At 36.7% G+C, this 113095-nt stretch overlaps 7 protein-coding genes across 18 annotated transcripts in view; 4 read left to right on the forward strand and 3 right to left on the reverse strand.

Moving 5' to 3' along the window:
- sv2ca (synaptic vesicle glycoprotein 2Ca) overlaps positions 1–82 on the reverse strand; it is a 35703-nt gene extending 35621 nt beyond the window's left edge. For both annotated transcript variants that reach the window (XM_079872604.1, XM_079872603.1), the window contains exon 1: positions 1–82. This exon is cut by the window's left edge and continues 77 nt beyond it. The gene's annotated coding sequence lies outside the window, so the exon portion shown is untranslated.
- Positions 83–5877: 5795 nt separating this feature from the next.
- On the forward strand, positions 5878–15064 carry poc5 (POC5 centriolar protein homolog (Chlamydomonas)). The gene is made up of 13 exons (XM_079871572.1): positions 5878–5982; positions 6551–6634; positions 6745–6889; positions 7902–7982; positions 8448–8611; positions 8695–8871; positions 10756–10860; positions 11796–11975; positions 12092–12257; positions 13118–13266; positions 13981–14097; positions 14252–14428; positions 14532–15064. The coding sequence occupies exons 2-13, from the start codon at positions 6551–6553 to the stop codon at positions 14676–14678; spliced, it is 1692 nt and encodes a 563-aa protein (XP_079727698.1). The 5' UTR covers positions 5878–5982; the 3' UTR covers positions 14679–15064.
- Positions 15065–15128: 64 nt separating this feature from the next.
- ankdd1b (ankyrin repeat and death domain containing 1B) lies at positions 15129–24072 on the reverse strand (the record flags this gene model as incomplete). Of its 3 annotated transcripts, none has more annotated exons than XM_079871575.1 (15): positions 15129–15222; positions 15439–15570; positions 17419–17620; positions 17984–18091; positions 18195–18293; positions 18394–18492; positions 19150–19248; positions 19408–19506; positions 19614–19712; positions 20101–20205; positions 20340–20444; positions 21940–22038; positions 22115–22213; positions 22328–22428; positions 23859–24072. In XM_079871575.1, 15 exons carry the CDS (start codon positions 24028–24030, stop codon positions 15167–15169), a joined length of 1674 nt encoding a protein of 557 aa, XP_079727701.1. In that variant the 3' UTR covers positions 15129–15166. The 3 variants fall into 3 exon arrangements, with proteins under 3 accessions (XP_079727701.1, XP_079727699.1, XP_079727700.1); XM_079871573.1 differs by having other exon boundaries at positions 18219–18293; positions 23859–24030; XM_079871574.1 differs by lacking the exon at positions 23859–24072 and having other exon boundaries at positions 22299–22359.
- Positions 24073–24133: 61 nt separating this feature from the next.
- polk (polymerase (DNA directed) kappa) lies at positions 24134–36666 on the reverse strand. 5 transcript variants are annotated; one of them, XM_079871568.1, is made up of 15 exons: positions 36552–36639; positions 33998–34210; positions 33064–33183; positions 32505–32657; positions 32299–32430; positions 32081–32225; positions 31031–31225; positions 29519–29643; positions 29275–29441; positions 29107–29139; positions 28873–28969; positions 28284–28455; positions 26172–27218; positions 25995–26046; positions 24134–25375 (listed from the first exon to the last, which is right to left on the reverse strand). In XM_079871568.1, the coding sequence occupies exons 1-15, from the start codon at positions 36621–36623 to the stop codon at positions 25273–25275; spliced, it is 2826 nt and encodes a 941-aa protein (XP_079727694.1). In that variant the 5' UTR covers positions 36624–36639; the 3' UTR covers positions 24134–25272. The 5 variants fall into 5 exon arrangements, with proteins under 5 accessions (XP_079727694.1, XP_079727697.1, XP_079727696.1 ...); XM_079871571.1 differs by lacking the exon at positions 36552–36639 and adding an exon at positions 36376–36450; XM_079871570.1 differs by having other exon boundaries at positions 24700–25375; positions 31031–31228; positions 36376–36666.
- A 3655-nt stretch (positions 36667–40321) lies between these two features.
- ifngr2 (interferon gamma receptor 2) lies at positions 40322–44608 on the forward strand. The gene is made up of 7 exons (XM_079871581.1): positions 40322–40701; positions 40809–40929; positions 41177–41331; positions 41435–41592; positions 41704–41851; positions 42078–42238; positions 42507–44608. The coding sequence occupies exons 1-7, from the start codon at positions 40641–40643 to the stop codon at positions 42624–42626; spliced, it is 924 nt and encodes a 307-aa protein (XP_079727707.1). The 5' UTR covers positions 40322–40640; the 3' UTR covers positions 42627–44608.
- A 647-nt stretch (positions 44609–45255) lies between these two features.
- On the forward strand, positions 45256–48307 carry LOC307158282 (uncharacterized protein; the record flags this gene model as incomplete). Its single annotated transcript, XM_079870716.1, has 3 exons — positions 45256–45286; positions 47528–47824; positions 47979–48307. The coding sequence occupies 3 exons, from the start codon at positions 45256–45258 to the stop codon at positions 48260–48262; spliced, it is 612 nt and encodes a 203-aa protein (XP_079726842.1). The 3' UTR covers positions 48263–48307.
- Positions 48308–51249: 2942 nt separating this feature from the next.
- Positions 51250–111330, forward strand: slc4a4a (solute carrier family 4 member 4a). Of its 5 annotated transcripts, none has more exons than XM_079873253.1 (26): positions 51250–51515; positions 56601–56674; positions 61897–62070; positions 78678–78813; positions 80466–80626; positions 82246–82398; positions 86455–86531; positions 90966–91123; positions 91261–91348; positions 91729–91883; positions 93106–93219; positions 94014–94188; positions 96800–96933; positions 97872–98143; positions 101447–101517; positions 102346–102531; positions 102797–102910; positions 103889–104050; positions 105534–105712; positions 107053–107125; positions 107255–107323; positions 107554–107727; positions 107965–108129; positions 108550–108643; positions 109297–109376; positions 109759–111330. In XM_079873253.1, the coding sequence occupies exons 1-25, from the start codon at positions 51499–51501 to the stop codon at positions 109338–109340; spliced, it is 3219 nt and encodes a 1072-aa protein (XP_079729379.1). In that variant the 5' UTR covers positions 51250–51498; the 3' UTR covers positions 109341–109376; positions 109759–111330. The 5 variants fall into 5 exon arrangements, with proteins under 5 accessions (XP_079729379.1, XP_079729378.1, XP_079729376.1 ...); XM_079873252.1 differs by having other exon boundaries at positions 51254–51515; positions 82246–82425; XM_079873250.1 differs by lacking the exon at positions 51250–51515 and having other exon boundaries at positions 56362–56674; positions 82246–82425.
- Positions 111331–113095: the final 1765 nt, after the last annotated feature.

Below are 113095 nucleotides of genomic sequence, written 5' to 3' on the forward strand. Positions count from 1 at the left end.
TGGATCCTAAAGACATCATCCGGCAACTAAAGCAAGAGCTGACGGTGTTTTGCGCTGCAGCTCTGTCTCCGTCTGCAGTAGCTACTTGAAGAAAGAGGAGAGAGAGAGAGAGAGAGAGAGAGAGAGAGAGAGAGAGAGAGAGAGAGAGAGAGAGAGAGAGAGAGAGAGAGAAGGTAATAACGAATCACCGCGGTGTGACGTATGTCCTATTGAAAACATCTTTGCCAGATTTGAGAAACTAGCGTGCTATAGATGCACTCTCTCTCAGCATACTTAGCTAATGAAAGATTTACGCATCAAAAAATGAATGGGGCTTTAAAAAAATTAAATAAAGGACGCATTCTTTAAAGGCTTTTTCTGTTTATTCTTGTTTTGCCAAAACTATGATTTTTAATGCTATTATTGAATGGACCTGAGCTAACATGAACTATAATGTATTTTTATGAACTAGTGTTAACAAATATTAACGTATTGCTCTTTGTTAATACATTAAGTATGTTAACAAAATCTTATTGCAAAGTGTTACCCATATTTAATTTAGTTAATTTAGTTTGACCTCTCATCATAGTCAAAATTGTATGCATGAAATAAAGGGAATGTGTTTGCTGTGATAAACACATTCATTATCTCAGGCTTTTTCATAAGCCACCCTTGTTATTTAGTACTTTCTGGAACAATTACAAGATAGCATTATGTATGTCTGATTGACAGTGTAAACCAATCTGACAACATGGGATGAAAAACATCCAATTAAACAAATTGGGCCACATTATTATAAAAAGGCTACATAAAGTTAGAGCTTTGTTTCAATCAGACTTCAAGAACATGAGCTTTTCAAATGGAGGACTATTTGTTCACAACACATAGCCTATGCAAACATCAGATTATGGGTACTAGAACTAATTTATGACATATTTGAGTGCATACAATGCATTTTATTCTTTTGTTTGTTTTATACTAAGTCAGCGAATCAGTGTCCTCTGATTTCTTCTGTTGTGTGACCTTATGGTTCTGTTTCTCATTTATGACTAAGCCAAAGAGGATGATACTCATTTATAGCATGAACGACTGAAAGCCAAGGAGCACTTAACTTAATGAGCCACTGCGCAATTTGGAGGTCCTGCATTAGATCAGTGTGTCCTCAGTTGAGACTTCATCAGTGCAAATTCAGATAGTTAAATCTTTAAGAGTAAATGAAATTGAGTAAAATTTCATGTCACTTGTTATGACACAGAACCATATTGGATGACTGTTCTCATGCACGTGAGTCAGCATACCTACTTGAAATCTTTATAACTGTTCTAATATGTCATTATGTTTTCATTGGATTTTTACAAAGAATAGCAGAATATTCAGATTCAGTGTCTCACTCCTTAATCTGTAATCTCATTAAAGGGATAGTTCACCAAAAAATACAAATTCTATCATCATTTACTCACCCTCAAGTTGTTCTAAACCTGTATGAATTTCTTTCTTTTGCTGATATGAACACAAAAGAAGATATTTTGAAGAAATATGGGTAACCAAACAGTTGATGGGCCCCATTGACTTCCACAGTATGGAAAAAAAGGCTAGCAATAGCAAGCTAGCCCCCACTTGCCTTCTGAACACCCTCCATAGCCATACCCCCTTATATGATATGAGCGCGCACAGCAGAGTCTGCAAGTGCCACAAGAGATGCAGTCAAATAACTTCATGTCTCAAAGCAGGGCTTGACATTAACACCCCCAACCCGCCAAATGCGTGTGGATTTCAGCAGTGGCGTGTAATTCAGTCTCTCCTATACTAGCCACTTTGGCAGCTTGAATTTTATAGGCACACAATCCTGCCTCCCCTCACTCACTCGTTTCATTTGCACCGGATGAATATTGTTTGTGTTACAGGGCTTGAATTGGATTGACCGTATTGCGCATAATTTTGTGCTCACACCCAAAGTGTGTGGCACACATAAAGCAGCCAACCTCTCAGTTCTAACTTGAGTTATTTTTCACTGCTTATATATTGTGCTTAAACAGTCAAATACACACAAAATAATGTCAAAATGCCGGTCTTGGCGAGCATTCACATAAACACAGTCAGTTATGTTTTAAGTGAACATAAACAGTTGAAAAAGATAATGCATGTTTACTACAGTCTAAGTATAGCCTAATGGATCTGTGAGTCAGGTCTTAAAGAGACAGCAGCCTAATAAACCTGCTGCCAAATTATGAGATGATATTAAAAATATTTATATGGCAGTTTTTCCCCATGTTATTGATGTCAAAATTGTGGCCAGTGAAAATGCTGAATGGCTAGTAACTTTGGAAAACCACAGTGGCTGGTGAGCAAAAAAAGTTAGTGTCAAGCCCTGTCTCAAAGCACACAAAATTTCAATAATAATAAATGTAAAAAACGTATAGAGCTCTTACTTGTACCATCTGACTGCCGCATATTGTTGATAGTGTTGACATAGATATAGGTGAACCATATACGTGGTGTCACATTCGACGCTCCAGACACGTCGGCGAGCCCGCCATCTTGCAGCGGTCCGCGTGTCGTCACTCACAGTAAGAATCAATGATGCCACAACAACATTGTGCAGCTTCTGGTTGTGAAACTGTTGAGATTTAAATTTCCGAAGAAATGGGATAACCTTTAACAGGTGAGAATGTGTTGGTTTGTGTTTATATATGTATTAACTCAATATAATTTTTTTTTTTTACTATGGCACTTTTAATATTTGTACTTTTACTATTACAATTTTTTTATGTTGTGTTAGCTGACGCCTTTGTCATGTTGTGTTGTGTTAGTTCAGCAAAATAATCAAATATATTCATGCGTCTAACTATGGTTGCTCAGTCAACTTGCTCCCGAATGTTCACGGACTAGTTTTGACCGTTTCAATATGGCTGACGGTTTACATAGCCTATTGGCCCTGTTGCAATTTGCACACTTCTTTTGCACTCTCTGTCTTTTTAGACTTACAATGGCTGCCCGTGTGCGTGTCCGTTAAGTCTATGAGACCGTAGGGTGTCCCATTTGTCATTGTAGGTTTCAGAAGGTTGCTCGCCCCTTTTATGGTCGATATGCGCCCTCGATGCTCACTTTTGCAGAGCCTGCACTGAAGCGAGCTCTGCAGCAGACTTCTTCGCGACAGTCAAAGCGGCGTTACGTCACGAAAGTGCGGACTCGTATGAAATAATACGCAAGTGTTTAGGGTGCCATTTGGGACAGGGCCACGGCCCATTGAACCGGCCACTAACGAGGCATCTATGACGTGAACAGCTCTGACGGGAACGTCACGGGTTGCTATAATTTTTTGGTCATGAGACTTCAGAAGATACATGTTTTAATATTTAGATCACTATTATCGATTGCTATCAGGATGTGAAGAGAGTTTCAACCTAACCTACTCTACTTTTAATAAAGGAGCTTGACCACAAAAGACTCATCATGACAATAATAAAAACTAAGATGGGTTGTGTCATAATAACAGCTCAGTAGTCATTAGATTGGCCTCTCCATCTTACAAATGGAAGTTTAACCATTTTATCTAAAACTTCAAATAGATCAACTTACAATAATACATCATATATATACACACCAGCTTTATGTTTCCTCTTATAGCAAATGAATACAAATGATGCTGAATAAGAATTCACTTTGCACACTATTGCTTCAAACAAGAAATCATCATTGAATTTAAAACAGAAATGAAGAACTTTGAAATAAATCCTATAATTCACAACCTGTCTGCATGTCTTAGTTTTGAGCAATACCTCAAAGGCATTTTCTATTGCAGTGCTTCAGAGTAGAGCAGCTTTATGACAGCTGTTGCTGCCTATGAAGGATTCCCTGCATAATAATAGGGGAGTTCTGCATATGCTCTACATATCTGATCACATATTTCAAATATCCAAACTATTCAAAGTGCAAACCCTATAGCTGTAACATGAATTATGTGCATTGTTTTCTCTGTTGCCAAATATCCCCACATTTTTGGGTCCCCATGAAGAAAACAGCTAATATTCATACAGAATTATGTTTTTTTTTTTTTTTTATGTAAATGCAGAACATTTTCTGTGATAGGAAGGTTTAGGGTTAGGGGATAGAATATATAGTTTGTACAGTATAAACATTATTATGTCTATGGAAAAAGTCTCCATAAAACATGGTAGCAACTTGTGTGTGCATGTCCCAATTAAATGATTCACCGCAATTGTCATGAAAAATTTGAGAACAATTGAAGTTCGACAATTTTTTATAATGTCAAATGCAATGATTCCTTTAATTTGAAAGTTTCTAAAGGAAAATGTGTCAAAAAAGTGGAACTGAACTTGTGACATGGCTCATTATTCATTTCAGATACATTTGATTCAATTTATGCTCATTCATGCAGGAAAAATAATCTGTCCATCTAAGATCAAACTCTGCCGAGAAAGATAATAGACTTCTTTGTACAACACAATTACATGATCTTGAGAACCAATAAATGTCATTGAAACTGCTAACAGAAAAAGCTTTTTGCTACTCGATTAACCTCCTACTGTAACTCAACTCGTCTTCTGTCCTTTGTCAACAGTTTCTGCATCCTGAAGCCCGCAAATACCAAACAGAAACATCACAGGGGAGAAAGTTAATTTAATGGCTCGAGATATTGTCCTGGAACAAATTGAACCAGGTTGTGGGTATATAATGTGGGCCGACATTCAAGTGAGGGAAAACACAAACATGGTTGTGCTTCTCAGACTAAGATTCAGAAGCTGTATTTGAAATCAAGCTGCACATTTTATCAAGGTGGTGCAATAGAGCAATAATTTACACAGATTATGAGCCAAACTCTAAATAGCCCCTGTGTGTCCCTGTGTTATTCAATGCTGTAGGCTGAGAGTTGTAAACTAATCCACTGGGGTCGGTGTCAATGTTCTATGCAATTCAATGTTCAATGCAATTCTATACAAAGTTAAATGTTCTATGCAAAGGAAAAGCTAGGCTAACCACTTTTGTAAATGATATTCTAGTTCCTTTCAATTCTCTTTAAGCTAGGGCCTCAGAAAATCAGTAATCAGGGTACATATAGGCCTATATTGTGTTTTGTAGTGTATTAACGTTACATGTCTAAATCTAGCCTACCTTTTGAAATCAAAAAAGCCTTGAAGTTATTGTAGTCATCAGAGAGTAGGCTAAGTAAGTATCCACTCAGAAGGCTCTTCTGGTGGCCGAATTATGAAGCACTCCAACACATACCTGCAGGGTTTAGGATGAAACAGTGCAGTGCTTTCATTCATGAAGATCACTGCATTATAAGTTCTGATTCATTCATTAAATTCACAAGCTTCAGTTGCCGCTATGATTCTTGATGCTTTAATGTTATGATACATAGGCTAAGCTATCTATTTGGCCTTAGAATTTCCATTGATTTTCTTCTCTGATTTCCTTTATTTATTTCTAAGTTGATGACTAAATTAGAAGGGTCCAAAAGTCTGAGATCACATTGCAAATATGTTATTCAAAATCTATTTGAAACCTGGAAATACTCATAAAGATAATGGATTAAAACAAAATAAATGTAACATTGAAATAAATAAATGTAGAAATATCTATGGATACACACTATTCTAGATTGCTAATTAAATTAAGTGATTTTTTTAAAAAAACGGCAATTTTACCCTTTAAAGAAAATAAAAGAAACATTCAAAATGCCTATTTTTTATGACTGCACTGTTTTTGCCGTTGTGAGTGTCTGTGAGATACATGTCAACAGAACGATACAACTGAGTGGATACAACCGACGTTTCCGCGTATCTGTTACCACGGAAACATTCTACCCAATCACAATAGCTAAGATTGACGTGCCAAATTTTCAACCAATCAAATAGACTTTTACTCTTGCGGCTAGCAGTTTGAAACAGGGCTTTTAACAGTAGAGTGGGCACTTGCAGATTGAAAGCATTCATTGTGTTAACAGAGGAGCAAATACCCTTTAAAACTCTAGCTAAGAAGGTAATGATCGTAGAGTTTCATCTCTTTACCGCACCCGACATGATGCTTTGTAGATTTAGCCTAGGAACTCAGTAAGAGGCTAACACAGTGTTATGAAGCTTTAGCAGGAACTTAGGTTGCACTTTTGCTTTAGCTCAGGGACTGGTTGTTAAAATCTCTAACTTACCTGCGACTGTACAATATAATATAAGAACATTATAATAAACATTAGCAAACATTGCTAAGTTTACTGTTTTCTTACCTAACTTCGTTGCTATATCACTGCTGCTCAAATATACAAAAACGTTGCAAAGTTCGTTGGTCCTTCGACTTATGTATCATTATATGAGTGCATTATTATTATTATTATTAGTGTTTTGTATAGCAAATATTAATTATTAGCTGATAGATTTAAATCGTTTTTTTTTTAACAATGATAACTTGGTAGAGTTAGACAGGTTTGAAGTAACTATAAAGTAAACAGGATTCGTCTCTTTAAGAGGAATCGGTTCTTTTGGTCAATTTGAAGTAAAATGAGTCATCTAAACATTGTCATATATCACAAGTCCTCGTTCATTCTGTATTTCAGATGTCATCAGATGAAGGGGAGCGCAATAGTCCAGATTTACCAAGAGATTCAGACAGAGGCAGCTCAGTTTCCTCTGTGCTTCAGGTGAGTTATTATATCCACCATTGCAAAAGTCACTAAGATAAGCGACTGATTTTCTGTCCTGTCCGTTTAAAGGACACTTTGGTGTTGTTCCTCTTCTTTAAAATTTTCAGGATGAATACGAAGAACTTCTTCGGTATGCTGTTGTGACTCCTAAATATGAACTGAGTCTCCCATCACAGCTCAACTTGAGTACAACTCAACTCTCTAGTTCACAGCATACTACTAAAAGAGACACACCAGCTCAACCTTCTGCAGGTAGACTCCTTATTGTATGGACTCCTTGCTAAAATGTAACACATAGTTAGGAGGAGATAATAATGCTAGATCAGTCTAAATTGCAAACACTAATATTGTAACAAATATTTTGGTTGAAAGGTTCATAAAGCAGTGATTCTCAGCCAGGGTCTCTAGGGTAGGGTTGTCCAAACCTGATCCTGGAAGGCCACTGCTTCAACACACCTGCCTGGATGTTTGTAGTATGCCTAATAAGATCTTGATTAGCTGTTCAGGTGTGTTTAATTTGGGTTGGAGCTAAACTCTGCAGGACAGTGACCCTCCAGGAGCAGGACTGGACACCCCTGCACTAGGGGATCTCAGCACACTTCCAAAGTGGCCACAGGATAACTTACAATCAGGGGTCTCCAAACTCGGTCCTGGAGGGCCACTGTTCTGCAGAGTTTAGCTCCAACCCCAATTAAACACACCTGAACCAGCTAATCGGTGTCTTACTTGGGCCTGCTTAAAATGATTTAAAATAAGACAAAACAAGGTTTATACAATCTAGACAGCTAAAAATAATTTTACTTAATTTAATTTGCTTCATTAACAACTGCCTTTTTTATTTTAAAACCAGGGTTCTCATGATCTTTAACAAACTGGATATACTGAATGTGAGAATTGTAAAAGTGTGATGTCTAGAAATGGAAAAGTTGTGGATTTTTTTTTAAATGGAAAAATATAATTTATATATCAAATGTAAATAAAGCTCTTAAAATATTTAGCTGGGTAGAAATTGCTATTTATAATAAAACAAAAAAACTAGAAACGCCATGCAAGTTAATTGGTAATAAACAATGTAAACCATGAACATTCAGTTATGGAATTATGGAGTTTAATTATTTGGAATATTTTGTCACTCCTAGTTTCTTTAAATAAAAAGTTTGAAAATGAGCATTTTCTTTCGTTATATGTATCAGACATATTTTGGGGGGCCTTCAAATATTGTCTTGGAGTCAAAAAGGTTGAGAAAAGTGTTGTTTTATTTCAGATAATGAAGGGCATCCAAACAACGGGGCTACACCAACTCCTCCATTAGAAGAATCCAGACCGCCAAGTCGAACATCTGAGGGTAACATCATGAAGCCATTTAAAAAGGCCTTTCTTTCTTTCAATTGTGTCTCATTCAATCAGAATTTAGGGTGCTTTTACACTTGGTTCGATTGCCTGGTCCGAACCCGAGTTAGATTTCTCCCCCCTGTCCCGCTGGATTGTGTTCACATAATATTATTTGGGTCTGAACCGTGATGCGTTTGTATCATCAAAGCAGCTGCTGTTTACCAATGTTTCCTTAGTAATGATGATGCAGGAGAAGGTGGAAAAATGTTTTTTAACCTCTAGTTTTGTTTTCTAAGCATCAGCACACGTATGACGCCATTTTTGTCTATCTGCTGCGAATGTACTGCAAATGTTCTAAAGAAAGGCGAGCAGAAATGAGAGCTCCATTCTCTCTGCTTGCAGTGTGTCAGTAATGCTTGTCAGGAAAGTACCCCTAAGAGTCTGAACTATCTGATATATAATATTGCTTATACTTCAGGTGAGTGCATGGCAGCCAGGTCTGTCTCATCTGAGGAAAGATCAGACATATCAGGACAAAGCAGTGCTGATGCTCTGATCACCGTCATGACAGAGATGTTCATCTCAGATGAGAATCTGAACAGGATGGAGAACATTTTGGACACCTGGAGCACAAACCTTAAGGTATGTCTTACAATTGTATGTTTTGTACCATTTTGCTGCATACCGTAATACATTATAGGAACTGTTTCTTGGTCTGTGTGCAGAGTAATGTGTTGATGGAGCTGAGGAAGTGGAAACTGGCTTGTGTGGAGCAGCACAGACTGGAGCTTAAGAAGGAGAGGGAGAAACATGCAGCACATATGGCTGCTGTAAATGCTGAGATGGATGGTCTCAAAGACCTGGTCAACACCTACCAGATCTCTAACCAGAGGAAAGATGAGGTGTGCACAGATATTGAGACTAAAGGCCCATTCACACCAAGGACGATAACTATAAAGGTTAAGATATAGTTCTAAATATAAAAGGATAACAAAGTCCACACCACTACAACAACCACAGAGAAATTATACTGTTGGAATCGCACTCAAAATAATTGTATCCAGCTGATGAACGATAACCTTGACAGCCAATCATAATACTTCCTGCTTTAAAGAGCTGGAGCATTTAAAGCGGCAGATGAGAAAACTGCAGTATGCGCTTAGAATAAGCACAACAACATCGTCCACTGGTGTGGACCAAGCGGCAACCTTCCAGTCTCTCTCTTGAATCCAAAACAGAAGTGACTTAAACTGCAATTCATCAACTGGCCAACATCAATGTTAAAATGCCCAACTTTACAGCAGAAAAAAATATGTTTGCAACCTGGTACAAAAAGTGATTTTGGTCTTTATAGCTAATTTTGCCCTTCATGACAACTGTGAGGGGGGTGATTTTTTTTTTTTAACTCATCCGTTTAAATTATATTAAAGGAGAACTCCGGTCAATTTTAACATTGAGCTCATTTTTTTGTAAATTTGGAGTGCTGTCAATACAGAGAACAACGACAAAAATCAGTGTTGCCTACACCGTGTTATCCTCTTTTTAAAATTTGCACCCTGTTGACTTCAATGGGGCAAGTTTTAAACCTGCTTTTAGCCTCTTAACATCCTTGATGTGTCATTACAAGTGCACAGGTCATGTGAGTGATTCCTTCGGAGTGAACGCGGGTCAATCTGACTGCAGTAGATGTGAAAGATATGAATAAAAATGATGTTATTTCAGCCAGTGCACATACCTGTATTTACATACTGTTTTCGGTTGAAGTCCACAGTAGTCGATTGTCGAGTTTGGGCGCATGATCGTACGTACTAAACCAATGCGCGTGAACTCGACAATCATGCGCGTGAACTCGACAATCGATTACTGTGGACTTCGACCGAAAACAGGATGTAAATACAGGTATGAGCGCTGGCTGAAATAACATCATTTTTATTCATATCTTTCATATCTACTGCAGTCAGATTCACCCGCGTTCACTCTGAAGGAATCACTCACATTGGCTGTGCACTTGTAATGACACATCAAGGATGTTAAGAGGCTAAAAGCAGGTTTAAAACTTGCCCCATTGAAGTCAACAGGGTGCAAATTTTAAAAAGAGGATAACACGGTGTAGGCAACACCGATTTTTGTCGTTGTTCTCTGTATTGACAGCACTCCAAATTTACAAAAAAATGAGCTCAATGTTAAAATTGACCGGAGTTCTCCTTTAAGCCGTAAAGTTCAGCATAATTAGGGGCGTGGCCACTTGAGTGACAGGTGGATTGCCGCTGCTGTCATACTAGCCGTTTGTATGCTGTCTGTTAGCCGTCACGTCACCTCAGCTTATCCTGCCTCTTTGCCCATGTTCGTTTATCCGGGAGTGACGCGCTGTCAAGATGGCAACTGCTGGCTCCGCCCACTTTGGGCTTCAAAAACGTTCTTCAGAAACCTACGGGTGATGTCATGGACACTACGTCCATATTTGTTTTTATAGTCTATGGTGTGGACGCTAATATAGTTATTGTTATAGCTATCATTCTTGGTGTGAACATGCTTTAAGTCAGAGATGTTATTTATTTAAACTAATTGGCTGGTCCTGCAGTATTAAGCTAATAAACATTTCGAGATATTGGTATTAAATATAATAAGATACGGGTGCAAAATATTGGGAAATAGTACATGAAACAGCAACACAGAATTTGTCATTCTAAACACAAACACATGTGGCTCTGACTCACAATTTTCAACAGGCTGTAAGTCTCTGTTTTCCAGTCTGTCATCTCCTCCTTGGCCTTTGCCTTCTGCAGGTGATAGTGAATCTGAGCAGGGCGGTTGACAGGCAGAGGGAGAAGCTGGAGCTGATGAGGAGTTTTACCCAGTGGAGACTGCAGCAGTGTTCTGCCAGAGAGGAGGTGAGACGGCAGGGGCAGCTCTGACTGACTACACACACACACACACACACACACAGGGCAGGTGTTTTTCAGACAAGGCTGTTTACTCATGTCAGATTGAGAGTTAAGACAGGATTGTGTTTTGTATTCATTTTCTCATTTCAAATTTGCAGACTATCTGCATTTAAAGGGACAGTTCACTCCAAAATGAAAATTCTGTCAGCATTTACTCACCCTCATGTCGTTTCAAACCCATAAGTCTGGTTAATCTTCAAAACGCATGTTAAGATCATTTCAATGTCCCTCCATTGGAAGTCCAGGTTACCAAAAATTACAAGATCCAAGGCATCCTAAAATGAATCTGTATGAATTGAGTGGTTTAATCCAAGTCTTGTGAAGAGATATGATTGCTTTACATGATTAGGTTTAGGTCTTAGGGGTCTGAATCAACACGAGGGTGAGTAAATTATGACAGAATTTGTTATTTTTGGGTGAACTGTCCCTTTAAAGATGTACTGAAGCCAAAATAACAGCAGTGGTGTTCGGCTTGAATGCAGCATCACCCTTATTTTTTGCCCATTGTTTTATTTTGTTTTTTAATTTATTGCCTAAGAAAAAATAATGTGTTTCACAAAAATATTAGGCAGCACAACTGTTTGATAATAATAAGAAATGCTTCTTGAGCACCAAATCAGCATATTAAAATGATTTCTGAAGGATCATGTGACAGTAATGATGCTGAAAATTCAGCATTGCCTTCACAGGAATAAATTACAATTTCAGATATATTTAAATACAACAGTTCTTTTAATTTGTAATACTATTTCACAACATTACTGTTTTTACTTTATTTTTTGATCAAACTAATACAGCCTTGGTGAACGTAAGACTTCTTTCAAAAACAAGCCTTATTGAAATCTTCTGAATCTGATCAAATGCATTTCTCTGTGTTTTAGGCACAGGGGGGCAGACTGGCCGAGCAGCACTATCATTTGCAGCTCAAGAGGAAGGTTTGGGCAGGCTGGCACTCGCTCATCCAGAACAGGTGGCGGGAGCGTGTGGAGAGAGCTTGTTGTGCCAGAGCAGAGGACGTCTGCATGCAGCTCTCTACAGACTATGAGGCCAAGATGGCACAGGTGAGTGAAACCCACACTAAAATTTTAGTGAAAGTGCTTTCATTTGTTAGTGATTCCATGTTTAATAAGTTTATGGATGTGGACATAATATGAAAGTTTAATATTGTGCTTGTCAGCATGTAGAGGAGCTCCAGAAAGCTCAAGCTGAGATCCATAGGCTGCACACGGAGCGAGAGCGCTACGAGGACTCTATGAAGAAAGCTTTTATGCGTGGGGTCTGTGCGCTCAACATCGAGGCTCTTAGTATGTTTAACACTGGAGAAGCGGGTAGACTGGACCGTGGTAAGACAATAGAGAGATTCAGCTCAATTAAAGTGGGAATGATTACATTTATGAAGGCATGATGTAGCAGTTTAAGATGATTGATTGATTGTTACATAATTGAAGTGCAAGTTATGACGGATACTCCACTATACCAAAAAAACTTTTGAATGTAAAAAAAAATCCTCCTATTTGGACAAAAGGTAATTTCTAAATAATTGAATACACTCTAATTATACACTATATAATGTTACATGAAAGCTAAATCCGATTGATTTCAGTAGCGGTTTTCTAGCCTCTGGCTTAAAGTTGAATATTTAATATATTAATATTTAATATGTTTAATATTCCTGCTTCATAATCAACCCGTTTCCCTTCAGCTGGTCCCACCTGTAGCTCATATATTATTGAATGAAATATGCAGAAATGAAGTGTATAATTTTTTTTGTTTAATTGTTAAAATACTTTGTCATAATCCAGAGTGTACAGATAACTATAAGCCAGCCATTCATAGGTTGAGTTTGGGGTGGGCAGAAGGGTAGTGTTTTGGAAGCTGATTGTAAAAAACAAACAAAAAAGTCATGTTTTCTGCAATACCAATTAGTTGGCGCCGAAATGACACACACCACTTGTAAATTCCCTTGTAGATATGGCAAGTCAACATATGTGATGTTAACACAAAAACAATGGACTCTTTTGTGCCTATGAAATTTCACTAATGTGACCACACCCTTATTATTCAAATTTTAGACAGAATTTTGATATTAAAAGAATGAAATCACATCTGAAAGAATCATTGAAATGAAAGTAGGGCTGTAAATGTCTCAAAGATCAAACCTTAAGCAGAATAATCAGTCCAGCCTTTATTTTTGTGTGTGTAGATGTTCCACCTCCAGGGGACGAGCCAAGCACCAGCTCAATGGCTAATCACCCTCCACGTACTGTCTCGTCTGCACGGCTCAGTCCAACTGTCATGGAGAGTCCAATACAGCTGGGCCCCTCCCACAGCAATGCAGACGATGTAGAGGCGGTAAGACATGCAACAAACACTTGTTGAATCATGTGGACAAGATTCTAAACGATTCCTTGAAACCAGCAGTCATATTTATTGTACAATGCTTTCATATTGAAATGCATTTGTATGAGATGCTCTTCATTTCAACATTATGCTTGGAGCATCAGTTCGAAATTGTATTGTTTTTTTTCCCCCAGTGTTTTTATGACATTTGCCATTTACTCAGACTAATGTCAGCCTATAAAATGAAATTTTGCATGGCCAATATTACTGTTGATGTTTATGTATAGATAAATGATTGACTTTTAAAGTCATTCTGAAATTAAAATGAACTTTTTTTTATAGAATATTGCAGTATTAAATGATCTATGTACATCATTATTTTAAAAAAACAATGTGCCCTCGTTATCTTTAATCTTTTCTCTGATGACGTGTTTACTGGTGCGAGGGCGCGAAAAACTGTCACTCACAGGAAATCACAATAATAGTAAACCAAAACTATCCAATCAGTTCCCAATGGACAAAATCAAGTCCCGCCCTACACTTTTCTTGTTCAAGAATCTGTTTCACTCGGGATATGTCTCAATAGGGAAGAAAAGACTATTGCAACTTATGTTTCATGACTACTTCAAGGACTTATTGAATTAATATTGATAAACTTGTATTGAATTTCATAACTTTTACATGACAATTTAATCTTTGTTAATGTATTTATTGCTCTCTTTTCAGGAACCTTTTCTCTCTCAGCCTAGCTCAATCACAGGCCCAAGAGCAGAAACCCTTCTCTCCACCACAGTGGTAAACTCTACCGTTCCACCAGGGGGCAGTGCAAGCTCCTTCAGACAGGTACCGTCACTGCAAGCAGATTTCTGAATATTTTATATCAGCTTGCTGAAACTGCTTCTAAGCTGCTTTTCAAAATGCTTGTGATAACATTTATACATGTGTAGTGTGTCTATGTTCTGAAAACTACTTGCTTCTAAAATGTTCTCTTCTTTAGGTGAACGCACGGATAGTAACAGCTGGCAAGCAGAAAGCCTCTAAGACAGTAACTGCTCGTTTGACAGGACGGGCAGAGCATAACCGGACGGGCCGCCCCCCTACAGCCCTGCATGTCATGGGTGTGGCTCCTCCCATGAGCTCAGTTGTAGTCGAAAGACACCACCCTGTCACTCAGGTATAAAGGAACATCCCTACAAATGTCTAAGTACACGTGATGATATCAGAACATTAAACATAGTAGTGATCATTCCATTTCCCTCTTTCCCCCCCATATACAGCTCACTGTTGGTCAGGCAACAGCAGCTAAGTTCCCTCGCGCCGCTCTTCAGAGTCAGACTGTCTCCAGCAGCAAGAGCTCCTCCAGCCAGCCTAGAGGCCCCTCCTCCTCCTCCTTTCACATCCACTCCATCAAAGTTGTGGACTAACACACTCTCTCTCTCACACACACACACTTGCTCATTTATGTGTCAGGTCTGGATACTGTAATTCAAAGTATTTAATTTGTCAGGTTTTGAGGCTTTAAATTAGGTTAATACATTTTTAGTACAAAATTGTATTTATTTTTTATCATAACATGGTGGAAATGAAGTAAGATGTTTATATACTAAATTTGCCAAATGAACACTTTTAATTGAAGAAACATTATTTATTACGTGATATGGTTTCTTTTATTTAATAAAAATTGTTTGTATAAGTGTCACCTTTTACTTTATAATGTTTTACAAAGCCATAATCAAAATCTGTAATAGTTTCCTGATTGTTTTAGGTCAGTTAGCTTCTGTATTAGTTTGCACTGTATCTTAATTCACAGGTTTTATTAAAGTTAGCTGCTGGATCTCCATGCGTCTCAATTAGGAAATAAAGCACAATTTTTAGTCCATAGCATCTTTTATTTCTCGGTAGCAACTTGGATTCATGAAACTGTGCATTTCCTTGTATCAGCGTTTGATCCCTCCATTCTTATTTTTTCTGGGGATGAGACAAAAATGAATGTAATGAGATTTCACTCTTTCCTTTCTGCTATTTTTAATGTAAGGGACATTATAAAGGACTGTAAAACTCACTCTCTAATAAATGTACAATTTAAAAGATGTCGCAAATACTTATTTTTATTATTGACGCGTCCTTCAAGACATTGGAAATAAAGATAACAGCATACTGTAAAGATTAGTAAAAACATCCTACCAGCAATCTTTGTAATCCCAACAGAAAGCAGCCCCTCATACAGGCCTTTGGGTGGGTTGCTCCCTTCTATCAAGATTCTATGAAGCCAAATCAGAAGCATCCTGTTCCCATGCTCTTGGAAACTGTTAGGACCTAGATACAACAAAGAGGGAGTCTCTGATTCAGGTCTAACTGTAGTTTAATAAATTTGAGATTACCTTCCAATGGAATTTATATATATATATATATATATATATATATATATATATATATATATACACACACACAGTTGCAAATCAAGTTTATTGGCAATTTACAGACTGAACAAATCAAACAAAAGTAATTGAAATTGAAAAGTGGTTTTCCCCAAACTCAACTGAAAATGCAACTTTTAATAACTTCTGCAGTCTCAAAATGATTCAGCCCCCTGAATGGAATCCCTCACAACAGCAAAAATCTGCAGAACAGGTGTCTCAAGTACACCTGGTGCAGCCAATGAAGCCCTTGATTAGTTGCATCAGCAGATTTGTGCTGTTGAGGGATTCTATTCACAGGGTTGAATAATTTTGAGACTGCATTATATTATATTTAATATATGAATGGGCTAGGTTTGTTAAGTGTCACGTTTGACTGCATGTTAGAAATATAGCCCAAAAAGCTAAGAGAAGATCATCACCCTACACAAACAAGGAAGTCTAGTCCCAGACTAAAATGCATGTTTGAGCCGTTTTAACTGAAAGCAACTTGCACGGGGATATCTGAAAATATGTCAGTGCCATTGTTTTGTCTCTAGATGCACACCAGAAATGTTGTTTTTTCTTCAAGGGGACGTTTATAAAAGCTACTTAAATGCCCTAATTAAACTAAGGTGTAATCCTAGCTTAATCCAAGCCCTGTCTGTGAAACCGAGCCATAAAGTGTGTGTGTCTATATATATACAGTGCTATGCATAAGTGAATACACCCATGCTAAAGTTGACTAAAAAGAGGAATAAAAAATCATATTTTGGAAATTGAACGTAATGCCTTAATTTAAAAAATTAGGAAAAATCCAGCCTTTAAGGACACCAATTTTCTTTGTGAATGAATAATGTATCGTAAATAAATAAATGTTCTTCCTTAAAATACATGGTGCATAAGTTAGTACACCCCTATGTTAAATTCCCATAGAGGCAGGCAGATTTTTATTTTTAAGTATTTAAAAAAAAAAAAAATTAGGATACTATGCATCCTGATAAAGTTCCCTTGGCCTTTGGAATTAAAATAGCCCCACATCATCACATAGCCTCCACCATACCTAGAGATTGGCATGGTTTTATTTCAGTTAGCCTAAAAGCTAGTTTGATTTGCATTGAGAGATGATCTTATGGAAAGTACCCCATGCCAATCTCTAGGTATGGTGAAGGCTATGTGATGATGTGGGGCTATTTTAATTCCAAAGGCCAAGGGAACTTTATCAGGATGCATAGTATCCTGGATCCATGAAGTAACTGGCCTTTAAAAATAAAAATCTGCCTGCCTCTATGGGAATTTAACATAGGGGTGTACTATTTAATTATTGCAGTTTTGCATAATATTCTGAGTTTGCATTTCACTGTTTTTATTCATTTTTAGGAATACTGAATCTGTTTTTGTACAAGTGAGATGAGTATGTCCACAATAGTCTAGAACTGCAATAACCTAATAATAACCAAATACACAACGCCTCTGCAACTTACTACCAATTTCTCTCATCATGGGGCAAGAGAGGTGTCAATAAATGTGAAAACAAAGTAACTTGCATTACTCGTTGAAAAAAGTAATCTGATTACTCAACTTGTGTTACTTGTAATGTGTAACCCCCAACACTGGTGGTAATATTATTAGTTTCATCCATCAGTTATTGGTCTAAGATTGTCTGTTGGTGCTGCTGAACTCCCTGTTAGGGGTTTATTTTGAGGTTCTTCTGAACATAAAGATAAGATTATATAGAAGATCTGATGGTAAAGCATCTGACTCTGACCTGTCCACTGCTCCTCGATGGCAGCCACCTGATCCTCTGTGAACTCCCAGAATTCTGCCAACTTCTTCCAGTCATTGCGCTTGAGGTGCTTGTATGCGAGCTCCCATATTATATCACGCAGCGGATTCGTGTCAGGGGAGTGATCTAATTTAAACGTCAATGGTGATTCGCTGTGAAGGCTCTCAATAGCATCTGTATTATTCTGAAAGGGTAATCAAATAACATCAAGCTCTGAGAAAGGCCAGATTCGCCACGTGCTGAAATTAGCACAGGTATATACAGCACATTGAATATTATTAGTCCATGTTCGCTGTTGTTAAGATGATAATTTTTGACATATGCAATCCTTGTGCAAATAAATGCGCTGTGGTGACCTTTCTGAATGAAATTATACATGCTTTAAAATTGCATTACACTTCCGGCACTGGGTTTAATAGAGAGTGGCTGAGGTTATAGCAGCACGTGACATTTGCTGGGAGGAAAATGTTCTTCCCACTCTTTTACAACACACAATACCATTTAATTCATGGCTTGCTTTGACCAAATTGGAAATCTGAATACCCACCATTTGATAATTGCACTTCCATCTGAAATATCTCTCAGCTTTGATGATCATGTCCACAATTATAACCATATTCCCCCTTGCCGCCACTCCAAGAACTGTTTTATTTTGCTGTAAAGGAAAATAATACGTCAAAAACAAACTTCTCCTAAATTGCCTATTTCTCTGCCACATTTTTATCAGGCACTGTAATATGTCAGACACGGTCTGTCACCCTGTCCTGAATCTCCAGATCCACCTCGGCTTTCAGAATCATCTCGACCACATCCACCTTCCCCATCTCAGCAGCGATATGGAGTGCAGTTTGTCCCATCTGAGTGTGTTGAATGAATAAAAAAAAATACTGAAACACATGAATGCGATGACAAATATCATTTCATAAATGATGGATGAAAGTAGGTGAGTAGACGCACATGATCTGTTATGTTTGGATCACAGCCAGCCTCAAGTAGGGTGTGGATTACAGGAATATGACAGTTCTTCACTGCCAGATGGAATGGAGTGTGCATATGCTGAAACAATCAATCAATCTTGATTAATCTAGCATTAGTGCATTTTAGTGTATTATATGTGTGCGTGTGTGTGTGTGTGTGTGTGTGTGTGTGTGTGTGTGTGTGTGTGTGTGTCTGTCTTTGTGCTAATATTATTTAAGCTAACATAAAAAAATGACAATTAATTTTCAGCATTCATTATTCTTTGTTAAAGTTCATACACATTTTAAACATTTCAAGTTAAACATTAGTTAGTTTTTTATAAATGAACATTAATAAGAAATGTTTCTTGAACACCAATGAATGTTCATTTATAAAAAAACTAACTAATGTTTAACAGTTGTGCTGGTACATTTTTTGTTACATTATAAAATGTCTTTACTTTCACTTTTGATAAATCTGATAAATCCTCGCTGAAATTTTTTATTAATTTCTTCCTGATCCCAATTTTTTTTAACAATAGTGTACATTAAAGCTATCTGACGTAAATCTTTATTTTACTAAAATATACTGATCAGTTATTGAAAGCAGATCTCTTCAACTAGATACTTTAATGACAATGTTTATTACACATTTGAAAGATTCTCATGTAGAGATTAGTGTGAGATACAGAGATTAATGTGAATAGCATCAAAAATTTCGGGCAGCAGAAAAAAAAAGTGAAATGATATTTCTCACCTGGTTCTGGGTGTTTATTTGGGCTCCACTATTCAGGAGGAGTTTTACAATTGGAAAGTGTCCCCTCTCACAGACTGGATGCAGAGGGCTGCTTCTGCTCTGAAAATCATCACAGGTAACCATCCTCTAAGAAACAATGCTGAATATGTTCTATATTTCATGGTTAAATTCATTCATTCTCAAATAGTCTGAGTCTGTCATTATTATCCAGAAGTAGCTATCAAAAGGAGTGTTTAAAATCATCCCCTCAGTACATACTAAGGTAAAGATGTTTGGGTCACATTGTGCCTCCAGCAGGGCTTGTACACAGTCCTCATGAGCTCCATCTGCAGCCAGATACAGAGCGGTCTGCCCCGCCTACACACACATAGTAAAATGAATCAAATCAATGTGTGTCTCACTCTCATGATACCTGTGTGATTCTGGAACAAGTGTTGATAATGCCTAAAAGGACAGATTATTACCTGGTTGACCTCATTGCGAATGTCAAAGTTGTCTAGAAGTAGCTGCAGTGTTTCATGTTGACCGTGCTTTGCTGCCAGATGCAGAGGTGTGTCTCCAACCTGTCAACCAGAAAGGAAAAGTCATGTCCTGCTACAATAATAACAAAAAAAAAAAAATACATACAGGTTTTGACAGTGTACTTATATTTTAAAAATCCCGGCATGGAATTACAGCTTTAATTCATTTCTGTAATTTCATCTAAAATTACACCGTTGACCCTTCCTTACAAACCTGCCCTAAACCTCATTTCAATAACAGCAAAAGTGCTTTGCAATAATGCATAAACACAGTAAGTACATTGAACCTAACAATGTAAATAACTATTGTAAATAAATAGTGGTTAAAGACACCTTATATAAAGCGTGACCAAAAATGATTACAGCTACAACATGCACTTTTTTTGTATTGAACAAACCATCTATAAACGAAAGGATTCAATAAATGAACCTTATTTTCCTCCATGGTGGCCATGTTGTAAGGTTCCCCCATCAGCATCTGTAGCATGCGAACACAGCCATGTGCTGCGGCCAGGGCAAAGGGTCTGTTACCATACTGACAGAAGAACAACACACTTTATCTTTGTGTGTATTGAAGGTCTGTTATAGGGACATTATCTTTATATTATCTAACTTTTTTTATTCTGATTATCGTTGTTTTTAATATAAGATGAGCTGCTGTTTCCTTACTTGTTCTTCTTTGTCAAGTTCTCCCATTTGCAGGTCATCAACAATGTACTCAACAATATCAGTGTGATTGTTCATGGCAGCGCAGTGCATCATGTTCAAGCCCTCCTGAACACACAATGATTTACATTAAGCTCTAAAATGTTCTAAATGTTTACCTTTATGAGTAAGCTGTATGAGATGCCATACAATTGCAATGACATGTTGTCTCTCACTTTTTATGACATTTGCAATGTACACAATTAAAATGGAAAACAAATATGTTTTAAAACACTTAAATCTTGCTGAGTAGAGAACATTTTCCAGCTAATAAAAAAGGTAAACATTTAAAAGTGAAATTAATAAGAATTTATTGAATAAATCAATTGTTAAATCAATGTATGTTCATTCACATAAATCTAATAGTTTTAATTCCAGTTCTGTTACAGCAATATAAAGTTATACAAAATATAAGTTTTTATTTTATTTTATTAAAGGTCAAGGGGGGGGGGGTTTGGGGGGACGACGACGACATGAATTTCTGGAAAATCTAAAATAATTGAAATAAAAATAATTTAAATGACCAAGATCAAAATATGTAAATGTTGTGTTATTGGTGTTGATTATGTAAAGAATAATTGACAAAGAGTCATTGAATAATTAACACCTGAGGTGTGCATTTTTTCTCTCTAATAATTCAAAGGTCCATCCTCAATTATTCATTATATATATACAGTGCTATGCATAAGTTTAGACACCCATACTAAAGTTGACTAAAAAGAGGAATAAAAAATCATCTTTTGGAAATTGAACTTAATGCCTTAATTTAAAAAATTAGGATCCAACCTTTAAGGACACCAATTTTCTTTGTGAATGAATAATGTATCGTAAATAAATAAATGTTCTTCCTTAAAATACAGGGTGCATAAGTTTGGACACCCCTATGTTAAATTCCCATAGAGGCAGGCAGATTTTTATTTTTAAAGGCCAGTTACTTCATGGATCCAGGATACTATGCATCCTGATAAAGTTCCCTTGGCCTTTGGAATTAAAATAGCCCCACATCATCACATAGCCTTCACCATACCTAGAGATTGGCATGGTTTTATTTCAGTTAGCCTAATAGCTGGTTTGATTTGCATTGAGAGATGATCTTATGGAAAGTACCCCATGCCAATCTCTAGGTATGGTGAAGGCTATGTGATGATGTGGGGCTATTTTAATTCCAAAGGCCAAGGGAATTTTATCAGGATGCATAGTATCCTAAAAAATAAAAAATGCTTAAAAATAAAAATCTGCCTGCCTCTATGGGAATTTAACATAGGGGTGTCCAAACTTATGCACCCTGTATTTTAAGGAAGAACATTTATTTATTTACGATACATTATTCATTCACAAAGAAAATTGGTGTCCTTAAAGGTTGGATTTTTCCTAATTTTTTTAATTAAGGCATTAAGTTCAATTTCCAAAAGATGATTTTTTATTCCTCTTTTTAGTCAACTTTAGCATGGGTGTCTAAACTTATGCATAGCACTGTATATATATATATAGCCTATATATATATATATATATATATATATATATAATGTAACTGAAATAATCAATGAAATGAATCACACCTCACCGTATTTTCAATGCTTTGGTCAGCTCCACTTTGAACAAGTAACTTGAGGATTTCCAAACTCCCAAACCATGCTGCTAAGTGAACAGCAGTCAGTCCATGCTGCAGAAACACAGTATGAGTACCATATTGATCTTAAGGGTAACAGGGTAAATCATTAATGCTTGGGCAAACATACCTTATCTTGTAAATCTAGTTTGGCTCTCCTTCGAAGGAGCATATCAACAACTTCCACATTTCTGAAGGCCACGGCATAATGAAGAGCAGTTCGACCGTGCTAACAGGAGACACAAGATTCAGAAGAACCGCTCCGAAATGGTGAACAAACATATCTGTATTTGCTACAGCAAAAAATTGCACACCTGCGTAAGTTAGATGTTTATTGACATACCACATTCTTGGCATTGACATTAACGCCTCTCACTAGAAGTTTCATGCCCTCCACGTCGTTTCTCTTTGCTGCTTCTATGAAGTCTTTCTCAGCCTCCAGCACTGTATGGGTCAAATCATCATTTCAATAGCACTGACAAGTACTTTACAAAAAGTATTGTGGCGGCACCATGGTAGAGTGATGCAGGCTATTAGATGGCATGATTATCATATTCATATTGGTTCAACATTTATTTACACTGGAGTACAATGGTAGCCTATTACATGGTATTTTTTGTAGACTACAGGAAAAACAAGTAAACTATTAAAGTAGCCTACTATTCTATTTGGTGTACACAGAGATGTATAAATATCACTGAGTACAGTTTGTGTTTTGGGCGTTCACTTTAAGCATAGCTGGAAGACATGATGTCAAGTAAGTGATAGATGAACACGACAGGCACATTTGTGTGATAGGCTACTGTGTACTGAAATTCTAAACTGATTCCAACATTTAGGAACATTTCAGGTTCAGTACAAGTGAAGCTCAATCGACAGAATTTGAGGCTTTAATATTCAAAACAATAACAAATGTTTTTCTTTAAAGCGGCAGTATGTATCCTTTTGTGTTCAAAGTTTAAAACAAAGTATACAATTATACAGCAAATACATCATGATTTCATTTTCTAAACAGTGTTTTTGTATTAACCTGAATCACTACGGTACACATATAATAAATGTTTATGTTCGGACTATTTTAGACTGGTTCTGGTCGTCACCGCTGTGGAGTCTGCCCAGTGCGTGCGTGACTCGTTATAGACATAAACAGAGAAGTAGCTCCGGCTAAATGTTCTTCCGCAAGACGCGTGCAGTTCTGTTTATTAACCGCTAGAGCGGCAAAAACAAAACAAACAAAAAAAAAAGGAAGTGAACAATGCCAATTTTTGGAGTATATAAAAGCAAAAATGTGAAGGTTACATTTTACAAAAGAACTTAAAATTCTGCTGTTAAAATTTTGTAAACTGTTTAAATCATTAGTTTAAAAGTAGTTTAGACTTGGGTTGTCAAGACAAGAAAGTTGTAAAGGTTGATTTCTTTCCACACAAAATTCATGATAACACATATGGTTTATGTCTTGTTGTTATAGTATTGAAACAGTGAGCAATTTAAGGTTTACAGATTTGCCCAGTTGTAAATCGTTCACTGTAACCCAGATTTTATTAATTAAAATTAATAATTAATTAAAGTGGAAATTGTGGTAATCAACATTATGCCACAAATGATGTGGATAGTGTTTAACTTGTACTAAAGCCAGAAAATTCCTTGAAGTAAAAAAACAAAACAAAACCTAAAGTCTTATGATTTTACATATACCTCAAAATTTAGAAAATATAGGCTGTTCAGATCAAATACAAAATTGTTTCTCAATTTTCGTGATAATTATTAACATGTAAAGAGGACAATTTTATCAGCTAATAGTACAGAGGAATCATCATAAGTGTAAAACAGAAGAAATATCATTAGGACATTCAAGCAGGATGGTCTATACTCACACATCTCCTTGCTATCATAACCACCATCTTCACCAATGTCCTTTGGCAAAATAAAGTCACTGAAACCTTTGACGTGGTCTGATTTTAACCATGTTTTGGGATTAAGGTTCTCCTTCTTCCAAACAGGCTGCTTCAGTATGTAGTCTTTTAGGGCTTGAGCTCTCCTCTCCATAGTATCGTACTGGTTGCACAAGCTCTTTGCTTCAAAGACTTGTGTTCTGTAAAATACATCAGCTGGATGGTTTTGTTTGCACTGAGAGCTCACGCCCAAAGACATGCGCTCTCACCCAATGGAAATACAGTTAAATGCCTTCAAGCACTGATTGTGTTACAGTATGTGTGTGCAGCTATAAGGAATGAAGTTATAAGGTTATTATGCATATACACTACTGTTCAAAAGTTTAGGATCAGCAAGAAATTAATAATTTTATCAAAAGTGACAGTAAACACATTTACACTGTTACAAAATATTCAAATTAATGTTTGTTGTTTTGAACATTATTCAAGGAATCCTGAAAAAAATATTAAGCAGCACAACTGTTCTCAACATTAATAATAAATGTTTCTTGAGCACTAAATGGGCATATTACAATGATTTCTAAAAGCTCATGTGACACTGCAGACAAAACAGCCATTTTAAATGTGTAATATTAAACAACAAAAAAACTTATTTCAATCATAAGAGCATAAGAGACTTCTTTCAAAAATATTTAATACATTTTACCTAAACTTTTTGAATGATAGTGTACTTTTCGTTCCTTCTAAACCTGTTTAAACGGTCTCCAAACTAAGAAAAAACACCCTGATATATTTCCATCCTTTAAAACACAAAACACCATTGTAAGATTAAAAGGACAGTTTTTAATTATTTGTTTTTTACATTCATTTGAGGTGCAAATTAGAAGATACAATTACAATTCTGCATGTGTACAATTATGATACTTCTGTATATATTTGTTATTTAGATGGTAAATCTTATGTCATGGTCTAAAAATCGCTTTGCACGCCCATTCAAAAATAAATGCTAATTTGTGTTTATGCAAAGAATAAAACTATTTAAAAGATATTTGAGCCATCACTCATATATTAATGTAGAATTAACACCTATGATTTACATAAATATAGAAAGAGGAAAGTGCAAAAGTATAAATACGAAGCATTTTTTTCCACCACACAAATACACATTTCTATAAATACAAAAATATACCCAAATAGATCTTCAGATTTTGTGTCAAAGTATATGATGTTCCCAGCAACATCTCTTATCAAGTGCCATCTTATTACCTGCTTTTCTTCAGTTTGCATATTTCTTACTCGCTCCTTCAACATATTCCCTGAAGTGAATCCCTGAAGTCCTCGAGGATTATCATGTCGTTTCTTCATAAATTAAAAGATTTCTGGAATTGTAACAGAATTAGACGTTTTGTCTGGTGTTGCCTTTGAAGAACTTGTCGATTGTGTGTTTTGTGCTCAACACTTTGGTTTTCTTTGCAGGAGGAAGAGGAGATGATCCTTGCCTGTAGTTAAAATGGAGAATACATAAGAAACAACAATAATAAGATACATTAGAGTTTAAGAGTTTGGGGTCGGTAAGATTTTTAATGATTATGAAAGAAGTCTCTTATGCTCAAAATTAAAATAAACAGTAATATTGTGAAATATTACAATTTAAGAGAACTGTTTTTTTTTATTTTTAAATGTATTTTTTTCCTGTGATGCAAAGCAGAATTTTCAGCATCATTACTCCAGTCTTCAGTGTCACATGATCCTTCAGAAATCATTCTAATATGATGATTTGATGCTCAAGAAACATTTACTATTATTATTATCATCATCAACAGTTGTGCTGCTCAATATTATACATTTATTTTTGTGGAAACAGTGATAAAAGTTTTTTTTCAGGATCCTCTGATGAATGGAAAGATCAAAGATCACTTATTCAAAATGGAAATCTTTCAACATTATTTAAATGTCTTTGTCACATTTTATCAATTTAATGCATCCTTGTAAAAAAAGTAAAAAAGATTTTATATATATATATATATATATCTTACTGACCCCAAATGGTATGTACAGTACATTCAAATGATGTTCTTACAATATAGAACTGTATTATTGCCTTTTACAGTTAAATACCTTTTGCTCTTTTCTCTCACTTTAGAAACTCTGCCCTGGTCCCCCAATTGGCCTGTAAAAAACAAAACAACAAGTGTATTATAATCATTTCCCTTGACTTACCATATACTTGTCATAGTATCATTATTATTTCCAAATACGATTTCTTGCATTCTTCAACATTTGCTTTTGACTGACCTCTTACGCTCTTGAGTGCAGGCGCGTCTGAATGATCCACAGGAGGATGAGATCCTCTGAACTCCAGCAGAACTTCTTGGTTGAGACACATATCCACATGGCGGTTGAAGAGAGCGAGGTCACCGGTGCTCTGCAGCTGACTGCACACGGGACACGTCAAAGACGAGCCTTTCAAGTCAGATGACAACTCTGTGACAACAGCCTCAGGATCGTGTGCTGTGTGTGAGGCTTTAGAACTAGATTCAGAAAGAGGCCTCTTCTTATTAGGAACAACTAAACGCTTTTCATTTATTTTTGTCCTGTGACTAAAAAATGGAGACTTGAAATCATTTCCGTCATCAGTTTCCACCACTGGCAAAGAGATGCTAGTGGACGGCTTCTCTCCATTACAGGACAGGTTGTGGCTTGATGCAGGTGGTTCACTGTTGAGCTCTTCCTTTCGCTCACCTGCACCCAAATCTGTGTGTTCATTATCCATTGCACTGCCCTTCAGACATTCATCGATATGGTGGTTGAAGGCTGTGAGGTTTACATCCTTCATCTCTCTGTTGCACACGGGGCAGGTGAGAAACTGCAGAACCTGGGTTGAGATTTTAAACGATGGCTTTAAAGTTGCATGTTTGTTTATGTATCCTGTTGCGTCTGTCCCCGAGTTTGTGTTTGTTGATGTTGTGTCTGATTGAGGGTTTGTTATTGGCAGAGTTGAAGCAGCTGCGTCAGCACTACTGTTTGTGTCTGTATCAGAGATGATGACAGACATTTGTTCCTGCTGCTGCTGAAGTCGTTTTGACTCCGCTCTTTGAAAAAAGGACTGCTGCTTAGGTCCTGTAGATTTGGGTATTTGCTCAGACACAGAAGGTACTTTTATCTCAGTGGACTGCGGCTTTAGGAAACTGGCACTATCACTGCCTCCTCCTGCTTTGAGAGCAGATCCAGGACACTGCGTGAAACTGCCTGGATCAGATCCACCTTTCTGCAGGAACCCCATTATACTCCTCTGAAGAGGCTTTTTATCTTCAACGCTGATAAAGCCAGACACTCGAACGCCTGTTGAAAATCACAAATCTCTTGATAAGCATGAGCATTTCATAAACTGAATTTTACTATCTGAAACAAATAGACAAAGTAGCTTCAGATTTAAAAAAAAAAAAAATTGTATCACTGTATTGTCGGATTCCTCATGCATGGGCAAATAAACCAATGATAATTTTTTTTTTAGATTTCATATGCTTTAAGAAAAAAATAATGGTAAATTTTGGACATGATACAATAAACTTTAGACAAAACAAAACGCCAAGTTACGAACATACACTACCGTTAAAAGTTTGGGATCAGTAAGATTTTTTTTATATATTAATTACCAATGATACATTCAATTGATCAAAAGTTACTTTACAGACATTTACTATGTTACAAAATATTTTTATTTTAAATATCTCTATAAACTTTCATCAAAGAATCCTGAAAAAATGCACCACAAAAATATTAAGCAGCACAACTGTTTTCAATTGATAATAATAAGAATTGTTTCTTGAGCAGCAAATCAGTATATTAGAATAATTTCTGAAGGATCATATGAGACTGAAGACTGGAGTAATGATGCTGAAAATAAAGCTTAGGCATAATGGGAATAAATTACAGTTTAAAATCTATTCAAATAGAAAACAGTTATTTTAAACTGTTTCACAATATTACTCTTTTACTGTTTTTTTTGATCAAATAAATGCAGTCTTGGTGATCATTTCTTTCAAAACAAACAAAAAAATCTGACCGACCTCAAAGATTTGAACAGTCGTGCACACACACGTTGTGTTTTCATATTTTATGAAGACTTTCCTTAGACACAATGATTTTTATACTGTACAAACTGTGTTTTCTATCACCTTACACTAACCCTACTGTAATAGAAAACTTTCTACATTTTTACATTTTCAAAAAACATCACTTGTATGATTTATAAGCTGTTTTCTCCATGGGGACCAAAACATGTCCCCACAAGGACAAGGATTTCAGATATTGCCAACTTTGTGGGGACATTTTGTCTCCCATAATGTAGGGTTTACCACACACACACACACACACACACACACACACACACACACAAATATGTACCCATGAGTCTTAGCTTTAGTGGCTGAGGGCTGACACTGTCAATCTCAACTTTGAGAAGGTCTTTGGCAGCAGCAAATATGTCCTCCTCAGTGCAGACAGCATACTGCAGTGTAAACGCTTTAGTCTTCACTTCAAAGTTGACATTCTTCAACTTTAAAGTAACAGTTTTCCCCTATGACACAAATAAATTTCATGTAATGCATGTTAGACAAATATTTATGCACTTACTAATTGTATATGGAGTCCAGATGACATTTCCTGAACTATTTCTGCACATAATATACTTTTTTTTTTTTTTTATCTTTCAGGGGGTCATACAGACATATTTATAATATGTATTAATCAAATGAATGTATATGTATCAATCAAATACATCCAGCAACAAAATAAAATAAAATAATTGATGCTGATATATATAACAAAACATCTTAAATGTAAATGAATGAATTACTTAATAAAATAAACTTCAAACCATCTTAATTTTCACAGTGATATGCATGTTATCACTGGCTATATATGAGGTTTGGTATAAAACTGGGAGAAGCTACTTTTACTTCTATTTAGCCTAACAAGAGGGCAAAACAGTTACCTTAAGGCCCTCTCGCTGTAGGTCCTGTGCTAGGTCATGACAGAGCTCCCTACACAGGGAATATTGCTCTTCTGCATCACTCATCTCCCCAAACGTCCTAAAAGAAAGAGTGAATATAAATGACACAAATTAAATAAGGGATGGAGGAAACAGAATGGTGATTTCAAGTTTACACTAATGTTTGGGACTGATGCATGTGCTGAAGACTGTAAAAAAAAACATTGTGCAGATTACCTCTCAGTGCTCATGCTTTTTCTTTCTGAGTCCCTGAAATAAAAGACCAGATCGTCCATAAAATATTAGAATAGTAATCTTATTCCATATCCAACATGTCGCCCATGTAGTTTATTGATATTACTTAAGTATGTTTGATGCTGTAACATACACATTAACACTGCACACCTCTCAATATATGTGGAGCCCAAACCCAAAGATATGTGAAGGAAATGATGCCAAGAGGTTTCCGAAAAAAGCAGGGAAACTAACGCCATCTGCTGGCCAAGTTGAGCACAGCTGACAATACCCAAAGCAGCCAGCATCTTCTCAGTCACCTTTCCAACACCAGACACCTGGAATAAATAAACAATAATATTAGGCCACGTCAATGAGCTAGAAAACAGCCAGGGATAAAAGGAGTCAGGCGGACCTTTCTGACAGGAAGATCCTTCATAAACTCCATCACAACTTGTCTCTCAGGAGGAATTCGGTACTGGCCATTGGGCTTGTTCTTGTCACTGCATACTTTTGCAAGCATCATGTTTGGGGCAATACCTACAACAGAGAATAATTAGAAATTTCGTACATACAGTATAAATACTGGACATACTTATGTTTGCAAGTAAAAGGCACAGTGTGCAAGTTTCACCACAAGAGGTCGCTTATTCAAAACAATAACAAAGCTGTAGCTTGATGACGCAGTGACAGAGTGTGGAACCATAAAGCTGTTTTCAAAGGCTATCTTTGGTGACAGAACCTGCAGCAAACGATAACGAATAGTTGTGGCCAATCACGAATGTGCAAAGCAACTTCCGCATTTTTTCAGGAAGCGCACTTCTTTCCATGGTTTCTACTGACAGCTGAGGGTAAAGCCTCTGTTATACTTTCCGCGACCGCGAGGGCGCGAGGGTCCGCGTGACGTAAAAATCGTCATCAGGGGTGCGCACGGAGGCTCGTTGCGGACAGCCGCGTGCCTCCCATTTTTTGTGACCGCGCGGACAAAAGGGCGCGCGTTCATTAGGAAAGAGATGGAAATAACATGGACGCCGAAATAAAACGCTAGAAATAGAACCAATGCCTATTTTTCACGCAAGCCTGTTGGAAGCGTTTCCAGGCAAAATAGAATAGGAAAAGATGTTTATATGTCATTTTGACACGAATACATATTAATAAATGTCATTTTGATGTTTTAAAGTGTCTAGGTTTTGACATAAATGCAAATATAAACTATAAATATAAAAAAATATTATCGATTATACTGTCCAGTTCACCGAGCGGACCTCAGCAGAAAGTATAAATACAAGTAGTCCGCGTCCGAGCTGTGCGCAGCTGTCGTGTACGCGTCCAAACTGGAGTATAACAGAGGCTTAAGGGGAATATGACCCAATTGACAGGCGACACAAAGACACGGGCCGTTTCATTGGTTAAAATTTCGGATTTCTCTGGATTTAAACGTTGTCAACATTTGGGATAACACAAGTACACAAGTCAACAAAATATATAACATTGTTCTAGTGGTTTTTGGATATTTTAAAGGTGAAATAGGTGATTCTCTACAGAAACATTTTTTTTGTTATGCTGGTTGAAAGTCTCCTCATATCCTGATAGCAATCACTATGTTAAGCAGTCTCAATGTATTTATATAAATACATATCGTCTGTGGAAGGCGTAGGACCATAAAATGTTCGTTCAATCACTGCATTTGGTCCGAATAAAATGATAGCACGTGTTCCCTATCAGTCAATGTGTGATTGCATAACAAAGAGACGTGGCTCTGGGCTGACAATTTGCAGGGAGGGTGGATTCGTATGCTTTCAATGCTAGCACAGCCTAGCAGGCTAAAGTTAGCCTTTCCCAGATCACCTTTTGCACCTTTAATACAAAAATCTTACATATTGTACCTTTAAAAGTAAAAACCAAATAAAAATATCCACTCCCTCACCTGCACTGGCAGTAAGAGACGTTTTCTGCTCAATAAGGAAGCGCATCTCCCTAACAGCCTCCTCTGCACTTGTCCCAAACACCTCAGCTTTCCCTTCAGCTCCTGACAGAGAGGTCGAGGAGCAGGGACTGTCCTCAAACAGCACAGGAGACAGTCCATCTTTTTCCAATTCACCCGCAAACTTTCCTGCATCATCTTCTTTTCATCAGAATAAAGAACAAACATCATGCTAATATAATTGCTCATATTAAAAGACATTTTAATACATAATAAAAGCTTTCACAAAATAAAAAGTGGACCTCTTTTCAATCTTTTAGATGCCAATCACTCCCAAATATGATCATCCTTGTGTGAATGAATTTAAAATGCAGCTATATTTTATGAATAAAGACCTAATGTATACCATGAAACATTTTTTTATTTATTTAATTACATATTTGGTCTCACTTTGTTTTAGGAGTCTTTACTACTTACTTACATAAAAAAAAAAAAAAAGTTGGATACAATGTACTTATTGTGTTCATGTTGTATTGCAAAACACTTTCTGCTATTGAGGTGGGATATGGGTAATGTTAGGGACATGCTTAGAGGTTTAAATTATGGGTTAAGGTAAAAGGGAAGGGTAAACGGTGTAATTATAGATGTACTTACTGAAATCAATTACAGAAATTGCATGCAGATACTTTTTACAATGTAAAAATGTACACAATAACTGCACTGTATAAAATGATTCATTTAAAGATTAATAGTAATTAAAGACACTTAATATAAAGTGGGACCAGATATTTAAATTATAAATCTGTGCAAAATATTGTTTGGAAAATAAATATCTATATTATGTTAAATTACTATTTTTTTTTCTACTTCTTATAGTACTGTAAGATGTTTTTTTATTTATTTATTATTTTAAAATAAATCATTATTACAATTACAAATTTGTATTTATTTTAATTTTATTTTACACTGCTTATCTCCAATCTTTTCGAAAGACCACAAAATCACTTCCAGTTTGAAAACCCCTGCACTAGTCAGTAGACTTCTGTAACACACCTGTCTTGGCATCACACATGTGATGTGTTCGCATGGTCTCCGGCCAGAGCTTCCGCTGCTCCAGATGCTCAGTGATGTCCAGATAAGCCTCGTCCAGACTCACAGGCATGAAATGAGGGTCATACTCTGAGAATATCTCACGTACCTTAAAGACAGACCCAGGCATGAGGAAACGACAGCAGATTGACTGAATGTCGCCGGACTTACATATAACATACCTGGGCACTCACTGCTCTGTATTTGTCAAAGTTGGTGGGCATGATAACTAGGTTTGGACAGAGCTTCTTCGCAATGAACCCTGGCATGGCAGCACGGACACCAAACCTCCTGGCATGGTAATTGGAGGTTGACTGGAATTGATAAAGACTATGTCAACACTGTGGACATGTGATGATGTTCTGTGAGTTTTGTTTCAGATTCTCACCAGCATGCTCATGGACCCCACTGCCATCGGTTTGTCCTTCAGCTCCGGGCAGTCTCTCATTTCTACAGCAGCATAGAACGCGTCCATGTCTACGTGAACTATCACACGGCCCAGATCTCGACCCCTCTCCAGTTCACATTTTAGTTTGTCCACCTACGGAGCGAAAACTCTTAAACAACTGAACAGGTATGTGGAACTAATGTATTTCATTGTATATTTTGGGTACCTCTTTGTTTCTATATTTTATACCTCTTTGTTTCACTCCTGTTTATATTTTGCATAAAGACAATGTAGCTTATCTTAGGACAATTAAGATTTATTGCATTGTGACAATAAAGCACAATGCAATAATAACACGATGCAATTATCATGACCATAAGGCATAATTCACACTGTTCCTACAACTGTGTAAAACATTAATAAGACTCATCCTGTCCAGACAAAATGATTTCAAACTATTTAAATAATACATCCTATTTTCAATATGATAGCATTTCAGTAATAAAACTCAGGGTGAAATTGTCATAAGATTTATGACAATCATTACAGAGTTGATTACCTCTGCTTGTGCTTGCTTCATCTGTTCTTTAGTGATTCTTGCTTTTTGCTCCATCATTTTTTCAATGCGCTGATTCACCTGCCGCTCCTTCTTAAGTTCATTCTCATAAAATTTAGATCCCTGTTATTCAAAAGAACAAATTTATTTTATTTTTTTCAACTGCATTATAAATGGGTCAATGTCAACACTGTCCTGAATTGTAACTTGCTACTGTTAATTTCATATAAAAGTATTTCAACATTTAATGAATTTATAATATTAACCCTCGGTTTCACAGACTAGGCTTAAGCCTAGTCCTAGACTAAAATGCATGTTTAAGCTGTTGTAACTAAAAGCAACTTGCACTAGCTAGCATATCTAAAAATGTGTCAATGCCATTGCTTTGTCTCAAGATGCACAGCAGTAATGTTTTTTTTTTCTAAGGCACATTTAAACATTTTTTTTTTAACTACTTGAACTAAAGCCCAATCCTGTCTTAATCTAAGCGTTGTCTGTGAAACTAGGCTTAATCTATTTAAAACACACATTTTACTTAAATGAAAGTGATTATAGAACCTTTTTTGTCCTCATATTAATTGAGAATCTTTTTTTTTTAATGTCACAGGACAGGACTATAGATGAATTAAAATTTTACTAAAATAACTTAAAATTTGATTTCATGTTATTTATTAAAAACGAATATAAATAAGTGAGTAAATAATAAATCTAACAGAACAAAACTATAATGAGTAGCATAATAATGTAACTTGATAGAAACTTAATGACATGCCCTGACAGGCCAAACTTCACCCATTCACATTAATATAGCCTAAATATTAATTGTATTTGTGTCTGATCTGCTTAAAAAAGCTTAACGTCCACGTTATTTGTCAACTACACATATAAATACAAGTATAATACTGTATAACTTAAGTAGATAAATAGCTGTGCAGACCTTGGAGGTTTCCAGAATGACCTTGTTGATCTTGTCTCTGTCCAGTCCCTCCATACCAGCCTTGTTATCATTGAGAGCGATCCTGGAGAGAAGATCAGCTCCAGAGCTGCTCACACTCACAGCAGCATCCTGATGGTGATCCTCCATTCCTGCTACTTTCACTTCCTTCACCAAACTAACACCTGCGACCCAGTAAGCGACCTGCCATGGATGCTAAACGTCGAAATATTGAGGCAAAATGTTGTTGTTATTTCTATTGACAGCTTTTCCTGTGCTAGTTAGCCTAACGTTAGATAGAAATCACTGAATGCATTTTAAAGCATTTGCTTTTAATTGAATTACGTTACTTGACTGTCTTGCAGATAGCTAAAGAAACATAAACTAGTCAAGGATCCATGGGTTTATAGTCAACTAAAAAACAAAAACGATATAAAAGCGTTATTTGCCAAGCCATAGCACCCATTTTTGAACGTCTCGTTCTCGAAAAGGAACGCACCACCATGAACGTCTTTATCGCCACCTGCTGTACTGGAATATGAACGGGGGGTTTCATGAATGTTTTAAATGCTATGTGAATTCCAAACGACGTTTTTGCGCCCTTGAAGGCCACTATGAAAAAGAGACGCCATTTGTTGCGATGTTTATTTCGAGTTAAAAATAGGGTGACCCACCCCGTCCCGCTTTGCGTTGTACCCATAGCTGGGTTATTTAGCTTGTTTGCTGTACTGTACACCTTGTCACATAGCAGCTTTTAGACATTGTTTTTTTTTTTTTTTTATAAGTCATACATGTCATAAATGACACTAGGCAGCCTCTCGCAATGCAAAGTCAATGGAGACGGTTGGATTGTGTGGATTTATTACTGTAAGTGTTCAGTTTTCTGATAATATAATTCACATATTAAACTGAGGCAATACATTAAATGTAACGATTAGATTAGGCTAATACTAATTATACAAAAGAGTTGCTCGATGCAAGTAAATGGTGGTCTAATTATGGTTTCTATGCTGTTTACATGGCAGAATATATGAGCATGTAACATAGGCTATAGGCATATATATATATATATATATATATATATATATATATATATATATATATATATATGGACTTAAACTTCCAAAAACCTGTAGAGTAGTGCGTATGCGCTATATGCGGGGGGCGCAGCACCAGGGGCGGGGCGCCAAAGCGATGGTAATTTTTTTTTTAATTTTTTTTTTTAACATCTATACGTAGCTGCTGTTGTGCGTTTCTAAATAATTTCTGCATTTCCTCAATGTTATATAACTTTTTAGAGGACTAACAGGCTAGAGTAGGATATTCATAAGATTCCATCATAGAATTTTGACATAGAGAGGGGGGGATAATATCGCGATCAGGCGGGGGCGCCGTGAGCGCTGAGCGAGCAGGTACGCGTCGAAAAAGATGGATAAAGCATCCAAAAGCTGTCGGGACTAAAAATAGAAAAAGAAAGAGAGAAAAGGAGATGGCATGTCAATTGATGCGCCAGCAGCTAAATAAGTGGATGATCAAAGGCAACAGGTAGGATTTAAAGTGTGACGTCCACGCATGTAGGCTAGGAGATTCCCTGTGGGCCGACGTGCTTTTTGGGCCGATACATCTATAGGGATGTTCGCCGGAGTCAAATGTGACGTCACGATATGGGCGTGGCCGCGAACTGGTTGGCAGAAAGAACCAACAAGTCGCAGCAGTCTACCTGTGTTTTGTCAGCATAATGTTAATTATTTGTCCGAAGAAGCTAAAAAGAGATATAATTAAGCTTTTATAACCAGGGTTCATGTTCTCTGCCTGATCCATATCACCTGAGTGAGAATTTTTTGTTGTTCTTTGACTAACGAAGTCAGCAAATTCGTTGGATTTACAGCTAAAAAATGTGGCGGCACATTAGTAAAGAAAGCATCTGTGAAAGCAGCGCAGTTTGAGTGTTTCGGAACGTATATGTGATCGGAGAGCAAGATGAGGCCCTTCTCTGACTGAGTTTGAATGTGTGAGTAAAGTATTAAACTGTTGGTGAGATGAGATGCGATTATGCAACGCTGACATAGGCTACAGTACAATGACAGTTGCACAGATGTTGGGAACCGGTGAGAAAATGTCCGGTAGCCTACCCGGTAACTTTACCAGTAATAACAATATTAATTTAGTTCTGCTTAACGGTTCCTGAAGTGAACGCTGTAACTAACAGCTTCCCAGCCATCAACACAGCCGCGTTTGATTTTAACATGCGAGCTGCACTAGGTCTATCTGTATTCTAAGAGTTATTATTACTTGTATGGATCTCGTTAATAAATTGACAGAACTTAAATGTGTATTCTTACAAGTTAAAGAAGAAATGTTTGTGCAATTCCTTTTTTCACCTTTTATGAGGCCAAAAAAAAACTGTCTGGTAAAAAGTCACAGTGGCTGGTGGTCAAAAAAGTTAACTTCAGGCCCTGTATATAACATTGGTTGACACGTAAAAATGTATTAAAATACAATAATTTGCCCTTAATATATAAGGGTATGTACACAGATGATACACACAGTACAGTACCCAATCTTGCCGATCACACAGCACGATACAACCATTTTTCTTCTGTGTTTGCGCTGCGCAGCAAGCGGCCATTACATTTCTTCTGCCAACCAGGGGTGCGTTTCCCGAAAGCATCGTTGGCCAACTATGGTCGCAAGTTCCGTCGTTACCAATAGAGTTCAATGGACATTGCGATGAACTTGCGACCATAGTTGGCCAACGATGCTTTCGGGAAACGCACCCCAGAGCGCGTCGTGACGTCACGGCGAAGATCCCTATAGCCCAAGAATAGATTAGTCATCAATTACACTACATATACATGTAATAGACAACAAAATGAGGCATAAGGATTCTTTTCACTCAAATATAACAGATTCTTATAAATGAAAATCCATCCAAACTAATTGAATATAAAGGATTTATTTAGAACAATTATATTAACAACTTAGACAACATTCAAACATAAAAATGAATAAAATATTGAAAAATATGTAAAACAACTTAAGATACTAAAATTTGTAAGAATTAATTGTTAGCTTTATATCCATAACCACCACCCCCTGCTCTCCCTGGTGCTTGTTTAAAATGACCAGAAATTGCATTTTTTTATTTCCCATTCAATCGCCGAAGGAAAGTTGGTCATCACTGCGTCTGCCAAATGAGAAAAAGAAAAAAATTATTGCTCAAGAAAAGCATTGTTGACAATCATTTTTAACTAATTACAGTCATTCACTTGGATGCACACTAGAGCTGGCCAATATAGAGTTAACGGAATATAGATTGAGACTATATAATTTATATCAATATAGACAATAATTTATATAAATATTATTAATAAATTAATATCAATAATTGAAAATTAACAGCTGGTTATTAAATTAATTAACGTTTTAAGGCCAAAGTAAATTTCTAATCTTCTGATGCATTATGAACCATCCAGAGCAGACCTCTCAGGTCATCTGGGACGCCAGCTACTTTTATATCCCCAAAGTCAAAACAAAACATGGAGAAGCAGCATTCAGTTTTATGCACCATATATCTGAAACAAATTCACTGAAAACTGAATGTATGCTGCATCTTTTAATTCATTTAAATCAAGTTTAAAGACTTTACTGTTTGCCACTACCTTTTATTAATTGGAAAGGAAAAATGATTTTTTTTATAATTTCTTTTCATGTTGCACTATGTTGCTGTTAATTTTTATGTAAAGTACTTTGAAAATTTGCATTAAATCAAAAACTATTATTTCTTACTCTAATCTAAAAACAAAAATATATTGGTATCTTTAATAATAATAAAAATAGTAATGATAAGTTTCATAGTTTCCTGCTTACCACCTTGAATTTAGATACATTTTAGATTAAGGGCACAGTTGCAATAACATGTGCACGTAACGTTAACTTGTTGGAGAAAAATAATACTCTGCAATGGTAATGTTAAAATGTCACGGTTTCTACACATTATAACAACTAACTAATTTAAACAATGAACATAACAAAAATAACACGCATACTTACAAGATCGAAGTAGAAATTTGAAGGTTTTCAGAGTGTCGCTCGCCAGTGTTGCCAGATTGGGACGGTGATTTCCAGCCCAAAAGTTCACCAAAACCCGCCCAATACAAGAAAAAACCGCCCAAAATTTTACTGTCAAAATAATATGATATAATTTCATTACCATGTCATTCAAGGTTGATAAGCACACTTTGTAGCCTATCTCCTTAAAACAAAATAAAAATGATAAAAAATAAAATAAAAAAATTCCAGGAAAACAGATCAAAACAGGGCAATAATTAAGGAGAATTAATTATATTGTGACTAAGTTATGATGTCACTTTGTAGGCCAAAACACGGAAGTGAGTTAGCATTTTAGCACTCCCGGTTCCCTCGCCCTAAAGTCTATGGGTTTTTTGAATGGGTTTTTGCTAAATCGCCTGAAATAAGGTCTGTGGTTAAAGCCTTGTATTTATATGTGTAGTTGACAAATAACGTGGACGTTAAGCTTTTTTAAGCAGATCAGACACAAATACAATTAATATTTAGGCTATATTAATGTGAATGGGTGAAGTTTGGCCTGTCAGGCCGCATGTCATTAAGTTTCTATCAAGTTACATTATTATGCTACTCATTTATTATTTACTCATTTATTTACGTATCCATTTTTATTAAATAACATGAAATCAAATTTTAAGTTATTTTAGTAAAATTTTAATTCATCAACAGTCCTGTCCTGTGACATTAAAAAAAATAGATTCTCAATTAATCTCTCAATTAATATGAGGACAAAAAAGGTTATATAATCACTTTAATTTAAGTAAAATTTGTGTTTTCAATTAATTAAGTCTGGTTTCACAGACAGGGTTTAGATTAAACAAGGATTGGGCTTTAGTTAAATTAGTTAAACATTTTTTAAATGTGCCTTAGAAAGAAAAAAAAAACATTACTGGTGTGCATCTTGACTTGAGACAAAACAATGACATTGACACATTTTAGATATGCTAGTGCAAGTTGCTTTTAGTTACACCAGTTTAAACATGCATTTTAGAATAGGCTTAAAGTGTCATGAAACCCTGAACCAAATTTTCTGAGATTTTAACAGAGGTTTGTGTGTTGAACACCATTGAAGACAATGTTAGCATCTGTTAGATTTAATAGTAGGGGGAAAATGGTTACATTTTAGTTCCGCTATTTTCATCTTTCGGGTTTAAAAAAAAAAATTCAGTGTGGCAACAAAGTTATTTTCAGATTTAGTGTTAAAAGTGCAAGAAATATCAATCAATCTAATCTAAACCAAATAAACATTAAACAACAATACTAATGCTCATGTAACTGTTTTCTGGTGCATTTACACAGGACAGATCTGAATTTGTAAGCTTTGTTAGTGATGTGCAAACTATGCTAATTGCAAAGAAAAATACCAAAAATACAGAATATGTATGTAAAGACAGTCACAACCTTTAAGTCAAAGATCTTTTCTCTTGTTCCTCTTCCTCTATTACTGTGATCAAGTCACATGAGCGTAGACTCTGACTGCTGGGACTTGAACATGCTTGCAGAGGAAACTTATCATGCAGAACCTACATAAAGGGAAATAACATAAATAGAAAGGAGTAAACACGGTCACTAGTAGGTTGTGAAGGCTGTCAATCAAAATGTGGACTGGTGATGTGTTCCCTATCAGAAAACAAATGGATAATTCGGTCAATTAAAAAAAATTTTGACAGAATTTATCAACTTGTTGCCAGCTGGTTGTTCTAATTCTCACCCTTTCTAAAAATATGAAAGTTGTTGGTTTAATATATAAGACTGTATATAAGATTGATCTGATTTCATGTTGTTTTGTATTTTATTTGTTCATTGTTTATTTTGTTGGATTTTAGTTGGACTTGGTCAGAACTGTTTCAAAAATAGTTATCTGCAGATGCCTGCTGCCTTTGGGCTCAGTGATGTTGAATTTAAATGACATGTAAAATAAAGACATGTTATGTTACATTATGATGTAATGGTGTTTTTTGGAAGGGACTAAAGAACAAAGTTTTTTATCAGCTGAAAGGAAGAATACAAATGTTTTATTAAGTTAGATATACATAACAGTTTCAGGTTATGTTTTGGTGTTGGTAACATGTCCCACACGAACTTATAATCGTCCCACATTTGGTTTGTTTGATGGTGGTCACCCTAGTTAAAAATCGTATTCGGTACCAAACCTTTATTTTACTGTCTATGTACCAAACTAGCATCAAATGCGAGTCGAGCATGCGTCTCTGTCTCGCGATATAATAATATAATCTCGCGTAACTTCGACACGAGTCGTGGGCGCAACGCGGAAGTCATAGACAGACGGAATTGAATCTGATCCAGCCACTAATTGTAATATAACGCTTACAAATAGGATTTATAACTAAACAAGAAGTAAGAAAACAGTTCTGTCGTATTTATTATTGGGGTTAACAGAATTTTATTGTGTGAGATCCTCTACTGAACTCCGTAGATTACGCTGTTTACTGTAAGAGTCCAAGAGGAACTAGCGTGTTTCAACAGAACACCAGAATGGCGCTTCATCAAAAAGCCCAGGTTTCATGGTGAAAAATATGGATACAAAACCGTCGAAATGATCCACCACCTTCACGTAGTGGCGGTTTTGATACTGATCACTGACACTTTGAACACCGGTAAGGAATCAAATAATATGATTTGTGGAATTGCCTCAACTATAGTATTTAAAACAACGTGTCTTGCTTTCGTGTCCTTAAAACAGCGAATATCTGTTTTATTTCAGAGAGGACATTCGGCTTAAAGCCTCCTCAAGATGTCAAGATAGTCGGATCATATCTGCAGTGGAAGCCTTCCAAAGATGACAACGTGCTGTATTCACTACAGTACACGTACAACCCTAAATAGTAAGCATATTATGTTAAATGTATAGTTCAACCAAAATGTAATTATGTCATCATTTACTCACCCTCATGTTGTTCCAAACCCTTTTGATGTTTGTTTTTTTCTACGAGAGTTATACAGAATTTCAGTCACTTTCATTGGCTCTTTTTCCATACAGTTAAAAATGTAATGCTGACTGAGGAGGTCATATATAACACCTGCACTATCATCTTGCCTTTAACTTTTTCTGTATTGTTATTTTGATTTTAGCAATGCAGAGGATGAGTGGCTCAATGTGTCAAGCCATATTGGAAGAAAATTAAGAATCACTCCTGAATTTTATGGAGCGGTATTCCGAGTTCGCACAGAGAAAGGAAACAACGTGTCAGAATGGCAGTATTCAAATCCAGTCCAGTGTGTAAATGGTAAAGATTGCTTTATGTGGTTATATGTACCTTCCATTTTAAATGTTTGTTTGTCACCTCTAATATCTCTAACACAAACATCTATGTTCTTTGTGTTTCACAGTTGAAACGTTTTGTATTCCTGTGACGAATCTGATTGTAACACCTGAAAGGGTTTCCCTGACTATGGCACATATGGATGAGAGCTTAGACAAAGAATATGGAGAGCACATTGAATTTAATATATCATACTGGAAAGTAGATAATGGAGGATCCCCTAAGGTCTTTTGCATCCTTCACAAAAAAAAAAAAAAAAATCATGTAAACAAACATTCATTCCATTTCTGTAGGAGGACTAGTGTAAAGCTGACTAGAGTTTTTTTATTCCTACAGGTAGAGTCTATTATTACGAATAGAAAGAATGAACCCTTTCCTGAACTGGAATTGGAGCAAAACTACTGTTTCCAGGTTGAATATTTGCTTTACAATAAGCCTTATGGAAATGCTAGCAAGGAAAGATGTGAATTCATCCCGGAAACGCGTGAGTCTTATTCACTTTATTTTATTACTTGATTTTATTTTATTTATTACTAGAGCACAGACTGCATCGGCTTCATTCAGAGTGTGTGTGTGATTAAACCCAATCAGAAATTCATTAACTTTTAGATACTGAAATGAATCACATGCTGCAATACATTATTCAGTTTGCTCAAGTGCATTAATTGTTTAACTGAAATGTGTTCTTTCATTCCTTTCTTCCTGTGTAGCTGAAGCAGCAAGGAGACGTGTTTTGCTCTATAGTATTTTAACCACATTTTTTGTTTCGTCCATGTGTGGTATCTGCATCTTTGTACTTTTTAAATACCACAAAAAGGTGAAACAACTATTACAGCCAGTCCAACTGGAAATTCCTGACCACTATCGAGAGGTACACATCCATATTTTATAATTATTAATCAATTGAGATAAAGTAAAGTAACTGAATGGTAGCTCTAATATGGCAACCTATAACAATTAACTACTTTTTTGATAAATATTGTTTTGGTACATGTTGTCGAATTTGAGTTCTGAAGAGGCCTGCTATCATCAGGCAACACATTTTTCTTAAATGATCATTCATCAGTTTGAAGAGTTAGATGTAAATTATTTTATTATTATTTTTAAGATGAGTATTTATGTTCTTTCCCTTTATGTAGGTTCTGTATGGTAGGTTTCCTCTGCAAGCATTTCCAAGTCCCAGCAGTCAGAGTCTACGCTCATGTGACTTGATCACAGTAATAGAGGAAGAGGAACAAGAGAAAAGATCTTTGACTTAAAGGTTGTGACTGTCTTTACATACATATTCTGTATTTTTGGCATTTTTCTTTGCAATTAACATACTTTGCACATCACTAACAAGCTTACAAATTCAGATCTGTCCTGTGTAAATGCATCAGAAAACAGTTACATGAGCATTAGTATTGTTGTTTAATGTATATTTGGTTTAGATTAGATTGCAATGATTGATATTTCTTTTAACACTAAATCTGAAAATAACTTTGTTGCCACACTGAGTTTTTTTTTTTCTTTGGCAAGTTTTTGCACAATTTTTTTTAAAGTAAATTTCACATATGGGATTAAGTAAATTCTACTTAACTAAGTTAAGTGAAAGTAACTAAGAAAATAAGTAATTTTAACTTGGCTAGTAAAAGGTTGAGTAATATTTATTTAGTTGAAGTTTCCTTTGCAATACATTTCAAAAATACCCAATTAATACAATAGATATTGTTTAAGACAGTATATCTACATATCAGACGTAAAGTGTCATGAATGCAGAGACCTCAATACTCGGTAGACAATACACAATGACGATAACATTTGATGGATCATTTTTGTGTTTGAATGTGTCATTCTGAGTAGAAAATGAACTTCAAATGTCACAAAATTGCACACTACTAATCCTAACAACTAAAGCAATGATAAAACAGTATAACTAGACGCGGCAGGCACGAATTTGACGCGCTATTCGCGTCCGGTGTGAACGCACAGTAAGTACAGCTGGAAAACTGAAAAATCAACCTCATTAATTATTCAAGGCCCAGTGCATGATGGGAACACCAGTATCAGAAAAGTTGAGTAATTTTACTTAATTTTATAATAACGTTGATATTTACACTTTCATTTCTACACGCTTGAATTGAGTACTAATAGACTTTACCTAGTTATTTTTTTTTTTATTCTTACCTGAACTAACTTTTTCATGTAAATTACATTGTTTTTTCTGTAGTACTTCACCACAAAATCATTTTTATCAGTGCACAGTTTTAGAATAATGTAATCGCTATCTACATTTAATCTGCATAAGTATTAATGATGGGCTAAGTAGAGATTCAGCTAAAGAAAATAACTAAATTCAAAAAAAAAAAAAAAAAAAAAATTCTTCAAATCACTGTAATGTATTTTAGTTGTTTATATTTGGCCATAACATTAACTGGTTGCTCCATTTGACCCTCTGATATTCTTTCCCTATTTCAACTAAACTCCTGTTACAACACAAGTGCTCAGTTTTCAGTATTGCATGAGTTTACTTTATTATATTTCAAAATTCCCTTTAAATAGCTGTACACAGTTGGTCTTCCCTCAGAGCATCATTTCTTGTATATGTCCCTCATTTACATTTTATTCTGTTTTTATATATGTATAGTTTTGTTGAATGTCTTTTTTATTGTGAAATTAATTTGGTTGCCAAAATGTAAAAAAATATTGAAGCATTTAATATAGCAACTATATCTATCTATACTGATGATGGAGTTAATTAGGAAAAGTAGACTCTGTGTCAGCTTATTTTAATTGCGTTCAATTGGTCTGCTTTTGATAAAAGCTTGCACTTGTTTGTATTTTTCTATGTTCTTGTCGAAAGGTTTTTGTTAGTGCCTACATTTGTGATAATGGCCATTTAACATGCAATACAAAGTTAGTAATTGTGGGAGCTTAATAATTTTTATACTGTGAAATTGTAAAGTGATAGTGTAGTTTTTAATGAATGTTTGATTAATAGCTTTAATATAACCAATGAACATTGGAGATTTGAAACTACTGCTAAGCTCTCACTGTTCTTTGTTGATTTTTTTTTTTCCCACAACTGTGAAATTATACTTATAAAGCAGTGTAGCTGTTTGTTTTTCTTTCTTGTTTTGATTTATACAGATAACTTTTATTGTGAACCAGCTCAAGACAAAATGTGCAAAGTCTCTCAATTGTGAAATAGGCGCTATAAAAAGGTAAATTACTTAAAATAAAGAAAAAAGACAGAAACGGGTTTCCTCTTCTTGCATAATTTTCAGTTATTTGCATGAGTTGAGTATGCTAATTGCTTGATGTACAATATGCAGATTTACCTTAAAATAAAACTACTTTTTCCAACCACAAGAGGGCACAAGCATACTTGACAAATTATTCTTGTTATTCTTATATTTTAGTGTATTGATTTTCATAAGCACTCAATGAAAAGCCAACTACAAACTTCCTAAACCTTTCTGCTTTTCTCAGAAAACCTAATCATATTTTGTGGAATTAGTCATATTTTTTTACCTGAATGCCAGGACTGTTTTAGTCTGAACTGTGAACTTCTGCACCCTGTTTTCTCTACAGAACATCCGATCTTTGCATGAGACTGAAGCGAAGAATGTGCCAGCGGCATGCAATGTGTTGGATAGCTTTAGAGATGATAGGGAACAGACTTAAACCCCTTAAATGTTCCTCCTGAAGCCATTGTCTCAATATCTCCATCAAAGGAATGTTAAGCCTCCATGCATTATACACTGTGAGGAAAGAAGGGCTTCAAATACTTGAAGCAGACAGGTGTTTACACAAGTAATGCTTGCTTTGACACGTGGATGTTTGTGTCCTGAGAAAGACATACAGATTGTCAAAGAGTTTGTTATTATCTAAACACTTTAAACTACCATGAAAAAAGCACCTAAAACCAGCCTCAGAAGTTGGTCAAGGATGGTTTAGCTGGTTTAAGCTGGTCTTTTGACCTATATCTTGACTAACAGGCTGGCCAAGCTGTTTAGCTGGACGGCCAGTTGGTCTTCCACCTAAGGCTGTTTTAGCCTGTGTTAGCTTTGTTGTTATTTTTTTTCTTTAGAAAAGATCGGAAGACTTTTACTATATGCTAATGAAAGCAAACGCTGTGTAGGTTATACTCTGATATAGTATAACCTTCGGTCTATGGGTCTAATAAAACCATTCTTGTGTGCAAAGGTCAATCTCTCAAGGAATGATTTAAAGAATGGAAAGAAGTACTTTTGATTCAAAAGGATGTTTTAAAAGTTGAGGTGATCATCAGCTTGGAGTCGCAACAAATGCTCAAATTAATTTAGAGTTGCATTCATTGATTGTGTGCATTCTTTAGTCATTTTAACAGGATTGATTTTTATATGAGCATTAATTCTCGTTACATATTAGAAAGCAAGCTAACAACTGCATACTCGTTACCACAGCATGCTGCAGTCTTATACCTTTTAAAAGTTTGGAGTCAGTAAGATTTATTTGAAAATAAAATAACAATTTTATGCATCAAGGATAATTGATCAAAAGTGACAATAAAGTCATATATAATGTTACAAAAGATTTCAATTTCTAAATGCTGTTCTTTTGAACTTTCTATTAATCAAGAATCCTGAAAAAATAAATTGTAGAGAAGAAATAAAAAAAATGTTTCATGAGCAGCAAATCAGAATTTCTGAAGAATCATGCAGTCTTGCATGAAATGTAACATTGCATGACTCAAGTCAATCAGTCTCAATTGACTTGAGTCATGCAATGTTACATTTGACAAAATTACATTTTACAATAGGCCTATATTAAATAGAATTTTTTTAATTGTTATAATATTTCACAATATTACCATTTTGTACAGTACCAATTTGTACTGTATTTTCAATCAAATAAATGAAAAACAAACATTTCAGAAATCTTACCAAGCTTAAACTTAATTTGAACAGTAGTGAACATGCATGTCTTTAGCCAATGTGCAACCCATAGTGAAATATTTGAGAATCAAAACATATTTTTAAGCAGCAAACCACATTATAACTTACTATATATTCTTATCTATTTATGACAAGCGTATCAATATTTGTTATCGGAATGGACTTTCAATCTAACATGAACAAGATGTAAGCCAAGGCCTGTCATGTCCGTGCGTGACAGCTAAGATTGAAGAAGTGCATTCCCTCAATTACTAAACTATTATAAACCCCAGAAGAACCATATATAAGCGACTAGTAGGGATTTTGTTCAATTCTGTTAGCAAAAAAAAAAAAAAAAAGACTCAGATTCAGTCACTGATTCAATCTGTGACTCTTGCTGTAGATTACAGCATTGCTCCAGTAGGTGGCGACCAGTGAATGTTTGAGTATTATGATTTAATATCTTTGTTCCAAACAACAAATCAACAGCATAATTTAAAATACGAATTAGGATGATAATAATTAGGCCTACTTGACTGATCAACATTAGGCTACTTGTATTTTTAAATAATGTGAACACATGAGGGCATTTAAAACACTAAATGAGATTACAAAGTTTATTAATTTCATAATGGTCGTATGCTTTATTACAAAGGTTTTCACCTCAGACGACAGAATGTGTGCGCTTACATAGAATAGGCCTATATATATATATAATGAAGATATCTTGCTGTTTCCTATCAATAGTGTAAATCAGTGTTTCTCAACTGGTGGGAAGACTGTTCTGGCTGGGCCGCGGAGTGTGCAGTCATAGAAACAAGATCAACAGCAACAAAAAAACTTAATTCTAAATGTTTTCTGATGTGAGACTTTTATTATGAAAGACATGTGTGAAAGCTTTTGACTCTTCTGTCAGATGCAGTTTAAGTAAAGAGTGCCTGAGAAAAACATGTTGTCCCGAAATGTGTAAATGTGGCCGCGCACGTTTTATATCTCCACTAGCGCAAAAGAAACTACGAACATGCAACGTCGTGGTCTTTTTGTCAATTAGTAAGTCATGTAATAAAAGTAAAGTACCAATAAAATCAGTCACTGTGTAATCTTCGTGTATGTTTATACAACCACCCCCGTGACAGAACACCGGACCGACAAAGTAAATAGCGACGTGTTTTGTACGATTTTCTTTTCTGTTTTCGTGTTCAGTGTTTTCTACACCTTGCACCATGGACTTTCCGGTAGTGAAACTATTGTGCCTTGAGCAGGGAGCTTTGTGACATATGTCGAGTGGGTGCTGGCTTCCTGCGGATCAGCGTTCACCATCGAGGACGGCGCCAGCCCCACTGCCCATTCAGTGCCCAGCCAGAAGCACCTAGACGACAAGGATCGATGCCCTGACCCCACTGCAGGTAGTGTGACGGAGATCGCCGCAATGTATGAGCCTGCACCCCCAAGAGCGACAGAGGATCACATCGCCACGGAGCCCGAGCAGCGTGACCAGGTGCGAGCCGGCCGAGCCATCCATCGTCGAGGGAGTGCTGGTGGACTTCGAAGGTTCGGAAGTAAGGGTTCGGTACACACACACACACCCCGCCACTGAGAGTGAGTGTTTGGCCAAAGATACTTTTTGATTTTGAGTTTGGAGTGGACATTATTCTATCCCCGGTACTACTACCTGAACCAGTCTGTCTTCTGCCTGTCTTGCTCCGTCTCCAGCTTCGGTGTGCTACGATCTGCCTCGACCCGTCGCTCTGGCACCCGTACTCCTTCTGCCCTCAACCTCAGCGTGGACCATCAGCCATTCAGCCTCGCTGGACTCCCTCGGCATGTCGGCTCCACCTGGGTCAGACATCGCTTCACCTGTCTGCTGCTCTCTGGTCCTCCACCCCTTCAGCTGCAGCTCGCTCCGCTCTACCTCAGGCTCCGCCTCCGCCCTCGGTCACTCCAGCTTGCCCTCAGACCTCCGGATCCCCACCTCGATCTCGGGAGGTCGTCACTGAGGCTCAGTCGCGGCCACCTAGTTTGTCGTAATCTCTCCACCACCTCGGCTCATCGGCTGCGCGGTGGGCTCCATTCACGCCGTCATTGCCTCCTGTCCTGTAATCCCCATGGCGGCCCTCATCAGTGTTCCTCCATGGCTCCTCCCACCATCAACGCCGCCATGGGGCACTCCTCTGGCTGTGGGCTGGATATAGAGCCATCATCCCCGGCTCAAGGTCATCCCTTGGCTCACTTCACCTTCATCACCACCCTGGACTTTGTTGTTCGTCCTTCTCCCGGTCGTCCATCCAGCACTAGAACTTCCTCCTGCCTGTCTGCGCCATCCCTTCACCATCCCCTCATCCTCTTCGTCTCCTCTTCTCCACGGCGCAAGGTCACGCCTACCGGTAGGGGGCGTTCTGTCACAATCACGTTAGTTTGGACTTGTTGTGTTTGGTCATCGTCTGCCAAAGTCATTTATTTGTTCTCACGGACACTTGTTCTGTGCAGCAGTGCACTCATCAATCACCATCATTATCACCTGTATATATGTTCATTTCTGTTTCAGTTCAGTGTCCAGTGTCGTCTATTGTGGATGTGTTGTATGTTGCTCTGTTCGTTTGGATTACTCGTTGGATTTATTAAATATTACCTTATTGCCTTCATCTTCGTTTTCAGCCCCATGACACCCACATACTCAAAATGATCAAGATGAACTATGATGACAATAACAGTATTGGGTGTAAAATTATTTCTCATGCTCCTAAAAGAGTCTAAAGAGTAGCCTATTTATCCTGATGATGATACCAATGAGTTATGTAGCTACATGATGGATTAAAACCGCTTTAAAGATTTCAGCCCTTTAAAAACACAGTATTTAAAAAAAAAAATCATTATAGATTTTGTGATGATAGTTTTTAAGTTCACAAATGGTTAAGTGTTTAGTTAATAGTATGTTGATGGATTCCAGCTCTTACTGGAAGTCTCCCAAAAACGAATTATATAACTTGAAGGCAATACACAGCAGTCTTTACGTGACATGATCTCCCTGGAGTCAATGACAAGATCCTCTCTTGATCTGAGTGTCTGTGTGTGTGTATTTTCTTCTTGCCTCAAGGTGAGAAGGTCGGTGTACTTGTCTTGTAAGTATAGTATTTATGAGAAGGAAAACAAGAGGGAAAGAAAAGGGATGAACTGCATAGATTCCAGGAGTATCTAAACATCAAGAAGAAACATCAAAATAAGACTGTCTGGATCAAAAATGTTTAGAGACAGTTGAAACTTCAAAACTGTTGCATGCCATCATAAATGCTTTGGAAAGCTCTCAGAGTGATGTTTTAGTTCGAGAGAATGGATTAAGATTGTCTGCCAAGAAAAAAAGTCAATAGAGCAACAAGGCCTTCAAAATCCCTTCAGTGGTTTATTTTGCTCATTTAAAATCTGCAGATAACACCATACACATAGCCTACTTCTGTCCTTGTCTATCCACATAACTATAGCAACGTACAGCCTGTCTGAAACAGTTTGAAGGCAACTCATGTCTTCATTCTTTTCTGCATACATATGGGAAACATTTAAAGAATATTTTACTTTACAATGAATAGTGTTTGAAAACAAGGCAAAATAAACAGAGAATCAAGTAAGCATTGAATTTAGTCTGATTTGAAGTCACCATAAATTCATGTGAAAGAAACTGCAACCGTTTGATTTGTCAATCATTGTAGTCATCATTTAACCTCTAATTAGTTCATTAATTAGAATGTGCAATTTATGTTGTTGAACAAAACGGGGAATCTTTTTAAAGTAATGTTAACAGATCCTTTTAAAATGAAAACCCATACGAAATTTCCAAGGGAACTCAAGGCTAGTAAATGCTAAATCTCTTCTGAGTTTTATGGGACTACAAAATGAGCATCTCTATGAAAGCAACATAAATTCTTCTAATTCAAGAACATAAATGGTATAAATTGTAATGCTGACAAATATAAAGCAAAATATATAAAAAACAGGTATTATTAATAGTTATCAGTTAGGCTACTTTCCACCACCATCAAAGTTTCATTCACCGCAGTATTTAATGAAGTGTTCTGCCTAATGTGATTCAGACAAAAAACAAACAAACGAATAGAGTGTGTGTAAAGAAACTAAAGACAATAATGTACATACATTTAAATATAACTGTTTTAAAATATTTTTTTCCAACCATTATTTTTGCCTACCATCCTCTAACATATCTGGACTTGAGTCAACTCCCTTTGCACATATGGTTTTTATTCCTACCGGGGAGAGCAAAAGAATGGCTGACCTTCAGAGAGAGGCTCTCCGGCTGAGCATTTAATAATGTATCACTAGAGTGTTTGTGTGTAAATGTGTATGTGTCTAAGTAGCATGTTCTGTTTGGTTTCTGTTTCATCCAATTGAAATGAAACCTAACCTAACAAACCATATAACATACCATAACATAACATAATGATTAATATCTATAACAAAATAAACTAAAATATCCATCTTTCAATAAATCTTATTCAAAAAAGTGCATTCAAATAAGCCTACACTCTAAGTTTAACATGAAACCATTTCACACGTTTTACCTACCTGACTTACCTGAGTAACAATGTAGTCTGTGTGAGATTTCTTCAGAAGGTGTCGCTGTGTCTCACGTGAACGTGAAGTAGCCACAAGGTGCGCGCGCGCGCACGAAGTACCTGCTTTCTTTCATCCCTCCGCCAAACTTCGGGTCCACTTTGAATCATCACTTGAGCGCACATAAACTAGACACGCGGGTTTCTTATGTCTACGCTGAGGCGTGTACCATATTCAGTCGTCTTACGGTAGTGAATTGTCGTCTTCTCAGAGAAATATGTGTTAGTCTCATCTTACTCAAGGTAAACTTCTTGACCTCCCACCCCACTCGTGCTGTGACGTGACTGGCAGCGGCTAGTAATAAATGAAACGCGCATTTTGAAGCGTCCAGTTGTTCTGCTGCTTCAGCAGACGCGCGTCTGTCACATGCGGCGGGGCACATTCAGACAGAACTGGAGGTATTTTTAATGTTCTTTTCTTTGTCACTATTTTTCTTCTTCTTGCTATTAGAAAAAGTTCTTCAAAGGAGTAATTAAAACCAGTGTTGTCAATGTTTTGAGAGCGCCCAGTAACCGGACAGTTGACACGTTTGCCGTTGCAGTGTTTCTATTGATTTCGCTGGACTGAAACACCAAACCACTGGGATAAACTATCAGCTATTCAACTTCACAAAATGAGCGCCGGGAAGAGGTAAGAAATCCCGAAAACTGTTTCTATATTAACCGGTTCTGTGATTCGGGTTACAGTTCAGTTCATAGCAGAAGAATAGCATCTGAAAGCCCCATATACAATAACAAACACTGTAAACTGTTTATATGAATGAGTCTACACACATGGGACAAAACAAACCACACAACTTTATCATTATACGTTTTTACGTCCCTACTTTTTACCGTCTACCTCTACACCGTCATAGGCAATGCACGAAAACCTTTCTAAAATGAATATAGCTAAGTCATTCTGAAGGTCCTCTTTCCATATCTAATCTGCTGTAAGTTCAACATCACAAGCTCTGTTTAGCTTTATAGTGTTTTTGTTGTTGTTACAGTTTTGCAGTTTTAAGTAATTGCATTAATGATTTCTACCACTGTCTCTATAGGTCAACTCAATCATACAAATTATGAAGACATTCTGTTGGATATTTTTTTAGTAATGTCCCTGTCCCTCATTTTAAGTTATTAGTAACTAACTTTATCAGAACAAGTTGGCTACTGCATTTAATATATGTTATGCAAAACGTGGCTAATTTATCAACACCTTCAGCTGTCAAAACCATAAGATTGTCTTAATAACAGTTCGATTGGAACTAAATTCGGCTTGATTGATCGATTGATTCATGTGAATGAAGCATATAACCTATAGCCTATAATAAACATGCAATAGCCCTACAACCAAACTCAGGTCAATGCGTTTCATGTTCAGCAGATACATCCAAAACAATTTGTTAATATGTAGGCCTAAACTTATTTATACCTATATTTTTTCTCCTTTGTAGTCTGCTATGTCCCAGCTCTCAAAAATCAGCGATACAATATTACACAGAAGCTAAAAATATTGGAGAATTATTCTCTCAGTTGAGGCATGTAATCCAAACTGCTATCCATAAAACACTAAAGAAATCACTTTAAAAAAAGGAGAACTAATTGATTTCATTTGCCTTCATGGGAATATTGGCCATATTTATAAATAGTTGAAAATATTCTGTTACCACTTACCAGTCTTGCTTGTATTGTTAAGTGTGGGTGTAGTTTATTATGCAATACTATTTCCCATGTATTTACCTTCAAAGACTTTTAAATATGTTCTTAATTCTGGTCAGTCGTCAGTTGCCCAAGACAGCAATGCTGAAATGATACTTTACCCAGTTGACACCAAAGTGTTTTTAAGGAAACGTGAGGTGAACTCATCTCATGTGAAGGAGCACTGTGTGCCTGCTGTGTCAATATCTGTTCCATAGGTGGCAATGAAGATTGGAGGAGGAAGAGGGATAGTTTTAATCTGATGGGACAGAGTGTGATGTTCAAAGTTTCAATGCGGACCTTTTTTTTGTGTGCCTTCTTCCCATAATGGTCGACAAAAGTAAAATTTTCCAAGAAATATTTTACCTTTTAACAAATCAAAACACTCACCGTGCTCTCCCAGCTAATTAGGTGCTGAGACAAAAGTACATGTAAAAAATACATAAAAAATTCTCTTAGAGGCAAAGGTAGGCTCTCGATTAACCCAGGGTTTGTTAAAAGGTACAAAAATGCAAAAAAGGTCTGCACTCTAAGAATTATTTGTTACAAACAGGAGATAAAGAATATAACGTATCAAACCGTTTATATATTCTTTATCTCCTATTTGTAACAAATAAAGTATTAGAGTGCAGACCTTTTTTGCATTTTTGTACCTTTTAACAAACCCTGGGTTAATCGAGAGTCTACCTTTGCCTCTAAGAGAATTTTTTCCCTACAATTTGTACATTCCGTACAAGTAAGATTACTGTAAACAGGATTGTTTTGTAGAAGTCTGTGATTTATAATACGGGCTATCATTTTTGACACTGTCTATAAAGCTGGTATTGTTGATGGTTGCTATTAACAGTATTAACCATGCTGTGTGTAAAGTCTAGCTGTTAGAAAGAGACAGTCATGTCCACAAGCTCTGTGTTAGCCAATATTCATTGACCTTTTAACCAGTCGTCTAGTATTATATCACGTCACGGATAACCAAGTGCTATACAATAATTTACACCTTGTTTGGGTCACAGTTAACCTATCGTATATAGTTATTGTTTAACAACATGTATAATTGTAAAACCACCACAGGCCTTGTGTTATAGTTTTTTAAATGGTCGTTAGTGTATTACTAACTGTTAGCTTTTAACTTTTATAAAAGTTAAATGGCCCTTTGGGTGACTTATAGCTTGACCTGCTGTGGACTGTCACCTAGGCTCATTGGAAAAACGTGCCTCTATCTACATTTTTGCAAAACTCCAAAAAATGTACCTATACATGCAATTCATTGCAGTTTCTAGCTGAAATGAACACTAGAGGCAGCAACATACTAACAATTCCTTTAAATGAAGAGTCTTTTATTCCCTATTGTGACATATATCCCAGTGAAATGGCTTCATGAATGAGAAAAAAAAATGAGTGTGGGACTTGATTTTGTCCATGGGGAACTGATTAGATTGTTGCATGGTTGTGGTTTGCAATCGCTGTGATGTCATGTGAGTGACAGGTTGATCCCGCCCCCGCACCAGTTAACAAGTCATCAAAGAATAGAAGAGATGTCGCTGCAAGAGGAAGGAGAAGTTATTTTGAATTTAGTCAAAAATAATGATATGCACGGATAAATCATTTATAATAAACACTACAATATTCCATTAAAAATAAGATTTGTCCATCTTGACCTCATGGTGACTTTAAAACAAATTATGAATACAGGGGCAGATTATCGATTAACAAAGACTTATTTTCGTGCGGTTCCTTGCGTAATACTTCATGATCTTAAAATACTTTGATTTCTTAACCGATACACGTTTGCGCTTGTATCACATAATCCTCTCGATGTGCCACCACTCACAGGACATTTCATTTCATTAGACAAACAACGAAATAAAACGTTAATCTGTTTCAGATAAAACTGAACACACTTCTAGCGCCACTCATTTGACATTTCACTGAAACATGCAAGAAGCAATGTGATATCATTGTGCAGAAATGTCACCACAGGCACGGTTTTTTCAATGAGCCTGGGTTACTGAATTGAGTGGTTAAACTTGGCATCTTTTCAGCATGCCTGATTGCATCTAGTCGAGATATGCAGTGACACTGGGCTCTCAGGGAGCTCTGTGCTCTTATCAGAGGAATCAGCTCTGTCCTTCCTGTTTGTTTACATTTTGGTTTGTTTTTATGGTTTTGTAAACATTCAGTGACAATTCTTGTAAGGAGCCCACAGAGGAAATCATTATCTGAGTGTGTTCTCCAGGCAAAAAAAGAAAAGAAAAAAAGGAAGGTTTTAATGGATTTTAGAGGTCAAATTCACATTTTCAAACCTGAAAAGATGATTGTGATCAGAACAAATAACATCCTATCCATTTTCTTCACACCTTTAGTCTTACCTTACCTTAGAGAAATGTCAGTGCCTGAATTGTTTCAGTCTGGACTTCTTCCTAAAGTGACAAATAGCAGTCACACCTCGCTAGGAGCAAAAATCTTTGTCCCTATAGTGGACAAATGGCTACATTGTCCTCAAGATGCAATTGTAAAGCACACCACATAGAGTTTACAGCATACCTTTTACATGCAGAGTGTAATGACGTCTCAAAAAAGACATTCCTTTGATGTGTTAATATTCAAATTAGTGTTATTGTACATGGAAGAATTGTGAATCATGGGGTAAGCTCCCGATAAGGGAGGATTAAAGGAAAATGAAAGATTTTTTTTTTTTAAATAAAAAGAGAATGCACAAATAAGAAATGAGAAGTACCACTAGTTTTAGCCAGATCAGGTCGGATGAAAGTTTGCTAACAACTGCTTCATGCCCTACATCAGTCCATTCAGAACTGACTAATAAGAATCATCTTATTATAGAAAGATGTAAATGTTATTCTACATTTTGAACATCTTGTGTATTTGTTGGCTTAAAATTGTTTTAGCTCAAATTATTGAAATTAACAAAAACTTTTCTAGTGATATAACTGACTTCACTTCATTAAAAAAGTCTGAATGGAATAGCATACTCTTATTGAAACATGTCAATCAGGAAATGAGTAAATTTCGGCACTGTTATGGATATTCATCCTCCTTATTCCAAACATCCAGTATATTGGACACTTTTTTTTGCTGTATGTTTTTGGTATGCTTAGACATGCATATATTTTATTTTAAATTATTTATATTATTTTATTTTATTTTATTTATAAAACGCATAAAAGCACATTAAATTTATTTTTATTATTTTTATTTGCTAACAAATACTACTGTATTTTTCTGAGTATAACTCACAATTTTTACATTATTTTTAAATGTAGTTAAATGTAACGTATACCGATGAAATTATCTGGGGGGGGGGGGGTTCTCTCTCAACAATGCAAATCTGACCTGGCGTGACTTACAGTCAAGTGTGATTTATTTTCCAGAAAAATACAGTAAACATTGATTGTTTGTAAAGTTTCCCATCTCAGGACTGATAAGGATATTTCATTATTGATTTAATGCCACAAGGGCGTATAATAATGCCCCATAACCATGTGATACTACTCCAGCCTTTTGTTAATGTGGATCACCTTTGAGTATAATAGACCAGATGGAGAAATCTGATTGTCATAAACAGTGTTTGTGTTCATGCTCAGTGTTTATTCCACCCACGTGTAGCTTGTTGTATTAGCATTAGTATCGCTCTTTAGCTGATCTGAAATCTGTGTGTGGCAGCCTGGCTCACACCTCCTGGACATCAGACTCAATTAGCATCTTACTAGGCTGCCCAGCCCGCCCCATCCCCCATAGACGGGATTACCCTACCAATGTCTACCTGACCGCTCCTGCGTACCCTCAAGGGCAGCAGCCTCAGAACAGGACTGTGTCTCGTAAGTTACACCACACATCTACTAACCAGGGCTGGATCCAGAACCAAAGACTTCCCCCTTGTTAGCGGTACCTGCTAACCTGGGAAAATGGCTAGTACTAGCAGAAACACACTGCAAGTGAATGAACCGCGATGCTACGGCTCCACGCTGTCTTTAGAAGATAAATGTGAGCAGTCTTTCTTCCTCTTTTACTACTATAGGGTGGAGGATGAGGCCGTGCTGGACAGAGGGGCCTCGCTTCTCAAGCACTTGTGTGATCAGGAAGAGGTTGAAGGTAAGTACCTCATTGTTAGTCTAAAGTCACTTATTTTCTTTGTTTAATTTGTTGTTTTTCAAAGTTTGGAACCAAGAATATGTTTTAAGTGTGGAAGAGTCATTTGGTTTTGCTTTGATACAGTTTGATTTGAGTGGAACGTTTAGTGTTTACTTTAAGGTGATGAAGATGTAGGGCACAAACACCAGGTGATTTTTTTGTTTACCCTGTCAGTTTCCTTCCGGTCCAAAGATAGATTTAAATGAGTGTGAGTGTGTGTTGTTAATCAGAGTGTAGTTTAGGAAGGTACTTAGACACAATTTATTTTTGAATACATTTTTGAATCTATCTACTGTAAGTCAGACAACTTGAATCAGAGTTAGAATGAGACTGAATATTATATATATATATATATATATACAAAATACTTATTTATTTTGTCACAATGGAAATAGAAGGTCAAGTCAAGCACATTGGATTGTAGGATACAGTATTTCACACTGCATGTTCTGTTGTACGCTGTTCATTTTAAAATGTAGTAGGTCATCTGTGCATACTGAATATTTTCATACTAGTATATGTCAGCATGCTATTCTAAACATAACCAGAGAAACTTTGTATTACAATTGCATTTTTCATATCTTTGAGGGACACTACTACTATTTAAATGGAAGTACTATTACTGCTGTTTAAATGGGAATTGGATGGAGTGTTCATTTTATTAAAATTTAATAACCCCTTTAATAACTTACTGACCCCAAACTTTACTGTTGAAAGAAGAAACATTAGTCTTAGAAATCCCCAAAACAACAACAAAAAAATGTCGGCCTGCCCTCAAAGTAAACTATAACAACATGTGCCTGTTAGACAAAGAGCCTATGTCGCCGTTCTTTTAGATATAGCCTAAAGCTTTATTAGCATCTATATTAGCATGCACAGTAGCGTGTCGCTATCTTCTGTACTTGTACCCTCCATCTCAACAGCTCTGTTACTGCGGTAACACAAGGTGCTCAGATGTTGAAGTCCATAATGTCCCAGCCAGAATCAGGGAATACGCTTTATCCGGTGACGAATTGCGTGCCACTCCAATTCAGCTCTCTTTCTATGGTCGCATAGAAAAGGGTCCCTCCGAAAGAACAGGAAGCTTGGCACAAAGCTGGCTCGACAATGTGTGGTTCCTCCCTCCCTCTTACCTCTCCCTTTCCTTCTCTTAGTCCTTGCTCTTACTCCCTTTTCCTTATTTGCTCTCGCCCATCCCAGCATAGGTGGGATCCCTATTCCTAAATGGTTCTCGATGATCTTTCTGCACCATTTGTTTGTTTGTTTGTTTAAAACAAGCAAAGAAAAAAGCAAAATGTCTACAATTTACAATCATTTTCCAGAATGTTTGCAGAAAAGATGCTGAATGTTCCCTGGAGCGGACAATTTTGGCTGATTCTTAACTTAAGACAAACAGGCACACAATTAAGTCACTTCCTCAACCTACATGATTTATACCCATGATGCACCAAAAATAAAATATCATTAGATTTTTTTATTTATCAAAAGGCTATTTTTTGCAAAATAATTTGTAAATCTTACTATAAAATTTTTTTCACAGTAATAAAAAGTAATTCATACTATGACATTGTGACTAATTATATTGTAACATTAAATATGATCTATTGTGAACGTACTAATGAAGTTACACATATTGGTAATGAGATAAGATAAGAATAAGATGAAAACATGAGATTAACACACTCAATAATTACAAATGCATGTCACATTTGGAAAGACAATTTGGACTGCATCCAAATGCAGTAATCTCTCGCTGACTGTGAGAGTGTATTATCCTGTAAGAAAAGAGACAGCAGGGCTGTGAATCCAGTTTAAACACACTCTGCATAATTTATAAGAATGGGTGATGTTTTACAAATACAAACAGATCTTTGTGTTTTGGTTCAGTGGATAAGCATTTTCATTTTGCTTTGTTTGATATTTGTCAGGGCCTTAGAGGACCGTAGTTCAAAGTCCCGGAGACAGTTTTGACTATTATCAAATGCAGGTGCACAAAAACGTGCAGGTTTAATGTAGAATTTGTCTCTGTTTCAGAAGAAGAAAACCATTATAAGATCATAAAAACAGTTGCAGTCATATCGATTGAGTCAAATATAATAAAGATCAACTGTTTTAGAAGAAATCTCCACTTAAATTCAGGATACACTGGATCGAAAACCAAGTGATTTTCTTTTCTGTTGAAACATTATGTACCTTTCTTATTGCATAAAATGTATTAATTTATTTGCAAAACTTTTTTTTCGACTCATCGGAAAGTAAGTAATTTTAGATCAAATTTCGATGCAGAAAATAAAAACAAGAAACAAACAATACAGAATGTTCCCGCATCATATCATCTATAGTCATCTGGACTTGTTCTATCTAGCCATTTAAAGATGCATTCACACTACCAGCGACAAAGCGACACGATCCGATTCATTTCAGTGGAGAGCTGGCGATTTCCGATTTCCTTTACTTGGGAACGCCCACTAGTGACCTTACCACCGGCCACTCGCAACATGCAAAATGGTGGTAGTGTGAACGAAGTGTGGGACATGTTGCCACTGCTTCCAGTGGCTTCATCTGGCGCCTTATGGCGGTGATTGTCCTGCGTTTAACCTCGTCATGCTTGATTATGTCATGAGGCTTGTAAATCACTGTGGTGGTTAGTCTCTCTGATGGGGTGAATCATGATCACTATGTGACCTGTGGCACTACAGCTGGGCTGAAGATGTAAAGACAGCCTTGTAATTGGCTGTGGATAAACAAGTACAGATGCACCTGAATAAATCCTACATGACATGAATATGACTTAGTTTTACTGTACTAATTTTTCATCATACTTTTAATTGGTGTATACAACCTTAATTTGAGACGTGCTTTAGCACTGTAACCCTTTAAATACTAAAATTTTGATCGATCTGATCTGAGTCTCTAATACTTGGGCTGTATTAAATTGAACATTTTTGATACAGATTGCCATGTTGCAGACCAGAATCTAATCCTTATTATTTCTGACCTTGAAATTTTTAGTTGTCAAAATGTTGTGCATCAAAAGCTAATAAGTGTTTATCTTTAAGTATAGCAGTTTATTATGGAGTCAGAGGTTGCAGAACACTGGCTTTTCATAAGACCTTTCTAAAGCCCCTTTCACACAGCGCTTTGAACCCGGGAAATTGCCGGCAAATTGCCAGAGTGCCTTCTGTGTGAACGCAAACACGACCCAGGATTGATGCCGGGATCGATGCCGGGTTGGGGACCTAGTAACATTGCCGTGTTCAGTCCCGAAACGCGCGCTGTGTGAACAAAAGCCATAAGAATGCCGTGTCGTAGTGATGACACTGACGCCGGGATCGTTCGCCAGCTAGTGAAACGGTAGGCTACGAAATGCGCAAGTTTATGATCGAATCAGAGAAAAAATGCACAAGCGTGGTTTCTCGAGAGAGAAATCGCAGCTCATAAGCAAACTTAAGACGCTGCTGAGACATTACAAGTCACACCGATGTCACGTGTCTTTACGGGATTTTTACGGGTTGTGTGTGAACGCACTCTCTGATTCCGGAAAATCACTGGCAGTGTGAATGAACCAAAATCAAACGAACCCGGGTCAAATCCCGGTGTTGTGCCAAATTTCGACCCCCTGCCAAATTATTACCCTCCTCGTTGAAGTCAGTAACTGATTGCCTAATCCTAACCCTACCCCTAATCCTAACCCCTCCCCCACGACTAATCCGAAACCTGCCAATGGTAGGAGGGTAATAATTTCGCGGGGGTCGAAATTCGGCACAACACCGGGTCAATTTATCCGTGTTTTTTCCGGAATCTCTGTGTGAAAGGGGCTTAACTAATATTGACATGCATTTAATTTTAGTTTAATTATAGATGCACAGCACACTTTAATATAAATTGCTTCTTTGACAACGTATGCCATGTTAGATTATGGCCTGGTTAATTAAACATCTCAGTTTAGTTGTAGCACTAGCCTGAAAAAGTTTACAATTCAGGGATAGATTGTATCAGGTCTGGTTTGCAGATCTGCACTGATGTCACTGGTCTAGTCAGAGATGCATTAAAGAATATTTCAATAAGTTACATAGTAACATAGTGTGGGATGTATTTTTAACAGATGTACTTCATGTGACTTGGGGAGAGACATGGAAAGTGTCTGTATGATATGGATCTAAACATTGGACGTTCCGCTCTACCTGCTAGCTGTTCCAGCCAAAATATTTAGTTTGACAGTCTGCTGCAAACCCCTCCGGTGAAATCCACAATTTCCTGCATAAATTGCGTTGAGGAAGTCACGCCATTTATTTATGTCTTTACTCAGGTTGCATCATATGCCGTAACCAATGGGCCGCAAGGAAACAGTCGGCATTCAGCTCCTGACCTCAGTGACACACAACACATTATTTATCTTACAGATGTTGAAGTGTGTAGCTGTGGGATGGTCACGTGGCTTGTGCTATCTTGAAAGAAGGGAACCGTTTATCTCACGACAACAACAATGTTAGGACTGCCATTATTGTATTTACTTGACTTGGCTGAGTCAATTAATTCTGTAAGTGTTTATCTACGTCATCAAGGGCTTTTTTGATATACTGAGGGGAATTCACTCAGAACGAGCTGCAGCCACTGATAGCTTTGTTTTTGCACATTTTGCCTGGGATGCGTTAGCCCGTGATTCACTAAAGGAATAGCATCACACAGCATCATTCCATCATCCAGGCACCTGCTTATTTCTTTAAAATACCAAAAGTGCTCTCAACCTCACTGTGTCTGGATTTAAACCCAGTTAACAACTTCTTCGTTGTTCAATCATCATTTGATAACTGCTGCTGTTTTAATATCATAGTTGTTGAAAATAAGTATGTAAAATATCTGAAATACAAAGACTTGTTTATAGAGAATATATTTGAATGAAGTAGTTTTTGCCACATTTTTTTTTTCTTGTTTTGACCATAAATCACAAAACAAAAAAGGTTAATGCAGAAGTTTTTAAACAATTTTATTTTTTTCATTTCCAAGGCAATTTACACTAACGTTCACATGTTTGTGGGCCATATTTTTTTGTAAAAAATAATGATGTTTTTTTTTTTTTTTGCAGTGTGCTTCTGCTGAAGAGTCTTTTTGTGTTTCTTAGGTTTGGGTGATGTCATGTGATCTAAATAGCCTGATTATTCTTCTCAATTTTACTCTCTCAGGTCACCACACCATATACATCGGTGTGCATGTGCCTAAGAGCTACCGTCGACGGAGACGTCATCGCCGGCGCACCAGTCACAAGGACAGAAAGGAGAAAGTGACTGAGAACACTTCGGACAGGTCAGACGCAGAGAACAATGAGGAGGCCAGCAACAGCATCCTCAAACCACTCAGTAAGCGCTTGCCAAAGAGCCATCAGTTCACATTAATGCTGAGGGCTCCTTCACAGAGCCACACACACACACACACACACACACATATATAGACTCACAGCTAAAAGCCAAGGCTGCTGCTGACTCTACTTTGTCAGAACAGATATCCAGAGCTGCCTAGCCAGCGGATGAGTGTGTTTGGACAGACAGGGCTAGGGCCCCTGCGTGTAAGTAATAACCATCCAAATGGGTCACGATTGCCTGACGTGAGCCGCTGAAGGAGGGAAGTATGTGCGTCTCTGAGATCTCTAATGGTGAGGTATTATACGCCCAAGGGATGATCACTTAGGAGGCGTTTCTGTTGATTTGGATGCCAGGACTTTGAATGCTCTCTAATGATGTGATAGCTGAAAGGGAGAATGAGGAGGAAGAGAGGAGGTGAAAGGGATCACTTAAGCGAGGGAGAGGCTGAAAAAGTACACGATGATTCCAAGGTCATATAAGGAAAATGTTGCCTTAAAACCGTGCAGTGGCCATATAGACTTGTTCAACGTAAATAAAATAATAAAAGTGGGTTTAATTTTTTATTGTCATTTACTCACCATTATGACAATTTAAACCTTCATTCGGTTTTATTTATTTAGTTTTCAGTGGGACACACAAAATTGATCTTCAAAAGAGTCATCACACAGAATGTTTCCATACAAAGACACTGGCTTATAGTAAACAGGGTTGTCAATCTCCAAAAAGTGGTTCCTATGATTTGTGCTCTATATTTTATTTTACAACTTTACCTTCACCTCCACTGCAGGTTTCAAATTAAATATGGCACCTATAGTGTACAGGTCTGACATCATTATTTCTGGTTACTTGACACTTGATCACTAATGACGTTTGATGCTGTGTTTGCTTTGAAAGACAGTTTGATTTGATTTTGATCAGTTTGAAGACATAATAGCATAAGGGTTTGGAACGACATGAGGGTGAGTAAATAATGGCACAGTTTTGGCTGAATTATTCTTATACATAAATCTGCTGAGGTTTTAGTGCAGTTTACTGTGCTGACTCTGCACAAACTCGGTTATTGACCTTAATCTGAAACGTATTCAGCTCCTAATGGAAACTCAAGTGCAACCAAGCAGAATCAAGAACTTGACAGTTATGTCGACCCAGAGCTCACCTGACTTACCATTTCTGGGCTTTCAATTTATCCTCTGAATTCCCTTTATCAAAAAACATGTTTTACAATACACTTTACAATTTGGTCCCATTAGTTAACATTAGTTAATGCATTATGCAATATATATTAATCTTTGTTAATGTTAGTTAATAAAAAAAAAATTATATTAGCAGACACAACTTTTGGTTTTATTAATATATTAAATTAACATTAACTAAAATTTAAATTAAACTAAATGCTTCAGAAGTATTTTTCATTGTTGATTCATGTTATCTAATGTAGTTAACTAATGTTAACAAATTGAACCGTATTGCTATGTGTTACCTTTTTAGCTCCATAGGAACACATTAACCCAAAGATTTTTTAAATAATTTATTCTATTAATCATCTTCCTTATCCTTAAAAGGGCTGCGTGTCATTTTTTTCAGTGTTAAAGGGTTGATTGAGAGTAATTTCAACCTTTGCAATTGCAGAATCCCCCCCCCCCCCCCACCACCAGGTCATTTGGACAAAATAACTTCTGGCTCAACTAATGGTGTGAATTTGGGGCGGGACTTCCTGTTTAGGTCTTCTTGCATTTAAGTAGAAGTTAACTGAAAGTGAGAGTGAGCTCTCATACATTCTTACACAAAGAATCAAACCTCATTTTTATATGCGTATATGTTTTGTACATGCAAAATTGTCGACACATATATTGTTGTAAAGTGTGTCAGTGTCTGCTTTTCCCATGCAATGGATTTTCTGTTGGAAATTGATAAAATGCAGAAGATTAGGGCAGTCCCACATGTAACAATGTTCTGGCTCCTTGCCTTTTGACCCTGAGTAGCGCGTTTACTGACCTTTGTCTGTAGATGGATTACTTCCTGATTGTTATCCCTAATCCGGATGCATGTTTGTTAGTATCAATCTTCCTCTTTATAGGCTGCAACAAATAACATCATAAATCTTTTTTAAATGTGAACAGTATAATGTAAAATAAATAAATAAATTGCAAGCACAAAATGTTCTGAATGTGTTCATATCCCTGCTGCTTAAAGGAATAGTTTATCCAGGAATGATTTTTTTTCTGTGGAATACTAAATTAATTTTTTTTAAGAAAATCCCTTTCAGTATAATAAAAGTGAGTCAATCTTCAAAATTACAAACAGGCAGCATAAAATCTGACTATATGACTTTCTTGAGAGAATGCATGATGCATGCATGATTTCTGTATATATCGTTCTTTTGGAGTCATGTCTTTTCAATGAATTGTTGATTCACAAAACTGAACCAACAGATTTGGTTGCAGCAGTTAACCTGGAGGGGAAGATTATTTGTCAGTAAAAATTACATTTAAATGTGTTCATCTCTCAAAGCTTTCAAATCACCTGAGTACTTTGATTGCAGCTCACCAGTCATATGGACCACTTTTAAGGTAATTTGATGAAGCTAGAAAGCTCCAGGCCTTGTTTTTTTTTGTAATTGCATGAAAAAGATTGACCAGCATATTGATTGCAATCAAAAAGCCATACAAATTTGGAATGACATAAGGTTGAGTAAATAAAGCCAGAATATTGTATCTCTTTAAACTGGCCTTGTTTTTAGGATGAATTCTGCTTCAGTGCTCTGAACTCATAGTCTTTCGAGCTGCCGTCACCCTTAACTGTATTTACATTTTACATTTATTCATTTAGCTGACGCTTTTATCCAAAGCGACTTACAATTGCTATATATGTCAAAACTGTATTTTTTAGTGCTGAAGAAACCTCTCTGTCTTATTCCGTTCTCTTTTCCTCCAGTTAATTAAAAACATGCCTTAGTACCTCCAATTCAGAACTATTGTTCATTTTCATGCATCCAAATATAGGCGGGAAACTCTCCTCTGTGCTGTGTGAGATCACTGCTAATGATCTGATGTGGGCTTTACAGTTAGAGGCAACTGCCCATTGTTTTCTGAGATTTTTATATTCAAAGCTATTTAAAATAAGTCTGTCTTGCTCACTGTGATGCATTTCTGTAATGACAACTCTCTGAGAAATTGGCATGTAATGGAAATGGCAATGTTAATATATTTGGTCTTGGCGGAATAGATCTGCTACCCTGCAGCCGCTGTACTGAGCAATTACTGAGACTTTCTAGTGCAGTACATTCACAGTCATTGCTGTGAGCATGTAAGACATGCTGCTGCTGCACATGTATCATACATTAAATAACCCCCCCAACAAAGCCCAGAGCCCTCCCCAACACAAACATCTTTTTCCAGATATAGTTAAAGGCTGTACAGCCAATGCCACAGTTGAGCAGCTTTTTCCTAGTCGCTCTAGATTTTTGACTTTGGAGCACAGTTGTGAAACAGCTGAAAGAGACTATTGCTATATATTTGTGAAGCAACTTTTCACCCTGCACAGTTGCACAGGTTATTGGAAGAAATTAACAATACAAACATATATACACGTGCTGCTGAGTGAGAAAACAAGCTGCTGCATGCAGATATGCATTTGTACATATGAAAATAGACAGAACGAAATTGGACCCCGCCAGGACAAGTACATTTTTTTTAAGAGCCATGAGATCGCATGTTTTAATATCTATGTGTGCCTGGGCTACCTACCTTCCCGACTGGCTTAACTCTAGTGGCCTATGACTACGTGTGCCTGAGACGATAAATAAACTGACAGAGCGTGGTCTGAATCTACGTGCAGCTGAAATCAACCACACACATATGCATAGCTAATGAAAACATTGCCCTGGAAATAAATTTGAGTTATGCAGCTACACATGGTAACCCTGTTGAAAGCGCAAATGCTTGTTTCACTTTAACCTTTTCTCATATCCGTAGCTTAAATGGCGTACCCTGACAGCATTACAATAGACCTCTTGCTGTGGCATGAACACAACTGTGTAAGCGTTGCGGCTTATACGCTTGGTGAATCACTCCACAAGACTGTTAACATAACGCTTAAGCTGGGAACACACTTAACGACTGTAAGGCTGATTAATATAAATGTAATTTGATACTTATGACTGATCATGCCTAAACACGCCGAGTCAGACACAGTTGCGTTCAGTCGGTGTTCACAGTCGGTGTTAAAATCTGCTAAAGTCATTGAAAAGTCTGTAAGTGTGTTCAGTTCAGTCTTAGAATGTTTCAGCTTGTCGTTAAGTGTGTCCCCGGCATTAGATTAAACTGTAATGATTGCTCATTTAGGAATTAATAAGCAAACCACACAAAATTCACAAAGATAGTTTAATTTGAATATGGTTACTATGATTATGAGATTGATCGCATTAGTTTGCTTTTACATGAGATAAAGTTTAAATGTAATATTGCCAAAATCCCATTATAATCACAATGATGAGGGTGCATGTACATGCACTAAGAGATAAAATACTGCGTAGATTGCCTTTATTGATTGAATGAATTATAGCATTTTTTAAAAATCATTATATAGAGAGACCGAGAGAGCAAGAGATGAGAGATGCACGTGTGATTTTCTTGTGTCTGTTCAGCGTCTCTCTCTGTTAACAATGAATCTGTGAGTATAACTACTTCAAAACCAGCAATTTTACCCCCTCATTAATGAGAAATAAAACAAAGGGATTTAGCAGCGAAGCTATTTTATTAATAAAAGTTGTGGGACAGTGTGCTCCTGAATGCTTCTGTGTGTGTGCGTGCGTGCAGCGTGATCTCAGAGTGACGTGCGTGCTTCAGTGAAAACGGCATGAGTGACATGGTATGTGTGTGTTTTGCATTGTTTTGTTTTTTTGCATTGAGAGGATCCAAGCAAAATCTTTTTTCAAGAAAAGTCACAGAGAGGTTCTCACTACACCACTGATTTTTTTTTTTTACATCAAACTTTTAAGATTAAAAGATTGTTTTTAGTTTTGACTTGATTTATAACGGATGCTCTGTCCCTTCTCTCTCTGTCTCTTGATAATTTTAAACGTCATCAGTGGGAGCCAGTCAGACCCTCTGCTGAGTAGGATGTCCCACAGGAGATCTCTTAAACCCAGAGGCAGGAGGGTGCACTGTAATCCTCTCAACTACAGTTATTCTCTTCCTCCACTGCAGGTTATAATTAGTTAATCTTACCTTCCTAAGTCAGACCCACATATGTGATTGCCAGCAATAACAAAACTTTATTTTCTTGACTAGTTAGTTAATATCGGACATGAACAAAATAATGGTCTCCTTGCTATACGATAGTAATGAATAATCTGGTCCGCATGTGAATGTGGAAACACTGTTTAGTCGAATGTTGTTTTGGATGGATTATCACATTCTAGTTTATACATGTTTGTCAGCTTTGTGTATGATAATATTGGGCAGCAGTTGAACATGTATTATTGAAACATAGAGAGTGTCTGGACATGCTGCTTCCTCTGACTGTGCTTTGGGGGATGTTTGGGATTAAAGGTGCTTATAGCTGACCACATGTCTACCCACACACTATTCCCAATGACCAGGAAGTGACCAGATCACATGTGGGAATACAAATAGACCAACACTGTGTATTATCACTACTATGATGCACAGTGATCTCTGTCTATTATGTAGTCTAAAAATTGCATGTGATTTATCTTCCACTGAAAGTTTTGGTTCTCGGTTTTATTCATCTGCTATAATTAAGCCCAATGCCTATATTTACAATACACCATCGTCTTGGGTGTTTTATATTATTAAGCACTACATAATAAAAAAAGGACACTGTTTTCATTAAAATTGTATGTATTTTATTTATTATTCTGTCAAGCAAATTCAATAATTTCTATCTTTCTACCAGATGTAGTTCCTGTCATGTACACTGACATTTTTCTTTTGGAGAAATTAATACTTATATTTTGCAAAACCACATTAAATTGATCAACAGTGACAGTAAAGACTTTTAGAATGGTACAAAGATTTATATTTCAAATAAACGCTATTCTTTTGGACTTTCGATTCATCAAAGAATACTGAAATGTATCACGCTTTCCACAGTAAGCAGCAAATCAGTTTTCAACATTGATAATAATAAGAAATGTTCCTTACTAAACTCCAAATCAGCATGTTAGAATGATTTCTGAAGGATCATGTGACACTGAAGAGAATGATGCGGAAAATTCAACTTTGACCATCACAGGAATAAATTCTGTTTAAAAAATATAAAACAGTTATTTTAAATATTAATAATAATTCACAATATTAATGTTTTACTGTATACTTTGATCAAATAAATGCAGGCTTGGTGAACATAAAATACTTTTATTTTCAGACTAGGCTTGCTGCGATACTGTTACCGGTATTACACGGTGTTCAACCACACACCGATTACATACCGATTACACCCCCCACTGTTTAGATTTTTTTATAGTAATAAAAATTATTTAGTTCAGTTAGAGAACAATTAAAAACTAATCACGTCTGCTTGTCTGAAGGAGAGTCACAGCACAGATCAGCAGCAGGAGTCAGCTATAATTTATTTTATTTGTTTTGTTAATAAAGCCGTCTTATTTGTTTTGTTAATAAAAGTTCTGTTTAATATAAGCGTGTTTGTCATTGTACTGTTTAGTTGTTGTTTTTTCATTAAGAATAATAATGAACCCACCATTCAAGCAATTCCCGCCCCCGAATTGGTGCTAATTCGAAGTAGCCTAAAATGAAGTAAAATGCGAACGGCCACATGGCATTCATAAGCAATTTAAAAGCAAGGTGAAAAAAATGGAAAAACTCCATGTTCGGTGTTTCCATTTATGTTGAAGTACGTGTGTTCTCCAGCATTTTTGAGTTTGTATTTCCAGCAATCTATATTAAAACCTTATTCTAGTATTTTCCTGTCCATATGTGCTGCTTACCTCACCAACCGTAACAGAACACGAACCGCAAATAAGGATTATAATTTATAACATCATGAACTTACCTGCAGTCCATTTGCTCTGCGTGGAGCTGGATCAACGTTCCCAGATTACTCCTTGTGTATGTTTGGGGGCGGGGGGCTAGTTTGAACAAGCCAACTATGGAACGCCTGCCCGCCGATGGTCCTCGAGTGACATTCATAGAATTTGTGGGGTAGATGCTGGTAGCTGCTGCTCACCGTTTACTGTCTGCCTAGTTGAGGAGCCCCAGTCCAGACCCAGAGCGCAGCCAGTCTTTAGCCTCCTCCCTAATTGGACCAAAAGCCTAAACCCTCAGCGGACTTGGAGACCGAGCCAGCCACAAAGACGGCGCTGCAGCTGTAAACTGAGGCCATCTTCGCTCTGGAGTCCGAGCCCCACAGAGAGTCTGACCAGGTGTGTGAGCCGGTAACAAGGTACTGTGAGGAAGGTGTTTTAGTGGAGTATACTACAAGATCATGTGATGGAGCCCATCGCTGAGGGTGAGCTGTGTCAGGTCCCTATTTGTTTTTTTGAGGAACTGGAAGAGATAATTCCCAGAAGTCTCCTGTCGCTGCTGGTCCCACCCAGCCTCCCTCTCCCGCCTTCTCTACCCAAGATAGCCAGTTCTTTGACCCTGTCTCCACTGGCTCTCTTCAGTTCCTCTGCATCTCCTCAGTTTAGTCCACTTTGCTGCGCGGATCCTCCTTGGGTCTTCCGGTCGCCAGCTCCACCTTGCAAGTGGATCCTCTGTCTGCCCGTCGACCAGTCTGCTCCCTCTTGCCCCCCAGTATCACTTTGCAGCTGCACTTCGTCCCTCCACTACTTCAGCTCACTCGGGCTCCACCTTCCCTGCGGCTCCACCTGTCCCACTGGCTGCACCTCAGTCCTGCACCTCTATCTCGGCCGTTCATTACTGTGGCTCCGATTTGGCTTCCAGGATCTACGGTAGGGGTGGAACAGTACATGTATTTGTATTGAACCAAAACGGTATGGGCGTCACGGTTCGGTGCAGGAATATACATGGAGAATACACGGTATAAAAATAAATAAAACTTGAGTGCAAATTAATTAATGTAATGCGGAACTACTGTTAGATACGCAGGTTCTTTAGGGACACCTAATCTGTAGCCTTGCCTTAGCTCTGAAGCTCCGTGGCTATAATGAACAGGCTGCAATGTCAAGATTGCAATGCTGGAATATGTTTGTGTGTGTGTGTGTGTGTGTGTGAGAGAGAGAGAGGTCGCGGGCGCGGTCGAGATTGAACAGTGGAAACATAAAAACATACTCCGTCATTTTGTTCATACAGGACATCATTCAAACTGCAAAGTGTTTAGTTATATTTGTATAAAACACAACATTGTGCTTTTGTCAAACTGTAAACTCTTGTCAAACTGTAACCTACAACTGTCACCCAACCAAAATCACAAACACGCACACGCACCCGCACACACACACTGTTTAAAAGTAAAAAATATTTATCCAACCCCATTTTAAAACAGTCTGTGGGTGGCATCTTTTGGACATTTATCATATTGCATTGGTTTTCATTTCTTGTCCTCAAACAGAGCACTAATCTGTTTATTTTTAAGTTACACATTATATATTGATTAAAAAAGAAAATCATATGTGTTTTTAATGGTAGTATTATTTTATACAGAAATAAATTATTTATAATTCAGATGAGAATAAAGTTAGTGTTCATTAAAATTTTAAGGAAAACAAATATATTGATCTGAAACATAGCAAATTGATTTTAAATTCATTCAGGTACAATTACCAAACATATCTCAAGGTCTTTTTGTCTTTTTATTAATTTAATTAATAAACTAATTATATAAAACTATTGTCAATGCTCTACAAATAAAATGGTTCTATGCCTTTACTTTATTAATAAAACTTATTTAAAAAATACAAGGCTTAAGACATTTATTTTCCTTTGGTGGTACAGCCTGAGACATGCACAAAAAAAAATTGCCTTCTACATTTTTGTTTTGCTTTTCCCTCCATTGTACCGAACTCGTACCGAACCATGATGTCTGAACCGAGGTATGAACCGAACCGTGACTTGTGTACCATTCCACCCCTAATCTACGGTGTCGCCCAGTCTCATTGTTGGCTCCGCCTGGCTCGCCTATGCTCCGGCTGGGTCTCCACCTCTCCCTTCTTCGCCTCCGTTGGTCGATCGCCAGGTTTCATCCGGACTGTCCGCAAAGGGTCTGTCATGGCTCACAGTTCTTCTTGGTTTATTCTGTGTTGTTTGCATTTAAATTGACGAATTTGTATTTTTCTCCAGCTTTTAATCTCCAGCAATCTATATTAAACGCTTATAGTATTTTCCTTTTTGAGCTTGTGCCTGTTTGTGTTGTGAGTACCATACCGACCATAACAAACTATTGCTATAGGCTATTGTGAATTTCAACATACCTAAAATTTTGAATTTAGAAATCCAGGGCCATAACTATCTCTTTTAAAAAGTTAATTACTTTACTTTTCTTTCTATGAAAGGAAGAAACTGTGTGAACCGTAAAATGTATTTTGGAGTATGTGTGAATAAAAAGTAGGTCACTGCGGGTCTTTAAAAAGTCTTGAATTCAGTTATAAGTATCTTAAATATCTTAAATGGTTTAACAAATTCTTAATTTTAGGAGGTCTTAAATTCGAGTCAGGAAAACAGGAATCTTGACACGGTTTTAATGTGATTATTACATTTCAAAAGACAACTTAAGTTTTTTAAGTTTCCTTGAGTTGATGATTTCATTAAATAAATATTAGAGCTGCACGTTCAAAGTAAAATGTGGCACTGTTGTCTGAAGCAGTTACACAGTTACAAAATGAACTGTATCTGGCATTTAATTCAATGTTTAGAATATGCATAATTCCATAATTATTAAATAACTTAAAATTAAATCATTTTGCTTGTAAATTTTGTATCCTTTGTTTCCTCGTAATCCTTTAAGACATTAGTCTTTGCGCCCCTAAAGTTCTTTATGGGCTCCTAAATTTTTTAAATTGGGAGCAGACGTGCTCCTTGGGGAAAAAAAAGTAAGCGTCAATCCCTGCTCTGGTGATTTCTCCATTCATTATTAGTCTCTCAGGGCTACCATTATGGAATCCCTCTCAAAACATCAGTTTTAAGTCAGACCCAAATGTATTCCTGGTCCTTTGTTGACTCCACTCTAATTCTGACATCTGAGGAGGGTCAAGTATTGAAATTAATTTTCAGATAACAAAAGAGTGATTTCACAAAATTTGAATTGTATCTATAGAGAGCAACACAAACGTCATGGTAAAATTCTCATGAGGTATGTGACAGGCACGTAGGGTAATCAGAGAGTGTTAAGTGGCTCAATCTAATCACTTTCTGATGAGAGTGGGAGAACAGACATAAGGGTCCTGCATGTGAGGCTTCTTTTCTGATTAGCGGGTCATCGACGGTTCTGTCCCCTTGTTGTCGCTAACAGTTGCATGATCACATACTGAATAACAATAAATGTTCATCTGACATAATATGTGCGAGAAAATGTTACTAATAGGGTAGAAAAGTTAAATCTAAAGAGGAAGATGAAAACTCAGGCAGTTAGCTGTCCCAAACAGCTATTCAAAGAATCATTAGGATGTGGACGTTCTCCATGATGTGGGAAAGTTGTTGCGAAGACAGTGATAGTTGTGCTCTGGTGTGCTCAGGGTATCAGTTACTGTCAGGAAGTCAGTAGGAGATGGCAGGGGAGGCAGTCAAGTGAAAGAACAATAGCTGTTCTGAATAAAACTCTTTTGTGCCTCAAACAAAAGACAAGAGCCACTCATCACAGGCATGTGACGCCTCAAATGTGTTTAATCACTGTTGTGCTCATCACTGCTGGACTGATGTGAAACACACAGCAGTGATGACCAGCATTTGACTTCTTTCTTACAGGCTAAATGTTTCATCTGACATAGAAGACAGAAAACATCACACTTGACATGTCATTTTGTCATAAGAGTTAGTCTGAAAGCTACAAATTAAATATTTATTAGTTGTAAACCAAAGTGTTGAGAGTCATACGTTTTTATAGTAGTTATTAACTTGATAACGGGTAAGACCTAGGCACAAACCATAGTATTAGAGGCACAAATATTTTTGTTTTGAGAACTATTAGATAACCTATAATAAACTATATTGAACTATTTTGAGTTATTGCTAGTTTAAGTGTTGCCCCATTTGTGCTTCCCATGGAAGTTGACTTGAAACCCTCTTTGTGTCTTGATATGTGGCAAGTCGTGTGTTTCCGCCAAGCATCTGTTGCTAGGAGAAAATACAAAAGACATCCTCTTAATACACACTCTTATCATGCCTTTTTGTGCCAGTAAACCAGTGAAGTGTAAATCTATTCACACATAGCACAGCTGTCAGGTTTACAGAAATGTTAAAAAATGTATACTGTATGTAAATAAAAAACAACAACATGTTGCATTATTCATATGCAACGCACTCATTATTTCCCATAAAAACTATGGGAAAGTGTTACATACATATGATTGTTTGAAAATGGATTGCTAAAACAAAGATTTCTATTGCTCATACCAAGTGTGCCGCACAAGTCCTGAAAAGTGAAGCCAAAACGTTTAGATTGCCCCCGGGTGGCTGGATGCAGTATAGCTCATAAACCCCGCCCTCTCCTTGTAATCGAATGGGACATGAGACAAACTAAATAATCAAATTAAACTTCAAGATTGGAGTTTTAACTTTAATTTCTACCTCTGTTTATTTCACACCGACATAATGAGTTGTTCTGCAGTAAACTGTACTAACCGTTTCTGTGGGAGTGTGGGTGGGGCCTCCACTTCACGCTCACTACTGCGCAGACTCAGGCTCCGAGTTCACTACTGCGCAGACTCTCACTACTGCGCAGACTCGTTTGAGAGACGCAGCTGTGAACTGTAAACTGAGCTGCACGGTATTATAAGCTGCACATGTGTAAACAGCCGCTCTTCACTCTGAAACTGACTATGTAGTTCTCATTAAATCACAGCGTTTGATTTGATAATAGTGATCTGAAAAGATAGATCGTTATTTCAGTTTCATTTAAATGAATTGTGTAGCCCCATTTCTTCATTTTAATGTTACGTTTGATTGAATTCATTATTTGCTTTTTATCAATTCACGAACCCCCCTTTTGGGAAAACCTGTACTATCAAATCTGCTTCTGTTGGTTGTATTTTATGCCTTGAACGGTTAGTTCACCCAAATAATCTGTCATAATTTACTCACCCTTATGTTGTTCCAGACCTGTATGAATTTATTTCTTCTGTTGAACACAAAAGAAGATATTTTGAAGAATGTTGGCAATCAAACAGTTGATGGGCCCCTTTGACTTCCATAGTAGGAAAAAATACTATGGAAGTCAATGGCTACCGTCAACTGTCTGGTTACCAACATTCTTTAAAAATCTTCTTTTGTGTTCAGCAGAACAAAGAAACTCATACAGGTCTAGAACAACATAAGGGTAAGTAAATACAGAATCACAAATGTTCTCAATTAAACTATTTCTTTAATATTGGCCTCTTTCTGGAAAGCACCGTCACCATCAGCAAAAGAATAAGAGACCAAGACTTCTGATGAAAATATTGTGTATTCTGAATGATTCTCTTTGAAATGCCCACAAGCTGCCAAGCCTGCAGTTTAATCTATGTCTGCGAGTATACAGGACGTGCAATGCTCCAAAGGCCATTAATTCTACTACAGACAGACGTGGGAAGCTTGTAACTGCCTCAACACCACAATTCACAGACCCGTGAGCATTGAGAATTATTGTTTTTCTGGTCTGTGCATGGCGCAAGAATGTCATTGAATACTTGCTCTCAGATGAAGTGAGAGGAATGTGGATTGGGATACTGCTGTTTGCATGTGGGATGTTGCGCAGTTTTGCTAGTGAGATTGGGACTCTCCAGCATGAAGTGGCCGCTCAGCTAAGTCCCTTTTTGGACCCTGGGCATACTTCCCCCTCGCTTTTCCCATAAGCCCCTGGTGCATGGACAAAGTCCCCTTTGTGTGGATCGTAGCTCTTGGCGAGAGAGCCCACAGCTTTGAAACTTTGTTTGAACGATGCGATTTTCATTTCTATCTGTCCTTTGCGCTCTCTCCCATACTGAACTCACCCATGCCTCTTTCTCTCCCTCCCTCGCTTGTTCCCTCTGTCCCGGCCCTGCTTAACAACAGCATGAAGTGAGTGTCCGCTGAGGCTTAGTACTTGGTATCCATAGCAGAGTTGTCTGTATGCATCGCAGGGTCACTTTGTGTGTGGACTTTGAAGAACAGAGTTGGGACAACGAATTGGCCCAAATGAGTTAAACAGTACTGCCTAGTCATTTCCTGTGAACTGAACATATCTTAAAAATAATAAAATAATCAATAAATGTATACTTTAAACTTTGAGATTATTTCTATACATACAAAGGTTTTGGGTCTGTAAGATTTTTTTACATTTTTTTTAAAGAAGTCTCTAATGCTCACCAAAGCTTCATTTATTTGATCAAAAATACAGAAACATTATTACAACTTAAAATAACTGTTTATTTTTGAATATATTGCACATTTTAATTTATTCCTGTGATGGCAAAGCTGAATTTGCTGCATAATTTCCAGTCTTTAGTGTCTCACAATCCTTCAGAATATCATTATAATATACTGAATTGGTGCTGAAGAAACATTTCTTAATGTTTTCAATGTTTAAAACAGTTGTGCTGCTTATTTTTATGTATTTTATTGAATTTTAATATTGAAATTTTTTTATGGAGACTTTGATAAAAAAAAGGATTATTTGACAGAATTTATTTGAAATAGAAATCTTTTGTCACATAATACTGACACTTTTGATTAGCTTATTGCATCCTTGCTGAATAAAAGTATTCATTTCTTAAAAATACTGACCCCAAACATCTGAACGGTAGTGTATATTTGAAAAAGTGTGTATTAAATTCTTGAAATATCTTAAAATTCATCAAAGATAAGAGGATCTCATGGCAGACTATCAAGGCAAAATCTCTGTATATTAGTTGGCACATTTTTATAGTCTCAGTTACAGTGTTTTGATTTGTAAACTCATAATAGTGTTCAATATGAACAAAGGTGTCGTAGGTTATGGTATTATAAAAATGTTGGAATTACTGATGTTTTGTGGCTATAGTAGTTTTAAAGTTTGTTCTCATTCGGTTATCACTTTTCCAGTTGCTGATAACATCTCTGACCTGCCTTTCACAATATCAGAAGCAATAAAAGTTGAGGGAAATACTGGCTTTGGAAAGCTAGTGTTATATCCAGTACTTCTATCCACTCAGATACTGTAGTTTAATAACCTTTTCAAAGAAACACAAGCGCTTTATGGATAGTAATTCAGTCTAGAGGTTTCGTCAGAAATGAAATGGTTCAGCGCTGAACTGTACAATCAGATTACTCATTTACTCAAACAGCATTGTATCCATGATGTTTATTTTGATGTTATCAACATTAGAATATGTCAACTCAAGCCAATGACATCAGCAATGGACGTTGAATCAGAGGACAGTTTCTCTTTTTATTACGGTATACGAAATGCCTATGACAGTTTATTCACACTGAGCTAGTGCTACATACATCACTTGTACCAATTTTTTCTGAGCATATATTGAATAATAGGGAAAAGTATTGAAGAATAATCACCATGACCTTTCACCTTACACAGATATCTGAAAAATATTAAAATGTCCAGTTCTATTTAGTTTGATAATGCAAATTATATAAAAAACAGTGTTTATTCCATAGTCTGTATAAAACAATGGACGTAGTGTCGGTTTGCCGCCGGTTTCTTTGAAGCCCAAAGTGGGCGGAGCTGGCTGTCGCCATCTTGGCAGCGCATCACCGCACGTCACTCCCGGATAACCGAAAATGGACAAAGAGCCGGGATTAGCTGAGGTGACGTGACGGCTAACAGACAGCATACAAACGGCTAGTAGTGACATCAGCGGCAATCCACCTGTCACTCAAGTGGCCACGCCCTTAATTATGCTGAACTTTAAGGCTTAATATAATTTAAACGGATGAGTTATAAAAAAGTTCACCCACTGCAAACAGCGCAGTCCAACGCTTCAAGGTCCTACGTCAGAACACCGGCTCATTATTGGCTGGCGCTGTTCACGTGAGCACCACGACGCATACGTGTGCTGCTGACACAGGAGCTGGCCAATACTGAGCTGGCGTTCTGACGTACAACCCAGAAGCGTTGCTCTGTGTTTACCTGACATTGAAGAGAAGAAATTGTTGAATAAAGTCGCTATTTTATTTTTATTTTTTTGCACAAAAAGTATTCTTCGTCGCTTCATAACATTAAGGTTGAACCACTGTAGTCACATGGACTATTTTAACAATGTCTTTACTACCTTTCTGGGCCTTGAAAGTTGCAAAAACGTCGCTATGGCTATGGCTGGTTCAGAAACCTCTTGGATTACATCAAAAATATCTTAATTTGTGTTCCGAAGATGAACGTTGGTCTTGCGAAGGTCTTACGGGTTTGGAACGACTTGAGTGTGAGTAATTAATGACAGAAATTTCATTTTTGAGTGAACTGACCCTTTAGTTATCCGGAAATAGTGCTGAGGTCCAACTAAAGATATACTTGTTTGATTGTGCTAAAGTGGAACTATTGCAAGTATACTTTAGGTATACTTTAAATATCTTGCATTTAAAGATCTTATACAGAGATCATTCTATCCTTACTAAGAGTGATATTTAAACACATTTTATTCTTAATATTAAGAAATGTGCATTGTGCAATACAGAAGTACTCCAAATCAATTTTAATTATAATATTTATTCCAGTAAATCTGTCAGTAAATATGTCAATGCGTTTGTAGTATACTTAGTATGAAACAAACGTATTTTAAATACATTTTGGTATATATTCTATTTTTTACTAGGGACTGTTTACTCTTTTCCACAAGAACTAATAAATATTCAAATTAGAAAACAAGAGAGAAGGAAAGTGAGGCCCTCTTGAGAAGAATGAACAGTTTGTGAAACATTTCCTAATTGTTAATGAGGGGCTCAGGGCAAGGTGCCAAAGTCGGAGGGCCAATGGCGAGGGGGTACAGCCGGAGCAGCCGATGGGCGGGCTGTTGCTCTGGGGTGACAAGTGGGACCCCCTTTTAACTACCTAGGTGTCACTGTGTTAGAGTGGGGTGTACAGGATAGCAGACAACACGGAGGATCTCTAATGACGGTCTGAGTGCTGCTTGTCTGCGTGGGGTCTCGTGTCTTTGACCTCCCTCCCACTCTCAGCAATCCTCACCAGCTTTGATCGTGTTCTGGGGAACAAAAGTGTTTTTAAAGAGGGTTTTAGGATGGATCCATCAGATAATAACCTGGAGAACATGTCTGAGAACAATAATGTGGAGAAGAGTGAGGCTGGAGAGGAGGTGAAGATGGAATTTGAGTCCAATCAGGTTGTGGACCCAGATTCAGACCTGTCTGCGGTCAAGATTCCTCCTCCACCTCCCTCTGGAGAAAAACTGGATATCTGGCCTAATGGCATAAGTGATGGCAAGCTGGAAATATGCAGGACTGTACCTGTGCCTCTGACCCGCAGTATTTTTCCTGTTGCAGTTTCACCTGCTGCGGAGCGCATCCGATTCATGCTGGGAGAGGACGATGACAGTCCAGCGCCTCCTCAGCTCTTCACAGAGCTGGACGAGCTACTGTCTGTTGATGGCCAGGAGATGGAGTGGAAGGAAACTGCCAGGTAAGAACCTTGTGACTTTGCTGGGACTCAAAAAGGGACCAGAGCTATTAGAGCCAGTATTGTTAGCAGGAACTAGGTGTTGAAAAAAGCTAAGGTTCCCTGAATATTTATTTGTTTCTAATAGTATTATTTTATCTCATGTTTTGCCCAAATTTTATTTATTTTAAATTTGCAAACAGATCTCCTAAAATTTACTCATTTTTTGGAGGAATTATGTTAATTATAAGTTTGGGGTCATTTAAGAGTTAAAAAAAAGATAATTGTGTGCTTTTTATTCGGCAATGATGCATTAAAAAGATTTCTATTTTAAATTCAGTTTTTTCAGCTTCTATTCAGCATTTTAGAATGATTTCTGAAGGATCAAGTGACACTGAAGTGAGTTATAATGGCTGCTGACAATTCAGCTTTCCCATAACAGGAATAAATGGCAATATTTTACAATATTACCTTTTTTGTTGTATTTTTAATCAAATAAATGCAGCCTTGGTGAACATAAGAATCTTCTTTCAAAAGCATAATTGGTCAGATCCCAAACTTTTAAATAATAGTGCATTTTTAGAGAAGATGGGAAAAATAGTACACTTATGTTCTGTTTGCTTTATAGACCACTTTGATTACTCTTACAAACTTGTTATGTAGGCTCCATACAATTCATCAAAAGAACATTCAAGTGTACTGGCTCATTGCCAATGACTGCTTGGTGCCAGTATCTGAAGACATTTTAAATGCCTGACAGTGTCTAAAGGGATGTTTCCCATCTGATTATTTTTTAGGGAATGGTGTGAAGCAGTTTAGAAATAGTACATAGCCTAGATGCTTTCAGCTGACACTCAAGCATTTAACAGACACTGTTGCTTTAAATCCCTGTGATCGTGAGTTCATTTGAGCAGAAAACTTGGTCTCTGATGAAGGACATGTCTTGCATGCAGCACACATCAATTATGTAGCTGTGCAGCTCTTGAATGGGTTTGATCATTCAATGAGAGGGGCAGTTTCATGTTAAAATTAGTAGCACTCCAGGTGGTCCCCAATCAGCGGCCATTATCACATGCCACAGTGGCCATTTAACAGATCACTACGAATGAGTACAGGAATTATTACTGCTGATCTTTTCATTTTCGTTCAAGACTTTATTTGAGAGATTGTTTTGGAGATGAGATTACAGCCTGTTTGTGTATTTTAGGATTAGAGATTGCATATTTAATCCTTTCAAGCAGGCTCATCAATTTGAATAAAGTTATACAGGAGGAAAGATTAGAGCTCAATATGAGGGCTGTTTTAGACTCTAGTTTGATGTCTGGGACTGGATTTTGTCTCTGATACAGTAGATTTAAGAATATGTATATAGTTTGGGTTCAGTATGTTTTTTTTATTTTTTTATTAATACTATTATTCAGCAAGGATGCATTAAATTGAATGCTGTTGTTTTAAACTTTCTATTCATCAAAGAATCCTGAAAAATGTCTCTGTATCTCAATTTCCACAAAAATAGTAACAAGCACAACCGTTGTCAACTGTGATAATAATAATAATAAGAAGAAATGTTACTTGTTGAGCACCAAATACATTTTCAATCAATGATACAGAACTGTTCACATGAGACTTGATTTGAGCTTCATTACCTTCAAGTCTCTGTTGTTTCTTCTACTAAGGTGGATCAAGTTTGAAGAGAAGGTGGAAAAAGGTGGGGAGCGATGGAGTAAACCACATGTGGCCACTCTGTCCCTACATAGTCTCTTTGAACTTAGGACGTGTATAGAGAAGGGCACCATCATGCTGGACCTAGAGGCCTCCACACTGCCAGGGGTCGTTGGTAAGCTTTTCCTTTGCAGACATTTTGGGCTTTGACTGTCCTGCTTACTCAGAGGATAATTAACTTAAAATGTTGTGGATGCTCTGATTACAAATGTAAAGTCTCTATGGCACTCAAATGCCCTTTTTCCACCAAAATGGAACCAAAGTGAACTCAAATTGAGTGACCCACTGATTTAAACGATGAGCAGAACGATGACGTAACTGACTACATTATAACGAGTTTTGAAAACAAATATTTTCTTTAACTTTTTATTACTTCCAAAATAGTTTACTTCAGTTTCTTCATCACAAACAGCTTTTGATTCAACCTACAGTAGATTCAATAAAGTAAAATGTATTGCAGTCATTTCACGTGTTGTTTATGTATAAGCCTATCATTTTATTTTAGAGAGACAAGGTAAATAAGGCTGAAAGTACACGTTTTTAGAAAATAATTTAACATAATGATAACATTTTGAGCTGCCTTTTCTGTAGTGAAAGCATGCAGAATGGTTTCTTGTAAGGCATGATCTCTGGCACCAGCACTGGCCCCCTGTCAGTGGACAGGGCAAAAGAAAGATCATAAAGATAACACTTGAGATCAGATCAGACTCAGAGAAAAAAAAAGCTTTTCGAAATGTACTGTACGGACTGAGATATAGCACGTGTGATATGCATTCACTGTCTCGGCCAGCACAGCCCATCTATTTATTCGCTTTCCAAATGCTCACATGTCAGGATGCATTCATTGCTCTGTTTAATACACTCCTCTCTCAACCTCCGCTGTAACTCTGGGTTCAGATGCACGGGTGGTTGCATCCATTCAGGGCGGCCATTTCTTTTATACTGAATTCAGACAGAGCGTGAGGAAGATCGGGTTGAAAATCGTGTGGCCGTTAAACAACGCTAGTGCACTGTTAGCAAAGTATGTGAATCTGGTAATTTTTTCATAAGAGCTTCCTTAGAGGATTGATTGAAAAAATTAGTAATTTACTGCAGCTGTCTGGATTTAAGATGGTTGGTTAGAGATTATAACCACTGCCACCAATCAAGTGAGATTTATTAATTCACATTCTTGAATCTCATACCCGAATCTCTTACTCAGAGCATGATGTGTCAAGTCCTATTATCAATTTGCAGTAAATCTTAAGTTTGGCTGAGTTAAGCTCAGTCAACCCCATAGAGCGCCTTTTGAGATAAAAATGAATTGAAGGATCAGCCATTAAGGGCCAAACCATTCACAAAAAGGGCCTGAGGGCCCAGGCCTCGTGTCTTTGACCCTCTTTTATAAAAATAGATGCTTACAGGAACCACCAGACAATCTTATGCACAAGCCACTGCCTCATTAGAAGTCCACTTCTAAAGACTAAGAATAGAACGCAATGTGTCGCTTCACTGACACTGACTTCAAGTTCCTTCAGAGAGTTCAATTTCAAGTTCTAGTTAAAAGTTTTAAGAACAGAGTTATGTAAAGTTGATATTTAAATAAAAAAAAAATTGCTCTGTTGTGATGGGGGTGCAATGAGCTCCTCAAAATCTGTAGAAGTGAAATAGCCATTAGGAAGGTCTCTTCTAACACTCATTTTGCTTTCTCACGGTCTGCCTGTCTCTGTTTGCTATTCACTCTGTTTCTTTCAGAAATGATCACTGACAGTCAGATTGAGAATGGTCTCTTGAAAGCTGACCTAAAAGATAAGGTCATGTACACCTTGCTGAGGAAGCATCGCCACCAGACCAAGAAGTCCAATCTTCGCTCTTTGGCTGACATTGGCAAGACGGTCTCCAGTGCAAGTAGGCTGTTTTCCACCCCGGATAATGGTAATATGGGTGCCAGTTTGGTGCAGTTATTCCTCCTTTTTCTTTTTAAGCTATTAATATATTTTTTATTCTTTTGTTTCTTTTTTTTATGTGATATTTTGTGGATTGTTTTCTTCACACTTAAAGTATTTTTGCCTTTTTTGATTTTGTGTTTTGAATTTTATTGTGTTATTCACAAAGATAACTGAAGAACCATAAAACCAAACATTTTTTGTTTTATTCGTTTTACTTTATTTTGAAGATTTACATCACAACCTTTTACAGATTTGATAGCATCTGTCACATAGTTTTCGATGATTAAAAATGTGTTTCTAATGAATGTTTTACTAATTTGCTGATTTGATTAAGTAGTTGTCTCCATGTTTTAAAGACTCCATGAAATCACTTGCAATATGCTACCATTCAAAAGTTTTTTATTTGTATTTTGAAAGAAATGAATACTTTCATTTAGCAGGGATGCATTTCTATGATCCAAAGTGGCAGTAAGGGGATTTAAGATACAAATCACTTCTATTTTGAGTAAATTCTGTTCTTTTGAACTTATATTGATATATTCATCAAAGAATCCTGAAAAAAAGTATCACGTTTTCCACAAAATCACAAATCAGCACAACTGTTTTCAACATTGATAGTGATTTCTGAAGGATCATGTGACACTGAAGACTGTATAGTAATAGCTGCTGAAAATTCTGATATATTTAAATTATTTTAAATTGTAATAATAGTTCACAATATTACTGTTTTTATTTTTTTGGTAAAATAAATGCAGTCTTGGTGAGCAAAAGATACTTTTTTCATAAACATAAAAAATCTTACCAACGCCAAACTTTTGAACAGAAGTATATTTTCTGTTATAACAGTAGGTTTGGGTATGACATATTAAAGGGATTGCATTTTTTAATAACCAGTAGGCTTTAGTTATGTCACAGCTATTAACAGGATTTGCCACTTGCTAGTCAGGTACAGGTCAAATTAGGGGGAGGGGCATTCTCATTCTGGAGAGTATTTTATTGGACAAAAAAAACCCTGTGTAGGTAAGGATGAGTCATCAATATCTGTTAAAGGTAAATTTGGGCTTTTTTAAGGAGTACAAACGCATATAGACAAAGCTAGTAGACATGGAAAGAGTTCATGGGGTCTTTAAATAGTAACTCGTTCCTTGTCAGTCCTATTGTTTAGGCCGGCTACACACTGGCTGTGTGGTGTGAGCGTGGCGTTTCTGTTGCGTGTCAGCTGCGTGGCGTTTTCTCTGTCTTTGCACACCAGAAACATGTCTGACGCGGCGCTGCTCACGTGATTGGATCACCCTTGTTCGAAAGTTGTGGAGTTGTGGATACTTCATGTTAAACATAAATATATAGCCTACTGATACAGCAAAGACAACGTCGGCAGTATTGACGGCAAAATAGGCTACAGAATATTTCGTTCTGGATTGACAGGTGCAATTTGAAAATCTTTTTTAAATTACATTTCTATCTGCATTTATGTCAAAACCTTTTCCTATTGTATTTTGACTGGAAACGCTTCCAACACGCTGAGACGTGCGTGTCACGCAGGCAGTGTGCAAGCTCTAACCTAGCCGAAATAAAAACGGACACGCCACAAAGCCAGTGTGTAGCCAGTCTTAGTCTGTCCTGTCTCCATGTTTTTCAGTGATGCACAAAATATGCTGTTGCATTACATTGTTGAGAATCTAAACCGTTTTGAACAGGTGAACTAATGAACTAATCTGAGAAAGATGAGATGATACAACACTTCAAATAAGGGTCAAGAGGATCATTAGATTTTTGGCAGTAATATTCACATTACTTCACTACAAATAGTGCATTGATAAAAATGTACACAAACATCATGATTCGATTGATGATACAAATGCACAGTTTTTATGCCATGAATCTTGTGATTCATTGACCAATGGACTTTTTGAATGTGACAATGTTATTCACTAGAACTTTTATATTCCCTTAACTTCCCTACCTTCTTAACAAATGTTTCTTTTCTACCTTCTCTTTTTCTGAGCAATGTGTGAGATTTTACTCTAGTCTCACACAATCTTTTACAAAACTAGCTAAACTTTATACCTATAACCACTGGTATGACCTCTATCACCTTAACAATCTTTCTTTTCACCCTTCTTACCATTTTTTATCCTCTGGATGCTCTGCTGCACTTGTCACTAAAAGCACGTAATCCACTTGAGAGTTCAGTGCCTTGTCTAATGACTCGCACCTCTGAGGAGGTGTTGCGAGTCCCTGGAAGTCCAAGCATGGGATGGCCTAGTAAGTTCCAACTTACCAGTTGCCAGTGTGTGAATGTGTCTCACCCCACGTAGTGTGTTAAGTCCAAAGTATACTTAAGTTTGAATGTGTAGGGTATGCGTACAGTTTACATGGTGTGAATTTCATCATCAGCATAGTACAAATGATCCACAAGGTGGCAACTCTACCCTGGCCCGTTGTTTCACAGTCGAAAAATAAATGGCTGAGACGTAACAACAACAAACTTCTCAAGATGGCAACTACAATAGATGGCCGCGTTGACAATTGCTTGTGTGAAGGGGTTAAAAGAAACCCACAACTTTAGTTTTAATGAGTACAAAGTCATTTTATCGGACACCGGACAAGGATTAAACTTTCTAGTGTGCATGAATTTGACCGCCTGTGTTCGCTTACACTATTAAATGGAGTATACTTTAAAAGGCTATGCATTTGGCTGTACTCTCATACACTAACCTTCACAGTAATAAACTGGAGTATACTTTGGGCTTAACATTGATGTGATAGAATAGCATAGCATGGTAGATTTAAAAGGGTCAGATCTTCTTAGATCTTTTGAAGAGTTCATTGAACTCTTCATTCAACAGTGAGTTTTCTCAGCGATGCCATAGATTATTCATTTTTGGTTCCTCAAAGAACATTTCAGTCAACGGTTCTTTAAAGAACCCTTTTAAGTCTAAAGAATATTAACATCTGAATAACCTTTTCCCACTATAAAAATTATAATTTGTTACATTTATATCGCGCTTTTCTATGTACTCAAAGCACTTTACATATGGAAGGGGGAATCTCCTCAACCACCACCACTATAAAGAACCTATTGTACAATGGAAAGGTTACATGGATGTTAAAGGAAATGTTAATGCCAATAAAGAACATTCATTTTTAAGATTGTATGAAATGACCCTTCTAAATGAAGTTTTTACCATGTTACCAATCTTTTTTTATGTTGTTGTTGTGGCTATCTGTGTTTAACTAGTCAGTCCTGTGATCATTGTTATGTAATGGATTGCCATATCTAGAATTTCTCATTATGGTGATCTTCACCCTTAATAGATTTCAATGCCAAAGTCTTTTAATAATCACATTGGAATCATTTATGTGGAACTTTCCACTGGAGATCATCATATCATTATGACTATAACTGTATTATTTAACAGCTCTGATCAGATAATGTAGGATTTATGAAGGTGGATGTGAAATCTCTCTTTTTTTTTTTTTTAAATGACTATTTTTTCTTTGTAAGTGATTCATAAGTAAAGCTTTTTTTCATCTTTTGGCTACTTTTTTCTTCTTCTTTTGGCTGCATCAAACTGACATCTTATTCATTATAGCACAAGAATCCTGGTCAGTAATAGTGCTGACAGGTTTTCAGTGACATTTTAAAATTCTTTGCTTCACTGTGCTTGTCCTGTTCTCCTGCACATGCTTTTCACAGCATGATGACAATGACTTGGGCTCTGAAAGGTTAATAGTTAACCTTTCAGTAGATTCCTTTCTCTCCTGGCACATCACTTTTCCTAATTTATTTTATTCTATGGACTCAAGGAATTCAGAACCTATAAAATATTCATATTCTGTAAAGTGTTGTCAGTCCCATTAGTTCCCCATTAGTTTATTCGGACATGCAAAGTGCTCTTGCTTTTTCTGCATTTGGGTTTCTCTGTTGACCTCTTTTAAAGTTTGTTTTTAAAATAATGGAACGGTGCCCTTTTAATTTGGAGCTTTTTTATTGAACCATTGTCTTTCTCAGGTAGCCCAACCACTACACATCGCAACTTGACATCAAGCAGCTTGAACGATATCTCAGACAAGCCAGAGAAAGACCAGGTGAGTCCAATTTATATACCAAATACCTTAAAGGAGTAGTTCACCCAAAAATGAAAATTAGCCCATGATTTACTCACCCTGAAGCCATCCTAGGTGTATATGACATTTCAGCATTTGAAAAAGCGAGGCGTTAGAGAGCACTATTCCTTTGAATGCAAAATTCCATTTCACCGCTAGATGGGAAGAAATTCCTACACAGTGTACCTTTAATAATGGCCTTCTGAATTGAAGCGATGCGTTCGTGTAAGAAAAATATCCATATTTAAAACTTTATCGTCTAAAATAACTAGCTTCCGGCAGGCGGCCTTACGCAAGTCGACTTACGCCAAGAGTAACCCTTGAACTTGACGGACAATGTAATGACGAACGCAGTTGCCCAGCCCTGTTTGTTTGAACCGCGAGAGGTGTCAAAGCTTATGCTGCTACTTCGTCATTCTGTACATTGTCAAGTGTTACTCTTCTGGTGTAGGTCGACTTGCGTACGACCGTCTGCCCGAAGCTAGTTTTTTTTAGTTGATAAAGTTTTAAATATGGATATTTTTCTTACATGAACACATTGCTTCATTTCAGAAGGCCATTATTAACCCCCGCAGGGCCGTGTCGAGCAGTTTGATCACAGATGGATGCTCTTTGATGGACTTAAATATAAAAATAAAGAGAGAATGTATGGTATCTGTAATTGACTGTAATTTGGATTGCCAGAAACCTTTGCACATAAACACTGTCTTTTTTTATTATTATTATTGTTTTCCTAATGATAAAATAGGACATTGCAGTTTCATGCACAGTAGACCAAAAGCAGTGGACTTTGTAACGCAAGGACATAGCTGGTGGGAATTACAGACTTGCATTGCTAATGGGAATTTGGTCTCTCATTGAGGGAGCACCAAGAGGTCATAAGGGTGGTGTCAATCTGTGACAAACCGTAAAAATTAACTCACTTCACAGAAGTTCACCTTAGAGGATTTGTAGAATCTTTCCTTTTTTTACTTGGGAATCCATCCGTTCTTGCTGAATGCAGCATTATGTGAAATAGCTGACAAATTTTTGACAGTGTTTCTGTGCTTCAGGCAGAAAATACTAGTGCGAATGTGATTACTGGAAGGCCTCCGCTGTTGACAGACTCTTAGGAGATGGCCCTTGCTCCTTGTGACAGAGTAGGGGATTGAGAGGCTGCTTGCGTGAGGGGGGCCAGAGACATGGACAGATTGCGATTGTAAGCACAGATTGAGGGGTGGCTCGGCTTTGTGTTGTGCACTGTGAAAGCCATGTGGCTTGTCACACTTTAGCTTCTTTTAATTTTTTTATGACGTCATTCCTGCTTTCTGAGATTAGACATTCACAGAATCTGGAAATGAAGAAAATTGAGTATTTTTGAGTGATTTAGTATGGTGGTTTAGAGTGATGAATTATTTTTCCCTTTGTATAATGAATCATTTTGCTTTTCTAAATTGGGCTAACTTAATATCCATATCCCATGGCTTCTCTCTGTAATGTAGGACAAGAGTACCTTGACTTTTTTCCTCAGAGAGAGCGCCCCCCTAAGGAAGGACCATGAATTTATTAGTCTTTCAAGCCTTGACAAAACTTGTTTTATTACAATTTATTAAGAGTGATGGGAATAAGACAAATACAGTATGAAAAAATAGCAACATTTTTTAAATTGTAAAGCATTCATTTAAACATATTTGCCGAGATTTTGGTTGCAGCCATCCATTTACGTTAGCTTCAACAGGAAGTCATCAGTTACATGGCTTGACTACATAAAATGCAGGCTGTCAGACTGTGTTGACAGACTGATGTAATAAAGCATTGCTTGCTCTAGCTGGGGAAGTAATCCAGTATCAGAGATGATGCTAAGCCTTTCCACGCCGCATACTACCTGCCAGAGAGCTGGACAGCTTCGGCACCCTAGTGAAAAATAAATATACCAAAATATATTTGAAATACATTTATTTTATGCTAAGTATACTACAAATAAATTTACATATTATGCACTTAATATAAATACCCTACAATTGTACTTTTGGTATACTGAACTGAAATACTTAAAATCTGCTAAATTGGAACAACTAATTTTGTACTTAATGCACTTTAATTATCTGGAATTATCTGAATTAGCTGAAGTCCAACTAAAGATATATTTAAGTATATTTGATTGTGCTAAAGTGGAACTATTGCAAGTATTCTTTAGGTCTGTTTAAATATCTTGAATTTAAAGACTGACCTTATATACAGAGATCATTCTATCCTTACTAAGAGTGATATTAAAACACATTTTAGGCTTAATATTAAGAAATGTGCATTGTGCAATACAGAAGTACTCCAAATAAAGTTTAATTATAATATTTATATCAGTAACCCTCAAGCATTATGTCAGTAAATATGTTAATGCATTTGTAGTATACTTAGTATGAAATAAATATATTTATAAAAGCGGATAGTTCCGGTCCTTGATTCTGATTGGTTGAGCCGCGTTTGCAGCTGTTGTAAATGACTCAACAAACATACACCTGTGACCGCATTACATTAGTATTATTGCGCAACTATAACGTTATACTTTTTTGTTGTTGCTGGTGTTTATTTTATGAATAAAATAAATATTAAAATAAATATTTTTATGGACTAACCGTTTTATAAAAGCAATAAGCCCCTTGAAGCTGTGTTTTATAGTGAATTTAGAACAGTTCTCCGCTCTGCGTCCTGCCTAACAGCGGCCCTTAGCTGTTCTAAATTCACTGTAAATCACAGCTTCGCGGGGCTTACTGCTTTATTTAAATACATTTTGGTATAGGTTTTTTTTTATAGGGTAGAGATGTAATATTTGATTTTTATAGAAATTGATTGGGGTGTGTGATGTATTGAAAGGTCAGAAGTTACCTTTTATAAAATCGTGATACATACAATGTAAAAAATGAACAAGACTTTGTTACCGCTTTGTATGGCGTTGTATTCAGCATAATGTGCTGCTGAAGTGACCATCTGCCGACCCTTCTTTGACTCCTACATATTACACTGAATGAAGCTCAGAAGTAAACATTCATATAAGTCTGAGAAAAACACTATGGGTTGTTTAAGGTGTGTCCTTCTAATACCTTAATCATCCCTTTACGCTCGTCTGGTAATGTTGTCTACAATCTGGCCTCCAGTTAACATCAGTGACGTCACTCATCTCCAGCTATGGCCATCGCTTCCTCACTTGTTTTTGTTTCATTCATGGTTAAGATCATTTTTATTACTCCATGGTGGCTTTGCTTTCTAAATTCCCAGATGATTAAGCTTGATTTGAATTGAGTTTCTACAAGGGTTATTCCCACGAAGCAGGGATAATCATACTGGGCTGCCTCTTTCGTCTCAGTCTTCTTTCTTTAACCAAGCAAACTCTGTGTTAATGGTATAGTTCACCCAAAATGTCTTATTTTACTTACCCTCGTGTTTCAAACATGTATGACTACCTTTCTTTAGTGTTACACAGGAAGGAGCCATTCAAATCACTCAAAAGTACCATGAAGTAGTTCATATGCTGCTTCTGATGAGTGAGAGTCTTGTCATGTGCTCAGGTGCTCCAGGTTAAATGTTTTCCATTTTGCTTGCTAGAAGTGTTGTTCTGTCAATTGTTAACTAAACTGCTTACTCTGCCTGTTAAATAAAACTTCCAGGAGAGAATATTTTTATGTATTGGCAGTATACTGGGGAACTGGTTTATGAATGACTGACACTGGAACCCCATCTTCAGTTTATCAGCAGAGCTGTCAAATCTGATTTATGAGCTTCATAATTAACGTCAATGGATTTCTGCCATGTGAGCTAGTCTGACTGTTAAAGAATTAATAAACAAATAAAAGTTCTTTATATACGCAATAACCTTGAGTAATTGTTAAATAACACATTAAGCTATTAAAATAATAATAGAGAGGTCAATAACGACCTTCGAGGCACCAGTTACAGTTGCTTAACAATTTATGGCTATGTGAGCAGGGTGTGCTAATTATCTTTGGCTTGTAAATTTCACATTTGGCATGACCTCAAAGACTGAGCTGGCAGATGCCACTGCTTTGAAGTTGGCCTTCATTTTATCACTGGTAGGAACAATAACAGCCCATATAAATAAAATTAATTTAACAGTTTTTTTATACTGGTTACCACTGGTTCCTCTGAGTTTAGAGCAAAAGAATGCAGGAGTCACAGTGGGCCTTTGCTGAACCCTAGAATGAACCATCCTACGTACAACCACCAATCTTTGTAGTTTCCATTAGTTGGACAGTTGCGGCTGTTGGATTCATCACATCTCGCCTCAGGCAACTCTTGGCACAAAATGCCAGCCGGGCAATATGTTTAATGAGGTCATGTGTTAGGGCTTGATTTGTGCACTTTGTTTATCCATTTCTTCTTTCTTATCGAGCTTCATTAAAATACCATCCTGCATGTTTCCAGCTGAAGAACAAGTTTATGAAGAAGCTGCCCAGAGATGCTGAAGCTTCCAATGTTCTCGTTGGAGAAGTGGACTTCCTGGACAGTCCTTTTGTGGCCTTTGTGAGGCTGCAGCAGGCAGTCATGTTGGGGGCGCTGACTGAAGTGCCTGTGCCCACCAGGTATGACCTGCTTTCATCCCACAATGCCAAGGAGGGAAGTAAAAGTAGTGGTGAAGGGGTGCTCAGTTAAAAACGAAGCTTTCATTAAATGTGTACATCAAGTGCGTTAATATTTGTTATTGTCTTCTTGTCCCCAGATTTCTGTTCATTCTGCTTGGACCCAAAGGCAAAGCCAAGTCATACCATGAAATTGGTAGAGCAATCGCTACCCTGATGTCTGATGAGGTACCTGTAGATGGAGAGACTAATCTTAGCCGAAAACTGTTGTCAATCCTGTTTTAGAGTGCTAAATATTGTTGCGTTCATTCTTTCTTTTGTTTATGAACAACTGCATTCTGTAACAGAACTGTTGTTATTTTACTTTTGCTATATTTTAAGTTTTTGTTTTAATTTTAGTTTAAGTTTTAGTAATTCTGTTGTTTTTGTCATTTTTTTTAATTATTATTTTTTTTAATTTCTATTTAAACTGTGATTTGAACAGGCCAATTCAATTAGCCTACATGTTCTGATACTGATAAAAAGAAAAGAAAAAAGGTTTGTGCTTGGATTTGTTGGATTGGATTGTGTAGGGAAAGTTAGTGAGTTATCACCATTCTCTTATCAAGGTCTTCCATGAAATTGCGTACAAAGCCAAGGACAGACAAGATCTCCTCGCTGGCATTGACGAATTCTTGGATGAGGTCATCGTCCTCCCTCCTGGAGAGTGGGACCCTGCCATCAGGATAGAGCCTCCGAAATCCCTGCCATCCTCAGATAAAAGGTAATTGATGTTTATCAGCATTTAATTTTTGCTGAAGCCCCACCAATATCTCACATCAAACTCTGTCAATGTTCCTATTTTGACTCAAATGATGGTCAGATTAATTTCTGAGCCTGTCCCTTTATATGTCAAATATATATATATATATATATATATATATATATATATATATATATATATATATCTATATATTAAGCTATATATGGTGTGTCACACATGGTCAGGAAATAGTTTCAAAGGCCAGCCAGCCAGGTCTGTGCGAACAAAGGCCATTCATTCATTCAGTGTGAAAGAGCAGAGCAGCGGTTAATTAGATGAAGTACGTGACCTCTCTTTGGCTTCAGGTGAAGTGACAGCAGGCCGCCGTTTTATCCTGCCACCTGAATACCAAAAGCAGAGCTGTGTGCCCGCAGAATGCAGTCACACCAGCATCACACACAGTGTACACAACACATTACACACAGCAGTCCTCGGACATGCATTCACGGGTTGTTGAATGTAAACAAGTCTGAACTGCTTCACTTACTATCTGTCTGTCTGTCTGTCTGTCTGTCATTCATAAAACATCCATCCATCCATCCATCCATAACTTTAGCTTGTTCTGTCTATCATCTATCATTTTATCTATTGCTCAGTCCTTATTTTTTTATTTCATTTTATCGTTTTCATCATTCTGTCTGTTGGAAATTGTTTTATTTTATTTCATGTTTTATCTTTTTTTCTGTCTGTTTTTGTTTTATCTCTTGATCAACCATTTTATCTATTGTTCAATCGTTCTCTGTCTTTATCTCGTTTTTATCTGTTGTTTTATCATTCTATCTATTGTTTGAGCATTTTATGAGTTTATCGTCCTTTCGTTCACTATCATTTCTTGGTTTAAATGATTATCATACCATATGGATGATTGGATGAGTACCATATTCATATATCATGGCATTTAGATTGTAATTTGAAGAATACCATGGTATTATCATGTCTATCTTGTATTTTTATTTCATATTGCACAGTTGTGTGGGCTACCAAGGTACAAGCTTGCAGGATGTTTAGTTAACTTAACTTCAGGCTGGGGGCCTTAAAATGACTTCTAAAGAGGCCACGAGTGTGTCTTTTGTCATCTTTCTTCCTTCTCTGTTTTCTTTCCTCCTCTATAAGTTATTTCAGGACATTAATGACATTGAAGTGTCTTGTTCAACAATCTCCATTTGTTTATTATGTTGTCCAGAAAGAACATGTATGCTGGAGGGGACAGCACACAGATGAATGGAGACACGCCTCACAGCGGTGGAGACGGGGGCGGGGGGCACGCAGTAGGCGATGAGCTAAAGAAGACAGGGAAGTAAGTTAATGTTTGTATAAATTCTTCTCAAGGAACAGATTATGTTCTCTGAACACCATGGTTTAGTTCAGATAAAAGTTTGTTTTCCTCCTTTCTAAATGACTAGACTTATCTTAATATTAGGCAAACACTGGAGTCAGCATGTGCTCTGTTTATGAGAAACAGACTATTAATATTAGATATGTTTTTTCTAGTACAGTACATTCCCACTGTTGGTTTTGGAAACACCTTGAACTTTGGCAAATAACTGCCTCGTACTATTAGTACTGCTTTTGCGCCAAATAGATTTTTTTTTTTTTTGCTGTTACCAATTACCAATAAACATACTACTATTTAAAATAGTACTTTGTTCATATAATATATGGTCTAAATGTTCACTAGTGAAAATGTTTCTATTTTGCATTTTTCTAATTTAATTGAGCATTTTTCTTTGCAAATGATATTGTCAGCATTAAAATGAGTGTAAAAAATAAAAATTATTTTAATAAAATAAAAATTCATTTCAAACTGTTTTAGTATTTGGTGTATTCCCCTATTGCTTTTGATTACTGACCTTGAAATAGTATATTATAATATTTCTTCTTCATTGCATGTTATAATATTATATTTTTGTGATTTATTGCATGTTTTATTTATTTTTGATTTATTTCAATTGTATCCCAGATTTTCAGATTTTTGAATCCCACTGTTCAAAGTGGAAAAAAAAACAACATATTTGAATAGAGGAAGGCAGAATAAGATAACCTGTAGATATTTAGTATAAGAATTAACTCGTATCATATTTTGTTCTTCAGGTTTTGTGGAGGCCTTATTCTTGATGTCAAAAGAAAAGCCCCCTTTTTCTTCAGTGATTTCTACGATGCACTACACATCCAGTCTTTGTCTGCCATTCTTTTCATCTACCTGGGAACAGTAACCAATGCCATCACATTCGGAGGATTGCTGGGTGACGCCACAGAGAACATGCAGGTAAAGATACAAATACAAATTTGCAGATACTTCTGCAAATCATAGGAAATTTCGTTTCCTATTGTGTGCCATGGATGTGCCATATGCTCTTTGTGCCTGAGCCTTCCTAAATAAGAATCAGTCCAACCTTGCCAGAGATTACAATGTAATTCAGTGTGGGTCAATCTTTAACTGACGCATACTGGGGGCACCTTTTTCTCTGCCCTCTTTTTGAAATGTTACCTCTAGTTCAAAGGTCATGTTAGTAAGTTAAAGTCTCACAGTTCATATATTTAGCTGTTTTAAAGGGGTCATGAACTGGATTTTTTTGATTATTTTATAATGTTTCCTGAGGTATAATTATAATGTTAATATGATTTTTACATCAAAAAATTGTCACAATTTAGAAATAAATGGCTATTTCCTATCCTGATTTTAGCCTCTGATTTGAATGCTCTGTTTGAAGGGGCGTGTCTGCTGTGAGACTTCAGTGGAAACACTCACTGCTGTGATTGGCTGACATCTTTGCATATGAAATAAGTAATGCATGTGGAACCCTCTCAAATTATTTTACTACGTCTTTACTATTACAGCTGTCGAATATGCTTATAGTATTATATTTAGATCTATTCCCAACACATGAAAGGTTTCAGTGATGAGTGATGACAGACTGTCTGTTGAACACGTGAATGCAGTGATCTCATAATTGCAGAGCTATTTCTGCACTCTCATGAATGCTTTCACCATAAATAACAATGCAATCACAATGTAAATGCTGTAAGAGCTTCGTTGTGCAGTGTAACAGCATCATTGATGACATACTTGGAGTTATGGCAAGTGTCCAGATAAACTCGCGCTGTGTGATTGACAGCTTCAGCGATTGTAAGGGGAGTGTTCTTTGATCGCTTTCTGTGTATAATTTAATCACAATTTAAATAACAAAATATTTTCATGCTACTAAAAGAAATAATGTGAAGTTGATCGTTTAGTTACTGGCTTGATGCATAAACAGTATTAAACGATTTTGAGACAAAGAAAATCGGTCTGAACTTGAATAATTACACATCAGAAATCACTGATCACAGATCAGGCATTAGAATAAACATGGTTACTTACATGTTTGTGGCGTTGCTGACGGATCCATTTCGTAAAAGTCTGTTTGCAAAACCTGCGCCGAAATTGTGACTGAATTACCAAATAATCCACAGTGAAATGTACCGAAAACAAACAAATATTGCACTGCTGAGACTTTCACATAGCTGAGAAAAACACTTTCCTAGCATTAGGATCATTTGGATGGTAATGTTATTGATCCTGTTTCGATCTTTTCTGGTTCTCATGTCACTATTCACTAACGCGCCAGTGGGCGGGGCAAAAGATGCTGTGATGTAAACGTAGGCGTTGATATTCTTCTGCAAAGACGGTCTTCCGCTGCCCTATGATGTCATAATTCCACACTTTTCAGAGCCTGTCGTTTTCTGGCCTTGGTTTCAATAAAAGCTATTTTTGGAATAACATGGAAGTTTTGAGTATATTTTTATATTTATTTTTCAGTATATTTTTATAGTATAACGACCTATTACCTGTCAAATGATCAAGAAATATTTGAATTCTCAGTTCATGTCCCCTTTAAAGAAAAATTCTGAGATCTACTGCATATGTCGTTGGCTAGTCAATATTTTAGCTCAGGGAAACACCTCAGTAAGTCAGCTAGCAAAGTGGTGTCATTTAGAGGGATCAATTTATTTTTAGATACATTATAACATTAAATGAGGAAATTAATTAAGATAAGGACTACAGTGTCTGTTCTGAGTAGTCCAGAGTAGATCAGACTCCCCTTATTGATTAAATTTACGTCAAATGAGTTGACAGGACTATTTTAACCATCAACTGTTGTTTGTCATTTTACTCAACAAAAGGCTTAAATCCTTAATGAAGGTGTAGCAGGCTTTAGTCACAGTTTTTGATAAAGGTCAAAAGACAGATGAAGTGGTAATATTATACCACAATCACAGACATTCTCATTTGGATGGGATTAGATTTCTCAGGCGGTGCCTGAGTTAGCCATTATCTGGTAATTTTTACTAAGATTGTGTGAGAAAAACACAAACATGACTCATTCAGATGGGATTTAAATTGCAGAGCAAACTGTAACATGAAGTCACATCTCTTCAATGGCAGTTCATCACAACAGTTCTCATAAGCACTATTTCAGCAGGATTAGTCTTCCAAACAATATTTGGATTTCAGTTATAAAACAGGACGTGTGTGAATTCATTTCCTAATTTGGACATGGCTAGTTATTATTGAGGAGGGAGTGTCTGTTGTCTGTTGCCATTTCTGTGAGTAACTTTGAGTGAGCTGAAAAGCAGTAGGCAATTTTCTTTGTGAAATTATCCCTTGCAAATATGTGCAGCTTGTTTCTTCTCACACATCCCCTGTAAAAATCACAAAGTATGTCTGTGAACGATGATGAATTTCCTTTAACCTCCTCAGGGATAGCTTGTCCCATCCAAATATGGATTTAAACATGCCTAAACAGACTTTCCTTGCAGGGAACGTGATTGTGACTGAGCTTCAGTTGGGTTTTTCCATAACCCTTTGACTCTTCTTCATTGTGTGTTGGATGAAGGGTGTGCTGGAGAGCTTTCTGGGTACAGCGGTCACTGGAGCCATCTTCTGTCTCCTGGGTGGGCAACCGCTGATCATTCTCAGCAGTACGGGGCCAGTGCTGGTGTTTGAAAGGCTGCTCTTCAACTTCAGCAGGTGCTTGATCATCTTTGTTCACAATGTAACATCACAAACCTTTACGGGCGGCCAAATCCCTGACAAAATTCAAGAAACAGCTGAAAATTTTTACATGAGCATTTAACTGCATCTGAAAAAAAAAATCACTATTCCTTAATCCCTCCATGTTGTAGCTTGCACTATTCTGAACACTGACTGACACTTTAAATTACTAGCACTTCTCGTGTTTATTGCTCTCTTAAGATTAATCGTTTGTATTCCTCATTTGTAAGTCGCTATGAAAAAAGAGTCTGCTAAATAAATGTAAACGAACTAACTGACCATTTTATAATTAAGTGAAACTAATATTCTGTAAATAAAGCAGAAGTGTTCAGTGCATAATGATTTCCATTGCTGGTCATAGATACACTACTGTTTAAAAGTTTTGTGTCATTCAGAATAAAAAAAGAAAAGAAATAAATACTTTTATTTATCAAGGATGCATTAAATTGATCATAAATCACAGTAAAGACATTTACAATGTTCCAAAATTGTTTTATTTAAAATAAGTGCTGTATAACTTTTAAGAATCCTGAAAAAAATATCAGTTTGCACAACAATATTAAGCAACACAACTGTTTTCCACATTGATAATAAGAAATTATTCTCAAGCAAATCAGAATGATTTCTGAAGGATCATGTGACTGAAGACTGAAGAGTAATGGCTGATGAAAATTTCGCTTTGCCACCAAAGGAATAAATTACATTTTAAAATATATTCAAGAATAAAAGTTATTTTTAATTGTATTTGTATTTTACAATATTATTGTTTTTACTGTATTTTTTATCAAATAATTGGAGCCTTGGTAAGGGACTTACCGACCCTAAACTTTCGAATGGTAGTGTACTTTTCATTGCTGTATGATTTGAAAGTGGGGGGACATGAGTTAATTTTCTATTCATACTTTTTTCTGCAGGGAAAATGACTTTGACTACCTAGAGTTCCGTCTTTGGATTGGCCTGTGGTCGGCCTTCTACTGTCTGGTCCTGGTGGCCACTGATGCCAGCTTCCTGGTGCAGTATTTCACCCGATTTACAGAGGAGGGCTTCTCGTCACTCATCAGCTTCATCTTCATCTATGACGCTTTCAAGAAGATGCTGAAGTTTACCCATTATTACCCAATCAACCCAGACTATAAAATCGATTATGTCACGCAGTATGACTGCATGTGTATGGCACCCACTGATGGTAAGACCTGGTACTTCTCTTTATCTGATGTTTTCTTCTTTCGATGTTTAGATGTAAGTTGAACCAACTAAACCTTTATTCATTTGCAAGTTTGTAAACTTACGTACATTTTTCATTTTAAATTATTAATTGCCTTCCTAAGCCTTCCATATGTCCACACCAGATGCAAGAAACGATGAGTGCTGACCAAACAGGAAAAAAAAAGAAGATTACTGATGCATATGTAACATTATTTTGCTCAGTGAAGCATATATTATGTAGCACAAAGTGACCTTTTTTCCCCTTGGTTGGGATCCAAAAGGTGCTACTCTGAGCTCAAATACAGTGACCATATTTTCATTCCCCTGCTTGGCTACATTGTAGTTGAAAAGCAATTTTGCCTGAGTATGAATTGAAATTTTATTGAAGATTGGTTAATCTTTACTGATACACAAATGGAAGCACAATAGTTTGATGGGGTTGGATGTTTATGTCCGGCATATGATCCAGCTGTTTTTGAAAGGTGTCCAGGTCTACATCTGGCAAATGTTTTATAAATATGGCCAGCATAAATATTTAACTTTTTCTTTTGTTGTACTATTTCTGGTCTTCAAGTGATAGTTTAGACCCACAGTGTTGTTTTTATCTTAAAGTCCCTCATTTTATCCCTTAAATTAATCTTTGATCCCCAAAATGACATATATATATATATATATATATATATATATATATATATATATATATATAAAAATTCTCCCATTGAAAATCATTTCTTCATGCCTTAAAATAGCTTGAATGTAACTCTACACCCTTGGTTCATTTAGTATATGCGGAATATGCAAATGAGTCCCCGCCTCCTCTCAATCACAGTAGCTCGGACTACCTGATCCACTTGGTCAACTTTACTGTAGTAAACGCTGCACAATGGCAAGTGGAAACACTGGTTTAATTTAGCCATATGTTTGAACCAGAAACTGAATAAGAGGAAGAGTGAATTATACAGGCTCGTCTACAAGTCGACCATCATATACATAATTCACCTGCTATTTTGCTAAATGTACCAGATTTTTCAAATCAAAAGAAAAATATAATGGGAAAACCTGGCTTCTCTTGAGACTCCCCTGCTTTGCAGCTCAAGCCCACCAGCATGTGACGATATTGGTTACATGTTTGCGACGTAGATAACAGATATCTTTGGTAAACTGCGGTTTTGAGGAGAAAATGCTCAGCAATGGTTTTGACTGATGGATTTGCACATGGTTCGTCTTAAAGCATATTAAAACACCACATAGACATATAAACAACATTTAACATTTTTTTTCCTGGATATAATTATAGTGGTGCTATTCATTTAATTTGAATGACACAGTCTAGTGCTCCATATGGTTTACTTTTGCAACTGCACTGCCCAAACGCAATCACAGGTGTCAAGTCGCAAGTCTTTTGTCACAAATCCAAGTCAAGACTTTTGGGTAATAGTTTCTAAACACTACAGGTTTGTTTCATAAATCTTGTAGAAAATTGGAGTCTTGAAGACAGTCTAATTCAAGTCTCAAGTCAGTGGTTGACCATTTTTAGGTCTCATTAATTTTTTACGAGTGTCAAGTCTCAAATTTGACTGTTTACAAGCCAAGTCCCAGGTCTCATGTTACTTGTTTTTGATTCAAGTCACAAATCTCAAGTTAGTTGTATACAAGTCATTTTTTTACGTCTAAAGGTATAGTCACATTTATTGTTGTTTGGCAAATGTTTGCTGTTAATTTCAGTAGAAATCCACATCCATCGGGAATTCTTCATGAGGGCGAAATATTTCCCCATGCAGATTTTGCAAAGTTGGTCATGTGAACAAGTTGTTCATGATGTACACGGTGTACTCGTTCATTTTATATATATATATATATTTTTTTTTTTTTTTTTTTTTTTTACAGTTACATAGTGTACCTTTAAATCTGCAGGATTGCAGTGTTGCAGTCAAGTGGAGTAGATTGAATACTTTTATGTTTTGGGTGTATTACATATTGATTTATGTTTTTAGAAAAGACATCACAGACTGATGTCATATTACGGCCATTGCTGTGTCCATAGAAATTTTGCTCGCTCAAATCCTAGTGTTACCGCAGCTCCAGTCAAGTCAGTTTTTTAGTGATTTAAGTGCAACTTGATTTTCCATCTCTGACACTACTTGCTGTCGTCTGTCACTTTACATGTATTTGTTTTTGCATGCAGGTTTAATATTGGTGTGAAAGAATGTGTTAGTCAATTATCACACTTCTAAACAATGTCTCCACTGGGGCCGTTTGATATGCATACCACTGAACAATTACAAACTTTGTTTTTGATGTTCTGAAGTAATAATTAATTCATTTCTTTGTATTGGTGTGATATTTTGTGGCACTGGTGTTGACATTCACTTGTTGTTCACAGATGATAGATCTGTTTATTGTGCTAGTGGCTGTGTGTGTGTGGTGGCCTCAGTAGGAATGAAGGAGCGATCTAGGGGCGGATGTGGACGTGATGCGGTTTGGGGTTAATCTCCTCCATGCGTGTGGTGAATTAAGACTGCACAGAGACCGGCTGGCGGGTGGTTTTCTCTTCCACTCACGCTGCTTTCCTCTAAACCGCTGTTTGCTCCTCTTCGCCCTCCCTCGACTTCTCTTCAATTCGATGGTGCAGAGGGAACAACAGCTGTGTGGAAATTAGTTGCAGTTAGGGGAACCCAGCAAAGAGACTCTTTAAAGATCGAGTCGATGAGAAGTGGTGAATGTTTAAAGTGGCCATTGCGGGGATGGTCAGCACGTATGCTGTATTTAACTTAACCGCAACCGTGATATAATGTTTCTTCTTGTGTGAACGTCTGCTTGTGAAATCTGTCATGTGTGTTTAAAGTTTAAGTGGCCATCAAACTCATTAAAGCATTATCTACTGATCCTACTGATGATATGAGTCATAGGTATTTATTCACTTGTCTCAGAGGCTAAATGTGGCTATAGGATAAATAGAGATCATCTGAGTCTTGAGTCAAGAATGCTAAATAGTACAAATGAAAAATATTATTAATTTAAATTGGGTCCAAAAAAATAAGACCACTAGCAAAAACTTCAATTCAAATGTATTTTTATTTGCATTATTTTTTTTATTTTACATTTATAACGTTCAGATTTTTTCTGTATCCTATTCTATCCTATTCTATTCTAAAGTTTATTTCCAGGTTTTAATAGGATTTTTATTTCTTTAGTAGTGAATTCAGATGTTTGAGCCCCACTGTATGTTTTTGGTTCTTTCTGAAGGCCGCGTTTGAAACCTTTGACCTTTTGTGTTTTTCAGGCAATTCTTCAGATGTGTACACTGATCCAATTGATTCAACATTTATCTGGACTGTAAATTACAGCGATACAGTAAGTGTTCCCCTAAAACATCACTGAAATATGTGTAAAGGCTAGAATAACTTTTTTTTTACAGATTTTTACAGAACATTTTTACAGATTTTACAGACTCCTCTGCATTATACGCTTGTCGACTTTGTAAATGGTTACAGAGTAAAACGACTGAGGATCACAAAAACATTTTCGATTGAAACGATTTTCTGTGAAAACTGTCCAAAATCTGCAGACTGGCTCTGACTTTCAGCAACTAGCGTTGACTCTTCCAGACTGCAAAACTTGTGGTAGTGTACTGTATTCCAGTCTTAAGACTTGTTAGATTCATTGAGGTCACCCAATAGAACTTACACAACACATTGGAGAAAACTTCCTTGTTCTGGTTTTGTTCAGAAAATGCATAGTGCTTTTTAATCCTTAAATTGTTGGCTGTTTCCTAAAACATTTTCTCTAGACATGGGTGACGTTTTGTCCTCTTCTATTTCCAAACCAATCTCCCAGCTGCGAATAATAGAGAAAGATTTCTATGACAATGGTTCCATTCAGATGGAGTCCTCAGTTTGAGATCAATGAAACATAATGCCCAAATCCATGCCAACATCTTTGTGACTGAAATGAGCCATAGCTCATGTTTCGCACATTTTGTGTAAACTTGAACAGTAACAGAGTCATTGTCCAACTTCAGAGAGGTTGAAGACAACAAAAAAGAAACTAGAGAGCGTTTGATGTTCTGTAACAGTCTTTGTTCATAACCTAAGTGTCTGTGAATGAACTGAAATTTTATTTTGAAAGTCGACATCTGTAGGTTTGATATTCTGATCATGTATTTTTGTGTCATTTGTATAGCGCTTGAATGCCAGCTGGTCCTCCCTGTCAAAGAAGGAATGCCTGAAATACGGAGGGGAGCTAGTGGGCAAAGCCTGTGACTTTGTGCCAGACATCACCCTCATGTCCTTCATCCTTTTCTTTGGCACCTACACCTGCTCCATGTGTCTGAAGAAATTTAAGACCAGCCCATTCTTTCCTACTACTGTAAGTAGCCACACTCTCAATCTGTAGCATGTTTGTGATAGATTTGTCAATATGTGGCTCTAATCATACTGCATGTGTTGAGGCAATCGATATTAAGCCAAACCCTGCCTCTAATTCATATACTGTGGGCAGGTAGACAATTGTTTTGAAAATTCAGTTTCTGATCCTAATCAATACTGCAGTTGTTGAGGCAAGAGACTACTGATGTGTGATGCACACTACATAGCTCCTAAAAAAGCTTTTTTGTTTGTTTTTGTCATCTTAGGTGAGGAAGCTCATAAGTGACTTTGCCATTATCCTGGCAATTTTGATCTTCTGTGGTGTCGACGCTCTGGTTGGGGTAGAGACGCCAAAGCTCATAGTGCCAAGTGAATTTAAGGTAAACTTTCTGTTCATATTGTCTGTCTGTTACTGTAAAGTGATGTTCCTTTTGAGGTGCACTTCTAAAATTGCTACTGTTCAAATGTTTTGGCTTGGTACATTAAAAAAAAAATGTTTTGAAAGAAGTATCTTGTGCTCACCAAGGCTGCATTTATTTGATTAAAATACAGTTGCATATAAATATTGTGAAATATTACCATTTAAAGTAATATTTCTATTTGAATATATTTGTAAATATAATTTGTTCCTGTTAAGTCAAAGCTTAATTTTCAGCATCATTACGCCAGTCTTCAGAAATCATTTTAATATGCTGATTTGCAGCTCAAGAAACATTTCTTATCAATATTGAAAACAGTTGTGCTTCTTAATGCTTTTGTGGAAACTGTGACAAATTTTTTCAGGATTCTTTGAGTATCAAAAGAACAGCATTTTTTCAAAATAGCAATCTTTTGTAACATTACAAATGCCTTTATAAATGTCTTTTAATGCATCCTTGTTGAATAAAAGTAATAATTCACATGCGTCCTTGCAAAAGTCATATGGAATTATGAACTGCTTCCAAACATGGAAGTCATTATGACATTGACTTATCTTGACATAATTAGTTATTTTGAATTTTTTTGTGATTATCTGGAAAAACAAACTAAATGAAATCAGTAGCGAACAAGCAGTATGTTTTATTCACTCTCTAAATAGAATAGCGTGAATAAATAGCCTAATCAAGAGATTAATTGTTCTGCATTGGATGTTATTTATTTGAATCAGATATATTGGGGACAGTGGGGTGTTTCTACCCAGGTTACCTGAGGGTCTGCTTAATAGCAATGGATTTTGTTCAGGAAGAGCAAATATCAGAGTGTACATTGGCTGGCACGCTACTTGCCAATCCACTCAGGACATTACCGTTTGTATCCTGTAAACATTTGCCAAGTGCCACTTCTGTGATCCTCAAACTGCACTCCTTTCATGTCCTCAGCCAACAAGCCCAAACCGTGGCTGGTTTGTGCCACCGTTCGGAGGGAACCCCTGGTGGGTGTACCTGGCAGCAGCTCTGCCTGCCCTGCTGGTCACCATCCTGCTCTTCATGGATCAGCAGATCACCGCTGTCATTGTCAATCGCAAGGAGCACAAGCTTAAGGTAGGCCTGCCTTGAGTCTGCTGTGTGAATCTCTCCCAAGCCAGATGGTTTATCACGCTCACTTTGAGCCACCCAGGACCACAGGAAACACTCACAGTGCTGGGGGGGGGGGGGACTTTATCAGGATATTTATAGAAAGTCTCTTACAAATATAGCCTTTTAATCTTTTGTCTGGAGGATGTGAATCAGCACTTGGAGTTATTCAAACAGATGGTCTGAGAAACTGATACAAGCCAAAGGGGGAAAAGCTCCCATAAATAATCCAGGAATTAATATTTGTTACATTCTTAATTTGAATGGAAAACTGAAAGAAAAGAAGTTAGATTTTGTAATGTAATGATTTTAATAGCTAGATAGGCTTTGTTGATAATCAAGAAATATGAATTAAAGTATGAATTATAAGTCAGGGTTAATATACTGAAACTAAACTAAAACCATAAAACTTATTTCATTTCAGCTAGTTGCCAAGGGGAACTTTTATTTTATTTTAATTTGCTAAAATGTACTATGTAATGAAATAACTAAACTGAAAAGAATGAATAAAAACTAGATGGACATATTAATAAAAATGTATAAAATGAAAAACAAAATAAAAAAAATACTAAAACAGAACATATAAAAATATTAATAAAATCAATAATAGGATCTTAATCCTAAAATAATATTGTTATATAATATTATTTAAGCGATTTCACCCCACCATCACACTTTAGGTCCACATTGTAACATATTCTGAGTTGTGGAACAAAGAGGAATTGTGAATCAGACAAAAGCAAACCATTTATTCTCTTGTGACCTGTAATGTGAGACTAATCTGTGTCCTCTCGCTATAATGCCTCCCCACGGAAGAACTCCTATTGTCATCTCTGTGAGAATTACACTGCCCTGAAGACATATTTTACTGTACATTATGTGATGTAGTGTAGTTTTATGCAATAAAAACATAATCGTGTCTATGATTATATTTATAAAATCATGGAAAAAATGGATGCTGCCTATTGGGACCTTACTTGTTCCAATCCTTAAAACCCACCCTAATCGCCTCTCTCCAAGCTGATACACGATGGGAATAGGGAGAAGAATAGGTCTGGGAAACGGTGGATTTTAACTTGAGATCTAACACATCAAAAGCTGAATCTACCATATTATCCATACCACTGTCTCACTTACTATATTGTAAATTCGAAATTGTCATGTTTTTGTTGGTTTTAACAAGACAACAGTCCACTATTTTTATGACGCTTTGTTTGTTTTGGACCTTGACAGACATGATCAAGACATTGTAAAAAGCTAAAAGAGCTCTTTAAATTATGTTCAGTTAAAAAATAAATAACAGCATACAGGTTTAGTACTACAAGAGGCTGCTAAAAATAATCATTACTGGGCAAACTTTTCCTGCAAACTGTCAATGACATCAGTCATCAAATGTTTTTGATTCCTCTAACAACATTTTGTGCCCATCCTTCATCTTTGTCTCGATCAGAAAGGTGCAGGCTATCATCTGGACCTGTTCTGGGTGGCTGTGTTGTTAGCGGTGTGCTCTTTCATGGGTCTGCCATGGTATGTAGCCGCGACAGTTATTTCCATTGCCCACATTGACAGCTTGAAGATGGAGACTGAGACGTCCGCCCCTGGCGAACAGCCTAAATTTTTGGGTGTCAGGTATGTTGTAAAGCGTTTAAATGATGAGATGATTTCTTGTGTATTTGTATAGTGTCATAGATCTGACTATAACAGCTTTTGCGTCACTCGTTGACTACAGTTTTGGGCTCAGTGGGGCACCTTTTAAAAGTCTGCATGTTGGACTGAACTCTAGGGGGCTTTATTGATGCAGCTGTAAGCTGTGCAAACGTGAACAGGCCTAGGTCTGCTGAAAACACACTAGCAGTATGTAGGTCGTATTTTTAACACTTCTCTGGTTAGGTTAACCATTCTGTTAAGTATTTCAAATAGTAATGATAATCAATATTTCCATTAGAAGTAATCATTCATAATTGAGGAGGTGGAGAGTGATGGTTAAGGAAATGTGCTGGTAACTGCAAGGTCGCAGGTTTAAACTCGTAAACTATCACCTTTATGCCCCTGACCAAGGAACTAAACTTCAAGTTGCTCCAGGGGGACTGTCACTGTTATAAGTGTACTGCAAGTCACTGTGGATAAACGTGTCTGCCTGTTGAGTTTTTCCTATAATTAAAACAATAATACACTACATGTTTGTTTGTCTAAGATGATAGTATGGCTATATGAGATTATTGCTGTATACACACTAGTAATGGGTGCAGCTGAAAAGCCAACCCTGTAATTATAAGGTGGTGCCCACATACAGTACCGTTCAAAATTTGGGGGTCAGCAAGACTTTTATTCTGCAAGAATGCATCAAATTTATTAAAAGTATCTAAGGACATGTATAATGTTACATTTTTAACATTAATGTAGGGTTTTCTTTGTACAAAAAAAAACATTAATGTAAAAAAAAAAAAACAATGTAAACATGTAAAAAAAAAAATCAAACAAATGTTCTTTTCAACTTTCTATTCATCAAAGAATCCTATAAAAATATATTATGGGTTGTAAAAAACAAAAGAAAGAAAAAGCAGCACAACTGTTTTCAACATTGAAAATAATAATAAATGTTTATTGAGCAGTATATCAGAATGATTTCTGAAGGATCATGTGACACTGAAGACTGGAGTAATGATGCTGAAAACTCAGCCTTTGTCATCACAGGAATAAATTACATTTTAAAATATATGAATGTATAAAACAGTCATTTTAATTGTTATAATATTTCACTACATGTTTACTGTATTTTTGATCAAATAAATGCAGCCTTGCTGAGCAAAAAAAAAAAAGAGCATTAAAAAATCTTACAAAACAGTATTGTACTTTTGGCCATGTCATCAGCTGAAATGACCATACACTGCAAAACTCTTGTTTTTTTTTTCTGTAATATTTATTTATTTTATTTTATATTTGAATTTTTGTAATTGTCTCCTCTTCAGGGAACAGAGAGTCACTGGTGTCTTTGTCTTCCTTCTCACCGGTCTGTCTGTCTTCATGTCCCCTATCCTCAAGGTAACGGTACAGTGCATCCAGTAGCGTTAAACACACCGCTGCGTGTGTGTTCACATTTTCTTTTTTCTTTTCTATTAATTTTCTCAAACCCACAATGGCTTTGAATAATTGAATAATTATTTCCCGTAGTTCATACCCATGCCAGTGCTGTATGGAGTCTTCCTCTACATGGGTGTTGCTTCACTCAATGGAGTGCAGGTGAGTTCATTAAAAACTGAATTGGGAAAGCCTATGACATTCAATTTTTGGGATGTAGAATTATAATTCAAATTTGAATCTAACAAAGTAGAATTAAACCCATACACAATATCATGTGGGGTATTTCCAAAAGCATGAAATCATTTAAATAATCACTATATGAAATTGGTTGATAGTAACTTAGTTGGGGAAACTGTCTTTTTTGAAGAGTATTACTCTTTGGTTCTCAGTTTATGGACCGACTCAAGCTGCTCCTCATGCCTGCCAAACACCAGCCAGACCTGATCTACCTGCGGCATGTCCCACTGAGGAAGGTCCATCTCTTCACCTTTATCCAGGTGCTCTGCCTGGCGCTCCTCTGGGTCCTCAAGTCCACTGTGGCAGCCATCATCTTTCCCGTCATGGTTAGTTACCTCTTTCACCTATTTGTGATTTAACACACATTAATACTAGAAGCAGACGTGGCTGCAAAACTGAGAGCTTCAGGGCTTTGAAGAGTGGCTAAAAATGACTCGTCAATTATTTCAGCCCACTAGAAACAGACACTCAAGTGCAATATTTGTGCGAAACACTTCTGTTTCAACATCTGTAGTGTTTGCGCTAACTGAAAAGGCACCATTTGCTGTATTCTCATTGGTCAGATCTTGGCTCTGGTTGCTGTGAGGAAGGCCATGGACTATGTCTTCTCCCAGCATGACCTCAGCTTCCTGGATGATGTCATACCTGAGAAGGACAAGAAAAAGAAGGAGGATGAGAAGAAAAAGAAAAAGAAGAAACAAGGGAGCATAGACAGCGACATGGAAGATGTGAGTTTCCTGAAAAATGCCACAAGCTTTTTGTTTTTATATTACTATTATGAACACTTCAGACTTCGAGAAACAAGTTTAGCTTTAATTGATAGCTTTATTACCTGTGCATGATACATATTAATTTCTAACGGTTGAGTAATTGATGATAGATGTTTATTATTTATTTTTTTACTTGAAATGGCTCCAATGACAAAGCAAAAAGATTGGAAATTAAAAAGTACTAAGCACCTCAGTGACACCAAGAAATTTTGTATGATTGTCAGAAAGCTATGAATTTTCTATGAAGGCTTTTTTTTTTTGTTTAGTTCAGTTTAATACTATGAATATTTGGGCGGTCATGAAAGAGGAGGTGTGAACCACTCTGGTACATGTAGCTTCAGCTCCTAAAACACTTTTTGACCGTTTCTCCCTGTGCAGTCTGACTATCCTTACAATGAGAATGTCCCCAGCATTAAAATCCCAATGGACATGATGGAGCAGGAGCCTTTTTTAGGAGATAAGGCCTCTGACAGTGAGTAGACCGGACCCGGGGCCTCAACTCAACTTGTACCTCTTTAATGATTCAGCTCGAACGTTTTGCTTTCTCTTCCTATCGCATGCGGTTCACGCTACCACTTGCTCCTCTGTCACATAATACCTGTGGACTATGTCAGTCCTCTATGGCAAATGACAGCTTCATTACTTCTCGCCTGTCGTGATCATTTTGCTTTACTTTTGCATTTCTGTTTGCATTTACTGTGATTTTGTGTCCTGCTAACATGGATTCAGGGATCATTTTAACACTTATATCCTCTTGAATATTTTGTGCCCATCCAACTGTCTTGTTACTTCAGTGAAATTGATGATCAAGATTAAAATGAGTCACTTAGCATGTAACAAGATGTCCTTTGTAGTTGTATTAGAATTAATAATTATCTAATGGAAATGCTAATCAAAAATAATCCCATGAAATCCCAGCACTCACTCGATATAGAATCCTTAGACACCTTTAGAATTGAGTGAATCTGCTTCTTTTGTTGTTGTTGCATGTATCCACTGTGAAACCTGTGCTGGTGCCGTTCATCCTGTGTGGTGTGAATGCATGATGTTGGTGTACAGTGCTGGTGTTCAGCAGAACGTGAAGTCATGCATGTGCTAATAATGGACCGTGTGTCCCTCTTGCAGGAGAAAAGTCCCCTTCATTCCTCGACCGATATTCATCGTGCTGAAAAGCGGCACTACTTTCAGAACAGCCCGATGTCAAGGTAAGCATCTGTGTGCATTAGTAATATGTATTTATAGTATGGATGGATAACAACAGATGATAAGATATAAGTGAAAATTTTTCCCTTAAGATCATCTAATTAAAATGATTTGATCCATGTTCAGATTTTGCATTAAAAAACAGGGTTTTCATTACCATAATTCAATAAGGATGCTGACAATGAAAGCCACTTCAATTTTTAGCAACATCATAATTTGTCAAGGTTTCTTGATTACATAATATCACCTCTATTAAGTTGTTCAAATAATGCACTTAGGTATTTGAACCACAAGTTAAATTGTTTCAAAGAAATTATTGGTAGTTACTGGGAAATAATTTGAATACCTATTAGGAAGTTGATTGTACTCATCTGTATTTTTCAGTTCAGAAAGACTGCCATTAAATGTGCCTCAGATTAAAATAGACATGGACCCGGATGACAGCAATGCCTTCTACTGGAGAAGTCGAGGGTCCGAGACGTCCATATAACTCCTCCAGCCAATCTGCAGCATAGATTTGATTAAGCTTATCCAATTTGCTGAAAGCCATTTACCATGGGATATTTTGTAAAAACTCTTCCCCATCACGGATCCTTTCTGTGAAGACTTAAGAACGGCTTGAGGAACACTTGTCTTTCACTCACTTAATCATTATGGTTTGCAAATTGTAATCCCTAAACTACTATGCAATTCAGTTCATTGTTTCACTTATGTGCTGAGCTGTAGAGAAATGCTGTAGCTGTTTCCCACAATTCCAGAATTACTTCCTCCATTATTCATCCAATACAATATGAATCTTTCCACCAAATTCACTTACCATGCCAATATTTTCCTTTTATTTTTTGCTGCTCTACCTCTGTTTTGCATGGTAGGCATTATGTAAAAAAAAAAAAAAAAAAAACTTTTCCATTTTTTTTTTTTGCACAGCATGAGATTTTAATGTTGATCTTTTTTAGTGTATATCTTGAGCAAACTATTCAGCAAATGATTTCTGTTATGATGAGAGCGAACAACTGTGACATAATATATTGTAATATTTAACTGTTGATTTAACTTTTAAATGATGATTAATGTTATTGATTGGCACTGAACCAGCTGTTTTTCATAGTTTCATTTAATATAATGTGGTATTAAATTTGATTTGTTTCCTTTAACAAACGATATGCCTAATTATCCAAACATTTTCTAATAAGCTTGATTAATTAAGATAGCCTAATTCATTTTGATTTTCAAGTCTTGTTAGACATTTGCTTCCTCACCTGGTTTTGGAAACGATAAACAGTCTACATGTGTAAACCTACATGTACTCTGTCATCCTGCAAATTATTTACCTAAGTGGCTTAAACCTGAATTGCAATAATACATGAAATTCCTTTAGGTTTAAGATTTTTTATTATTATTATTTGTGCACTATTTACATGATGTCTAGCATTGAATGTCAATTGTGTCATTTGTTGAAATAAGTCACAAAATGTCAACAAAGTGGTATATGCATTTGAATGAAGATTTTCAGAGGACGGGGACATATGTCATACAGTGCATGTCTGAAACATGTTTTCCTTGAGCCTCGATTCTTCAAGAACCCAAAATACTATATTGATTCCTGCCAATTTGTCACTATTCTCCCATCTTTCCATCACTTTTCCTCTTTCTTTCAAAAAACAGACAAAAAAAATGTCAAAATCAACTTATTTTAACCTTGTAAGTATAAGATTTTTAACTTATATATTTTTGGGGGTACATAAAACACGAAATTATTGTGAAAGCATGTCTGGGGAAATTCTTGAACGTTTTAAGCAATGCTAAATATTAATTGTAGAGTGTGTAACTGATACATTTTTTTAATCAAGTTTTGTGACTTTTTAGAACAAAACAGCTGAAATTATTTTAGAATTTATATTTTTCAAAGGAAATGAATATTAAAAATGAACAGAATTTATTAAATGGTCTCCATTTATTTTTTGTGCATTGTGTTTTTATATTTTTGCTTTTCCCCCATCAGTATAATTGTATCTGCTACATACAAGGGTACATACAATGTCAAAACCATTTATTAAAATTTTACTAAAAAAATCAAAAAGTATTTGCATATGTGAACAAGTTTGATATATCAGTTGCCCCTATTTCTACACTAGACTATCAAACCCATTTTAATCAAACTTATGCTGCTCCATCAATATCCAATAAAATTAAATTTTATTTTATATCTATATTTGTAGTAAATTTGGGGACCAAAACAATCTCAATATGGGTTTATGGCCCTGCTTGATTTATTTTTATTTTTATAACATTTACAAATAATAGTGATGCATACAGTTTACCTTAATTCATGTTCAAGGTTAAACATATCATATGGTCAGGCATAGGGTGGGCAAAAAGTGAAGGTCATGTAATTTACAATCTTGCATTATAACAATATTGACTAATTGTCAACCTGATTATTACTTGCCTTAGCTGTTCACACTGAATATGACACAATATCACCATCTAGTGTTCAGAGTTAACATTGCAGAGTAGTAGGAGGTCCTATGGTATTACTTCAACATCTAATTTAGTGATGTTGAATTTCATAAAATTGCTTTTTTGCAGAGGATGAAGGGTGTTGGAGAGAAGAGAAAGAGAAATAAAGATTAATTAATTGAATAATTAAATATGATAATGCCATTTAAAACTGTGTTGTCACAAAAATATTTTATTTGAACTAATATCACTTTCCAAGCCTTTCAGAATCATTAGCATTATTAGTGCATAATGTGACATTAAAACCCTCCTACGCCAGCAAGACTGTCAGGCTACTCATGACAACAGAGTGCAGAATAATTAGATGTTTGCCAGTTACTTTTCAACTTAATATAAGAGAAAAGGTTACGTATGTAACCCAGTTCCCTGAGAAGGGCAATAAGACGCTGTGTCATGGTCTTGACACTATGGGAAGACTCCACGTGAACCGGTGTCTAAAACACATGTAAATACACGCCAATTTTGATTGGCTACGGCAGACAGATGACGTCACAGGCGCGCCGACAAGAGTCTGAAGAACACGTCATCAGCTCCAGATTGTCTGAAGTATGGCAACAAGACATAGCGTCTCCTTCTCAGGGAGCCGAGTTTCATGAGTAACCTAAAGCCCTATTCGGACGGGACTAGTTTTCCAAATGACGTTTGAGTTACAATTCTTATCAACCTACGTCTGTGATTTCATGTACGGATTCGGACGGGACTAACATCTCCGTGTTTTTTACCGAGGTAGGAGTGTCTGTGTTTTACATGTGGGCATGGCAGAAGATCACGTGTTCAGAATGCGTGGATTGCGTATGATCATATGAATCAAAATTAAGCACTTTGAAATATAAAGTAAAACGTCCTAATGTATTTAGTGTTTTGTAAACATTTTATAAAAATTGTAGTATAAAAAACTAAACATACATTTATCATGATTTTATAGAACTGGATTCTTATAATAAACCCACTGGAATAAAAAAGTTTTAACTTATATAATTTACACGTTATGTAATTAAGTGCAGAAATGAAAGTAATCTTACCTGAAACTGATATTACAGTAGCCAGTCTTAACAGTTTACGTGATTTGGCTCTTGTTGATTTAATTTTCTTATTTTTCGCTGTGTACCGAACACATCTACATCCATTATCGGTGCGCAAAAAGCAGAAACTTCAATACCGGCGCGATAGCGAGAGATTGTACGGTAGTTCACGTTGAGCA

This window comes from Squalius cephalus (genome assembly GCF_949319135.1).
Source record: "Squalius cephalus genome assembly, chromosome: 5".
In the NCBI taxonomy this organism is placed as follows: domain Eukaryota; kingdom Metazoa; phylum Chordata; class Actinopteri; order Cypriniformes; family Leuciscidae; genus Squalius; species Squalius cephalus.

Coding starts and splice junctions, on each gene's coding strand:
- poc5 (XM_079871572.1), top strand. CDS start 6,551: ATGTCATCAGATGAAGGGGAGCGCAATAGTCCAGATTTACCAAGAGAT. Junction 6,890..7,901: donor ACCAGCTCAACCTTCTGCAG/GTAGACTCCTTA, acceptor GTTTTATTTCAG/ATAATGAAGGGCATCCAAAC. Junction 12,258..13,117: donor AGCGGGTAGACTGGACCGTG/GTAAGACAATAG, acceptor TTGTGTGTGTAG/ATGTTCCACCTCCAGGGGAC.
- polk (XM_079871567.1), bottom strand. CDS start 36,623: ATGGCCGCTTGCTGCGCAGCGCAAACACAGAAGAAAAATGGTTGTATC. Junction 34,211..36,551: donor TGTGTGATCGGCAAGATTGG/GTACTGTACTGT, acceptor TTCGACGTTTAG/CATCCATGGCAGGTCGCTTA. Junction 29,140..29,274: donor GGCTCCACATATATTGAGAG/GTGTGCAGTGTT, acceptor CTTTTATTTCAG/GGACTCAGAAAGAAAAAGCA.
- ifngr2 (XM_079871581.1), top strand. CDS start 40,641: ATGATCCACCACCTTCACGTAGTGGCGGTTTTGATACTGATCACTGAC. Junction 40,702..40,808: donor CACTGACACTTTGAACACCG/GTAAGGAATCAA, acceptor GTTTTATTTCAG/AGAGGACATTCGGCTTAAAG. Junction 41,332..41,434: donor TCCAGTCCAGTGTGTAAATG/GTAAAGATTGCT, acceptor TGTGTTTCACAG/TTGAAACGTTTTGTATTCCT.
- slc4a4a (XM_079873254.1), top strand. CDS start 56,488: ATGGCTAGTACTAGCAGAAACACACTGCAAGTGAATGAACCGCGATGC. Junction 56,675..61,896: donor TGATCAGGAAGAGGTTGAAG/GTAAGTACCTCA, acceptor TTACTCTCTCAG/GTCACCACACCATATACATC. Junction 96,934..97,871: donor CTGCTCTTCAACTTCAGCAG/GTGCTTGATCAT, acceptor TTTTTTCTGCAG/GGAAAATGACTTTGACTACC.